General features: G+C 40.6%; 3 protein-coding genes and 1 long non-coding RNA gene across 13 annotated transcripts; 2 read left to right on the top strand and 2 right to left on the bottom strand.

Moving 5' to 3' along the window:
- Positions 1-5,247: 5,247 nt before the first annotated feature.
- LOC147356895 (uncharacterized) lies at positions 5,248-5,848 on the bottom strand. Its single transcript, XR_015142818.1, has 2 exons — positions 5,723-5,848; positions 5,248-5,367 (listed from the first exon to the last, which is right to left on the bottom strand). It is a non-coding gene; the product is annotated as an uncharacterized LOC147356895 (long non-coding RNA).
- A 77-nt stretch (positions 5,849-5,925) lies between these two features.
- LOC147356896 (uncharacterized) lies at positions 5,926-7,188 on the bottom strand. The gene is made up of 3 exons (XM_086342751.1): positions 6,665-7,188; positions 6,441-6,535; positions 5,926-6,156 (listed from the first exon to the last, which is right to left on the bottom strand). Exon 1 carries the CDS (start codon positions 7,060-7,062, stop codon positions 6,673-6,675), a length of 390 nt encoding a protein of 129 aa, XP_086198877.1. The 5' UTR covers positions 7,063-7,188; the 3' UTR covers positions 5,926-6,156; positions 6,441-6,535; positions 6,665-6,672.
- EPRS1 (glutamyl-prolyl-tRNA synthetase 1) lies at positions 6,859-71,538 on the top strand. 7 transcript variants are annotated; one of them, XM_086342747.1, is made up of 33 exons: positions 6,859-7,025; positions 10,958-11,065; positions 14,541-14,640; positions 15,477-15,633; positions 16,947-17,086; positions 18,347-18,441; positions 22,105-22,231; positions 22,945-23,137; positions 24,584-24,755; positions 26,172-26,405; positions 27,293-27,377; positions 27,787-27,846; positions 28,149-28,169; positions 32,528-32,638; positions 35,928-36,064; positions 37,060-37,267; positions 37,727-37,839; positions 39,173-39,290; positions 40,581-40,937; positions 49,020-49,253; positions 53,530-53,792; positions 55,743-55,794; positions 56,265-56,474; positions 56,915-56,987; positions 58,236-58,315; positions 58,546-58,647; positions 59,686-59,841; positions 60,330-60,527; positions 60,990-61,163; positions 64,576-64,736; positions 67,648-67,726; positions 71,006-71,070; positions 71,176-71,538. In XM_086342747.1, exons 6-33 carry the CDS (start codon positions 18,401-18,403, stop codon positions 71,324-71,326), a joined length of 3,975 nt encoding a protein of 1,324 aa, XP_086198873.1. In that variant the 5' UTR covers positions 6,859-7,025; positions 10,958-11,065; positions 14,541-14,640; positions 15,477-15,633; positions 16,947-17,086; positions 18,347-18,400; the 3' UTR covers positions 71,327-71,538. The 7 variants fall into 7 exon arrangements, with proteins under 7 accessions (XP_086198873.1, XP_086198869.1, XP_086198874.1 ...); XM_086342743.1 differs by having other exon boundaries at positions 10,981-11,065; XM_086342748.1 differs by lacking the exon at positions 28,149-28,169.
- Positions 71,539-82,764: 11,226 nt separating this feature from the next.
- SLC30A10 (solute carrier family 30 member 10) lies at positions 82,765-122,753 on the top strand. Of its 4 annotated transcripts, none has more exons than XM_086342753.1 (4): positions 82,765-83,215; positions 106,041-106,118; positions 114,328-114,567; positions 116,931-122,753. In XM_086342753.1, the coding sequence occupies exons 1-4, from the start codon at positions 82,765-82,767 to the stop codon at positions 117,428-117,430; spliced, it is 1,269 nt and encodes a 422-aa protein (XP_086198879.1). In that variant the 3' UTR covers positions 117,431-122,753. The 4 variants fall into 4 exon arrangements, 3 of the variants coding, with proteins under 3 accessions (XP_086198879.1, XP_086198878.1, XP_086198880.1); XR_015142819.1 differs by lacking the exons at positions 82,765-83,215; positions 116,931-122,753 and adding exons at positions 104,666-105,462; positions 108,062-108,171 and having other exon boundaries at positions 114,328-114,455; XM_086342752.1 differs by lacking the exon at positions 82,765-83,215 and adding an exon at positions 104,667-105,462.
- Positions 122,754-144,179: the final 21,426 nt, after the last annotated feature.

Here is a 144,179-nt window from a genome sequence, read left to right on the forward strand (position 1 = left end):
AAGAAGCAGAAAGGCACAGTGTGCTGTGCATATAATCACCTGGAGAACTTGATAAAATGAGATTAGGGATCTCATCCTCACAGAGTCTAATAGGAAGGTAGGGTGAGGGAAATGGTCCTGTTCTGATGCTGGTGTCTTAGGTTCCGGAGGCTGGCCACAAGTAAGATGTAGCCATCTGGTGATGGGTTGGGACAGGTACAGATAACGCCTCTACAGCTGCACTGTGCACTCAAGGCTCATATTTAATTTAAGCAGTACTCCTTAGTGAAAACAGAGACGTCTTTAGGAGGCTGAGATGTATTTTTGTAATCAGTTCTTGGCCCCTTGAGCTATAATACCAGCCCCTGGAGTATGCTTGCAGGGCACTTGCCAGCACACACGTCACGAGGTTTAAGAGGACAGATGACCTCTGAAAGGCATGCTTGCACAGGCAAATAGAGCCAAGACAAACTGGGGCAATGCCTTTAAGAAATGTCTTTTTATAAATAAATCCTTCATTTTTCAAGTTCGAAAGTAATTCTTGAAAATACATTCTTCTTTTGAAAACATTGAGGAAACATCATAAAAACCCTCCCCCATCTCCAGTGTAACCATGGCTGTTGGTGTACATACTTCCAGGACTTTTTTGGTGTTTATATTCAGTGCCCCGGACAGTATGATCTCAGGTGGCCTTGGCTGCAGTGGCCTGAAGCAGAGTTTCTGGTTCCCAGCTATAGAGACTGAGGTTGGGTCGTGCAGTGAAAGCCGCCAAATCCTAGCCACTGGACCAGTGGTCAGGCCCTGGCCCTTCAGCTCTGCAGAAATGAATTCTCCCAAAGACAGAAAGTAGGGAAATAAAGTGTTTATTAGGAGGAAAAGAGAACAGTACATATGGATAGACACACAGGTGGACTCAGAAAGTTGCACCTTTGTGGCAGTTTAAATCACTTATATGGGGCATTTCTTCCAGGTTTCCTTTGGCCAATTATCTTGCTTTACCTGGTTCTGAGTCCTCAGGATCCTCCCATCTGTGCATGTGTATCTCTCAGCCAAAATCGATCTCTCAGTCTCTTCCAGCAAAGAGGCCCATGTGTAGCTTGACATCACTCCCATTTTGACCTCCAAGCTCTCCAGTCAGGCGTCTCCTTGACTTCAAGAATAAGAAATGTATAGTCTCTTATCTTTTATCTGAGCAGGGCCCAGCCTCCTCTCTTGATTGAACTGCTATTGATATTTTGGAGTTTCTGTCCATAGGGAACGAACTCCAACTGTTCACTCTGGTGGGGAGCCCATCTATCTCCTGCCTCAAATCTTCCCTGAGAGACGTACACCCCAAGAAAACTTTATTGGGAAGATGAAGGGTGAAGGTCTGTCTTCTGTAGCTTCTTCAGGCTGGCAAGGGGATTGTAGACCCTACCTAGCTGAGGTCACGGAGCTCTCACCCTATCTCATTAAAGAGGCCCCAGGATCTGCCTTGGGAAGTGGCTGGAGTCCCTGCATAACCATTGTCCTGTGATGCCCTAGAGAAAACAAACTAAATAATTAGAGAAGCAGGGCCTAACGATCAGTAAAAGACTGTTAAAATCGGAGGCTAAAGCACGCTTAGGAATAAGGTCAGCACATTGGCCATACTGATTTATATTTTTCCTAGCACCCTGCTGTCTTCTTTACTGTTGCAAATCTGCAACTAAGACGTTTCAGTCCAAGAAGCAGGCCTGGGGACCAACAGGTTGAGGCCTTCCTTCTTAAGAATAGAGAAATACTAAACGTTTAACATAAATCAGTATGGCTGAAACCATGAAGAAGGTTATAAGAAAATGGAAACATCCAATCAGAAAGTTTTTAATACCTTGCGGGATCCAGGAGGACAAGTTAGAGAACCAGTTTTCAATTTCCCCACCCATACTGAATAGTGAGGATTGGTGGTTAACTGTCTGTTGAAGCCAGGTGGCCTGCTGTTGTGTTTTCTCAATGTCGGTCTATACCTGGGAAGAGGTGTTAATGTATGTGCAACAAGAAAGGTTGGCAACTCCTTGTTTTGCCAACAGATAAACCAGGGCCAGACAGTTGTCAAATACCACCTTGGCCAGTTAATCTAGAGACTTCTGTAAATTAGTAAGAGAGTTAGTGGTATTGTTAGCTATGGTGGTAAGAGTAACAGATAAGTTTTGAAGGACATGTTGATGGGCGGCAACCCCCCACCATGGTAACAAGGTGTACCCAAAGAAATAGACGTCTCCATCTAGGATGCCACCAGGTAAATCTAGAGTTAATCGAGTAAATGGGTTTAATAAACTTAAATTCATTTAAGGAGTGGCTTGAGAAAGGAGTAACCAAAGTTGCCAGCATATACTATGTGGACATGGAGTTACTGTGCAGGCAATTAGTGGCCCATGGTTTCTTATCTACCTGGCATACCAAAACGTATCCTGGTGGGTACAATAGACTAACAAATTTAAGGTTTTAAGAGCTAGCCATCCAAATCTATTGTTACAGAAATGTTCTCTAACCATATACCCAATGCCTTCCTTCCATGTTTGTCCTGGTATCTGTTCCTTTAATGTGGATCCTTTCTCCTTCCACCTTTTCTCTTGTTAGGATAAGCAGCTTCAGGCCTAAGGTGAATTCTTACAGGCTGGGCATGTATGGCCATTCTAGGGATTTCTTTGTCCCACACTGCAGGACCCACTTTTTGTACAATATGGCTGGGAATAGGACCTTGCTCCTCTGGCTGGTCTGTCTTAGTCAGAGTCAAGGCAAAGTGTTGCAGCCTCCTAACTGGAGTATGGCCCTGATAGAGCTCAGATGATCTCTTTCCAGTAGTCGGGTGGGACACTCAGGCACAACTAAAAAGGCACATGAAATCAGCTGCTGCTCACATTGACAAGTGAGAGGCCCAGTAAAATAATGGCTGCAAGGCTTTCCATTGACACCAGTTACAGCACAGCTTTTGGAAGAGGGAGGTCCAGTGTGAGAAATTAAGACAGAGTAAGTGGTTCTCATGTCAACTAAGAAATTGATTTTCTTACCTGCCATGACAAGGACTATCCTGGGCTCCTCGATGGAGATAGACCTCTTGTTAGGGGGAACCATCAGAAGCTAGAATCCCTGGGCCACCTCAGTCGTCCAGCCATTGGACGACGTCCTGAATTGGCCATTTCAGGAGTGGGAGCCCCTCGCCCACTTTGGGACTAAGGGCAGTCCCTCTTCCAATGACCTGCTTGTTTGCAGGCTAGGCATGGCCTGGGGGAGGGAAGCGGGGTTCCTTCTGGCAATCTCGGCCCCAGTGGCCAGTTGGCTTGCATTTGTAGCATTCCTCCTTGTTGGTCTTACTTCCAGATGGACGGTTGGACTTTTTTGGCCCCCTTGGGTTGTCCTGAGGTCACAAGACATGGCCAACAGCAATGGCTATCAATTGTGCATGAGCCCTAGACTGTCTTTTCTCCAGCTTTCCCTCTGGAGCTTGGTCTTGATTATTAAATACTCCAAGGGCCACATCCAGGAGTTGAGGTATGGAAGTCTGTGGCCCAAATTCTAACTTTTGAAGTTTCCACATATTAATAGTATCAGGGGAGGGCTGGCTGATAAAAAAATGTTGTCCCAGCAGGGACTGACCTTTGGAAGTGGAGGGATCTATGTTGGTATACTTCCTAAAAGCTTCCACAGCTGCCTATGAAAGAGGGAGATGGATTTTCTTTCTTTTCCTGGGTCACTCCTTTAACCTCACAGTTAAATGACATTTTGATACACTTTCTCATCCCTTCTAATACACATTAGATCATGAGCTTCCTGGCTTCTGTTCCTGTCCAAGAAGTATAATTCCGAGGAATTATATTTGGGACTGCATCTCCACCCAGAGTGTATTCAGGCTGGTCTCCCGCAAGTTAGTCAGCAAGCCTCTGGGCTGCCGTCCAGATTCTGTTTTTCCTCAAGAAGTACAATAAGTATTAGGTTGGCCAAAATGTTCACTCAGGTTTTTCCATAATATCTTATGGAAAAACCCCAATGGTCATTTTGGCTAACCCGACAGGACTCCTTGGACATCCTACCAAGTTAAGTCATAACCAAAATTAGAGCATGAAACTCTTCATGAAACCCTACTTGGGTCTTCAGAAAATCGTTTGTTTGCTTTGGGCTAAGTTGGTTATAAAAGGGGACTCTGACTGTCCCTTCCCCATTTGCCACTTCCCTAAGAGGGCGTAACTTCCCTGATCCTGGGTGATCGGAAGCTCCAACGGTGACAGGACAGAGGGACTAGTCTCTTTCCTGGGGTAACTGCGGGGATGGAGGGACATGGGGAGGTGGAGTTTGGGTTCAGTCAGATGGATCTGGAAAAGTAGGGATACTGTCAGGAGCAGGGGGAGCTAGGTATCCCCCTGAGACATGGGAGAGCTTTGAAGGGGATCATCTAAAATGACGTTTTTTCTTTTTTTTCTCTGGTTCCCCAGGTTTTGAATTACAAGAGCCATGTAGGGTGGAATTTTGGTAATGGACCATGAAAGCCTGACTAGAGGGATCCTCAGTCCACTTTCCTATCCAGTGGCAATAAATATGCAATTGTAGAATGGCATTATAGAGACCTGTCTTCAGGTAGTTTTTCTCCATTCCCCAACTTATATGAAGGCCAGGCACTGTTACAGTAGAACTTAAGTTTTCCCTTTCCTAGCCTTTCTGTTAACCTGCAACCGAGAAAGCTCCAGGAAATGGAATCTGTTGTTCCAGGAACATTTGCTAGGAGACTTTGACCTGAAGGGGTTCAGGGTGCAACCCCAAATTCCTTCCAAACCTGATGGAGTTTCCAGACCTCTACCATCCCATAGATTTCTGACACCTCTGGTCTCTCTTAGTACCTTTAGAAGCTGTCTTCCCCAGGTGGCCAGGGGAGGACATTTGAACCACTGCCGACTGGCTGCTAGGACTTTCCTTAGGAGGGAACCCTCGTCTATACAGCTTATGTCCTATGATAAGTCTTCCTACGCTGGGGTGTATTCCTCGTGACTGAGCATCTACAAAGTTTATAATTCGGGCTTCTGGGTAGCGGCCAGCCTGATAAGCTGTCTGTAGCAGTGTGTATGCTGCCAAGGCCTGGAGTGAAGGGGGTCCATCAGTTGCAAAATAGAACCCTTGAAGAAACTGGAGTTGGGCACTGTGGAAGATAGCACGGGGTTGAAGGCTCAAGGGCCGGGAGGCAGAGAAATTCACGGTAAATTTCTGGGCATTGAGTGAGGTGAGACACCAGACAGCAGAAAAACCCAAAATCCTTTGCCGTTTCGTCCTGGCAGATGTAAAAGAACTGGGCTTCGGCTGACGACTTGGTCTCACACAGGCAGCATTGGGTTTGGCAGTGGCGGGGACACAGTTTAGGAATAATATCCAGGAAATCCTTCCCTAAAAGGTTGTGGAGACACGAAGTGAGAAAGAGACCCTGTTGCGCAAGTAAGGTGGGAAGGAAAAGCGTAGTGGAAGGTTCCACACTGGAGAACAACAGAGGGAGAGTGGGTGAGAAAGACCCCTTGAGCTCCTGCAGGTTTGGCAATCACGTTTCCACCATGTCCCAGAGTCAACTGTCACCCAAGTGTTATTTGAATCTGCACGGCCTGGGGGACCCCTCTGCCATCCTCAATGTTGAGCAGACAGAAATTATGCCCTGTAGGTCTTGAAAGTGAAATGGAGAGTGAGAAAAAGAAAGCAGAAGCGAAAGTCAGTGGCCTCAAGCTGCAGCTGGGTGAAGCCCAAGGTTTACCTTGAATTCCTGGGTTTCAGCACCAAATATGATCTTGGGTGGCTTTGACCTGCAGCGGCTTGAAGTGGGCTTCGTTTCCCCACCAGAGATTGAGGTCGGGTCTCCGCGGTGGGAGTACTGAATCCTAGCCCCTAGACTAATGGTCAGTGAGAAGGTCCTGGCCCTTCAGCTCTGCAGAAATAAATTCCCATGAAGACAGAAAGTAATGAAACAAAGAACACGTTTATTAGCAGGAAAAGCATACAGTACGAGTGGATACTCAGAGAGTTGCACCCGCTTGGTAGTTTGAACCATTCACGTGGGGCATTTCTTCCGGGTTTCCTTTGGCTAATCATTTCCATTTGTCTGGTCCTGAGCCTGTGTTCGGTTTAACTCAGGATCTTCCGACGTGTCCAAGTGCATCTCTCAGCCAAGATGGATTCCAGTGAAGAGGCCTATGGGTAGCTTGACATCACTCCCCTTCTAACCTCCAAGGGGCTATAGGGGAAGGTCTCCCCGATTTTGAACATGATAAATACGTGGTCTCTGGGCTTTTATCTGATCAGGGCCCAACCTCCTCTTTCAATCATCCTGCTATTGATATCTTGGAGTGTCTGTGGAGGAGGGGGTGGGGCGGGGGGGCGCAGCTACCTCCTGCCTCAACTATACGAGCCCGTTTGTTTCAATTCTGGCTTCTGGTGACCACCCATCACACTGCAGAAACCATCTCACCACTTACTTTTTTCACTTTGGGATTCCCTGGTGACTCAGACGGTGGAGAGTCTGCCCGCAATGCAGGAGATCTGAGTTCGATCCCTAGGTCAGGAAGATCCCCTGGAGAAGAAAATGACAATCCGCTCCAGTATTCTTGCCTGGAAAATCCATGGACGGGGGTAGTCTGGCGGGCTACAGTCCACAGAGTAGCAACGAGTCAGACACTACGGAGCGACTTCACTTTCTCACTTCTCACTTTACGAAGTGTCGTAAAACGTCGTCCGCTTCAGTGTCTCTCCTCGGTCACCGGCTTGGAGCACGTTGGCCACGTTGACACTCCTGACCCTAGAAGGCCCCCAGCGCCCACTGCTGGAGGGAGGGGCGCGCGGTGATGACGCATTGCGCTGTGCGGCAAGACGCCGGCCGCGGCGCGGGGGAGGGGCGAGGGTTGCGGCAGCGTCAAGCCGGCGCACACCACGTTGCAGCTTCTCGCTTTGGGCCAGTCGGTTGTGTTTCAGGCGGCCGGGCAGGCGCGCTGATAGGTAGACCGGCGGACCGGTGCAGATGGCGACGCTCTGTCTGACTGTGAATTCGGGAGACCCTCCGCTAGGTAAGGGGCCGCGGCCACAGACCTGTGTGGGTTGCATCAGCCGGGGGAGGGAGCGGGGCGGGGAAGGTCGCCGCGCCCCGGCTTGGCGCAGTGGCAGTCCTGGTCTGGGAGGTTAGGCCTGCCTCTCTCTCCGGAAATGTACACGCGGTGGGCTCCGCGCCCCTCTTCCTCGGTCCCTTGCAGGTGGATTTGCTCCTGAAGACCTTTCTGGGCGTGGAGGTGGGCGCGGTGTGAGCCCGGGCAAGGCGACATGGGGCTCAGCTTCGGACCTTCTCCCCCAGAAAGATGACTTCTAGCTTACTCTTCTCTCCCTTTTAACAATTATGTCCCCTGGAGACCAAGAGCAGGACCTAGAAATAACATTTTTAAAACTTAAAATCCCAGTACTTCGTTCCCTCTGTTTTAGCGCTTTCCTCCAACTCCACTTATCTTTATTTACCTCCCTTCCTTCGTCCTCAGAAAAGCCTGTCAATTCCCTTGACTCAAGTTTTCTTCACGTTTCATTGGGTTCAAAGGAAACGAGGAAGATGATCATAGAAGCATTTAAAATTTTAACCGTGGTTACGCTTATATTAATTAAACGTGGCAAGGTAATTGCTGGAACACTCAAGTACACTGCGGAGTGATGGGGTTGCTTTACTACACATCCGATGGATGTAGTAAATGTCAGAGCAAAGGTGGGACTTGCCATCTTCCTGATACACCTTAAATTCGATTTGGAATTGCTTATTTAACATGGCCAAGGTTACTGTGGATAGATAGCTTAGACTTTCAGCTATTTCTTTTTTTTAATTGCATTGAGAAATTACACAGAATAATTTGATCCGTTTATTGAGGTCTTATTCTTAATATAGACACGCAAGTACTTTTCTAATATTTGAAAGGCCCAGATATAGTTGGCCACATCGGGCTGATGAAATTACTCAGTACATTCTCGTTACAGGGTGTTTTGAGCCTTTTGGAACAAAAGGCACAATTGAATGCTGTTTAAAATATTTTTAAAATGGTGTTTTAGCATATTGGTTCCAGTAATTATGGGCTAGCCTTACACAAAAATCAATAAACTCTAATAAAAGAAATGGGTTTGATTCTGCAGTTGAAAAGCACTAGACAATGTGACCTCATGGTTAAGAGCAAAGACACTTGGTTCCTGGAGATCTGGGCCCATCCTGCCTGCCATTTACTAGCTGTGGAACCTTGGCAAGTTCCTTGTTTGGCATCTTCACAGCTTCCTTGTTTAAGAAACAAGGAATAATAACTTCTACATACGGTTGATGGCCAGAATCAATGAAAACTGTAGGTTAAGTTCCTGACACACTGTAGATTTTTAATAAATAGCTAGTTTTAACTCATGTCACTTAGAAAAGCACCATGAAGATGATAGACCTGTTTCCTTAGTAAATTATGAATTTGAGAACCATATCTTCAGTATTCTGGAAGGAGAGTCTTACAGATTTTTGTTGTCCTTATGAATTATAGACCAATTATAGTTCTATTTGCTTCTCTTCCTCTTTTTTTTTGTTTTTATTGTTCCCGGTTGTTTAATTCGAGTACATTTTGTCTTTAATCAGTAGCATTAGATGAAACATTTAGAAAAACATTGCTTTGTGAGAATTTCTCTATTTTATATGCATGTACCATTTTTTTTTAATGTTAATATAATTTTAGACTTAAAAAAGTACAAGACTAGAACAAGGAACCTTTTTTTCGTCCAATGCCTTTGGAGAACATACTGCAGATAATAATGCTTCGACACCCCAGAATACACCAAAGTACATCTCTCTCAAGTAAGAAAACTCTATAGGACCTCACAAGACCATAAAAATCAGGAAATACTCATCGATACAATTCTCTCATCTAATGCGCAGATCCCATTCAGATTCCTACACTGATTGTTCCTGTGTTGCCTCTGTAGCTCAAGGATCAGAATCTAGGGTCATCCTGTGTGCCTGCTTGTCACGTCTGCCCAGTTTCTTTCAATCTGGAATGGTTTTCTAGTCTTGCTTTCATAGATTTGACCTCTGTGGAGATTACACTTATTTGAAGAGTGTCAAGGTTGTTTCTCGTGGCTTCTCATGACTAGATTGAGGCTCCACGTCTTTGGCAGAAGTAGCACAGAAATGATTCGTTGTTCTTCACTGCAGCCCACTGATTAGTGCCTGAGTTTTTTCCCATTACTGATGATCTAATCTTGAGTACTTAAGGTGGTTTCTGACAGCTTTCCTCACTGTAGAGTTTTCCCTTGTGCCGTTAACAAGCTTTTTGTAGGGAGATGCTCTGGGGCCGTGTAAACATTCCACTCCGCATCAGGCCTTCACACACTGGTTCAGCGTCCACTAGTGCTTCCTGCCCAACTTGATTATTAATGAGATGATGCCGGATGGTGACCTTCCATTCTGCCACTCCTTCACGTATTACTTGGAATTTTGTGTGTGCATGTCAGGTATCTTTTTATCATTTAAAAAAAATTATAGGAAAATATACTCAATAGGTTATACTCTGTGTTATTTTTCATTTTCAGTTTTTTTTTCACATTAGCAATTTTTTAAAAAATAATTTCTTTTTATTATGTAACATTCAGTTCTTTTTCAGTTTCCCCTGGCTGTCTCAAATTATCTTTGTACATTTGGCTAGCTTTGCATCATTTTCCGTTCTTAAAATTAGGCAGTTTTACTTTCAAAATTAGTTTTATTGAGTTCTTTTTTTTTTTTTTTGGTGAACATGCCTAAAGTTCACCAGTTTTAGGTTATAAATTGATTGACAGATATGTATAATGTGTAACCACCACAGTTATGAAGTAAAATATTTCCCTCACTTCAGAAAATTTCCTCATAGAACTTCATATACATTGTGTGTGTGCTAGTCGCTCAGTTGTCTCCGACTCTGCGACCCCATGGACTATAGCCTGCCAGGCTCCTCTGTCCATGGGATTCTCCAGGCAAGAATACTGGAATCGGGTGTCATTCCCTTCTCCAGAGTTCATATACGTTGGGTCATGTTAAATTATTTTGTGCATAGGATAGTTTTTTGAGATTCATCTATCTTGTTGCTTGTAATGGTTCATATTAAAAATCTGCTGTGTAGGATTCTTTGCTGTGGATACTCTAAAACTTATATTATTTACTTTAGTGGTTAAATTGGCCCTCTTTGCCAGTGGGGGCCCCTGCGAGCCGGCCAGTGGGTCCTTTTGGCATATCTCTTAGCATCCTTTGAGTACTTCTTGGTTTCCAGCACACTGAAATTTTCCAGGTTTGTTTTATACCTTCTCTAGCACAGCCCTGTCCCTAGTGGACCATGGTATTTAGAATCCAGTATCTGGGTGCTAGTTGTCTGTCTTCAATAAATTAAGGACAAAGGATTAATGAATATTTAGTAAACTTTATGATATGCTGAGAGACAGATGACACTGTTCTTAAATTTGAGTTCTGGCCTGTGTTAGACCTGCATTCAAAGCCTGACAGCTACGTATTTACTCAAGGGCTTTGAGCTAGTTATTTAACCCCTCCACACCTCAGTTTCCTTGTCTATAAAACAGAGATAAAGGTGCCTACCACTTAAGGTTACTCCAAAGATTAAAAATGTTAATGAAGGTAAGGCATGTAGCACAGTCCCTGCCACATAGTAACCTCTAATGCTTTCAACCATAGCTTTTATACAAGGTACTATTCTAATTAATTCTTTTCTCCTGAGGGAGGGAAAGGTTCATTTCTGTGTCCCCAGCTGGACACTGAGCATTTTCAAAAGCAGTTGGATTATGCCAGGGAATGATTGCTGGTTTGTTACTTCTCTAAGACCAGAAGGCCATACTTTGCATCTGCAGACTACTGGGAAAAAAATTTTACTCCTCACAGTACTTAACATTGTTTTGTTGACTCATCCTTATTGCTTTATGATTCAGGTTTTAAATACTGCATTGTTTATAAAGAGAGAAGTCTTTTCATCTCATTATTTTTAGGAGCTTTGTTGGCAGTGGAACATGTGAAAGACAACGTCAGCATTTCTGTTGAAGAAGGGAAAGAGAATATTCTGCATGTATCTGAGTAAGTGTATCTTTGCTTTCGGTACTCAGCAGCTTCTTTTAAATATTTAGAGTTAAATGTTGTATGCTTGTTTTACTTGCTGACTGGTAGAATATCCCTAAAAAGAAATATACTTTTCTTTCTTATTCGAAAAGAATTATATCCAACCAGCACAGCATTGTAAAAACAATTATTCTCCAATTAAATAAATGTTAAAAAAAATTAATATCCAGAGACTTATATTTGTCAGCAAAGTATCTGATCACATGTATAATCTGTCTAAAAGAAACTGGAAATGTACAGAAAGGTATATGTACATGTGTTTTAATTCTTTTGTGATTCTGGTGGAAAATTGGAAGTTTAATAAAATTAATAATAAGGGGAAATAAATATGGTCATTCCACAGCATAGAGTATTAGACACCTGTGAAAAAAGACTTATGAAGAATTTCTAATGTGGATATGTTCAAATCTAATGTTAATAAAAAAGCAAGAAATAAATGTGAAAGTACATATCTCCAAAGAAAAAAACTGAAAAGTATACAACACCTTTAATAGTATTTCTGAGTTTTTGAGTTGTGGGGTGTTTTTTCCTTTTTACTTCTCTGTGTTTTCAATTTTTTCTATAATGAAGGTATACTGTATATTCTTTTTTTTTTTTAATATTGTATATTCTTCATTAAGATGGATTATTTGCATCTCAGGTATATGGAAGATGGCATGCCTTTGGATTTATCTCTTTCTTTTGGAACTCACTGAAAAAAATTGAAAAGAAAAGGAAGGGAAATAATTCTCTTGTTTAGCAAAACTGAGGCATAGACACAACCAAGTTTCCGATTCTTTTAAGGAATCTTTGCCAGATCATGGAACTTGAACCAGGTTGAAAGCAGGCTTCAAGGGTATTCTCAAGCAGGGTGCAGATATGGAAATGGTTTAAATGGTCTGTAATAAACTGACAGAAAGACTTGTATCGGAGAAGGGGCGGCATACAGAAAACATTCACTCAAACACACCCTCCTCCTCCTCCCCGACCTCCTTCCTCCCATTGTAGTTGCATCAGAACTTTGATTGGATCACTTCATAGTGTTTATACTATGAGGTTCCTGTAAGTTGGAGCCACTGCTGAGCCACATATCATGATTGCTTTTTGTGTACAATTTTTACTTTTCCGTGGAGTGGTTGGTTGCTTTGTTCTCATCTGAAACCTTTCTGATCCCTGTGTTTTCTGTGGGACTTCAGGAAGATTGTGGGCATCTTCTCTTAGGATCCAATATTCAGAAATTTCATGATAATACGCTTTGGTGTGAGTCCATTTTTCATCTGTTCCACTGGGTGCTTGGCTGCTCTCTCTTCTAATATGGAAACTTAGAAATCCTCTTTTGGGGATTAGAAAATTTTTTCTTTGATAACTTTCTATTTTCTGTTCTTTATGTGTATGTTGGGTTAGTCCTTATTTTCTTCAAGGATCACCTTCATTTTCCATTTTTTTCCCCTCATTTTTTTTCACTTTCTGGAGAGGTCTTCAACTTTATTATCCCATTTTTCTATTGTGTTTTCCTTTTTGCGGTTGTATTTTTCGTATATGAGAGTTCTGTTACTTACTATCTAGGTAAAGTATCCTTTTCTTGTTTTATGATTACAAACATAATCATGTTTTTTCATTGCTCAGAGGAGATTTATGTATTCACTTTTAAACTTTTCTTTTCCTTGATTTGTTGGCTTTACATCTATGTGTTTATTTGATCGCTATCTTTTGAGTTACAGGCTTTCTTTAAATATTTGGTAACTCTTGATGGTTTTCTAAGATTCTGACTGGGAGTTTCAGACTCCCAGGTTCTGAACTCCAGGGTGGGCTTGTCATTTGTGAGCTTCACTCTGGGTAATTTGACCAAACAACTGTTCATTTGACGGAACTTCTGGTGTTAGTATCCTTGGTTCTTTTCCTCCTGGTTAGGTTAGATTGTCCAGAGAAGACTTCCAGTGTCTGTTTGGAAGGTGAGGACGGGCTGGGGCCAGCATATTTTGGAAGCTGAGGGTGGGAAGAAGGCTGAGAATCTCAGCATCCAGTGTATGTTTATTCGTGTATTCTCTTGTTATCTCTGTCACCCAGCTTGCCACCAATTTGAGAGACCCTCTGTTTTCGTCTTTAGAGAATAAAGCACAAGTTTTTGCCAGGAGTGGGTAAGAGGAGTAGCCCAGCCGTAGAGAATAGGGATTGGAGGTATCTGTATTTCTGGCTAAGTTTTAAGTAGACTTTTAACTAAGCCTCCTCATTTTAGTCCATGGTTTTATTGATTTCGAAGTCTTTTGAGGATCCTGAAGTTTAGATTGGATTGGTTTTCAGCTTTGTCCATTGTCCAGTTAAGATTCAGTGTTTTCAGGCCTGTTAACTCCATCTGCTTTCTAGCTTCTGAAATTTTATTGCTGTTGTCTCTTCTCCCTCGTCTCTTTTTCCTTATGGGTTTGTTTCTGTGTCTTTTTAAAACATTTTATGCAACAGTTTTGGTGAGGTTTGATCTGCCATGTTTACCTGGAAGAAGGCAATGGCACCCCACTCCAGTACTCTTGCCTGGAAAATCCCATGGATGGAGGAGCCTGGTGGGCTGCAGTCCATGGGGTCGCGAAGAGTCCGACACGACTGAGCGACTTCACTTTCACTTTTCACCTTCATGCATTGGAGAAGGAAATGGCAACCCACTCCAGTGTTCTTGCCTGGAGAATCCCAGGGACGGGGGAGCCTGGTGGGCTGCCGTCTCTGGGGTCGCACAGAGTCGGACACGACTGAAGCGACTTAGCAGCAGCAGCTTCTTTATGACAGCATATCCTTGGCTTCATTGCCTTTATTTATTTTAAATCACTTTATTCCTGATATCCCAATTATATTTTTATATTTTCACCACTGAATAGACATGTAGAAACTAATAGTGAGAAGGATCAAACATCATATAGAGGACTTCCCTGGTGGTACAATGGACAAGAATCTGCCTGCAAATGCAGGAGACTCGGCTCAGTCTCTGGTCTGGGAAGATCCACATGCTGAGGAGCAACTAAGCCCGTGCGCCACAGCTGCTGAGCCTGAATGTGACAGCTGCTGAAGCCTGCATGCCTGGAACCTGCGCTCTACAACAAGAGAAGCCGCCACATTGAGAAGACTACCCCACAACCAAGAGTAGTCCCCGCTCACCGCAGCTAGAGAAAGTCCACTCACAGCAGCAAAGACCCAGTGTAACCAAAAACAGAATAAATGATTAATGGAAAAAAACCAACCAAACACCATATAGATAGTGAGGTCACTGAAGTGAATTATAGGATTTAGCTGAACATCTCAAAACAAATTAGTGTTTGATAGAATTTAGAACCAACTGAATCTATTTTTTTCATTATAGTAGAAAATACTTGCTATATATAAGATTTCTGTTTTTACATTTTCCACATGTCTCATGACTTACTGATTTACTAGAGCCACAGTGATATTTTATCTCATGTTTATATTCCAGAAATGTGGTGTTCACGGACATAAACTCCATACTTCGCTACTTGGCTAGAATTGCCACTGCAGCAGGGCTCTATGGCTCTAACTTGTTGGAACATACTGAGGTAAGGAAGGAACGTTTTCTTGGGTGTGTTTTTGTTTGGTTTGGTTTAGGCTTTCACTTTTTTGGACTATTACTGTATTTAAGGGTATAGGATAGTAACAGAATATTAATCATAGACCAAGTTAGGAATTCTCATTTGACTTTATTTTCAGAAAGAAAGTCTTTGCTCCTAAGTTTCTACTTTCACACCCATACCAGCTGTCCTTTTGGGTCATTTAGTTCTGTCTTCCTCTTCCTAGAGTCCTAGAATTTCATAGCTGGATGTGACTGCATAGGTTATCTTATGCAGCTTTCTTACTTTACAAATGGGGCAGCAGGCCTTGAAAAGTTACATGGGCCCAGGGTCATACACATTTTCCTTTTTAAGTATATGCCTTATTAACTATAGCAATAGTAGATTATCTTTCAATATGGCACTTGAGATGCCTTTTTTTTCCTGTTTGCTTTCAGCTCTAACTCTCCTGAAGCTTATAAAATTCAAAATACAAAGAATAATTTCCAAGTATTTGCTTTTAAATTCTGCAAGTGGATAAATATGTTTGGCTGGGTACCATTTGTTGGGCTCGGTCAGGCTTGTTATTCCTTCCTGCTTCCAGTTTTCATATTTTCCTTTTTCTTCCCTGAAGTGCCTCTTCACACTCCTGGGGGAAAAAGAGAAAACATAGGAAGATAGCACAGTATGTGTTTGAGTGCCAGTGTAGATGCCTCCAGACAGTCACAGTCAATCCCATGTAATGGTGACTTCTTTGATTGAGATGAGATAGGCACGGCCCTCACTGAAGTTGTTTGTTTGCTTGTTTGTTTAAGTCTAACCCTGGGATGCATTTCTTTCCACAGATTGATCACTGGTTGGAGTTCAGTGCCACAAAACTGTCTTCTTGTGATTTGTTTACTTCTGCAGTCAACGAGCTCAATCACTGTCTGTCTCTGAGAACATACTTAGTTGGAAACTCCTTGAGCTTAGCAGATTTATGTGTTTGGGCCACCCTAAAAGGTATCAGTAATTCTTGAAGAATTTCTGTTTAAATTATTTAGTGTTTTGCTGGGTCAGGAGTACACATATTTCTGTGTATGTGAACATCTGTCTACCTGGTGGCAGTCACTGTGGATTTTCTGATGAAAGAGTGACCTCCCTGGCCACTTTCTTCCTAGCTAGTTGCAAGAATTCCTCATCCTCTGCTGTCCGTGGAGGCTGGTCCTGTCTTGCTGCCCGCAGCTCCTCTCTTGCCTTTGGAACTGTCCTTGTTCCTCATCGTCTATGTTGGCATCTCTCCTGCCTCAGCCATGGCTTGACTCCAGTTGCTTTGTCTCTGGTTGCTCAGTATGTGGGTGAGGGGGGTCAGCTGGAATTGTCTCTCTGAGAGATCACCTTTTCCATCCTCTGTGAGTAGTTTGCAACAGATCAGACTATGGGATTGATTGAGAGAAAGAGGGCTTGAATTTTGTTAGTTTATTTAAAAGGAAAAAAAAAAACCTGCAGATGCAGCAAATATGCTAGAATGTTTTACCGTTCTTTAAAGAGTCAGAAACAACTGAGCGACTTCACTTTCACTTATACTTTGCAAATTTGGGTTATATGAGGATTTTTTTTTTCAATATTCTCTTAAGTTTTTTTTTGACTGGGCCATGTGACTTGTGGGATCTCAGTTCCCGAACCAGGGATATTGAACCTGTGCCCTTGGCAGTGAATATGCAGACTGCTGGGTAACTCCCTCTCTGTACTTTTTGGTGGCTTAAACTTTTCTTTAAATTAAACTGTTGTAATAACAACCAACATAAAATGAGGGACTATTCTAGTTACAACTTTTCATCTATAGGCTTATGACATTTTTATCTACTTTGATTTTTGAATTAATATTCATAAATGGAAGGTAGTATCTTATGGAGGTAGCTTTGTGATGCTAAAGAGTTGCATAAACTCCTTCAGTACCATTTTTGATATTACATCTGAAGAAAAGAGCTACTTCTTGATCTTGATTTTTATTTTTTTTCTGTAGTTGATACACTTCAAGCTTTTCTGAATTATGGAATGTAACATTGCCCTAGTATGTGTGTGGCGGTGGTGAAGGCAGGATTTAGGATTCAACCTTAGTGGATTAAAATGAAAAAATATTTAAAATTAATTTTTGTGAATTCTTAAAATATGCCAAGTATTAGAAATCATTGCCATGTATACTCAGATTTTTAAAATTTCATTATAGAAGCATAGCTTTAAGCCATCTCATTTACTTAAATTAACCATGACTGGAGCTTTGCTTTTGATTTTTCTGATATATTGAGTGCTTTTAAAATTATGTTTACTAATAGGAAATGCTGCGTGGCAGGAACAGTTGGGACAGAACAAAGCTCCAGTTCATGTAAAACGCTGGTTTGGCTTTCTTGAAGCCCAGCAGGCCTTCCAGTCAGTAGGTACCAAGTGGAATGTTTCAGCAACCAAAGCAAAAGTGGTAAGCCTTTAAAACTTTTTTTTTTATGCTGACATCTTGTCTGACTGAGATCCTAAATCTGAGAAGAAAATTATGTTCATAATTTTTCCCCCCCATCAATTAAAAAGGATCTTCTTGGAAGAATCTGCTGTTGTTGAATCTTGCCTTGTCTTCACCTGCTTGACTATATTAAGCCTTAATCTTCATAATTATATTTCTAGAAGATTGTGATCATCCAGTGTGTGTCCCTTAAGAAATCCAAAGTCCATGTTACTAAAATCTCAATATTTTATAGCTCTACCATCTTTTCTTCCTCCCAGATCTTCTGTTCTCTGGTGTTTGAACCATCGTGACCATTGAGTCCTGGGCTTCTGTAGAGCCTTTTTGTTTATTTTGTAGGAAGATGTAACATAGAGAACAGTAGAAAAAAGTCCTCTTATCCAGCTAGAGTTGCTCTGGTTTGATCTATTTTACACACTACGCATGTGTAGTCCAGTTAATTTTTCAAGGTTTTCTGATGCTATAAAATTTGAAAACTACTACTTGCTTGTATAAAGACACTAGAGTCATCTCAGTTCTGCTAAAAATCCTCACTCTGCTTTCACCACTGTCCACCTCTAATTAGTCAACAAGTTCTGTTATTACTTCTCGTATCTAGAGATTGATTTTCTGTCTCCACTGCTGTCGATTTTTGTTGACACCTCATTACCCCCTGTGTGTTTTAAGACCACAGGCTCATCACTGAACTTCTTTCTTTGGTCTCTTTTTTCTAGTTGAGCCTTTGCACTGTCTCAGGTATCATTTTAGAAAATACAGATAAGTAGTTCAATACCTCTGAGGATTCCCCATTGCCTAAAACATAAAAGTCAGCATTATAAGGACCTTCATGTTTGGACTTGGTCGACTCTCTAGTGTCTTGCCTACCCACCCAACATGCGTTCCTAACATTGCACAGCTCTCCCCGCCTTTGAGTCTTACCTGTGCTATTTGTTACTCCTTCCCTTAGAATGACTTCCCCTGTACACTGTCCGTCTGATACACTTCCACTTATTTTTTTTAGGTCCAGTTTGGTTCATGCCTCCTTTTAGCATTTTCCTGATGACTTTAAAGGCTGTTGGTTGACTTCAGCTGATTTTGAGTCTTCAAGTGCAGGGACAATAATCTAGTCAATTTTTCCTCATAAGCATACTTGGTGCATAGTGGGTACTGAGTATTTATTTGGTGAATTTATTCTTAAACATTTAACCATGTAACTATTTTTGTTGTTGTTTTGCTTTTCAGGTTCCTGAGAAAAAGCAAGATGTTGGGAAATTTGTTGAGCTTCCAGGTGCTGAGATGGGGAAGGTTACAGTCAGATTTCCTCCAGAGGCTAGTGGGTAAGCAAATATAACTTACAATTGGATTCATTTAGTAGAAAAACTTTAAGACAATTACCAAATATTTTATAAATCAGTAGGTTAATATATAGAAGAAAATTAGTAAGATTTTAATTTTGGAAGTTAAAATTCTAAATATCTTAATGGTTGTTAAATTATTGATACTTAATTTCTAAAAATTTGTAGTTTTAGCTTATTAAATCAGTAGGAGAGATAGCATTTTAATTTCATTCCAGGCAGAATTTTAATTGTAAGTAGAAAAATATCCATTAATAGAGAAGTTTTATTTACATTTTGAGATTTTGGGGGGGTGTCCTTTAATAAGGGTTTGTATTTGTACTCTCAGCATTCCTTTCAGTTATCAGAAATTATGGTAGATTTAAGTTATTTTTTTCCCAAATAAAGCAGGTGGAATCCTGAAAAGCCCAGTCTTACTCGTTTCTTTCTACTGTTAGTAGGCAAAACCCTTTTCACTCTTGGCAGTCATAGAAAATAATAATATATGACTAGCTGATTAGAGCAAAGGGCTGTTCTGGCTGGAGCCACTGGTGTGGGTCTGCCTGAGTCCTTGCCCAGCACCCCCTAAGGCTGAAGGATGTCTGCCTTGGCACGTGTGTGCTTCTGTGAATCGTGCTGGACAAGCTTTGTGAAAGAACATTGCCAGTGGTGCTAATATAATAAAATGCCTTTTATTAAAGCAGTTGGGAATCTCCAGTGGCTCAGCTGGTGAAGAATCTGCCTGCAGTGCAGGAGACACAGGAAACTTGGGTTTGGTCCCTGGGTCAGAAAGATCCCCTGGAGAAGGAAATGACAACCCACTCCAGTATTCTTGCCTGGAAAGCCCTGTGGACAGAGGAGCCTGGTGGACTACAGTCCAAAGGGTTGCAAAGAGTTGGACACCACTGAGTGACTGAGCGCACACAGCAGCACACGCTCAAAGCAGTCAGCCTCAGAAACTTAGCCACTGAGAAAGCATTGTGCCGTATTTTGTAAATCAGATGGGGTTTTTTCCCCCACATTTTGTTTAATTTGAGATTTTGCATTCTATAACCTAATTCTTACCCATCTGTGCTAAATGCAGTATGCAGACAAAAGGAAGTGGCACATAAGGAAACAGTTCTATTTTAGCTGTTCTTACTATAGTTCTTCCCAAACTATTTCATACATGTCATTAATAGCAAAACCAGTTTTACAATTCCACAGTTTCTCTTTGCTGATTTAGGAGGTGAATAAAGGATAAGTCAGAAGGAGATGAAAGGCAAATAATGGTTCTGGAAAATACACAGACTGGATCATTAAATGACTGACCAGTGGAGTCAGTCATAAATAGTCCTTATTTTCCATTGTTTAATTCCCTCAGACGTCCTGGGTCCCTACCATCCAGTATCCTGCCCTTGTGTTCTTGGTGTGAGGGGTCATGGTTGTCCCATTGGGTGGTGACTTGAGTGGTTTGATAAAAGTTAGTTTTTTAGCCATAGTTACGCTATTTGAACATTTGTACCTTTTGAATTTTTTAATATTTTCTGTCACTGTCACTTCTTGGAATTGTGAGCTCTGCATTTTATTATTTACTGTATAAAATACGTTTATTCTGAATTACATCAGCTTTAGAGTCCATGTTCTTGGCTGAATACAGTTTGGGGGTTTGGAATATAAGTCAGTATTCAGGTTTAGAAACATTCAGTATCTTGATTATATCCCCTTATACTGCAAAACAGATTGTCTTTAATTAGTTTTTTAATCTTTTTTTTTTCCTATGTCATTCATGAAAGGCCAGAAGGCTTGAATTTTGCCTTTTATTTGTATTCCTAACTAACACACATAACACACCTGTTATGTGCAGATACTTAGCAAACACTTTACACGTAGTAACTTATTTAATCGTATCAGCCCTGTGAGGAAGGCACTGTTGTTATATCCAGTTTTACAAATGGTTTAAGAAACTGGTTCATACAACATTTTAGCAGCTTGCTAAATCCAAACCTACGCTGTCTGACTCCAGCGTCCATATGACTAAAATTATATGCCTGTGTCTGTTATGTGTGGGAAAAGCCCAATATAGCATCAGTACTCACTAAATGCAGCGTGGAACTTATTTTCTTTAGCTCTCAGGTTGTCTTTTGAGCCAGTTAGTTGTCTTATGAATACTTCATAGTCCTATTTGCTTTTTTGCAGGTTAGAATTGCACACATTTCAGATTCAGAAATAATATCTTTAAGAAAATAGTTTGATTTCATTACTTCTCTTAAGATTGAATGTAAAGCACATTAACTGTCAGTTAGTAGTTACTGATTATTAGTCTTTTTTTTTCTCTTCATAACATGTTATGGGGTGTAACACTTTCAGTGAAAACTGCACAAAGTATTTCTGTTTCATTTTCAGAACTCACGTTCCTTTGTTTTGCTTTTAATAAACTTTAAATTTGGGAATAGTTTTAGATTTATAGAAATATTACAGAAATAGTTAAAAAAAGTTCCCTTGTACCTGTACTCAGTTTTCTCTAATGTTAACATCTTTCATTACCTTTGTCAAAATTAATGAACCAGTTTTGATATATTGTTAACCTAGACTCCATACTTTGTTGTATTTCATTAGTTTTTCCCTAATGTCCTTTTTCTCTTCTAGGGTCTTATCTGGGCTGCCACTTTGGGTGCTTTGTTTTATGCAGAAAGTTTTGAATAATCCTAAATGCACTGCCTTGTCCTTGTCTGCATTAACCTGTGCATATACACCCTTCAACATTGAATCATTGATCTAGAATGCTGCATGAGTATCTTTAAAAATGATTGATTTTAGAAATGCTATAAAGACATACAAGGGGTTGTACTTTTCCCTCCTTTCTTGAGATCAGAGGTGTGCGTGAGATCAGGTGACTTGGAATGGTGCAGTTGTGGCTGCTGTTACTGATGAAAAGTCCATTTCCAACAGTAGTGGTATAGAATGTTGCTATTGCCCACTTCACTGATAGAGGAGGAGGTTGATATGTGATATTATTAACCATGCCTCTAATTCGTTTTATTCTGTGTAATGGTCAACTGCCCATAGAATAGAATAGTGTCTTCATAGATTGCGACCTGTGGAATTTTGATACTGGATGAAACCTTCAAGATCATTTAGTTAAAATCTTTTTGTTTTGGGTTCTGAGAAAACAGAAGCCTAGAAAAGTAAAGTGGCTTTCCTGAGGCTTCCTAATTCTCATATGCTCTTTTATTTAATTATCACAGCAGCAGTGGCATCTCAGAGGAGCCTCTGTCTTCTGTGTGGAGAGCGGGTGTCCAGTTTTCAATCGCATTGGGTCTTATTAAAGAGACATACTGCCGGGTAGCATAAGGAGTTTTCCCGTAACTAAATTACCTTTCATTCCTCAGTAAAAAAGGAAAATGGAGATTAGCTTTAAGGTTTAATGTTTGTAAATAACTTGCTCCTTTGTGATTTTTTTACATATGAAGTTGTTTCTTACAGTAATTTACTAAATGTTGTAGTTTTTTTTTTTGTTCCTCAGGGTCAGATTTTCTGTTACAGTATTTCTTGTTAGCAACTAACGTAAGACTGGAGTACCAAGTAGAAGGGTTTTTGTTTAGTTCTCCTCTCCTGGAGAAGGTGAAGTTTACGAATGTTGTTGAAGCCTGTTACCGAGTCTCCTTGTGACTGTTTCTGCTGCAGTTACTTGCACATTGGGCATGCGAAAGCCGCTCTCCTGAACCAGCACTACCAGGTCAACTTTAAAGGGAAACTGATCATGAGATTCGATGACACAAATCCTGAAAAAGAAAAGGAGGATTTTGAGAAGGTAATTAAAGGTGTAGCGATGACCCTTTGTTGGTAAAGTTAATTAAAATTAGAGGGTGACCTGATACCTTCATGGGTGAAAATAAATATTGTTCTCATAACTTTTTCTTTTGTTCTTCTATTAAAATATATATTTGTCTGAGACTTAAACCAAGAATTACTCAGTTCCCGTATGAAAAAACTTCAATTTATCTTTTTTTCTCTTCAACTATTATAAAGTTTATTTAAGTGCTACATTTTCTTATAAGTATCAGTTTCTTAAATGAATTGGTTCCTAGAGTCAGATTTCCTTTTTGTTATATAATTTTATAAATGAAGCGAACACTAAGTAGGTATTGGAAAATGTGATGGTTTCCTAGCCTCTTATATCATCTATTTAGAAGCACTAAATTTATTTATATTCAAAGAGAGGACGAATAATTGTCAGCATTGCCAATAATAATCAGCTTTTCCAGAATAAATGGAAAGCACCATGCGATCAGCTTTCTCAGCTGAAAACTTGGAGGCTAGTATAAAATTTCTCTCTCCCTCTCTCTCTTTTTTTTTTTCCTTTTTCTTTTCTGGTCTAATATCATACAACTTCCACAACCATTTTAAGGCACTGTAAGACTAATGGTGTATTATTACGTTTGTCCAAATGCAGTATCAAGGATTGAAAATACACAAGAAAATAACAAAAGATAAACTGATGATTATTTTGAATTCTTACTGCAGGTTATATTGGAGGATGTTGCAATGTTGCATATCAAACCAGATCAATTTACTTACACCTCGGATCATTTTGAAACTATAATGAAATATGCAGAGAAGCTAATTCAGGAAGGGAAGGCTTATGTCGATGATACTCCTGCTGAGCAGATGAAAGTGGAGCGTGAGCAGAGGATAGAATCCAAACATAGAGAAAACTGTAAGGCACATTTAGTGTTCTGTATTTTAATTGATATTCTTCTTGTATTCTGCTTCAGTAGAAAATTTCTTTTTCTATTGAAAGATGTTGGTTTGAAACACATTTGGGAATGTGTTTCATACATTAATTCATCTCTTAGAAATCTTTTCCCTTTCTCTGCCATCTTTACATTATTACTTATCAGCATCACAAGTGCATGTGAAGTGTGTGTGGTCTCAGCATCTCACTTGTTAGCTGTAGTCTTTTTTTTTTTTGTAGTCTTTTGCATTGCTGTTCAGCTCATGTGAATGATTTCTTCTGCAACTTTTTGTGATTCTCTCAATTTAAATATTTAGCCTTTCTAGTTAGAATGTTTGATAGTAATGTTAGCCATACCCAAATCTTCCTGGCAGCCTGTAAGTATGAAGATTCTATGTAAGACTCATGCTACCCTGTGCCTGAAATACCACTTGACAAAAAAAGTATGTCTTTGATATTACTTATCCCTGAGCTTCTGAGTCTGGTTATTTTTATTCTGTAATTATGTTGCAGAACATCTTGAGTGTCACATTTAGGAAGAATAGTAGTAAATTCAAATTGTTACGGCAGTCTGTCTTTCTCTCTCACCTCCCCATTTTACAGTTTCTTTACCTTTTCAAAAATAATTAGCAACTGGACTTTAGACCTAACTTGATTCTTTGAGAGTTGATAGTGTGTCCCTTGTATCTTCAGTAGTTTCTGCAGAAGAATCACTGTTTAACAGTTCTTTCTTACTCATACGAGGCATATGAGTCCTAATATAGATAAGACTTATATAGTCAGTGGGGATATATAGAGATTTTTTTTCCACCCCTGGGATAAACTTCTGTCACTCTCTGTTTTCTGTCATCTCTCATTTTTTTTTTCCAAATCTAAGAGCAGCCTGTTTTCCAGTGGAATGGCCAAAGGTGCTTTTGGGGAGCCCACTAGCTCAGGCTCTCGGCCCAAATTGTTTTCTTTGGATGGACATGGGCTGCAGCACCAACACCTGGGCTGGGTCAGACCAGCGTGTCCTCTGGGCATGAGGTGGCAAAGGAACAGAATGCTTCTGCTTCAGACACCCAGTGTTCAATTTGAGGAGGCCTGGCCAGTTGTGCCATGATGGGAACGTGGGAAAACTGGATAAGAGAAACCTTCAGGCCTCAGACATCCACTCTTAGCCTTCACTAGTACTATATTAGTGGAATATATTGACTTCTAAAATAGAGCATATTCAAATGTTTTGTGGGACTTCTTTATTAAAAACAAACATTTTCACTTGGTATCAGATACTGGAACCATTAAGTACTTTTCAACTAGTGGAGTGTGCTTATAATATAAAATCAGAATGGAAAATTTTGTATCAAATTAGAAGACTGTTAAAATAATTTGTTTTCAACCAGATTAGCAATGCTGATTAGGTAAACTGTAGTATAATTCATTTTATAGCTGTGGAGAAGAATCTGCAAATGTGGGAAGAAATGAAAAAAGGAAGCCAGTTTGGTCAGTCCTGTTGTTTACGAGCAAAAATTGACATGAGTAGTAACAATGGGTGCATGAGGGACCCGACACTTTATCGCTGCAAGATTCAGCCCCACCCGAGAACTGGAAATAAATACAAGTAGGTGTATTGCTTTCATTACGCTCAGTAGCTTCCTGTGCTTTTGCTTTGAGGCTCTCTGTAAACACGGGGTGGGAATTACTGCAGAGTAGTCAAGAGATCTGGATCTTTGTTCTTCATGGATTAAATGACCAGTAAAGCAGGTAGCCCAGCCTCTTGGGATGTTACTCACCTGTCAATTAAGGTTATACTAGGTTATTTTTAGGATGGTTTCCATCTATAAAGTTTCTTGAATCTGCCAAAAGTTGCTTTTTATGTATTGATTAGGTATACCATGGTGTGTATTTTTAGATGAAGACACTTCTTTTCCTGTTATAAACTTTGATTCTGCTAGGAGTAAGTTGATTCTTAAATGTGATAGAATTGAAAATTTAAAGAAATATGAACATTATAAAAAATATCATGTGTTTTTTCTACTTTCGGTTGATTTTCTGTGTGGGTTTTCAGGTTAACAGATTTTTTTTTTCCTTTAAATGCCCCTCACTCTGCTATTAATTTATATAATAACCATAGAATATATTTTCTTATGCTTTGAAGAAGCCTACTGCTTACAAATAGTGAATTGTAACTCTTGAAGAGATTGGTGACTATAAATGATTACCTGGTTTGCTAATGTGACTTTCTTTAAACTTGGGGGTGCAAATGTGTATGTAGATAAACGCTTCATGTTTATATGGGTGTGTGTGTGTGTTTATATGTCCTTCATTTTTAACAGGGTATTTACTCCTTGTTTTACTAAACAAATGCTCTGACTACATTTGGAAAAGTGTATTTGGATGTTCATTTTTAGTATCAAATAATCTCAAGCCATAGTGTAGTAGCATCTTAATAAAATTGTATCTTAAAAATTAGAAGGTATAATGCAGTGAGATACACCTTAAAAAATTCAAATGAAAATGGATGTTTTGTGTACATTTTTTAAGACAGAAATTGTTTTTACAACTGTTCCATCTTAAGGGGAATTATCTACTAATTTTCTTCTCTTTTACTTTGTCAGAGAAGGAAAAACACTGTTCTTGAATGCATTTAATTGTGAAGGTATTAAACCTAGAGATTTACTTGTGTGGAATTTAAGATACTGAAAAACTCAATTTCCTCAAAATTATTATTACTTTCCTTCCATGGTATACATTGGCTATTACAGAAATATGATTATAGAATTCACTACACCAATATCCAGTTGTTTTATAAATTGCAAATTAGTCTTATTGTTTGTTTGTTTGTTTGAATGTTGAGTAACTGATTCATTGTCCTCAAAGTCTGTTTTGATGTACTTTGAGTATTATGACTCATAACACCTGTTGTTTTAAGAAACTCTGATTTTGTAAAGGATTATGTTTTAGTATTGGTGCTTATAATGTCTAAGATGAAAAGGGTAAAATTCTTTACTGATTTTCAGAAATACTCTTTTTCTAGTGTTTATCCGACGTATGATTTTGCCTGCCCCATAGTTGACAGCATTGAAGGTGTTACACACGCCCTGAGAACAACAGAATACCATGACAGAGATGAGCAGTTTTACTGGATTATTGAAGCTTTAGGCATAAGAAAACCATTTATTTGGGAATACAGTCGGCTGAATCTCAACAACACAGTGCTGTCCAAAAGAAAACTCACGTGGTTTGTCAATGAAGGACTAGTAGATGGATGGTATGTTTGCTGTTATCTAGAATTGGGAGGCAGTAAGGACATGGTGTGTCACTAATTTTAAACTGCTTGGAGGTTTGGGGAGGATGAATAGGAGGGGTTGAAAGGGTATGCCTATTGGGTTTCTGGTCCTTGTCTTTCTTTTATCCAGTTTCTCAGGTATTCCCTTTTGTTTTAATGCTGCAAACATGGAGTGCCCATGTTTGGGACTAGACAAAGTTTGAAAAATCTCTGAATGAAATCTGTTCAGTTGAGTCACCATACTTACAAGCCTAAGAATATTTTTTTAACCTGAATTAACTAGAATGTGTGTATTTTTATTAGCATCATGTAATAGTGACACATATTAAGTATATATTGAATAATGTGTAATTTTAGATAATTACTCTGGAGCAGAATTTGATAAAGGGCAAGTTTACCTTGGGCCCCATTCAAAGGGTGTTATTGCAAACCTACTGAAAATTGCACATCTCTACAGAATATTAATTAACCAACATATATGTTTTTTACAACCCAGAAGACTTTATAAAGTGCATTTGGACATGAATGCCAGAATAACCATCTCTTATCTGTGTCTCACAGTCATATGTAGAATAGAGACTTGAATGTTAAATGAAAAGCAAATGAGAATGTTGTAATGCTTGGGTTTTCTGTATTTGAAGATGTCACCTATGTGTCCTTTTTCAAATGTGCTTTTACTGTTTGCAGTAGTACATTTATTTTACTTAGTAATAATTGACTAGTAATTAGTGTTCTGCCTAATTATTGTAACCAGCTCTTAGTTCAGATATTTAACAAACTGAATATAATATTCAGAAAGGTATTTTATACTCTCTGCACCTACATGTTAAAAACATCTCCTAGGCTCTTAAAACTTCCCTATTTCCCAGGGATGACCCACGGTTTCCTACAGTTCGTGGTGTGCTGAGAAGAGGGATGACAGTCGAAGGACTAAAACAGTTTATTGCTGCTCAGGTGAGTTATGGTTTCTTTTCCAGCTTCTCTGTTTGGATTTTTAAAAGGATTTAATATCCTTTTGGTCTTTATTCCTGTTCTTTCTGTTCCTTGCTTGTTCCTTAGAATGCAAAAGCAGAGTGTTTTTGAAAAAAATAAACACCAATAATAGTGGAAAGTTGAGGACGTCCTAAACTCCTCTGCTAGGGTTGGACAGGGGCAGCTGTGGTGTTTCTACCCAGTGAAGTGTATGACTGTTGACGCTTAACTGTTCAGGGTAACCAGATTGGCTTGTACACACTTAAGTTTTATATTCCAGTGGAAGTAAACTTGTAATTATTGATTGGGTTTATTTTCTAGCTTGCTTAACGTAAAATATTCTAGTTAATACTTCTTGCCCTTCAAGCCATTTTTTAAATTGTTTTTCTAGGGTTCTTCACGTTCAGTTGTGAACATGGAATGGGACAAAATTTGGGCATTTAACAAAAAGGTACATGTTTTGACTTTTGGTCCTCTTTTCTCTTGTCTAACTGCTAAATAATAGAATACGTGTAGAATTCATTAGTGTGCTCATAGTAGTGAAAACTTTGTATAGAATATTGTAATTTTGCAGATTTTCAGGAAAATGGAATGTTTTACTTTTTTAAACATGTAACGTGCATTAAGCTTATAAACTATACCAAACAAGTAACAATGATCAAAACAAACAAACTTGGGAGTATTAGGGAATGGTAATAGCTTTTTCCTTGAATCTTTTTTGAACACTTTGCATTTCATTTTTCTGCTTTCAAGCTGCGAGCTCTCTGTAAGAAGGTATTACTTAATGCTTTTATTTGCCTTACTTATTTAGCACATAGCTTTTAGCATATTACATGTTATAACTTGAGATGTTATATAGCTTTGAAGCACAATCACATTTATATAAGGGACTTGCTTATACAAACCCACTGAAAATGCATTATTCCTAGTTTAAAAAAACGTGTCCTCTAGTTTTCTTAGTGGCAAAGGGAAGACTTGGCTAACTCCATTCACCTGTTCCCTTGTGTACTTAGAGGACATAGTCTTAAAGATACATGTTTCGTTGAATAATATCAAAGGTTTGTTAATTATAATTCCTGTGTATTATTGAATCTAGCTTTAAGAAAAAAACTGTCTTGAATAAAAGTCAAATGAGGAATACTGCATATTGACCTTGTTAATTGGAAGCAGATGCTTAGACACTATAATAAGGCAAATCATTAAAGTGCCATGTTTTAAACTATGGTTTCTGTGATTGTGTTCTGTAAATTCTTTTTTTTTTTTAATTTGTATTGCTGCTTGATTGTGCTGATGCCTTGCTTCAAAAAATAGATGCTTGTCTCGCATGTGTCTTGAATTTATTTTCTTTAGTCTTTTGTGTTTAGTCAGTTTTTGGATACATAAGGGAATTATTAATTGGTTCTCTTTGTTGCTGCAGTTACTAATAAATACACTCGAAATTAACAGGCAAAGTTAACATTGGTATTTGTTACATTAATAACCCATGTACACTTGGGTTCAAATATGAGAAATACATTTCACTACAGGCCAATAATTCTGTAGGGTCTGTTAAGTGAACACCATATTCCCCTATCTTTCCTTCCATTTTCTTTCCTTAGATAAATCACATTCAGCTCTTTCAGACAATTTTTTTGGTATTAGTTGCCTGTATCTCTAAATGATGTGTGTGTTGCTACTTCTTGATTTTTGTTTGTTTGTTTGTTTTAGGCATCATCACAATGGAAGATGAAAATTTAGGTGGTCTGCTTTTTCTCATAACTTGTGGGCTTTCTTGTGGCTAATTGTTTCATTTTGTTTCCCTCATTTATTTCATTTTCTCATTCTGTCTTGGACTCTCCACAAGCTGTCTAAATTTTCTACCAGAATGTTCACACGCCTCAGGTATTTTTTCACCCTGGAGACTTCTCTGCCAGGGCCTTTGGGGCTGCGCACATCTGATCCAGATGAGAGAATTGCTAACTTCTGAAGCCCTGCCGTCTTCACAGGTCATTCTTCCTCCTCCTCCTGGAAATTCCCTGTGCTTTTGTTCTGAGCTGGGTCATCTGGTTCATGGGTCTTCCTTTTCTTTTTCTTGCCTTTTTGCTTTGCTGTACTGTATCCTCTGTAGCTCCCTGGGAAGGGGAGCATGGGATGAAGATTGTTGAGACGGTGTACAGGAACAGCTTCTTCACTTTGAAATTTCACAGTGATGTGCCTTGGGCTGGGTCTGTTTTCATTCCTATGCATTGGAAGAACATGTGGCTTCCAGACTGAAAACTCATTGCTTCAGTTCTGGGAAATTTTCTTGAAGTCTGTTTTTTTTTTTTTCTCTACTGTTTTGTCTGTCTTCTTTCTGAAATGTTTCTTGAGCACATGTTGGGCCTCTTGGACTATTTCTCTAGTTTCTTTTCTCTCTTATTTTCCATCTCATCTTTTGGCTCTCCTTTCTGGTAGATGTACTCAGCCCTGTCTTATCAGCTTCTGTTGAGCTTTTCATTCATGCTCTCTTATTTCCAAGATTTCTCTTTTGTGCTCTGAATTTTCAGAATAACTTCCTGTTCTATTTCATGGTTGTAATATTATCAAATGGCATTTTTTCCCCCATGTAACATCTCTTTCCTCCAGGTTGTTTATTTTGGTTTTTCTTTGATAATAAAGGCATTTCTCAGATACCTGGCTGGTGAGCCTTGGTTATCTGCTCATCTTTAACACATTGACTGAGAGAGGGTTAAAGAAGACTAGGCTTGTCAGCTGTACCCCTCTGTAAGGTAGTCTGGTGGGGCCAATTAGTTGAAAAGCCTCCATTCAGTAACTTTCTATCTTATCTCTTAGACTAGGCAGTTTTTCCAGAAGAATTTCTTTAAGCTGCCAGAAGTGTGAAGGCCTGACTGCCAGGGTTTTGGAGCTGACCAGGGGAAGACTCGAGCCTTGATACCTAATATTACACCTTTTCTTAATACCCTGGTCTTAGTGCAGAACCCTCACCTTCAGAGGAAGAGACTCTGGACTCTTTGGAGTAATTTGAAACCACTGATCCAAAGATTTTGAGAATTGTGTACAATTTTAGACTGAAAAAAACTTAAATTTTTTTTATTTTTGGCCATGCTATGTGACATACAGGATCTTAGTCTCCCACCCAGGGATGGAACCTGTATGCCCTGCATTGGGAGCATAGACTCCAGACTCCACTGGACTGCCAGGGAACTCCCAAGACTTTAAAATCTTCTAGTCAAGAATTCTCAAACTTGTCTGATCCTAATCATCCTGTGGAATGCTTGTTTAAAAACAAATTTCTAGACTTTACTTCAGATCATTAGAATCATAGTCCTTCAGGGTTAAGTGGCCTAAAAATCTGTGCCAACAGGCTTCCTTGATTGCTCAGTGGTAAAGAATCTGCCTGCTGACGCAGGAAACACGGGTTTGATCCCTGGTCTGGGAAGATCCCACACGTGTGGAGCAGCCAAGCTCCTGCGCCACAACTATTGAGGCCTTGCTCTAGAGGCTGAGATCCGCAACCACTGAAGCCTGCACGCCCCGGAGCCTGTGCCAGCAAGAAGAGAAGCCACTACAGTGAGAAGCCCATGCCCACAGCTAGAGAGCAGCCCCCGCTTGCTGCAAGCAGAGAGAAAGCCCGTGTGGCAACGAAGACCTGGCACAGCCAGTAAATAAATAAATAAAATTTAAAAAATTCTGTGCCAGCCGGTGCCCTAAGTGATCATTGTTATTCAAGTGTGAGAAACTGTCTTCTGCTCTCTTTGTCAGTTTGAGGGAACTGAACTGCACTGAACTGAAGTAAGTTTCTCAGGTTGGGTCAGCTAGATTTAACATCTTTAAAAGGAGAAATTGTATCTTACTGGCGTAAGTAACTGAACTGAGTAGTCACAAATTAAATCTGTGATCATTCTAACTCAGTAGACGCTGCAGGAAGGAACCCCTTAACCAACAAGGATGACTTTAAAACCTCAGGGAAGGACACAATGAAACAGTTTAGGAGGAGGCTGATGCTGATTTAGTACTGGCATGAAATGTTAATATAAGCAGGTAAGGAGTAGCAATCAAGGTGAAGTTAGATGGCTTTTCAGACTTTTCTTTCTGACCCTCTGCACATGGTTTCTTCTCTAAGTATATCAGAGTTTTACAGAGAAGCAGAAAAATGCTCTCAAAGCAATCAACAATAGCACAATACCAGCCAAACAATAGCAACAACAAAAAACCCAATATAAACCCAAACAAACAGAACCAGGTTTAATTAGCCATACCACTATTTCCTGCATCCTTCTAATGGGAAAAAAGTGACTGTTACTACTTTAGTTATCTATTTGACTTGTCATGTGCTTCTGTCTACATTTTTCCTGCAAATGCTTTCTCTAAATACTGCTGTTGTGATTGGTCATCATGGATAGTTTTAAATTGAATAGAGAAGTGAGAAAAATACACCAGATCCAGAAGGGGATGCTGCTCCTGTTTTGGTGGTAGAGGAAGTTAGAATGTAATGGTTACCACCATTCATTCATTTCACCTGGGAATACGTATCCATTTCGTGTAAGTTCCAGGCCCTTGCTAGGTACTGGAAACACAGTGGTCCCTATATATATGTGTGTGTGTGTGTATATATATATAGCATGCAGACCAGGAGAAATACCGCGTTTACTTTTAATCTATAAAATTGCCTTATTATAGTGACCTAATGCTATTTGCTTTTGATGGTGGTGTGTTGCCTAACACTGCTTATAGAAAATATCTCTATTCCTTCACAACAGTCTTCTCTAACAATACAAAATGGAGTATCACATTTACCTGTAGGATTGCTATATCACCCCACAAGATAATTTTGCTTTCAAATACCAGAGTTAAAAAATTATTTTCAAAATATTTCTTCTCATATTATGCTTTAACTATTGGTTTCTTTTCACTTGTCGGTAGTTTTTCTTGGAGAGGAACTCTAAATTCTTCAGGTAGTCTTTGCTTATGATTATTGTTTTTTTCCCTACTTGACTGCTTAAACATTAGATAACAGTTAGCAGGTAAACCAAAAATTAGTAAATGCAGTAACAAAGAATACCAGTTAGTAGTCCTGTGCTATTACTTATTTTATTGATGAAGTTTTTAAAAAATTTGTGACTTGTTTTAACACAAGGATGCCTTTGTTGCAGGTTATTGACCCAGTGGCTCCACGATACGTTGCATTACTGAAGAAAGAGGTGGTCCCAGTGAACATCCCCGAGGCCCAGGAGGAGATGAAGGAAGTTGCCAAACACCCGAAGGTCTCTGTCCAGTTTCACCAGTGATGTCCTATCTGTTAAAAAGGGCGCAGGATAATCATGGGGAAAGTGTGCTGAGGTGGCAGTAGCGTGACTTGGGGATAATTTCTATCCAGCATCATTTGTCAGGATTTCACACTAATTTTTAAGTTTTCTTCAAATTTTTTATACAATTTTTAAAGGTTGCTTTCTGTTTATGGGCTTCCTTGGTGTCTCAGATGGTAAAAAAAATCTGCCTGCAAGGCAGGAGACCTGAGTTCGATCTTTGGGTTGGGATGATCCCCTGGAGGAGGGAATGGCTACCCACTCCAGCATTCTTGCCTGGAGAATCCCCATGGACAGAGGAGCCTGGTGGGCTACAGTCCATAGGGTCGCAAAGAGTCGGACACGACTGAGTGACTAACACTTTTTGTTTACAGTTACTGCAGGATGGCTGTATTCCCCTGTTGTGCATCCTTGAGCCTCTCCTACGCCTGTTAGTTTGTATCTCTCACTCCCTCACCCCTGTATCATCCTGCCCCTGCCTATTCTCCACTGGTAACCACTAGTTTGCTGTCTGTGTCTGTGAGTCTGCTTTGTTGTTGTTGTTGTTGTTGTTGTTATATTCACTAGTTTGTTCTGTTTTTTAGATTCCCCATAGAAGTAATATCACACAGTGTATCACTTTACTTTACTTTGTTTTTATCTGACTGACTTTGCTGAGCGTGATGCCCCTCATGTCCATCCATGTTGCTGCAGATGACAAAATCTTCTCTTTTTTATGACTGAATAGTATTCCTCTGTGTGTGTGTGTGTGTGTGTGTGTGTGTGTGTGTGTATACACACCACATTTTCTTAACCATGTATCTGTTGATGGGCATTTAGGTTGCTTCCATTTCTCTGCAATTGTAAGTGATGCTGCTGTGCACATTGGGGTTCATGTATCTTTTTGAGTTAGTGTTTTGGGTTTTTTGGGATATACCCAGGAGTGGAATTGCTGAGTCATATGGTAGTTCTATGTTTAGTTTTTGAGAACCCTCCATACTGTTTTCCACAGTGGCCGTACCAATTTACATTCCCATCAGCAGTGTGCAAAGGTTCTCTTTTTTCCACATACTCACCAACATTTGCTGTTTGTGTTCTTTTTTTGATGATCGCCATTCTCAAAGGTGTGAGGTGATGTCTCATTGTGGTTTTAATTTGTATTTCCCTGATGATTAGTGATATTGAGCATCTTTTCATATACCTGTTGGCCGTTTGCATTTTCTCTTTGGCACAACATCTGTTTGCTTCTTCTGTCCATTTTTAAATTGGCATTTTTGTTTTCTTGATGTTGGACTGTATGGGCTATTTGAGAATTTGACGCTAAGTGAAAAGTAAATGATTTTGTGGATTTCTTACTGAGGAAGTTTATTCTAGTAGTAGTATTAATACTGTCCATAGCACATCATGCAGAACTGTTACACTCAGTTGGTGCCTATTTTTTATTTTGTAGAAATAGCACATTAGTGTATAATAAGAATTTATTTCTTCCTGGAGATTTTACATAATCCCTGCTCTTATCTCTGTGTGAAAGCTGAAGATACATTTTTTATTAACTGGGTTGCTCACTGTTGCCTTTGCCTTTAAGCCAAAACATTTGACCTAGTAGTATTGAATCAGAGCTGTGTGCAGAGTCTGTCACACAGCCATTGGCTTTGATTTTGAAAACATCAGTGAAGTGAAAATGATACCTATTTGTCTAAATTGTGACTATAAATCTTAAATACAAGTAGCAGACAGTTTGTCTTAGATAAGCCATGGTTGTTGTCTCACATGGTCATGACTGCTAGGTTGATAATCTTGAAGCAAAAATAGATACTTTTTTTCCAGTTTTGTGAGTTGTCTATAAATATCCTTGTTATATAATGAAGCTTATATCCGTGGACTAACTCAGTCGTGTACTAATCTACCTATAACTATGCTATGCTCAGAGACTAACTCACATACAAGAGAATGTACTTCATTGTTGCTGTTTAGTCGCTCAGTTGTGTCCAGCTCTTTGGGATCTCGTGGACTGTGGCCCCCAGGCTCCTCTGTCCATGGGATTTCCCAGGCGAGCATACTGGAGTGGGTTGCCATTTCCTTCTCCAGGGGATATGCTTCATGAAGAGCTATAAATGTTCTGAGTTGTGGCTTTGTGATTGCCTTTCTCTGTATGACATTAGCTTCTTTTAATTTTGAAGACTTTGTTTAGTGATACGCCTAATAAGATTTGGGGAATGTGTGTCTCTCTGTGTGATTGATTTGGCTTTACCTTTGCCTTTTTTTTTATCTGATTGGTTCAACCAGGTGAATGGTGGTTCCTGATATGTCATATCGCCCACTACAGTTAGCTTAAATGTGAAGCCAACTTAATGTTTTAAAATCGAAACAGTGATAATAAAGCTTTTAAGGGTGCTTATTTGTTAAAATGGTAGTTATAGTCAGATAGCTTAGTTAATAGTTAAAGAATACGTAATAATAAAGAATAGGTAATAGTTAAGTAATTGATTAGGAAGCACTGATGACTGTACCACCCAGTTTGACCTGTGGAATTTTCATTATCATTTTCCTCACAAAATGTTCTATATTTAGCCTGTCTGTATTCTGTTCTGAGCCCAGCATAGCATAAGTTGTTGCAGCATACTGATTTTCCTCAAGGACATTGGTTCATTCAATGAACAGTTATTAAATACTGGTTATTTAAGATTTATTCGAAGGATTTTGTTATACTTCTTGATTTTGCTCAAACAAGAATCTGAAATTTAACCAATGTAGCATTCTTTTTATTCTGCATGTCTCTTTTCTTCATATAATACATACTGAAATGGCAGAAAGTGTATTTTTCTTACATGTATACTGCTGTCCTTAAAATTTGTCTCTAAAACGTGAAACGTCTATTGTTTCCTGCTAGGATGACATCTGTTCCTATAGTGTTGTACAGCCACTGATGAGAAATGACTTTTATTTTCCCCTTTGCTGCAAAAGCAGTGAGATTTTGAGTCTAGCTGAGCAGATTCTGGTTGGAGGGACACAGAAAAGTACTGCTTCAGCCCTAAAAACAAAGAATGAGTGTTTTAGGCTGGAAGTAATCTTGGGGCAGACCACCTCATCTGACTCGATTACATTATTGTGCAGGCATCTGCCCCAGGGTCATTTAACTGGGAATCAGATTGATACAGAGGACTTCTGTTTGTGTGAAGAAATAAAATGAATGAATATAAATTTGCATATTGAGTTCAGTAGTTGAATGTTTCAACCAACACACTGTCTCTTTTTTTTTATCAATCAGAATCCTGATGTTGGCTTGAAGCCTGTGTGGTATAGTTCTAAGGTTTTCATCGAAGGGGCTGATGCAGAGACATTGTCAGAGGGTGAGATGGTTACATTTATAAACTGGGGCAACATCAACATTACTAAAATACACAAGTAAGAACTTTTTGTTTGTTTTCAGATAAATATGGGAGAGAAGTCTGTGATGTTTATTGATTTATTGAAAATTACCTAATTCAGACCCATTCATGATGCTGGCTGTTAAATCTCCCCATGCATAGATGCTGCAAATTTTGGACACATTAAATTTTTTTCCCCATATATGTTTCAGTATATTTATAGAGTATCAGGGTATCTTTTGCTTGTGATGTTGGAAATGACTTCCGTGCTTAGTCACTCAGTCGTGTCCAGTTCTTTGCAACTCTGTAGACTATAGCCCTCCAGGCTTCTCTGTCCATGGGGATTCCCCAGGCAAGAATACTGGAGTGGGTTATTATGCCCTCCTCCAGGGAGTCTTACCAACCCAGGGATCAAACCCAGGTCTCCTGAATTGCAGGCAGATTCTTTACCATCTGAGCCGCCAGGGAAGCCTGAAAATGACTACATGTAGATATAAAAAATAGTTCTACTATTTTGGGCCCCCCTTTTATTATTTAATTCTCAGTATACAATTGCATGATGGGAGAGATCCTTGGGACAGAATTTGTATTATAGCATTCTTTATCCTAAAATCTACTTTAAATTTATTTAGCTTGCCAGTTATTATAGTGGGACATAGTATGTTAAGATTAATTTAGTAGACTGAAACCTCAGTTGTCCCGTCATTACATATATTTCAAGTCATTGCTAAATGTTTTGAAAACAGTATTTTGGCTTTTTTAATGCTTACTTCAGGTGACTTTAAGATTCCTAAACATGTTCATGTTCTTTATTAGATGTATGTGGGTTTGGCACATACTACTATCTTGATAGCAGGGGTTATATTTTATTCATCTCTTAACTAGTTTGTGTCTGGTACCTACCAGAAACTCAGAAAGTGATTGAAATTTTTCCAAAGAAAATTCCGTATTTACTATAGGCAGAGAACAAAATAATGCACTTTTGACAGTGAAGGTTTATTTTCTTAAACTACTTTTCAATCTTATTTTTAGAAGTGCAGAAGGCAAAATTGTCTCTCTCGATGCAAAATTGAATTTAGAGAACAAAGACTACAAGAAAACCACTAAGATCACTTGGCTTGCAGAGACCGAACATGCTCTTCCTGTCCCAGCAATCTGTGTCACTTACGAGCACTTGATCACGAAGCCCGTGCTGGGAAAAGATGAGGACTTTAAGCAGTATGTCAACAAAAACAGTAAGGTAGCCTCCTAAAAGAAACCCTATTTCATCTCCCTCTGTGTTATATTTTCTTTAGAATTAAAAACAAAAAATATTATTTATTTACTCTTGGCTGTCCTTGGTCTTCATTGCTCTGAGGGCTTTTCTCTAGTTGCAGTGCGTGTGAGTGGGGCTGCTCTGTAGTCGCGGTACGTGGGCTTCTCGTTGCGGTGGCTTCTCTTGTGGAGCATGGCCCTGGGGCACGCAGGCTTCAGTAGTTGTGGGACGTGGCCTAAGTAGTTGCGGCTCCCAGGCGCTAGACTCAGTAGCTGTGGTACATGGGCTTAGTTGCTCCAGGGCATGTGTAATCTTCTGGACCAAGAATTGCTCTTGTGTCTGCTGCATTGGCAGGCAGGTTCTTATCCACTGTACCACCAGGAAAAAGCCCAGTGCTCTGATAATTTTAAGACAGTGTATTTTGGCCTAATATCATCTTTACAGCATGAAGAACTAATGCTGGGGGATCCCTGCCTTAAGGATTTGAAAAAAGGAGACATTATACAACTCCAGAGAAGAGGCTTCTTCATATGTGATCAACCTTATGAACCCGTTAGGTAAATAATGTAACCAGACATTTAAATGAAAATGCTTTAAGTTCTTAGAGTAAATAATATTTCAGAAGATGAAGTGCCACTAAAATAATGTACCTGACATTATTCCCTGTTCCTGTTTCGTTACTCTGTATTTTTTTAGACTTTATTATAACAAGTGTTAACATTGAAATAGCATAATATTAACAACTTTTACTTCTAAAACTAAACCATCTTATAATACATCTTCATGTGGTCCAAGTAACAAGAAAAAATTTCAGTGTTATCTTTGGATTAAATTATAACTTAACTACCTTTTCTTTATTGTGTATTTTGATTAGGTATATTGTAAAATATAAATAGTGCAACAGGGCCCAGAGGAATGGGAGACTGGAAAGTGATAAAGAGTACAAAGTTTCTTTTTAGGGTGATGTAAATGTTTTAAAATTAGATAGTAGTGATGGTTGCACATATGTAGCCATTGAATTGTATATTTTCAAACAGTGGATTTTTTTGGTATGTGAATTATATCTTGGTAAGGCCATATTAATGGCAGCCCACTCCAGTATTCTTGCCTGGAGAATCCCATGGACAGAGGAGCCTAGTAGGCTACAGTCCATGGCGTCACTAAGAGTCAGACACAACTGAGCGACTTCACATTCACTTTTCACTTTCATGCATTGGAGAAGGAAATGGCAACCCACTCCAGTGTTCTTGCCTGGAGAATCCCAGGGACAGAGGAGCCTGGCGGGCTGCTGTCTATGGGGTCACACAGAGTCGGACATGACTGAAGCGACTTAGCAGCAGCAGCAAGGCCAATTAAAATATACTGAAGAGATATATAGGATTCTATTGTTACCAAATTCTCTTATTTTTACTCTGTGGCCTTTACTATAAAATTTGAAATTTTTTTTTTTTTGCATGTGGATAGTCTTAGGGGTGGTGGATTCTGCTAACTACTGTACCCTTTAGAATTGAGAAATTCTAATAAAATAAATGTTTTATAGAAATTCTTCTGCTTACAAGCAGATTAGTTGTGGTATGTGTATGCATTTCCTTTAAATCAAGAGTGAGACATGAATATCCACTAATGCCATTTCTGGTGGCCAGAGTAGATATACCTATGTCCTGGACTTATTTAGCAGGTTTATATCCATGAAAGTTCATAAATTGAAAGTTTATGATTAGCACTGTCAATTTTTATTTATATGTTTGTTTTTAAACTACTCTGAAGAAACTCGGATGTGAATAAGAGAAGGGACTTATACTTTGAAAAGCATTAACAGTGCCATTGAATTAATCCAGGAATTCACTTGCTGTTCAGATAAACTTTTTTGTTCCTTCATTTTCTTTTTAGTCCATATAGCTGCATAGAGGCCCCATGCATTCTGATATACATTCCTGATGGACATACGAAGGAAATGCCAACATCTGGGTCAAAGGAAAAGACCAAAGTGGAAACAACAAAGAATGAGGCAAGTAATTGACTTCTATGGATATGTGTCTAATCAGTGATCCTAGGATTTAGACTTTATTTCTTTTTCTTTGCTTTTAAATAAAGTCGTTAATATATATATAATATAAATATAGAAAATATGCAAATTATAAATGTTAACCTTTTAAAAAAGTAAAAGCCTTAAGTGTTAATAACTAATTCAGGGTTGCACTGCTAGTATGTTGGTACTGCTGCTGCTACTGCTAAGTCGCTTCAGTCGTGTCCGACTCTGTGTGACCCCATAGATGGCAGCCCACCAGGCTCCCCCATCCCTGGGATTCTCCAGGCAAGAACACTGGAGTGGGTTGCCATTTCCTTCTCCAATGCATGAAAGTGAAAAGTGAAAGTGACGTCGCTCAGTTGTGTCTGACTCTTAGTGACCCCATGGACTGCAGCCCACCAGGCCTTTCCGTCCATGGGATTTTCCAGGCAAGAGTACTGGAGTGGGGTGCCATTGCCTTCTCCAATGTTGGTACTAGCAGTGGTTTATTCTCAGATTTGGTAGGTGAGTTATAATTTCTTGGGCTTCCCTGATACTTCAGTTGGTAAAGAATCCGCCTGCAATGCAGGAGACCCTGGTTTGATTCCTGGGTTGGGAAGATCTGCTGGAGAAGGGATGGGCTACCCACTCCAGTATTCTCAGGCTTCCCTTGTGGCTCAGCTGGTAAAGAATCCGCCTACAATGCGAGAGACTTGGGTTTGATCCCTGGGTTGGGAAGATCCCCTGGAGAAGGGAGTGGCTACCCACTCCAGTATTCTGGCCTGGAGAATTCATGGACTGTGTAGTCCACGGGGTCGAAAAGAGTCAGACGTGACTGAGTGACTTTCACTTTCACTTTCTCATTTCTTTAGTCTCCTAATGGTAAAGATTTAGGTTCAGGTTTTTACTATGATAAAAAACACTTCGTGAATATCTGTGTACCTCTACCTTTGTTTATTCCTGTTATTTTTTATTAGGATAATTTTTTTTGTTTGTTTTTTTAAGGAATGAGATTGTTCATTTGAACTTTAAGAAAAAAAGTTTTTTGACCGCATCATGTTGCTTGCAGGATCTAAGTACTGTGATCAGAGATTGAATTCAGGTCCCCTGTAGTGGAAGCACAGAGTCCTAACCATTAGACCACCAGGGAATTCCCTAAACAGTTTAAAGAGATTAGCATTTTAAAATTTTGTGTTTAGCTTAAAATATTATAAAATAGTTTGATAAAATTTTGTGTAAAGATATTTAATACAAATTAATAATTTTATTTTTGGTTTTCTGCATCTGTAGGCATCTACACCTCTCAAGACAAGATCGGCTCCTTCTTTGAGTACTTGTGCCACGTCTGAGGATTCCTTGGTCCTTTACAACAGAGTCGCTGCCCAAGGGGACGTGGTTCGTGAATTAAAAGCCAAGAAAGCCACAAAGGAAGATATAGATGCAGCTGTAAAACAGCTTTTGGCTTTGAAGGCTGAATATAAGGAGAAAACTGGCCAGGAATATAAGCCTGGAAATCCTCCCGCTGCAGTAGGACAGAATATTTCTTCTAAATCATCATCAAATATTGTGGAAAGTAAATCTCTGTATGATGAAGTTGCTGCACAAGGAGAAGTGGTTCGTAAACTGAAAGCCGAGAAAGCCCCTAAGGTCAGTATCCTGGAAGGAGTTTAGACACATTGTCGGTAACCTTATGAGGTCCAGCAATCTGGCCAGTCCCATTTTCTCATAAGATGTATTGTCTATAGACTGTCTGATTCAGTACTTTGATGTAACAGTCAACGTTGACTGATGCATGCTTGTGCCAGGCTCTGGAAATATTGATGAGACACAGCTGACCGTCTAGAGGGGGAGCGGGGCTGAAGAAGAATCTTACACAGACTGTAATCCTGGGTGGTATATGTAAATTGCTCTCAGAAGTGTCTGTGGCTGTAAGTGGCAGGGAAGGAAGAAACAGAATATTGAAACCAGTCCTGAAGTAGAAGAAGCCCTTTAAGATGAATGACTTTCAGAGGAGGTACTCTTAAATCTAGGTCTGTGGTTCTCAAGCTTTATTGTGCATCAGAATTATTGGAGAGCTTGCTCAAACACAGGTTGCTGGGCTCCACCTCTTGAGTGTCAGCTCCAGTAAGTCCAGAGTGTGCAGAGGTTATGCATTTGTAAAAAGTTGTCCAGGTGATATTGATGCTGCTGTCCTGGGACTGGATATAGAAGATAGCACAAGCAAAAGTTCAGGGTGCATGCAGGGAATAAAGAATTGTCTGTTGGTGACTATTTCAGATTTTTTTTAGGGGAGTCCTCAAGTGATACCACATTTTGACTGAAGTATGCATTTCACTGGGCTTCCCTGGTGGCTTAGTAGTCAAGAATCCACCTGCTGATGCAGGAGACATGAATTCGATCCCTGGGTCAGGAAGATCCCCTGGAGAAGAAAATTGCAACCCATTCCAGTATTCTTGCCTGGGAAACCCCATGGACAAAGGAGCCTGGCAGGCTACAGTCAGGACTTGGAAAAGAATTGGACACCACTGAGTGACTAAACAACAGCAATACATTTCATTTCATTTCAATAATATCTTTAGGCAAAACATTTAGCCAAGTGGGTGGTAGCACTGATTTTGGAACAGGATTGCTTGCTCAAAATAAGAGACAAAAGGAATGGCATCTGTGATAGAAAAATCATGTTTAATAATCAGCATATGTAGTTTCTATACTCAGAAAGTAACGAGATATAAAATATCAAGTTAATAGTACTGTAACTGGATAAGCTACCAAAAATTGTAGAATCTGGGTTGTGGCATGAACATGGAGAGATGTGATGAACCACTGGGCCTGACTTACGTAACTGGAGATTTGTTCTAAAATGCTCCTGGGGATCTGTTGTCTCATCAGCGTCCTGGGCTTGGGTTGGAGAATGAGTGATTTGCGGTTGTAAATTCCTCACCTCATTAACGAGTTTTTCTGCCTCTGACTGGAGACCTTGTACCCTAAGAGTCTTGTCTGTGGACCTTTGCCTTCTGGTGAGGAGAGAAAATGCTTTGGGGAGATCTTGGGGCTTTGCTCCAAGTTATTGTTGATATTTTCCTGTCTCTCTCACTGTGAAGTATGAGAAAGTTTTTAATTAGCCTGTTGAAGCTCTGCAGAGCTGTGATGCTCTAAAACAGCTTTGCTTCAAGGAGTGAAGGCTGATAGATGTATTGTTGGGGATATAAATCCTTTCTATTTCCTGTCTTGTGGTGAGGTTAGGAGCATTTTGTACTGTTTGTATATCTCATTTACTAAGCATGGTCCCCTTTCTAGATGTAATTTGAGGGGAAGGACTTTGATCTTTAAACTCCTTCATTCTTAGTAGAATACATTGATATCCTGGGCTGATTTTTAGTTAGTTGCTTGTATGTGGGGTAGTAACAACAGCAGCAAGTATATTGGGTTGGCCAAAAAGTTCATTCGAGGTGGTCCGTACCATCCGAATGAACTTTTTGGCCAACTGAGTACTTAGAGTAGAACCAACTATGTCTCCCATCTTGTTGGGTTAATGGACTATATCCATTGAACAGCACTGTTATGAAAAGCCAACCTGTGGGTCAAAAAAGCACCTAATTTCTTTGGAAATTGGGGAGGTACTTTGACTACATATATTTTGATAATGGTAAGTGTGGTACTGCATCTTACTTCACTGTAGTTTGCATATTGAATGCCTACAGTGTACCCTGTTTCAAAATGTTACTTGTATATATTTTTTTCTCTAAATGCTGAAGGTAGTAAATTGCTCTTTTTCCTAGAGAACCAATTCAATTACTAGGAATGGAAATATTGTAGAGACTCCATCTGGCAAGGCGCACTCTGCACTGATGCTATTTTTGCATTTAATCCTCACAACAACCTTGTCCAATAATATTCAAATAATACTCCTTTTTTTTATTTGTTGGTTTTAGTAGCCAATGAGAAACTGCTTCCTGCAGTGAACATAAAAGTAACTTTGTGAAGTTTGCGAAGCCTAGATTCCAAGTTACTTCCAGTTCAGTTCAGTCTCTCAGTCGTGTCCGACTCTTTGCGACCCCATGAATCACAGCACGCCAGGCCTCCCTGTCCATTACCAACTCCCAGAGTTCACCCAAACTCATGTCCATCGAGGTTGGTGATGCCATCCAGCCATCTCATCCTCTGTCGTCCCCTTCTCCTCCTGTCCCCAATCCCTCTCAGCATCAGGGTCTTTTCCAGTGAGTCAACTCTTCACATGAGGTGGCCAAAGTATTGGAGTTTCAGCAGTTAGAGGCATTCTAAGCACCAGTGGAGGGTGGGGGTCATGGTTTCACTAGTTTGTTACTATTCATTAAGCAAGCCTATGCTGGTTTTACATTCGTGATTTGTCTAAGCCTCTTAAGCATCCATTTCCCACAGAAGTAGTTTTTTAACCATGTCATGTTACCACTCAAGTAAGGAAAGTGGTCGGCTGCAGCTGAGGTTTTATAGTTACAGGTTTCCACGAGAGTTTCTTTCTCTGTTTCTCCCACCCCCTTTTCTGCTTCACGATCAGATTGGTGATTCTGTGTAAGAACCTTTAGGCATGAAGGCAGAATATTAGCATAATGCGGGCAAAGGATAAAAACCTTCACGTTCACCCTCAGCTCCCCTTCCAGTCCACCTTCTGCTCCTCTTTGCTCTTCCTCCTGCCCAGTAGGCTTCTGTGTTAAAGTGGTGGATCGGGCAGATAGCGTGTGAGGTGAAATTCAGAATACACCCAAGATTTCATAGCTCTGACTGCTGAGTTACTTTCATAGTGACCTTAACTTTTCAGATTTTACGTATTAACTTTTAAAAGTTTTAAAGCCGCAGGTCCAAAAAATAAAGTTTTGATTTTGAACAGATTTCTCTGGTCTGAAATCTGAGTGAAACGTTTTGAACATGAAATAATACCTCATGGAACAATTTGAACAAATCTTCTGGCCAACCCAATAGTTTTTGAAATGGGAGTCAGGAACTGGTAAATCAAAGTTTTTATGGAATACTTGTGACACTGGAGGACAGGGCTTGCCAAGCTGACCTACACCTGTGTTTTGTGAGCGAAATGTCATTGGAACACAACCACACTTAACTAGTTTACATATTTTGTCTATGGCTGTTTTTGTGCTGTAATTCCAGAGTTGAATAGTTGCAGCAGACTTGCAAAGCCTAAAATATTTATTGTCTGGCCCATGCCCTTTATTGCAAAAGTTCTCTGACCTATCCCTTAGAAGAGTTTTCAGAACATTTATAGTTGAGGATTTGTAAAATTGGAGTAATAAATGGCAGCAAAATCAGATGACTACTGCATTAAATATAAATAATAATTCACAGGACTTCTGTGGCAGTCCCGTGGTTAGAAGGCTTCACCTGCTAGTGCAGGCTGTGTGGGTTTGATCCCTGGTCAGAAAGCTAAGATTTCACATGCTCAGGGTCAAAAAACAGAGCATAAAGAACAAGCAAATTGTAACAGATTCAGTAAAGACCTAAAAAATGGTCCACATAAAAAAATTCTTAAAAATAATTCATAATTGTCTGGTCTTGTTAAACCTCGCCTATGTGATGCGGGTGATCGGAGAAGGCAGTGGCACCCCACTCCAGTACTCTGGCCTGGAAAATCCCATGGACGGAGGAACCTGGTAGGCTGCAGTCCATGGGGTCGCTAAGAGTCGGACACGACTGAGCGACGTCACTTTCACTTTTCACTTTCATGCATTGGAAAAGTAAATGGCAACCCACTCCAGTGTTCTTGCCTGGAGAATCCCAGGGACGGTGGAGCCTTGGTGGGCTGCCGTCTCTGGGGTCGCAGAGAGTCGGACATGACTGAAGCGACTTAGCAGCAGCAGCAGCATGTGGTGTGGGTGATGGTCACTTTTTACTTCTGGAGTTGTAGCATTTTGATTCACAGTACCTTGTATTTAAAAAGTATTTTTAAAACCTTTTTTCCCACTGATCATTGAGGTGCTAAGGCCATTTTGAAAGGTTCTATTCTTGCTAATTTTTGTTGTTGCTGTTCTTACTGTTTTAAAATTGGTTAACTTTTTATTAAAGTTCCCCACTTTTCCCATGGGGAAATGTTTCCATCAAGTGGTTGCTGCAAAAATAGTTTGTGTACTTCTCATGTGTTCCAACCAGCTGTGTTCTCATCCACTTTGTCCATTTTCAGTTATATTTTAATACCCTACTCTCAGGGTTGTTTTTACTTCCTCAAATTCCCATCTTAAACCTTTACTGAAGGTTTTTCGGTAGGCTGTTTTCTTTCTTATTTATTTGCCTCAGCAACTATTTATTGTAAACTTTTTTTGTCTGTTGGCACATTAAGTAAGTTTAGAACAGTCTTTGTCCATTAAAGACTTAAGATCTGTTAACAAGTGCTTATTACATTATGCTGTTGTATAGTCATGTACTGAGTAGTATCATCCAATTCTGCTTTGTAAATGTCTTTTAATGCAGAAAATTAAAATATTAAAAGAAATTATTTTTTTCTCATTCTGTGAGACATCTTCAAGTAACAATCACAGATCTCTTTTAAAAAAGCGGTTTTTGTGATGCATTAGCAGGATTCAGTTCAGTTCAATTCATTTGCTCAGTCGTGTCCGACTCTTTGTGACCCTATGAACTGCAGCACACGCCAGGCCTCTCTGTCCATCACCAACTCCTGGAGTCCACCCAAACTCATGTCCATTGAGTCGATGATGCCATCCAACCATCTCATCCTCTGTCGTCCCCTTCTCCTCCTGCTCTCAATCTTTCCCAGCATCAGGGTCTTTTCATGAGTCAACTCTTGGCATCAGGTGGCCAAAGTACTAGAGTTTCAGCTTCAGCATCAGTCCTTCCAATGAATACCCAGGGCTGATCTCCTTTAGGATGGACTGGTTGGATCTCCTTGCAGTCCAAGGGACTCTCAAGAGTCTTCTCCAACACCACAGTTCAAAAGCATCAATTCTTCGGTGCCCAGCTTTCTTTATAGTCCAACTCTCACATCCATACATGACCACTGGAAAAACAAAGCCTTGATTAGATGGACCTTTGTTGGCAAAGTAATGTCTCTGCTTTTTAATATGCTGTCTAGGTTGGTCATAACTTTCCTTCCAAGGAGTAAGTGTCTTTTAATTTCATGGCTGCAGTCACCATCTGCAGTGATTTTGCAGCCCCCCAAAATATAGTCTCTCACTGTTTCCACTGTTTCCCCATCTATTTACCATGAAGTGATGGGACCAGATGCCATGATCTTAGTTTTCTGAATGTTGAGCTTTAAGCCAACTTTTCCACTCTCCTCTTTCACTTTCATCAAGATGCTCTTTAGTTCCTCTTCACTTTTCTGCGATAAGGGTGGTGTCATCTGCATATCTGAGGTTATTGATATTTCTCCCGGCAATCTTGATTCCAGCTTGTGTTTTTTCCAGCCCAGTGTTTCTCATGATGTACTCTGCATATAAGTTAAATAAGTAGGGTGACAGTATACAGCTTTGATGTACTCCTTTTCCTATTTGGAACCAGTCTGTTGTTCCATGTCCAGTTCTAACTGTTGCTTCCTGACCTGCATATAGGTTTCTCAAGAGGCAGGTCAGGTGGTTTGGTATTCCCATCTCTTGAAGAATTTTCCACAGTTTATTGTGATCCACACAGTCAAAGGCTTTGGCCTAGTCAATAAAGCAGAAATAGATGTTTTTCAGGAACTCTCTTGCTTTTTAGCAGGATTAAAATTACCTTTTAAATTTAGATCACTGTCTCATATTTTCTGTAATGTGATGGCATACTATAGTGCTTAAGATCAAGACTCTAGAACAGCAGTCCCCAACCTTTTTAGCACCAGGAACTGTTCATGGAAGACAGTTTTTCCATGGACTGGGGGGTGGGGGAATGGTTTCAAGATGATTCCAGCACATTACGTTTATTGTGCACTTTATTATTATTACATCAGTTCCACCTCAAATTATCAGGCGTTAGATTCTGGAGTTTGGGGATCCCTGTGTCTAGAGTAAACCCTAGATTAAAATTCTCACTCTACCACTTACTGTGTAACTTTGGGTATGGTCCCTAATCTTTCCAAACTTTTACTTTTTTTTTAAATGGATGAGGATTGTTTAGAAAATTAACTAAGATGGTCCATTAAAAGCGCTTAGCATCGTTATCTGGTACAGAGTAAATAGGCCATAAAATGATGGTGACTTGTTTTATGCTTCTAACTCTCTTTCTGTCAAGAATCTTCGGTTACCTTCTAAATCATCAGAAAAGACTGCATAGCAAGTAGTATGATTTCTCCCAGTTTTGAAAAATAATCTGAGTAGATTATTTAGATATCTAGAATATTCCATTTCCTAATTGGAGAGGTATATATAATTTGGTCTTTTAGAATATTTCATTCAGTAATGAAGTGGTTTGCCCATACTAATTTTCTCCTTTGCCACACAAGGGTTTTTTCCTTTGTGAAATGTGTGCCATCTGACTTCAAACTGTCATCAACACCTGCTTATAGTGTAAAATGGAACTTCTTTCAGATAGGCGTCTTTTTGTAGAAATAGTTGCAGGGAAGTCCCTTAACTTTTTCTCTATGTTCTTTCATTTAGTTGATGAAAGATTCTTTTTTTCTCAATTCTGATATGTCTGATTAACTCTCTGTCTTTTTTCTTAGACAGATAGATTTTGCTTTGAAAACACTTTCAGTTCTAAAGACGGTATAAACAAGAGACAGGTCAGAAATACAAATCAGACAACCAGCTCTTTGCAGTTTCTCCTTTTACCCTCTTCTGTGATACCTGCTGCGGCACTCTAACAGGCAGGAAAATTGTATCATAAATAGCTGGACAAGGAAATGTCATTTGATATTTTGCTGATGCAAATTCTTTGAAGATATATGGGTTCTTCCTGTGTCTCTTTGACCCCATCTTAGCATTCTTTCTGTTTCTCTTGGGTTCTTCTTAGCTATTTGGAGCATTGTTAGAATTTAGCAGTAAAACTTGCATAAGCTAATTGGGAGGCACTTTTTCTGTTTTGATTCTTCGGCTTTCCAGTGGTAGAGTATACAGTATAAGTATGTAGTATAGTCTGTGGTTAGATGGTGTCTCTATTCAGGTGCAGTGTCCAGCTTGGCTTGCATTGATGTCCTCTGCTGAAGTCACAAGAATCTTCATTTTGGTTGAGTGTTTCATTCTTCATCATCATAATTAAGTTGAAGTATCAGAGGTTGATATGTATATGAAGTGAATATCTAAAACCAACATACACTCTCATTTCATTGTAAATTTTTAAGAGTGATGTAGTTATTCTTTAGGTGAGCTCATAGTGTGGGTTTTTTCTAGTGGTATATTTTGTGTCTGTTTAATGGGCTGAAGAAAATAAGAATTTGTACAGGCAAATTCTGATTTTGTAAATTCTGACTCCACTATTTACAGTCCCAGGACTTGGAAGCTGACAGTTTGCTTGGATGTTCTCTACTTTGTTTGTTTACATATATGAAGTTAAACGTTACAGTAGGATATGTGTATGTACATTTATGCTTATTTTTATGATTTGTATATAGGTTTATGATACTTATATTTTTAACTTTTCTTTAGCTTTGATGTGTTACTTTAGGCTGATTATTTGACTCCTTTGTGCTTGCATTTCTTCATGATGATTATTTACAGGGATATTTTGGCAGTAATTAATGATTTTTAACATTAATTGAAATTTTCAGAAATTTCAGAAAGCATTAAATATTTGTCTTTTTTGCCCGTTTTCTCATAGGCTAAAGTAAATGAAGCTGTAGAATGCTTACTGTCCCTAAAAGCTCAGTATAAAGAAAAAACTGGGAAGGAGTATGTTCCTGGTCAGCCCCCATCATCTCAAAGTTCAGATTCAAGCCCACCCAGAAGCTCTGAGCCTAGTGGTCCAGAAACACCAGAAGCCAAACTACTTTTTGACAAAGTAGCTTCTCAAGGAGAAGTAGTTCGAAAACTTAAAGCTGAAAAAGCTTCTAAGGTTGGTGTGGTATTATTACGTTTGTGTGTTTTTGTTTTGTACACTACAGGCTACTTTCTTTGGAACGCTTTCTGCCCAAAAAACCTGGTTAACCTCTACTCTTAATGTCAGTTCTCAACTCTTTTATCTTGCCTTTTAGGGAATCGTTTGTTGATCCTTTTCCCACCAACTAGGGTTGACTGGACATGCTCATGGAACTCTGCTGTTCTCTGACAAAACACTTCAGTTTGGTTCAGTCACTCAGTTGTGTCCGACTCTTTGCGACCCCACTGACTGCAGCATGGCAGGCGTCCCTGTCCATCACTAACTCTCAGAGCCTACTCAAACTCTGTCCATTGCATCGGTGAAGCCATCCAACCATCTCATCCTCTGTTGTCCCCTTCTTTTCCCACCTTCAATCTTTGCCAGCATCAGGGTCTTTTCCAGTGAGTTGGTTCTTTGCATCAGGTGGCCAAAGGAATGGAATTTTAGTCCAAGGGACTAGCAAGAGTCTTCTCCAACACCATAGTTCAAAAGCATTCTTTGGCACTCAGCTTGCTTTATAATCCAACTCTCACATCCATACATACTACTGGAAAAACCGTAGCTTTGACTAGATGGACCTTTGTTGGTAAAGTACTGTCTCTGCTTTTTAATATGCTGTCTAGGTTCAGTTCAGTCGCTCAGTTGTGTCTGACTCTTTAAGACCCCATGGACTGCAGCACGCCAGGCCTCCCTGTCCATCACCAACTCCTGGAGTTTACCCAAATTCATGTCCATTGAGTCGGTGGTGCCATCCAACCATCTCATCCTCTGTTGTCCCCTTCTCCTCTTTGCCTTCAATCTTTCCCAGCATCAGGGTCTTTTCAAATGAGTCAGCTCTTCGCATCAGGTTGCCAAAGTATTGGAGTTTCAGCTTCAACATCAGTCCTTCCAATGAATACCCAGGACTGATCTCCTTTAGGATGGACTGGTTGGATCTCCTTGCAGTCCAAGGGACTCTCAAGAGTCTTCTCCAACACCACAGTTCAAAAGGATCAATTCTTCAGTGCTCAGTTTTCTTTATAGTCCAACTCTCACATCCATACGTGACCACAGGAAAAACCATAGCCTTGACTAAACGGACCTTTGTTGACAAAGTAATGTCTCTTCTTTTTAAAATGCCGTCTAGGTTGGTCATAGCTTTTCTTCCAAGGAGCAAGCGTCTTTTAATTTCACGGCTACAGTCACCATTTGCAATGATTTTAGAGCCCGAAAAGATAAAGTCTCTCACTGTTTCCACTGTTTCCCCATCTGTTTCCTACGAAGTGATGGGACCGGATGCCATGATCTTAGTTTTCTGAATGTTGAGCTTTAAGCCCACTTTCCCACTCTCCTCTTTCACTTTCATCAAGAGGCTCTTTAGTTCTTCACTTTCTGCGATAAGGGTGGTGTCATCTGCATATCTGAGGTTATTGATATTTCTCCCGGCAGTCTTGATTGCAGCTTATGCTTCTTCCACTCCAGCGTTTCTCATGATGTACTGTGCATATAAGTTCAAAAAACAGGGTGACAATATCCAGCCTTGATGTACTCCTTTCCCAATTTGGTACCAATCTGTTGTTCCATGTCCAGTTCTAACTGTTGCTTCCTGACCTGTATACAGATTTCTCAGGAGGCAGGTGAGGTGGTTTGGTATTCCCATCTCTTGAAGAATTTTCCATAGTTTGTTTTGATCCACACAGTCAAAGGCTTTGTCATAGTCAATAAAGTAAAAGTAGATGTTTTTCTGGAACTCTCTTGCTTTCTTGATGATCCAACGGATGTTGGCAATTTGATCTCTGATTCCTCTGCCTTTTCGAAATCCATCTTGAACATCTGGAAGTTCATGGTTCACATACTGTTGAAGCCTGGCTTGGAGAATTTTGAGCATTACTTTGCTAGCGTGTGAGATGAGTGCAGTTGTGCAGTAGTTTGAGCATTCTTTGGCATTATTTTTCTTTGGGATTGGAATGAAAACTGACCTCTTCCAGTCCCGTGGCCACTGCTGAGTTTTCCAAATTTGCTGGCATATTGAATGCAGCACTTCCACAGCATCATCTTTCAGGATTTGAAATAGCTCAACTGGAATTCCATCACCTCCACTAGCTTTGTTCAAAATGATGCTTCCTAAGGTCCACTTGACTTTGCATTCCAGGATGTCTGGCTCTAGGTAAGTGATCACAGCATCGTAGTTATCTGGGTTATGAAGATCTTTTTTGTATAGTTCTTCTGTGTATTCTTGCCACCTCTACTTAATATCTTCTGCTTCTGTTAGGTCCATACCAGTTTTGTCCTTTATTGTGCTCATCTTTGGATGAAATGTCCCCTTGGTATCTCTGATTTTCTTGGAGAGATCTCTAGTCATTCCCATTCTGTTGTTTTCCTCTTTTTCTTTGCATTGATCGCTGAGGAAGCATTTCTTATCTCTCCTTGCTTTTCTTTGGAACTCTGCATTCAGATGCTTATGTCTTTCCTTTTCTCCTTTGTCTTTAGCTTCTCTTCTTTTCTCAGCTATTTGTAAGGCCTCCTCAGACAACCATTTTGCCTTTTGGCATTTCTTTTTCTTGGGGATGGTCTTGATCACTGCCTCCTGTACAGTGTTGTGAAACTCCGTCCATAGTCTTCAGGCACTCTCTCAGATCTAATCCCTTGAATCTATTTGTCACTTCCACTGTATAATCATAAGGGATTTGATTTAGGTCATACCTGAATGATGTAGTGGTTTTCCCTACTTTCTTCAGTTTAAGTCTGAATTTGGCTATAAGGAGTTCATGATCTGAGCCACAGTCAGTTCCTGGTCTTCCTTTTGCTGACTGTATAGAGTCTCTTCATCTTTGGCTGCAAAGAATATAATCAGTCTGATTTCGGTATTAACCATCTGGTGATGTCCATGTATAGAGTCTTCTCTTGTGTTGTTGGAAGAGGGTGTTTGCTATGACCAGCGCATTCTCTTGGCAAAAGTCTGTTAGCCCTTGACCTGCTTCATTTTGTTCCAAGGACAAATTTGCCTGTTATTCCGGGTAGCTCTTGACTTCCTACTTCTGCATTCCAGTCCCCTATAATGAAGAGGACATCTTTTTGGGGTGTTAGTTTTAGAAGGTCTTGTAGGTCTTTGTAGAACTGTTCAACCTCAGCTTCTTTACTAGTCGTCTCATAGACTTGGATTTCTTTGATATTGATTGATTTGCCTTGGAAATGAACAGAGATCCTTCTGTCGTTTTTGAGATTGCATCCAAGTACTGCATTTTGGACTCTTTTGTTGATCATGATGGCTACTCCATTTCTTCTAAAGGATTCTTGCCCACAGTAGTAGATATAATTGTCATCTGAGTTAAATTCACCCATTCCAGTCCATTTTAGTTCACTGATTCCTAAAATGTCAGTGTTCACTCTTCCCATCTCCTGTTTGACCACTTCCGATTTGCCTTGATTTATGGACCTAATATTCCAGGTTCCAATGGAGTATTGGACTTTACTTTCATCACCCGTCACATCCACAACTTAAACACACTATATTTTAATTATTGTCTCTCTTGGCTGTAAGAATAGAGGCCTGTGTCTATCAGTGCCTGGCATAGTGGAGACCCTTGATGCGTACTCTTTGTGTGACTCATGCCCCTAAAGCTCTGTCAGTCTCAAATGGCAGCTTTTACTTTGAACTTTTGGGGTAGTTTGCGCTTGTCGTATTATACCATAGGAGGAGGGTTTTTTGGTACAAATTCACATGAGTGGAAAACAATCATTACAGGTTTTGAAGTTTAACCAGTAATATAGAAGCTTGATTACTGTCATTTTTATAATTGTGAAATGTTCAACTTCTGTCCTGTAAAGACTCATATTAAATTGCAGAATACATGTTATATCTAGTGCTTTCCAGTAGAACTTTCTGAAATGATAGAAATGTCTTCTAACTGTTCTGTCCAGTACCGTAGTCACTAGCCTCTGGAACCGTTGAGCAGTTGAAATGGGGCTGTTGTGACTGAGGAATTGAATTTTAAGTTTTATTTAATTTAAATTTAAGTAGCTGCATGTGGTTAGTGACTGTTCTTTAAACAGAGCAATTATAGTACAATTTTTTAGTAACTTTTCCAGTTCTGTCTCTACTTACCATGTTCTCTTATTCATTTCAATAGTTAGTATATTTAACATATACTGACCGCTAGCCCGTACCCCTCTGCCTTTGTGTTTTCAGATCTGCTTGTAAAACACTGGACATCGGTGCTTAGGTAGTGATTGGAATTAAATGCTGTCTTCTCTTTTTCCTCTTCTGTTAAAGGATCAAGTAGATACAGCCGTACAAGAACTCCTTCAGCTGAAAGCACAGTACAAGTCTCTGACGGGAGTAGAGTATAAGCCTGTCTCTGCCACTGGGGCTGAGGAGAAAGATAAGAAAAAGAAAGAAAAAGAAAATAAATCTGAAAAGCAGAATAAGCCTCAGAAGCAAAATGACAGCCAAAAGAAAGATTCCTTTAAAACCCAAGGAAGTGGGCTGTCACCAAATGGAGCAGGGGAAGGACAAGGGCCTAAGAAGCAGACCAGGTAATAAAACGGAAACTTCAGTTGAAGTGAAACAAAGTTTTAGATGAATTCAACTTTTAATTATTGAAAAAAAACTTCTTTTTGGTTAGTTTGACTATCACATTAAATTGGAGAATGCTAAATGTATAATGTCAGCAGATAGCTTCTGTTCATTTTCTGTCCTCCACTGTCTCAAGGGCCTAAGAATATGTTACCTAAATGGTAACACATTCATTTGCTTGGTTCAAGAATCTTAGAATATAAAAAGTTCAGCGAAGTCTCACTCCTATGCTTGTTTCCCATTTTCCCAGTTCCTCCTACCACCGTAATGAACTGGTCACCACTGTTACTGTTCTTCTCTATCCATCAAGAGATTTTCATTTGCTTACACAAGTAAAAACAAATACATATATATGTATGTATTTTGGGAAAAGACCCTGATGCTGGGAAAGATTGAAGGCAAAAGGAGAAGGGCGACAGATGAGATGGTTGGGTAATGTCACTGACTCAATGAATATGAGTTTGAGCAAGCTCCGGGAGACAGTGGAGGACAGGGAAGCCCAGTCGGTATACTGTGATCTACGGAATTGCAGAGTTGGCTATCCGCAACTTAGTGACTGAACAGCAAAAATGTTATTTTTTTCTCTTTTTCCTCCCTTTAACACAATTGGTAACCTAACTATACATATTGTTTTGTACTTTAGCAGATTTTTCAAATGAAAATCTTTTGTGAGGACTAAATGAGAACTTCATTTGAAATAGGTTTTTAAAATGGTTGGTTAAATATGAAACAAACGTGGTTTAAAGATGACACCCGCTGTGGAATAGACAGTGTTACGATATTTCCAATCCATGTGAACAATAAGATTTCTCCATTATCCCCATCCCAAAATTAGTGTGAACTCTATGTGAGGTTTTCTCGAAGCTAAACTTAAGCTAAGCTGATGTTAGCAGCTACTACTTAGAGATACTTTGGTGTTAAGATTTTTTTAGCTGAATTTCAAATCTTGCCTCTCATCTCTCATGGCATACACAGAAGGTCTCCTTAAACCAGAGAATACAACTGTGACTTTTCTTGCGCATCGACTGGGTGATTAGAATTATAGAATAGTAGAGGTGAGAACAGAACATTTTACCTTTTACCTTCTGACTGCTTGTGAAAGGGCCAGACTTCACGTAGACATTTTGCTGAGATGTGTCAAAGTGAGAAATGGACAATTCAAATGTAAATACATTCAGCTTTTAAGCCAGTAAGCCAATAAACTAAAAAGATGGACCTTTTATAAGACGTAACTATTGGGTAGACTTTCTGTGTGAATTTTTAAGACTGCAGTTTGCTGAATAATTGTCAGTGTTTCAATAAAAAGATTATTGCCTAGAATAGTTTTTTATTGTAGACCTAATTTATTTTGGAAGCATCTATTTCTGTGACTTTTATTGACTGAAGTTAAAAACTTTAGAACATGTAAGGATATATATGCACACACACATATACACATTTATGTATTGACATATGTATATACATATACCCATTGTTTTTTACTATTTACAGGTGCTTACAGTGAGACACTGATGTTACTCTAATTTATCTGGATTGAGATTGGCAGAAACTTCTTTTTATTTTTTAGTGAGAATAAATTCTGTCTTTACTACAAATTAGTAGTAATTTATAAAGAACTTACAAGGTAACTTATAAAGAACTTTGTAAAAGGAACGTCTGCATTAAAATCATAGCTTTTGGTTAGGCTTAGCTTTCCTAATTTTTGTGGACAGTATCACACTACCCTTTAAGAAATGACTTAACTACTTTCTAGGATAAAAATATAGGGATGAATACAGAAGAGATACAAACAGAGAAATAACTCATACTGAAGAAAAACAAGCCATTTTGAAGTTTCGGGGTTTATTTCTATTGAGCCTCAAAGCAGTTGCTGGATGAAGAGATTTATATTTTATTTTTTATATCTACAGGTTGGGTCTTGAGGCCAGAAAAGAAGACAGTCTTGCAGATTGGTATTCTCAAGTGAGTATGGGCTCAGTTGATTTCTTCTTTTAAATTTCTCAAAGGCTACTTACAATTAGATTCTAAAATCCAGATACAGAGTAATAACATATAATGCCTTTAGTAATCCATAGTATAGTCATGTAGCGTGTCAGTTTTCAAAGCGTGCCCACAGAAAGTATTGAACCGAGAAGTAGATCTATGAGATAGTCATTATTTTATTTTTGTTTTGTTTTTTGGTGAGGTGAAAGTCTTAGTCCAAAGTAACAAAACAGTAAAACAGCGGAAGCAAGTTAGAATGCAAGTCTTATGACCTTAGAGCACTCTTGTTTCTTAGAAGGATCTAGAAAGATCCATCTTACATGCACATTAAGAGGATTTACCAGCAAGGAAAGCCTCCAGACTTAAAGCTTGACTGTCATACTCTCGGCACTTACATTGTAATTTTGGTTCAATTTAGGCTTCATAGAATGTATTTTTCTTTTAAAAAGGTCATCACAAAGTCAGAAATGATTGAATACTATGATGTAAGTGGCTGCTATATCCTTCGTCCCTGGGCATATTCCATTTGGGAATCCATCAAGGACTTTTTTGATGCTGAGATCAAGAAACTCGGTGTTGAAAACTGCTATTTCCCCATGTTTGTGTCTCAAGGTGCATTAGAGAAAGAGAAGACTCATATTGCTGACTTTGCTCCTGAGGTAAATTAGCCTGCTTTATCTATTTTTGCAGTTTTCTCTTATAAAGTCAGAAGTATATTTTCAATTCACACTTGAATAGTAATTTAAAAGACAGGTTACAGCAGTCAACTTAGAGAAATGTAAAGCCATTTAAAAAAATTATATTTCTTTCATCAGTGTAAATCATGATTCTTTTTACATTAATTAACTGGCTTTTACCTTTTAGTAAAAATTATAAATACAGTATAAATTATAATTTATAAATTATAACATTATGATTTTATATTATAAAATATAAAAATTATAAAGACAGTAAATACTTTTTCTCATGGTGAACAGTAGTGGTTATTTTAACTTGCTTAATTGATATAGCAAAACTTGAAATAAAATTTGCCTACATCTGTGTTCTTTCTCTAAAGTGCTGTTTTAAAAATGTATGAAAAATGATTTTATGTTGCTAGGTTGCTTGGGTGACAAGATCTGGCAAAACAGAGTTGGCAGAACCAATTGCCATTCGTCCTACCAGTGAAACAGGTGAGGGTGGGCGTTGGAACGCAGGAGAAAAGCTCATTGAACATTAGAGACAGCTTCCAGAGTTGAGTTTCACCTTTTATTTTGTGGTATTTGTAATTCCTGTTGATGATACAAAGTTTAATGAATGTTGATAAAGATGAGTGCAGATCTGAGTGGCATAGAATTTTGTTCTCTGACAGTATGCTTTGTGGAGCTCTTTGTCATCCAGATAAAATTTTTTTTTTTTTTAAAAAACACTTGTATCATTTTTCATTTCATGCTATAATTTTTCAGAACTTCCCATGGAGTTTTATTCTTGGAATTGATTATAAAATTGCAAACACTAGTGTTTTATGCCCTATTGACTTGAAATTAGTCATTTTCAGGTTACATTTATATAGAGTTTTTATAGGGTAATAAGTGATTTCATTTACACCTTGTATTATTCTCACAATGGTGTAGTTAGGAAAGTAGAGACAGCTACTGTTCTCTCCACTTTGCAGGTTAAAGAAAAACAAGTTCTCTGATGGGATAAATGATTTTCCTAAAACTACACATAATAAATGGGAATACCGCTTGGAAAGTTCGAGCCTTTGGGCTTGTTAGTGTCTTCCAAAGTGGTTATCTATCTTTAGAGGTAGAGATTGTTTGCTCTTTATTTGATACTTTCAGTGATACTCTTAATAATGATGCATTATTAAAATTATGACACCAGCTTTTTTTTTTCACAAGGCAGATTGGCAAAGTTTTCTTTTTGTTTTATTAATTGTAGATAATCCTGAATAGGCTATGATAAGACAAGTGTCTTCACTTAAATTAGCAGTTCATGGCAAGAGCTTTCAGACTCTGGGTAGACACAGCAGATAGATTTAATGTAAAGTTTGGTAGCTGCTGCATTTAGCAGGTTATTTAACTTCTCTAAGCTCAACTTCCACATTTTCAGTATTGAGATGATATTTATTTCATGGGTTGAATGTGAGGATTGAACAGTGTAATGAATGCAAACAACTTAATATAGAACATAGTATATACTGTAAGATGTTCACTTAATGTCTAGAAACAAAACACTGAGAAGTTGTCAAATGTAAATCTCATTGTGAAGAACATAAAATACGGTCAAGTTTTTCCTTGACTAATCCATTTTCTGAACTACAGTACCGCTCACTCACCTGCACAGACACAGCTCTTTAGTTCCTATTATGTTGCTGGTTTATGGTACAGCCTGCAAGGGGAACGACTGACTGCCCATGCTTCCCTGTGTCTTTTCAGTAATGTATCCTGCATATGCGAAGTGGGTGCAGTCCCACAGGGACCTGCCCGTGAAGCTCAACCAGTGGTGCAACGTGGTGGTAGGTCACTCCCATCTTACAGTTCTTCATTCTTCTTCTTAGCCATTAAAAAAAACACACACAACACATGTTTTTTCTTACTTTTAGATTCAAAGGATTGGGAATATGAAAGCATTTTTGAAATATTGATATTTTGGATCACAGTTAGGATTTCTGATTGCTTACCACATAAAGTTGTCACTAAAAATTGAAAAGCTCTAACGAGCAGACCGTGTTCTTGTCTCTTCCAGCGCTGGGAGTTCAAGCACCCTCAGCCTTTCTTACGTACCCGTGAATTCCTCTGGCAGGAAGGGCACAGTGCCTTTGCTACGTTTGAAGAGGCAGCAGAAGAGGTATAAAAGTTGTGTTCCATGTTAATTCTGTTCTGATTCTTTGTCCAGACTATGCATTCCACCCCCTCCCCAAGCTGTGAGTAATGCAGTGCTATCTACATCGTAGTAATCATTCAGTAAATAAGTTGAAATTTGGTCTGACTCGAAATGACATTATAAGACAGCTTTCTGGTATAAATTGTTTGTTCCTTAAAATTTACATATCACCTCTTAACGTTAAAAGCAGGTTAATTCAAATATGTTAATGTTAGTTGCTCAGTCATGTCTGACTCTATGCAACCCCATGGACTGTGGCTCACCAGGCTCCTCTGTCCATGTTTTTCTCGTGGCAAGAATATGGGAGTGGGTTGCCTGCCATTCCCTTCTCCAGAGGAATCTTCCTGATCCAGGGACTGAACCTGGATCTTCTGCATTGCACGCAGGTTCTTTACTGTCTGAGCATGAACTTAAGGAACTGCATATTGAAATTTTATTAATAAACATACTGCTTTAAATTTTCAGATGAAAATAGTTTTGGACTTCAGTGTATAGAAGAAATTATTATAATATCATGGGTGAAATTAATTATTCTTCAGGATGTCTTCACCCAGGTTACTGTGTATCTTTTATAAGCATTCATTTTTCTCTTATATTCTAAATTTATGTATATTAAAAATTATTCTAAAACAGATAACTAATGAGAACCTACTGTATACCTCAGGGGACCTTATTCAGTGCTCTGTGGTGATCTAAATGGGAAGGAAAAAGAGGAAATAGTACAGCTGATTCTCTTTGCTGTACAATAGAAGCTAATGCAACATTGTAAAGCAATTATACTCCAATAAAAATTAATTTAGAAAAATGTTCCATTTCTTTGAGTTCTGCTTTGTCTCTCTTAATGAATTTACACTGGCTGCTTTAACCTTTCCAAGAAAAAAGATTTTTGTTGTTTGAAGTGCTTTCCCCACCACAGTTAGTTTTAAATAGTACAGTTTTTATAGATCTATAACCAATAAATATAGCATAAATTTGAACACTTTTACATTTAACATGTTACAGGTTTTGCAGATACTTGACTTATATGCTCGGGTATATGAAGAACTCCTGGCAATTCCTGTTGTAAAGGGCAGAAAGACTGAAAAGGAGAAATTTGCAGGAGGAGATTACACCACTACAGTGGAAGCCTTTATATCTGCCAGTGGAAGAGCTATCCAGGTACCAGTCTGCCCAGGGGACTCCTAGGGGACTGAAAGCACGGCCATGGCCCATCTGAGAAGCTTCTTCTGCCATCAGAGAAGTAGACTCTTAAAAAAATATAAATATCACATGCTTCTAGGTCGTGTTATAATTTCAGGCCAATCTGTCCCATTCCCCCCGAATCTCCGATGTCAGTTAAGTCAAGCTTGTATCCTGAATTACCAGAGCATGGATATATTTTTTTAAACCTTTGTAATTAAAGTTACGCCTATGAAAGGGTCTGCCTTACAGCAGAAGAGGTATAATAGTTGTCTTCTGTATTAATTCTGATAGAATTTTTTTTTTAACTAGTCTTAGTCTTTTTTGTATCAGTTATGCTTTAAAAACTCATTTAACATAAAAAGGGAAGATAAAGCAGATCTAGTGCCATGCTAAGGTGTGTGGTCTTAACAGTAGTTATTTCAAAGGCAAAATGGGTTGTTAAAAGATATGTTTCTCTATTTTAGGGAGCAACATCACATCATTTAGGACAGAATTTCTCTAAAATGTTTGAAATCGTTTTTGAAGATCCAAAGACAGCAGGAGAGAAGCAGTTTGCCTATCAGAACTCGTGGGGCCTGACAACTCGAACTATTGGTGTGATGACCATGGTTCATGGGGACAACGTGGGCTTAGTGTTACCGCCCCGTGTCGCCTGTGTTCAGGTAAGCAAAGTATTCCTGGTCACCATTTTTTTTATAAAATTCAAGCCATATTTAGTGAAGAAAATTGAAAACTGTGCTTTTCTGGATGTCATTCAGGTAGGTTTTGCTGATATGGAAACAACACAGAATACAGTCTAGATTTCAGTGTTGTGTAACTATGTGTATTATTCATGTTACTGTTTTCTACCCTTTAAAATTTTCTACCTACTTTATAAAACTTCTAGAAATTATTTTTTGAAATGATTTATAATAGGTTAAATGAGAAACAAAAATGCATTCATCATGGACAGACAATATGCAGCTCATTGCTAGATATTCTGTGTAGACCACAGAAGTTGACTGCTGTGAAGATTTATGGCCACTAGGAGGTTTTGATTTGTGAGTGCTAGGTGGTGATTGTGAATTCATTACTTTTGTATGATGCTGCTTTGTACAAATTTGTAATATCATGCTGGATTCTAGGTGGTGGTTATTCCCTGTGGCATCACAAATGCACTTTCTGAAGAAGACAGAGATGCTCTACTTGCAAAATGCAGTGATTATCAAAGGCGGTTACTCAGTGTCAATATTCGAGTTCGAGTTGATTTGCGAGATAATTACTCACCAGGTTGGAAATTCAATCACTGGGAACTCAAGGTAAAGTCTTCCGTTGCATATTTTACTCCCACTCTCCCAATTGGAATTTTGTTGTTTGAATAAAAATGATCTTGAAGACCTTGTTTATGGTTAACAAACCCCCTATGGTTGTTACTAAAACGTTTATATCAAGGATTCATAAAATAAGTTATTTCAATAGTAAGACTATCAGAATCATGGTGCATGGACATCAACTGTTAATAGCTGTCATTGGTGCAGCTAATCAGAGAGTAATTTCACACCACAGTTTAACAGTGGTGTGTTCATTCTTACTTTGTATATTCAAGTCTAGTCTAAATTCTGGTTTAATGTTTTTGATTTAACTTTTATTGCACAGTCATTAATAGGTGATCTGTGTTCTTTATTCTATTTTTCAGACTTCTGAGATTTAAGTTTTTCTTAATGATGAAACAGGAAATCTTCTTAGAACTAGCAGTTAGGAGTCAAGAATTTATAAACTCATATTACAGGCAGTGGATGGGAAGAGGTAGTGAAGTTGCAGGTTCAAGCTTTCAAATATGCAGTCTTAGCCATACTGGGATTATTCAGTATTAATGCATGTTGGGTTCCCAAAGTTGCTCATCTTTATCTCTTTATTTGTCTTAAATGGCCCCTCAGATAAATCTCTGCTGAAGGATAGTAGTTACATTGATGCTGCTTTCCTTTTGTGATATACTTTTTCCTTTACATACTCTCCTACCTTTAATAAAGACTTTAAAGTTGTGTAAATTTCCCTTTAATTGCAGTCTTTTTTACTTACTTGGAAATAGCAAGTGTGTGATTTCAGTAATACCTTCTCTAAACCCATTTGTACTTGCCCAAGGTACCAAAAAGAAACTTATCCCTTGCTACTAACTGGACTGAAAGGTAAAAAATAGTCCTCCACGCCTGTGGGCCTCTCCTTTGCCTTCCTCTGGTCTGTCCCAGCCCTCCCTTGCCCAGGATAGGATGGAGTCCTAGTGCGTTTTTATTGTCATGTCTTTTTAGTTTCTTTTAATCAGGAGTAGTTCCTCAGCCTTTCATTGTCATCCATGGTATTTACATTTTTGTAATTATAGGTCAGTTATTTTATAGAACGTTCTTCTGTTTTGATGATTACTCATTAATTTTTGCCTTCTCCAGTAGCTTTTCTTCTCTCTTCCTGCTGAGGGTAGTCTCCCACTTTTGATTTTCTGATTTTCTGCACTGATTTTTATTATTTGTATGCATGCCTTAATTACTCTGCAAAACATGAAGCTTCTTCAGGACAGGATCTCTTTCTTATTCATCTTTTAAAATATCATTGCACTTAACACTGTTTCTTAACGCATGTATCAGTTCAGTTCATTTCAGTCTCTCAATCATGTCTGACTCTTTGCAACCCCATGAGCTGCAGCATGCCAGGCCTCCCTGTCCAACACCAACTCCCAGAGTCCACCCAAACTCATATCCATTGAGTCGGTGATGCCATCCAACCATCTCATCCTCTGTCGTCCCCTTCTCCTCCTGCCCTCAATGTTTCCCAGCATCAGGGTCTTTTCAAATGAGTTAGCTCTTCACATCAGGTGGCCAAAGTATTGGAGTTTCAGCTTCAACATCAGACCCTCCAATGAACACCCAGGACTGATCTCCTTTAGAATGGACTGGTTGGATCTTCTTGCAGTCCAAGGGACTCCCAAGAGTCTTCTCCAACACCACACTTCAAAAGCATTAATTCTTCGGTGCTGGACTTTCTTTATAGTCCAACTCTCACATCCATACATGACCACTGGAAAAACCATAGCCTTGACTAGACAGACCTTTGTCGGCAAAGTAATGTCTCTGCTTTTTAATATGCTGTCTAGGTTGGTCATAACTTGCCTTCCAAGGAGTAAGCGTCTTTTAATTTCATGGCTGCAGTCACCATCTGCAGTGATTTTGGAGCCCCCAAAAATAAAGTCTCTCACTGTTTCCATTGTTTCCCCATCTATTTGCCATGAGGTGATGGAATCAGATGCCATAATCTTATTTTTCTGAATGTTGAGCTTTAAGCCAGCTGTTCATGGGGTTCTCAAGTCAAGAATACTGAAGTGGTTTGCCATTCCCTTCTCCAGTGGACCGCATTCTGTGAGACTTCTCCCCTATGACCCGTCCGTCTTGGGTGGCCCCACACGGCATAGCCTAGTTTCACTGAGTTAGACAAGGCTGCGGTCCATGCATGTATACATTCATCCAATGTATACATTGGATGAATAAAGGGAAACCATAAAATAATGTGAAAGTATATAGTATTTTGTTCCAGAGAATTGTTATTTTATAAAGTAAGTCTTCTCTAGGGGGTAAATCTTTTTTTTCTAGAGTAAAATTTACATTTTTTCGTTTGGCTTTGGTTTGGGGGACGACTGATCAGCTGAACTGTGTAGACAGGCTCCTAATTTAAATTCAAAATGATTATAGAGGATCATTCACTCAAAAAAGGAAAATGTGTTAAAGTTTTATTTGTCAGGAAGTTTCTAGCCCCTAAAAGTGGGCTCTCTCTTAAGCCTTAATCCACTCAGAGCAAAGTCATTATGTGGATTCACAAGGATTGAACATCCACAAGGCTTAAACTTGCATATGCTCCTTAAGCTCCTTTGTAAAAACCCTGGGCTCCTGGGGAGTGGTTCTTTAGTCCCAGGACCAGCAGCTCAGCATCACGGGAGAACTTGGTGAAAGTGAAGGGAGAAGTCACTCAGGCATGTCCGACTCTTTGTGCTCCCATGGATTGTAGCCCGCCAGGTTCCTCTGTCCATGGAATTCTCCAGGCAAGAATACTGGAGTGGGTAGCCAGTTCCCTTCTCCAGGGGATCTTCCCAACCCAGGGATAGAACCCACGTCTCCCGCATTGCAGGTGGATTCTTTATCATCTTAGAACTTGATAGGATTACAAATTCTCGGGCCACATCCCTGGACCTACTGAGATCAGAAACTCAGGTGGCGGAGCCCAGCAGTATGTGCTTTGACAAATCCTTCAGTAATTCTGATGCTCAAGGTAGAGCAGCCAGAGCCAGGGCCTTCCCACCAAAGCACACCATGTGCCATGAATGAGTCCAGGATGTGCCAAGGAGCCCACTGTGTTTACCCCCGTGTGCCATGCAAGTGTGATTTTCCATGTGTGCTGTTATGTGAGAGAAGTTAGGAGCACCGAGCTGGACAGCTGCCCTCCTGTTTCCCCATTAAACTCTTTCCCAGCTCAGAGCCACTTGGGCAATAGCTTCATCCTTAGGTTTATGCCTTCTCATTGGAATAGGTTTTTGAAGTATATCAGGAATATTACCTTCTCTTTAAAGTGGTTTGCATCTGTTTTTTGTGTTTCGGATATTTATGATTTATAGTAGGTAAAGCCATGACATCAGTCTGTTTATTCAATTGGAGATGTGCATGTGTCATTTTTCACTGCTTTTTTGTTTTCTAGGGAGTCCCGATTAGACTTGAAGTTGGGCCACGTGATATGAAGAACTGTCAGTTTGTAGCTGTCAGACGAGACACTGGAGAAAAGCTGACAATTGCTGAAAATGAGGCTGAGACGAAGCTTCATGCTATTTTGGAAGACATTCACATTAACCTCTTCACCCGGTCAGTCCCTTAGAGTTGCTTGTGCCTCCCGTCTTCTCATTGTGCTCAGCCTTTGAGATCTCTACCAAGGAATCCGTGATTGCCCCCATGGGAAGTCATCTTTCCCTCCGAACTCCCATGGTTCTTAATTGGCCTTTCTCTTTGGTTTTTTGACTCATATTGTGGTTATCTTCTATATGCTTTCTGCTCCCTGTTGGGTTTGGAGTGATGGACTATCTGTCCCTTTGACTGATTTGGGTTCATTTTAGATCCAAGCTTTTATGATACATCAGATTTGAGGTGCAGAAGCACTGATTCTCAGTTGTTGGGTACACATTAGCAGCACCTGGGGAGCTTTTCAAACTACCTGTGCCTGGGACCCTCCCCGAGAGGTGTTAATTTAATTGGCCTAGGGGGCCTGGCGGAGAAGGCAATGGCACCCCACTCCAGTACTCTCCCTAGAAAACAAAAAAGCAGTGAAAAACTGGAGCCTGGTAGGCTGTAATTCATGGGGTCGCTAAGAGTCGGACACGACTGAGCAACTTCACTTTCACGTTTCACTTTCCTCCATTGGAGAAGGAAATGGCAACCCACTCCAGTATTCTTGCCTGGAGAATCCCAGGGATGAGGGAGCCTGGTGGGTTGCTGTCTGTGGGGTTGCACAGAGTTGGACACAACTGAAGTGACTTAGGAGCAGCAGCAGAGAGCCTGGCACCTTGAGTAGTAATCGCCCTCTGGTGGTGATAATATGTCACCAAGGCTAAGAACCTCCTGAAGGGGGTTGGGTGATGGGAAGGCTTGAGGCTGCCCTGACCTCTGGAGAGGAGACTTTTAGAATCACAGATCTCAAGGCACAGGCACCAGAAGATGGGGGGCCTATGTGTGGCACCTTATTTTCTTTCCTGTCCACCTGAAGCAGAGAGGAAGACCTGTGGCCACTGGGGATAGAGGCTCAGTTTGGGGTGGGGGGCCTTGCCTGCACCTTCCTCGTTTACCCTCTAATACCTGTGTCCGATTCATGTTCATCTTCAGTAAATCTTGCACATAAGGAGTGAATCAGTTTTGTCCTTGGCTTTGGTGCTTTTATGTGATGGTAGGCAAGTGAACTTGCTTTTGTTGGCTGGCTTGCCTTAAAATGCGAATGATAATAACGTCTCTTGAGGTTGACTTTCATGGATTTATTTGGCCAACAAATGCATAATTCATGTGAAGTTCGTCTGAACTCAGAACAGGAGATACTGTCAGAGACACAAGATTAGAAAGCTGCCTGTCCTCGTTGCTGTCACCTGAATAGTGCTCTCAGCGCAATGATTCTTATCCAGAGATTCTCTTCAGAGTCACCTGGGAGCTTTGGGAACAGAAAAATACCTGGACCTTATACCTGGAGACTCTTATTCATAGTTTATTAAGATAGATTCTGCTCATCTGTATTGTTAACATGCTCTGTGTGATCCAGATGTACATCCCTGGTTGGAAAAGACACTGTTTTAATGGCTAAAAAAACAGGACCTTTTTATTGACATTTTTAAAAATTTTAATTAGAGGCTAATTACTTTATAATATTGTGGTGGGTTTTACCATACATTCACATGAATCTGCCACGGGTGTACATGTGTCCCCCATCCTGAACCCCCTCCACCTCCCTCCTCATCCCATCCCTCAGAGTCATCCCAGTGCACCACCCCTGAGCACCCTGTCTCATGCATCAAACCTGGACTGGTGATCTGTTTCACATATGATAATATACATGTTTCAGTGCTATTCTCTCAAATCATCGCACCCTCACCTTCTCCCACAGAGTCCAAAAGTCTGTTCTTTACATCTGTGTATTGACATTTTAATTCAGTAAATTTATTAGTGTAAGTTGCTTACATTAATAGTGTATTTTTTTTCCTTCCTTAAGGCTTCAGCCTTGGAAGTGGCATATTCCTTTCTGTATCTCATTGGCTGTAACTTAGTCACTTGGGCCCACCCACCTCACTGCAAAAAAGTCAGAAGAAAGGGAAACAGATTTGGTGGACAGCGAATAGTCATGGTCAGGGTTCCCACAGTCTAGCCCTGAGGTTCAGAAAAGAAACATATGCCTTCTCTTCATTGGTCCCCACCCGTGAGTGCTCCTCGTGTGATGTGTGACTGTGAGTGTGGAAGAGAATAATATTTATTTCATTTCTGGAAGGTGAGGTTCTTACAGAAGACTTACAGAGTATGTGAAAATAGCTTGAATAATATATATTTATGTGTTTTTCCTTTTTTAAACATTTTCATGCCTTTGTGTTTGATTCTCACAACAATTTGATATGGTGGTTAGAAGAGTATTTTTCCAATTTTGTATAAGGGAAAACTAAGACCAGAGAAGTTTAAATAATAACCTAGACTCTGGTAGGTAATAAGTGGTAAAGCCAGGAGTTAGAATATTGATCAGTAGATATTTAATGACTATGACAAAAGTAATTGTTATCTGCATGTGCTTGGCAAATTTTTTAATGTTTCCAGTAATGCAGTGATGAGCTAACTAATAGCTAGTGATGAAGTTCACTGACTGTCACTGCTGGAGACAAAGTTGAGGTTCATGTTGAATTCGTCTCAATTCTAAGTTGTTATTCTTTCATTAAATTATGCCATTAAAAAAACTGTCATATTAGTAAGAAAAAATATGTATTCACTTCTAATTCTGGGTAGCCTGTGGCTCAGTGGTAAAGAATCTGCCTGACAGTGCAGGAAACGCAGGAGATGCGGGTTTGATCCCTGGGTCGGGAAGATCCCCTGGAGGAGGAAATGGCAACCCACTCCAGTATTCTTGCCTGGAAAATCCCATGGTCAGAGGAGCCTGGCAGGCTACCATCCATGGGGTTGCAGAGAGTGGGACACAACTGAACTAACATGTGCTTTAGTTTATTAGTAAGAAAAAATATGTATTCTAATTACTTGATAGGGCTTCTGAAGACCTTAAGACTCATATGGTTGTGGCTAATACAATGGAGGACTTCCAGAAGGAGCTTGATTCTGGGAAGGTAAGAGAATTCTGAAAATCTTTTAATATAAACGTATTTCAGTGAGTGGTATTTTAAGACCATTAAATTTATGTATCATGTTAATCCCTTTTCCAAAGCCTGTCACATAAAAGGTTTATATATTATTCAGCCTCTGGTTTCCATTGATTTTGCTATAGCAGTAAAATATTCTGTTATTTTTGGATAACACTGTGAACTGATTTTATAACAGCTTTCTCTCATGTTCATTAGGCTCACTGAATGAGTTTCATTCTGTATGATCCCTAATATTTTCATTATTGAAAATTTTCATTTTGTTTTCTCAGCTTAAGTTCCTAAAGTAAACATTGTTTTAGTTTTAGAAATCTAATGGGCAGATTCCTAAAATAAGGAATGCCTGTTTCTGATCTCTCACTGTTTGTACTTACCCAGATCTTAATTGATTGATCTTTCTGAATAATGAGTGAAAAATATCACTCATTTCTAAGCCTGTTTTTGAGAATGAGTGGGTACTACTGGATTCCATAAAACTGCACGGGTTTTCCTAATGGCTCTTTAAGGTTTTATCAGTTTTGTGTGCTCTGTATATGCACATGTTCCCAGCCAAAACTTAATTTTCATAAAGAAGAGGTTTCAGTTTGTAAAATTATTAATTACTGGAATGAATCACTTATGAACTTTAGTATTCTGGTATACATGTTTACTTATACAGCCTGTTCTGTGTCCCCAGATTATAAATGAGAAAGCCACAGGCCAGAGTCTAAATGAATTACCCCAAGCCATACAACAGCAGGCCTAGTATTAGAATTAATACTAATTAGGGTCTCTCTTCTGATTCAGCTTAATGTACTTTTTCTCTGTATCTTTTTTAAAAATTCATCCTGAGTGTATAAGACAAGATTTTAGTTGGTTGTGATCATTGACCTCTTAATATGTCTGTCAGTTTACTAATCTGAAAAATAAGTACAAAATAGTATCAAAATCCCCTTCTGATCTATAATTCTATAGTATTTAGCCTTCTGTTATTCTTGGTTTTTTGCCTTAGTAATCTTCCACCTTTCTGATTTCCATCGTTTGTCACTTGACTTCAAACATATTTCAGATTTCTATTTCTTCTAGCCTTTTTGCCTGAGAATGGACACTGTGTATATTTTTTCTTCCACTGTGATTTATTTACATTTTCATAATTTTTTTGTTCCATAAAGTATTGAATTTTATGATTTCCTTTATTATAGAAATATGGTAGTCATTCTTACAGTAAAGTCTATTAAAGACATTGCATAAGAGTTAATAAATCAATAGAGTAACTTATCAGTTAATCCATTGCTTTCAAAGAAATGAATCTCAGCAGATATTAGTGGAATCATATTCTAATATTAGATAAGCTGTTGGAGACATTTCAACATCTGTCCTGAACCAGAATACAGTATTTTGGTTGTATGTCCAAAGATCACAGAGAGACCAAAACAACTGTTGTTTCTTGTATTCAGTAGTCAGTTTCATCTCCCATCTCACCTTTTGTTGGTCAGCTTAGCTATGTTGACTGACTGTCAAGCAAGCTTTGAAGCTATGGTAAATAAAATTGGATTTACTGGGAGGGAAGAAGGAGGAAGGGATCTTTGGAACTTGAATGTAAGTGAGAGTTTGATTTTCTACCCTTCCTTGTTGGTATAAATGAAAAAAAATTTTTTTATATATCTGATTTGTAGGACTTGATTTTAGTAAATTTTTCCAAGGAGGTGGTCTTCATTGAATGAAAAATAGATGTCATTTATATGTAACATATACTTGTTACTGTTGACATAAATATATCTTTAATTTGTTGATCATTATTTCTATTATTACATTACTATTTCTCATCAGTAACATTTCTGCTGAAGAGTTCAAGAAACTATATATTGCAAAAGATTTTGTCTTTTTAAAATATAGATGTAGAAAAAATGAAAGATAAAAAGGTAAAAACCTTTCTATGGCTGAATAAATCACCTAAAAATGTGTATTCTCCTTTCACATTAATAAATTATGTGCATAAATAATAAGAAATTTCAGATCTTATCAAAAGCTTTGAGGCTAAAAAGAATTGAATCTTTTGGTTTTTGTTTTTCACAAAAGTATCATTTATGAGTCCAAATACATCTAATAACAACTTTGGTTGAATTTGTTTACATGCTTTACCATTTTAAATTAAAAAAATTTTTTTAGAAATACCTTTCCAAGTCTTAGTGATTTTTTTTCTTAGTGCAAAGACATAAGACTATTGTAAAATTTGTTAATATTATAAAAAAATATAGCTTTGTGTTGTACATTAACAAAAATAAAATTTCTAAGAAACTAAATTTAAATTTATTGCAGTTTTTGTAATTGGGTTAGTATTTATATCATAGCATAATTAGAGACTGATTAAGGTTTTCCCCCTACTCTGTCTTCTAGAATAAATTTTAAAAAATACTTTTAAGAATGTTCCATTTTTTCATGCTTTTTGTTTGTATAAATGCTAATGATTTAGTAAGTTTCAATACAGGGAATTAACTTTGTTAGTTCAGCTCTTATGTCTGTAGGTTTGTTTTTTCTTCTGTTTTCATTGCAGAGTTTCTACATTTAGATTTTACATTAATTATTTATATATCCAATAATTAATTTTATATTGTTTGTATATAAAATTAAAATTATATACTTAATTATATGAACTTCCTTGGTGGCTCAGGCAGTAAAGAATCTGCCTGCAATGCAGAAGACCTGGTTTCCATCCCTGGGTCAGGAAGATCCCCTGGAGAAAATGGCTACCCACTCCAGTATTCTTGCCTGGAGAATCCCATAGACAGAGGAGCCTGGTGGGCTGCAATCCATGGGGTCACAAAGAGTTGCACAGGACTGAGCAACTCACACTTTGTTTCACTGAAAATCAGTTTACTATTTGTCTTCTCCATCCTCCTGATAACCTTGGAGCCAGGTAGAGCAGGCGGCAGTGCAGATTTGAAATGAGGATGCTTTGAAATTCACTTTTTGTTCCTTCTCTTCAGCACTATGTTGCAGCCAGTTTATTTGGTCATTTAAGTGTATTACAAAGATGTCTTTGTTATGGGCCGATGTTACATAAAGTGTGGGTTTGGGATAGTGGAAAATATTGCTTTCCTATCTCGGGCATCTCTGAGCAAAGTTCTTAGCAGGTTTGCAAGGTGTCATGGCCTGAAAAGGGCTGGGAGGCCTGTCCTTTTTGCTTGCAGGTTTAATGCAAAACTCAAATGTTCCTTTTATAGAATGGAAGGAGTTGTAAATACTGAACATTTTTTTTCTTGTTAGATTGCTCAGATTCCATTCTGTGGGGAAATTGACTGTGAAGATTGGATCAAAAAGACCACTGCCAGGTAAGATAATTATGTTTAACAGATAAAACCTATGAGGTATTGCAATGAAAAAGAATAGAAATGCATGGTATAAACGAATGGATTTTTTATTTGTTTTTGATTCAGGGATCAAGATCTTGAGCCCGGTGCTCCTTCAATGGGAGCTAAAAGCCTGTGCATCCCCTTCAAACCACTCTGCGAGCTGCCGCCGGGAGCCAAGTGCGTGTGTGGAAAGAACCCTGCCAAGTACTACACCTTGTTCGGTCGTAGTTACTGAGGCATACAACAAAACCCCAGCTTCGACCCTCCTCACTTTTTAAAAAAAGAACTGATACTAATCTTCCCAGATAGAGACAGTTTTATGATTTTTTTAAAAATAGAAGTTCTAAAAGGAAGTCACATGAGACAAATACCTATTCTTATGCCTAAATCAACAGTGGAAAAAAAACTTTTCTGTAACCAGCCCCAGTAATAAATATCATGAACTAATACTGTTTCATGTATTCATTTGTTTCTGAAATACCTTAATTCTATGCCACAGTTATTCTAACCGTTCTGCTCCATGTAGCCCTCTTGTTTCAGACCTTGCACCACCAATTTCCCATTTCTTCCGTGTTGGAGTGCTTCCTTTTTGTAACTCCTTGGAATATTAAAATTGCCCTTAAGCTTTCTGTTTAAAAAGTAAAATACAACCACAGATGTCCCAAAAGAGATTTCTCTTGAAATCTGTTGAAATTTCTTCCTGATTACTGTGGGGTCTTTAAAACACCACTCATGATTTACTAGAGTGGTAAGCCCTCCTCACCTCTACTTCCAACTTTGTGCTTTTACTCACTCACCCTGCTTCTGCGCCTGCCCACCCCCTTCCCCACCCCGCACACTTCTGTTCTCACAGAGGTCACACTGCCACTTCTGCCCAAGCTGACTTCTTAGTTCCTTGTCTTACCACATCTCACTGCTTTAGCTCTGCTGCTAGAAAACGTTGCTCTTTTTTTCCCCCCCACTAAAATCACTCTCTCAATTTGCCTTTTTGCTTTTGGCTCTTCTTTCTTTTCTTTTAAAAATATATTTTATTATTCTTTGGTTGTGCTGGGTCTTCGTTGCTGCGCTCAGGCTTTCGTTGCAGTGAGCGGAGGCTGTTCTTTGTTGCATTGCTCAGGCTGCTTGTTGCGGGGGCTATTCTTGTTGTGCAGCCTGGGCTTTAGTAGTTGTGCATGGCTCTACGGTGTGCAGGTTTCAGTAGTTGCATCACACAGGCTCAGTAGTAGTGTCTCATGGGCTGTAGAGCAACTGGCTCAGAAGTTGTGGTGCCCTGACTTAGTTGCCCTGCAGCATATGGGACATTCCCAAACCAGGGATAGAACCCATCCGTGTCCCCTGCATTGGCAGGCAGATTCCTATCCACTGTGCCACCAGGAAAGTCCGTGTTTTTCTTAGTCATGTGTCTTCCACTGGCTTTCTTTCCTTGGCCTGCTTGGTAAGACATTGGTGTGCTGTGTCCATACTTGGCCCTCTTATTCTTTTAAGAATTATTTTTTTTTAATTTAACATTTTTAGTCTTTACTGAACTTGTGGACCATTTTTAGTCTCTACTGAACTTGTTAAAATATTGTTTCTGTTTTGTGTTTTGGTTTTTTGGCTGAGAGGCATGTGGGATCTTCACTCCCCTACCAGGGATCTGTCCTGTATCCCCTGCTTTGGAAGGCGGAGTCTTAACCACTGGATTGCCAGGGAAGTCCCTGGTTACTCTCCTGTTCTTTAATCAGCCTCATCTCATCCTGTGGTTTCAAGTAGCATTAATAGGATGATGACTCCCAACGGTTTTCTCTCCCAGACTGAGCTTTAGCCCTCCATCCCAACTGCATGTTGGGTTTTCTTGAGTGTTGGATCAACATTTCAGGTCAACCTGTCTCAAAAACCTCATTTCACTCTACTCCCAGACCTGTTCCTCCTACATACAGTATTTCCTGCCTGAAAGATTAGCATTACGAAAATGGACTTAGTCACTTAAACTAGAACCCTGAGAGTCCTCCTGGTTGGCTTCTCCAGCACCTCATCAGCCACACTTAGTTGGCTGTGAAACCTATTCCTGTTACCTCTGATGTCTCTTGGGTCCCTCCTTTCAGCATCAAGGTCACCTTTTCACCTGTTCCCTCTTACACTGATCACTCTGCTGCCTCCAGTTTTGTCTCCAGGCCAGACTATTGCACATTCCCACAGGTGTTTTTTTCCTTTTTCCTAAAGTACAGTATGTTGAGACTTTTTTTTCCCCCTTAAAATCCTCTCGTAGCTCACCATTGCTAACAGGTTAATAAAATGTAGTCTCTTTCCGTTCAGCCTACCTGTCTAGTCTCCTTTTTAATCAGTCTAGTAGAGTCCTTTGCAACCTAACCATTTGGGATTCCCTATAAACCACACGCTATTTCTCACTTCTGGCCCTTTGCCTGCAATGCCTTTCATTCCCCATTTCTTGTTTACTTGGTTTATCTCATTTCAGAGCCCTGCTACATCTAATATGTTATCCCACTTGGTGGTGATAAATATAAAGGGAAAAGTTTCCAAAAAAGGACTTGAAATTTGAGCTGTGCTTTGAAGGGTGAGTAGAATTTTAATAAGCAGAAGAGGAAGGACAATCTAGGCAGAAAGAAAAACATATGCAAAGCCTTTCAAAGTATCTGCTGTGCATGAGAACACAGCAAAACTCTCCTGAAGTGGTAAGAAATTATCATAGGAAAGCAGATTGCATAGAACATGCTTTCAGATGCCTAGATAATGAGATAGGTGTCTGAGCCATACTTGTGTACTCAGAATTATTATTGATATATGGCAGTTCAGGATGTTTTATCTTGCTTTTCTACTCTTAGTAGCTGTGTAAACTTTCTATTCCTTCAGCTGAAGGAGAGAAGTCTAATATCTGTATCATAGTTACTCTACCTCATAAAGTACTCAGAACAACACTGAGCGCATAATAATAGCTAGTGTTAGTTACGACACTGATGCAAGGTCACTTGGAAGTTGCTCCTGGGATATATAGCTCTAGTTGACAGTAATTACCTTGGTGCCTAGGAGTTTGTTTTTTTGTCTGCAAATTAATAAATGCTTTAAAGCAGCAGTCCTTGACCTTTTTGGCACCAGGGACCTGGTGGAAGACAATTCTTCCATGGATTGGGGAATGGGGGGTGGTTTCAGGATGATTCAAGAGCATTCTATTTATTGTGCACTTTTTGTTACTACATCAGCTCCACCTCAGTCATCAAGCATTAGATCTGGGAGGTTGGAGACCCTTGCTTTGAAGGACAAGGTGTTTTTTATGTTTTTGCCAGTCCCTGACAAAAGCCTGAAAAGTAGTTGAAAGACTAACCACATTTTGTTCTGTGGCCCCTGGCTGTTTTGGAGGCAGTGGCCATCTCTGACACACAGACAGATAGATCCCATGCTATTGTCTGAGGCTTCAGATCCGCAAAACCAATCACAGAAGAGCTTGACCTTTGCTGTTTTAAAGAAATGCTCACTACTTAAAGGAACTCTCCAGAAAGCAGTTATGTTAGGAAAGGAATCCTTAACCCCAAATCTATGTGTGATAAACTGGCTGTTTTCTTAAATTGAGGTTCAGCTAAAATATCAAAACTTCCAAATATCTTAAGCACAGTGGTGCTTTTCAAGAAGGCATCAACCTGACTACAAACTTTTAGAAACTATCACTATTTTCTACTTGCAGGCTGCAGTCACTAGCCGGATACATGACTGACAGGAAAGTGATTGTGTGCCTGATATTCATGGTTTTCAAAAAGAAAATAAAGAGGTCAAGGTATATTTACTGCAGGCACCGCTCGCTGTGATTTCTGGTGTAGATCCCGTATTAGTAAACTCTAGTTCATCCATGATGGTGTGTTTAGAATAGTTCCTAATTATGTCAGTAAATCACATGAAGCCTTCATGAAAATTGGACAATAACGGCAACTCATTTGGCTGCTAGTGGCGAGGTCAGCAGCAGTGGAACATTCCATAAGGCAAGCAAAGAGGCATTATGATTTGAGAGTCTGGATATACCACCCTAATTATAGCTGGTTTTCGTTATAAATATTAGTCATCTGTTATATAACTATATAACTTTTCCTATTTTTTTGATAGTTGGTGATTTTTCACTGATACGTGAGTGAGATAAATGTATAAAGCTGTGGATTTAACTGTAGAGTTCTTTTGTATTTAAGTTGCAGTCATTGTCTTTTAGTGTGCGGAAAGCAAAAACATTTATTTATTTTTTATTGAAGGATAATTGCTTTACAGAATTTTGCTGTTTTCTGTCAAACCTCAACATGAGTCAGCCATAGCTATACATATATCCCCTCCCTTTTGAACCTCCCTCCCATCTCCCTCCCCATCCCACCCCTCTAGTTTGATAACAGAGCCCCTATTTGAGTTTCCTGAGCCATACAGCAAATTCCCGTTGGCTATCTATTTTACATATGGTAATGTAAGTTTCCATGTTACTCTTTCCGTACATCTCACCCTTCTCCCCTCTCCCCATGTCCATAAGTCTATTCTCTATGTCTGTTTCTCCATTGTTGCCCTGTAAATAAAAGAAAAAATCTCTGTCTCCCTGCACTGAAGGGTCTGGTGGCTCAGTGGTAAAGAATCTGGTTGTCAGTGCAGGAGATGTAGGTTTGATCTCTGTGTTGGGAAGATCCCCTGAAGAAGGAAATGGCAACTCACTCCAGTATTCTTGCCTGGGAAATTCTGTGGACAGAGGAGTCTGGAGGTCTGCAGTCCATGGAGTTGCCAAAGAGTCAGACTCGACTCAGCCGCTAAACAACCGAAACACATAACTGTGGTGCTCAGCGGCTCTGGGAGCATCAGGGATCTGCGGAGGCAGCTGCCCCAGCCCTGTTATTTTCAAACGTATCTTTGGCCCTTTGTCACTTTCACTGCGTCTGCAAAGTGCTAGCCATTTATTTCTTTAATGAATTGAGTGCCTGCAATGTACAAAGTGTTAGAGCAGACAGTAGAGAGTTAAACGTTTTTTCCTCTTCTTGGCTTCCTCTTCTCAAAACTATTCTATTTTAGATGGAAAATCAGGCTATCAAGTGGACAAGGAGATGGACTGAGTGTGGGCGGCCACTGCCTAGTGACGGTGACACTGACACGTCGTGAGGTGACCCCTGCCAAAGTAACCCTGTAACAACCCTGCCATTGAGATGACAGCAGCTGGAGAGTGCGATCCATCCCGTTCTGCCAAACCATCAGGGTTAGAATAACAGGCACAAACACATGTCTGGGGCTCAGGGGGTGATGTTAAACTGGTGGCTTCATTCAACCTGACTGAAAAATTGAAGAGCTTGGAACATCAGTCGTACTGAAATGATATGAAAAGATTCTATTAAATAAGTCTCAGATGATACAGCTCTATTGGCAGAAAGTAAAGAGGAACTGAACAGCCTCTTAATGAGGGTGAAAAAAGAGAGTGAGAAAACCAACCTAAAATTCAACATTCAAAAAACTGAGATCATGGCATCTGGTCCCATCACTTCATGGGAAATAGATGGGGAACAAGTGGAAACAGTGACAGATTTTATTTTATTCTTGGGTTCCAAAATCGCTGCAGATAGAAAGATGCTCCTTGAAAGAAAAGCCACGACAAACCTAGACAGTGTATTAAAATGCAGAGACATCACTTTGCTGACAAAGGTCTGTATAGTTAAAGCTATGATTTTTCCAGTAGTCATGTACAGATATGAGAGTTGGGCCATAAAGAAGGCTGAGCACCAAAGAATGGATGCTTTCAAGTTGCAGTGCTGAAGAAGACTCTTTGAGATCCTTTGGTCAGCAAGGAGATCAAACCAGTCAATCGTAAAGGAAATCAACCCTGAATATTCATTGGAAAGACTGATGCTGAAGCTGAAGCTCTAATACTTTGGCCACCTGAAGCGAAGAGCCAACTCTTTGGAAAAGACCCTGATGCTGGGAGAGATGGAGGGCAGGAGGAGAGGATGACAGAGAATGAGATGCATAGATGGCATCACCGACTCAATGGACATGGGTTTGAGCAAACTCCAGGATATAACGAAGGACCAGGAAATCTGGCGTGCTGCAGCCCATGGGGTTGCAAAGAGTTGGACATGACTTAGCAACTGAGCAACAACAACAAAGTCTCACGTAATACGGTCACCAAAACCAAATTTTGTGATTAAGAAACACCTGTTGAATGAGTGAGGCACTTGGGGTTGCACAGACTGGTGACAATGTTAACACTGACATTACTTTACGTGTACTAAATATGTAATTGGCTTCTCAGGTGGCACAGTGGTAAAGAATCTGCCTGCCAATTCAGGAGACAGGGGAGATGCAGTTTCGAGCCCTGGGTCAGGAAGATCCCCTGGAGTAGGAAATGGCAATGCACTCCAGTATTCTTGCCTGGAAATTTTCATGGACAGAGGAGCCTGGCGAGCTATAGTCCCTGGGGTCGCAAAGAGCTGGATGCGCCTGAGCATGCACTTGCAGGCACACAAATACGTAACTGTACTATATTTCCTTCCAGCATTCATTTTCTCACTCTTCTGAACAATTATTCCAGAGCTTTTCTCCCCTCGGATTCTCAGTACTTCCCCTTTCTGACTTTTGGTTGATCAGGTTGATGTCTATTTCACTAAGAAGATAGAGACAATATGAAGAGACTCACAAGAACCCCCACCGTATCTTTCCCACTCAAGTGTCCACATTTCCACCTTCTCTGCTATTTCAGATGAACTATCGTCTTTTTTAAAAATTTATCATTTGTTTTATTAAAATATAGTTGATTTATAATATTATGTTGGAGAATGAAATGGCAACCCACTTCAGTATTCTTCCTGGAGAATTCTATGGACAGAGGAGCCTAGTGGGCTACAGTCCATGGGATCACAAAGAGTTGGATACTACTGAGTAACTAACACACATTGCATTAATTTCTGCTATATGTCAATAGCAAAGTGACACTTATATATATTTCTTCATATTCTTTTCCATTATGTTATCACAGGATATGGAATATAGTTCCCTGTGCTATATGGTGCTGTGCTTAGTCACTCAGTCATGTCTGACTCTTGGTGACCCCATGGACTGTAGCCTGCCAGGCCCCTCAGTCAATGGGGATTCTCCATGGCGGGGATACTGGAGTGGGTTGTCATGCCGTCCTCCAGGGGATCTTCCCAACCCAGGGATCAAGCCTAGGTCTCCCACATTGCAGGCAGATTCTTTACTGTGAGCCACCAGGGAAGCCCAAGAATATTGGAGTGGGTAGCCTATCCCTTCTCCAGGGGATCTTCCCAACCCAGGAATCGAGCCGGGGTCTCCTGCATTGCAGGCAGATTCTTTACCAACTGAGCTACCAGGGTAGCCCATACAGTGCTATCCTGTAGGACTTTGTTTTTATGCATCCTATATGTGTTTACATCTGCTAATCCCAAACTCCCAATCCTTCCTTCCCCTACTCTCTCTGCCCCTTGGCAACCACAAGTCTGTTCTCTGTGTGAGTCTGTTTCTGTTTTGTAAATAAGTTCATTTGTATCATTTTCTTATATTCTACATATAAGTGATACATGGTATCTGTTTTTCTCTTTCTGACTTAATATGATAATCTCTACATCCATCTATGTTGGTGCAAATGGCATTTCATCCTTTTTATGGCTAATATTCAATGGTATATATAATATGTACCACATCTTCCATATCCATTCATCTGTCAGTGGTCATTTAGGATGTTCTGTGTCTTTGCTATAGTAAATAATGCTGCCGTGAACATGGGGGTGTATGTATCTTTTTGAATTAACAGTTTTGTCCAGATAGATGCCCAGGAATGGGATTGCTAGATCATATGGCAATTCTATTTTTAGCTTTTTGAGGAACCTCCACTCTGTTCCATAGTGGTTGTACCAGTTTATATTCCCACCAATAGTCACACCCCCTTCAGCATTTATTATTTGTAGATCTTAAAATGATGGCCATACCATAAGCTAGTATGAGGTGGTATCTCATTGTAGTTTTGATTTGCATTTATGTAATAATTGGCAATATTGAGCATCTTTTCATGTGCCTGTTGGCCATCTGTATGTCTTTAGAGAAATGTCTGTTTAGGTGGATGAACATTCTTCTCATAGCAGAGGGCACCCCCTCCACGTGTGCACTAAAACTCCTCAACTCTGGCCGCCTTGATGGTGACACTTCAGCAGCTCTCTCCATGTATCATCACATCTTCTTTCTCTACAGGATCTTTCCATCAGCTTGAAAATGTGCTGTTACCTTCCCCAGCCTAAAAATACCCTTTCCTGTCTCCATATTCCTTTTGCTTTGCAATAAAACTCCTTGAAAGGATTATCTGTACTTGCCATCTCCAATTTCTTCTCTCTGTTCTCTTGAACCCAATTCATGTTGTTCAGTCAGCAAGTCGTGTCTACCTCTTTGCGACCCCATGGACTGCAGCGTGCCAGGTTCCCCTATCCTTCTCCATCGCTCAGAGAGTTGGCTCAAATTCATGTCCGTTGAGTTCAGTGATGCTGTCTAACCATCTCAGCCTGTGCTGCCCCTCTCCTTTTAATCTTTCCCAGCATCAGCGTCTTTTCCAATGAGTCTGCTTTTTGCATCAGGTGGCCAAAGTATTGGAGCTTGAGCTTCAGCATCAGTCCTTCTAATTCTGGGTTGATTTCCTTTAGGATTGACTGGTTTGATCTTGTAGTCCAAGGGGCTCTCAAGAGTCTTCTCCAGCACCACAGTTCAAAAGCATCAATTCTTTGGTGCTCAGCCTTCTTTATGGTCCAACTCTCATATCTGTACATGACTACTGGAAAAACCATGGCTTTGACTAGACAGAGCTTTGTTGGCAAAGTGATGTCTCTGCATTTTAATGCACTGTCCAGGTTTGTCATAGCTTTTCTTTCAAGGAGCATCTTTTAATTCCATGGCTGCAGTCACCATCTGCAGTGATTTTGGAGCCCAAGAAAGTAAAATCTGTCACTGTTTCACTTCAGTTTGCCCTCTCGCTAAGGTCACCAGGGCCTCCATAAGGTTAAATCCAGTCATCATTTCCAGTCCTCAGTGCTTCTTGTCCTCTCAATATTTGACCCAGCTAGTTCTCTCCTCTTTGAAACACATTCTTTCTTGAATACTACTGTACTCTCCTGGCTTCCCTTTCATCTTTCTGGTCCTTCTCTCTTATCTACTTGTATCTTCATTTTGTATTTTCTCTCACATCCTTGGTTATCTCTGGGCATCTTTTGACTTCTAAATCCATGGATTGTCAACTCTCAAGTTCACGTATTCCCAGCCTATCCCCTTCTCCTCTGAACTCCAGGCTCCCTTATCCAATTCTCGACTTAGCGTTTCACCTTGGATGTCTAATAGATACACCAGGTGACAACACTTCCACCTCTTGCTCCCACACTGTTCCTAGAGCTGTCACCTTTGTTTTACGTTCATCTCACTTTGCAGCGTCATTGTTTTGGGCCAAAAACCTTCATGTCACCTTGACTGCGGTAATTATCACAGTCTGGTTGTCTAGAAGTCTCACTGTTAGAATAGCAACTGAATTGGCAACGATTTATGCAAAATCACTGCAGATGGTGATTGCAGCCATGAAATTAAAAGACGCTTACTTTTAATTAGGAAGGAAAATTATGACCAACCTAGATAGCATATTCAAAAGCAGAGGCATTACTTTGCCAACAAAGATCCGTCTAGTCAAGGCTATGGTTTTTCCAGTGGTCATGTATGGATGTGAGAGTTGGACTGTGAAGAAAGCTGAGTGCCGAAGAATTGATGCTTTTGAGCTGTGGTGTTAGAGAAGACTCTTGAGAGTCCCTTGGACTGCAAGGAGATCCAACCAGTCCATTCTAAAGGAGATCAGTCCTGGGTGTTCATTAGAAGGACTGATGCTAAAGCTGAAAGTCCAGTACTTTGGCCACCTCATGCGAAGAGTTGACTCATTGGAAAAGACTCTGATGCTGGAGGGATTGGGGGCAGGAGGAGAAGGGGACGACAGAGGATGAGATGGCTGGATGGAGTCACCGACTTGATGGACATGAGTTTGTGTGAACTCCGGGAGTTGGTGATGGACAGGGAGGCCTGGCGTGCTGCAATTCATGGGGTCGCAAAGAGTCGGACACGACTGAGCGACTGAACTGAACTGAACTGTGAGATGCCAAGGAAATTATTAGGGCTACATCTAAGTAGTCATGTTTTAGTCAAAATCAGTGTATTAGTCTTAAGTTCTTCAGATAAGTAGAACCAGTAGGATATGTATATAAATAGAGACTTATTAAAAGGAATTGGTTCCTGCCATTATGAAGGCTGAGAAAGTCCCAATGTCAAAATGGCAAGCAGAGACCTATGGTGTAGTTTTAGTCTAAAGGCCCACAGGCTCTAGACCCAGGAAGAGCCAAGCTTTCAGTCTGACCCTGAAAGCTGGAAAAAAGCCAGTGTCCCAGTTTGAAGGCAGGCAGTCAGAGGAATCTTCCCTTACTTGCAGGAGAGTCAGCCAGTTTGTTCTGTTCAGGCCTTCAACTGATTGGATGAGGCCCCCACTAAGGATGTATGTGTGTTATGTGTTAGTCGCTCAGTTGTGCTCGACTCTTTGCGACCCCATGGACTGCACTCCACCAGGCTCCTCTGTCCATGAGATTTTCCAGGCAAGGATACTGGAGTGGGTTGCCTGTTTTACTTAGTCTACTGATTCAACTGTTAGTCCCACCCAAAAACACCTTCATGGAAACACTCACAGTAATGTCTGACCAAATGTCTGGGCACCTGCAAACCCAGTCAAATTGATGCATAAAACTAGCCATCACAGTCAGACTTCAAATGCAGTTAGGATTGGGTATAGTCATTTCAATCTGTATTTCTTTAAAGGATTGACTGTAGGCAGTCTACTCAAAGCAATAGCAGCTACTGTTGTTTTAGATATTTGGGAACTGGTAAACCTTTAAGGCTTATACATGACAGAAGATAATATTAAAAGCAAAAATATCTTCTTACATCAGTTAAATCAAGACACTGTAATTTGACTTTCTTCCTAAAACTAACTGGGATTATGTCTTTAGCTCCTTTAAAGGTATTATATCTTTCCTAAACATGAAGAATGTTTTTTTTTTTTTTTGTCTTATTTATGGAAAGGGTTTGGAAGTGGGGTGCTTGTTTATTCCAGATCAGTGCGCAAGGCAGAAGAAAAAAATCACCCTAGCTGTTTTTTGGCTTTCACTTACTGTAGCTCTAATCTCTGGATTACTGACCCCTAGAATATTCCCTGTTCCATGTAGTATACAGAATTAAAAGCCACTCACACACCAGGTTGACAAGATATGATTGTTTATGTAAAATGTCACAACGATTATTGCAAACACAGAGTGTGGAATCTAGAAAGGCCATAGCCATACATGAGTTTGTGCATAATTCAGACACAGAGGCTCTTGACTTTTGTAATGATACACACAAATGAGCAAAAGAAGCCCCTCCAGTTCCTATCTGGAAGTTGGTGTCTTCTATTTCCATAAGTCCCTGCTCACGTGACATCTCTTGCTTAATTGCCCTTTAAACTGTTTTATGGCTTTATAGCAGCCTGTAAAAAGTGATTTTCAAATATGACAGGCGCTGAAAGGCTGTAGGGGAGAGCTATCCAAGAGCTGTGATCTCTACATCTGCTCCCCTAAGAGCTCAGCCTTCCCAGGAAAAGGAGAGGGACAGCAGAGCGCCATGGGGCGATACTCAGGGAGAAGTTTCCGTTTAATCCTCATGTGCATTGTGAGCATGCTCCTTTTCGTGATGGAGCTAGTGATCTCCCACATAGGCAACTCCCTCTCGCTGACCTCCGATGCTTTTGCGGTCCTCTCCCACTTAGTCTCCATGATCATCGGTCTTTTTGGCATCAGGGCCAGCAGCATACAGCAGCACCGGAAAAGCACATTTGGCTTTCTCCGGGCAGATGTCGTGGGCGCATTTGGCAACTCCGTTTTCGCTGTGGCCCTGATGTTCAGCATCCTGGTGGAAGCTGTCAAAAGGTATATTGATCCACAGAAGACAGAGAGGCCGCTGCTGGTTCTCAGTGCTGGAGTCATCGGGCTATTCTTCAATATTCTCAACTATGCCATCTTCTTGGACTGCTGTTACTGCGCGGCGCGGGGGCCCCAGGGAGACGCTGAAGCAGGTAAACGCCTCCTCAGATGTTATAGTTTGGTCAGAGTCCTGCCAGGTGCTATCTTGGGGGCCTCTGGGGGTGTTGTGGAGTGAGACTCCATTCCATCAGTCTTTCGTTCCCCAAACTTTACTAAAGGTCTTTCTCCAAAGCGTCACTTCCAGTCCAAAGTTCCTTATGAGCTGGGTGGCAGCTGACCACGTAGGGGTCTTTTTTAGTAACTGGGGATGAAAAATGTGCAGACAGGTAGAGTGATAAACCGTGGCCATAGAGAGAGTCCTTTGCCAGAAAGTGGATGTGCCATGCAAAGCTGTCTCCTTTATTTAGTGACTCCCTTTTGTCTATCCAGATGTGACATGACTGTGTTTGAGTTTTAAAATAATATTTTAATTTTCTTTCCCCCGAATTGTTCGAAACTACTAGGCTCCATTACCAGCTCACTTGGAGCAAAGGCTCAAAAACCATCGGTTAGGTGGATAGCCTCTTAAGAATATATTCAAGGAATGTGATGTAAAATGCAGAAAGAAAAAATAAAGATGATCTAGTAAACTTAGCTCTATTTCTGAATCGGAATATTTGTATCTATTTATTGTAGACATCTGTCTTGTTTGAGAAAAAGGAAAGCTATTTATATGTAAATCTTTAGGAGGAATTTAGGAGTGGGTACCAAACTCATTGGATTATCTGTCAAAGGATCAAATTAAATCTCAGAAGAGAACAATACATTGAAAAACGTGGATTCCAAAAGATTAGTTGTTAGATAGAACCATGTTTCTTTAGTGCCGCAAAAGGAATTTTAAAAATATATGTTAAAAGCTTTTTGCAGAAGAGCAATTTTCAGTGCTTTTTAAGAAGTCCTATAGAGTGAACAGACCAGGTCCAAATCATGGTTCTCCTACAGGGCAGCTGTCAAATTACTTCCCCTGGCTGTGGGCCCACCTGTAATCTAGAGTCAATAAGGACTCAATGGGCTTCTAAGTGCTTAGCATTTAATAGGCTCTTGGTATAGACTAGTTATTGTTCTTTTACAGAAATCACAATGCAAATCTGAATTATGTGATCATCCAGTATCATTGAATTCTGATTGCTTATCTGGATTTTAAGAAATTTCAAGATTTTTCTTATTTGATGCTGAAAAGTTTTCTCTCATTAGTCAGAGGGTCATGTAACTCAATAGGGGACCTCAGAGTAAGACTTTGCATTCTTATTGTATTCCTCCTGTCTCTCCTGCCATTGTAAATTTTCCCAGCTGGGAGCAGTCCTATATTCTATCTCTGCCTAGATTTTCCTATTAGTAGAAGATACATCTTGAAAACACCTATAGTATGTGTTAGGTATAAAAGGGAACAGACAAGAAACTAGAGTCTGTATCTTTATTTTATTTAATGAATCAGTTAGGGCCTCATCTTTTGTAAAACATAATAGTTAACTTGAGATCATATACCTTGTTTACATCAGTCATCATATACTGGAGGTTCAATATCATAAAATTCACATATTTGATAGAAGAAAACAATATTTATTGCTAAGTATAAGGCAAGGAAGCTGATCAAATCAATGGTTAGTATTGGCATTGCTAAACTTACCTTGTGTTTTTAATTCTAATTTTTTCTTTACCTTTGACATATGATATTTACCTGCATATAGTAAAAGCAATGTAGGCAAAGAGTTTGACTTCTTGACCAACATGAAAACTGGTAGATAACTGTTGTTCTATTTTTATAAACTGAATTATTATCAAGTAGATCTTAGTTCAGCTCTTGTTTGGGAAGCAGTGATTTCTAATGTTTATGTTCATATTCAGATAAGAAGAGGCTTAAAGACAAATATTTTACCCTGACCATATGGATTTCTACTGTCTTAGTTCTAGAGTATCTATCTCCTTTTGAAATGTTTCATGCTGTATAGTAGTCTTCTTTAAATAATTATAATGATAGGTACTATACATACATATAAATGATGCTTTAAGATTCGTATTCTATATTTATTATTTTAGGTACTATGCACACATGTAGCTAATGCTTTAAGGTCCATGTTCTATGTTGGAATTATTACTTTGGTAGCTTTTGGTATTGCTGAATTCTTCTTAGAAATTTTAGAGTGTTTAAATCCTCCTAGTGATTTTAGGATAGCTACTTAGTGTCTTAGCATTTATGTTTTGAGTTACATATTTATCACTTTCCCTAAAACATATATTTTAATATCCTTCAAATTAGTTAAATAAACTTAGAGTCAATATTTGGCTTAAATAAATCTCATAAACTGACATTAACCCAATTGTCTCTTAGTCTAAGAAAAAATGTGATTAATCCATACATATTGATTTATACCAGGACCTCCTGGTATAAAATATGAAGAAAAAATGATTCTTGATTTCAAAAGATTCAACTCAAATTTAGGAATAAGATTTTCTATATACTAAATTCTAACTTGAAGGGTTTTAAAGTCCTATAAACTAAAGAACTATTGTATCTACTGGTTGAGTGATCAGAATCAAATAATCCATCACTTTTTTTTGGTGCAATGTGTGACCAAAGAGAATTTTTTACTTAGCAAGCCTTTAGTCTCTTCCAGTTCTGTGGATCTTTTACTTGTTTTATCTGTTTGATACCAGTTATATTTTATGTCTGAGATTATAGGTAAAAAGAAGACCACTAATTTATTCTAAATGTGAACAAAACAGAATGTATATACTGTTAAGACTTGAAAACCTCTCTGGGATTCATGGAGTAAGATACATTGAAGAATTGGACAGAAGGAGTTAGAAATTTTAAAAATCACCTGGGAGTAAAGAATGTCTGGAACACTAAGCTGAGACTGGGATTGTGGAAGCCTTATACCAGTATCTAGTCAGTGGGAGTCCATCCCCAACAGGAAAAAATGATGGTGGAACAGATATTTGTAGCTAAAGAAAAAGGAAAAGGAAAAAGGAAAAATTGCAAGCACAAAAGAAAAAAAACAAACAGGTTTAAGGTTCAAATTTGGATGGCTATATTTGTGAGATTATTAGGAGGAAGAGAGTTATAAATGTGTTTGAAGAAAGGGAAGAGGAGTGAAAACAAGTCAGTTCAGATCCTAGGAAATACAGGGCACCCCTACCTTCTTTCTCTAGACTTACGAATGAAATTTGCTTTGCTTGCAGTTTTTCCTACAGCTTGTTTGCTTTATTAGATTTTCCTTGACTTTCACCTTATCTTTTATGTGTGCACTTTTTTTTTTCAATTATTTTTAATGTTTGAGTTTTCTTTAAAATTTAACAGACAGAACTCTCTTTTCCTTGACTTGTGTTTGAACAATACTTTGCCTTACATTGGTGCCTCAGAGGGTAAAGAATCTGCCTACAGTGCAGGAGACGAGGGTTAGATCCCTGGGTTGGGACGATCCCCTGGAGAAGGGAATGTCTACCCAGTCTAGTATTCTTGCCTGGAGAATTCCATGGACAGAAGAGCTGGGCGGGCTACAGTCCATGGGGTTGCAAAGAGCTGTGCATGACTGAATGACTAACACTCGCTTCTCACTGGCTTTTATTTTAAACCAAAAGTAATTTTGTGCAGCTCTGTCTAGGATAGGCTTGCCATTTACACAATTTATGAATGGCACATTTAGGTCTGAAATATGTATTTATTATTAAACATTTTTTAACCAAATGCCTTCCCTGTGAATTTACTTAAATTTTGTTTTGATTTCCAAACTGTGTTCTTTCCCTCTCTCTTCCTCTCTTTGCCACTCTCTCTCATCACCTTTCTGGCATATTTCCTCAACCAACCTGCTAGGGGCAGTGACAGCCTAGAACAGGCTGCTGACTGGGGGCTTTCCCAAGCTTCTCATTAAGTCTGAATGCTACAGCCTAATGGGAACATTTCACACAGACAGTCCTGTAGATACTGAAAGCAAATAGGGTTTGTTTTCCTTTAAGAGCTTGTGTAGGCAGGGCTCTGAGGGTTTAGGAGGGGCCGGGAGGAATTGGCTACCTCCCTCCCAGCAGCAAGTACCACAGAATAAGTCAGGGATCAGAAACTGCACAAGGGAAGGTGGCTTTTCAGGCTGGAACGAGAAAGAAGATTTTCCAGGTATCGGTTCCCTGGGTTCTCTTTGTACTTTGGAGGCAGGATTGGAATGAACAATAATTATTAAATGATTTTACGAACCGTGATGCTTAATTCCCAGAAGCTGTTACTTTGCTGTTTGTATATATCGGACATAATTGTTTTCCAAGCGTTTTGAACAATTCACTTCTGCAGGAGCACTCAGTGTACACACACCTGTCACAGATCACAGCATCTCCACTAGTGCTTCACAGATTACCTTAGGTCTCTCTCTGTACACTCAGGTCAGCTTGCTTAGCCTCTCACCTCTCTTGCTGCCCAGGGATGGGGTTCTGGGTCAGTTACAGGGAATGAGTAAGAAAAATCAAAGGAAGACTGAAAACTTCGTGCTGTTTCACGTTCACAAAATCAAATTCAACTGAAGAAAAAAAAACCAGAAGATAAAGAGACCCGTTCCTTATTCTCAGCCATGTTCTTTCAATATGCAGAGGCCACTCTGACTGACTCCTCAGGTAAATCTTAATGAAAACCAAGGTCTTTCTTGACATCTGTGAGTCGTCAGGCGCTGTCAAAGTGTGGGAGGATAACCCCAGCAGTGTATCACATACATTTGGAGAATTATATGTTTTGTGAAATAATTAGCAAGAAGGAATACTTGGTATTTGTTTTTTTTCAGATAAGGAAACAAAAACTGAGAGTCAGGACCACAACCATGCAGCGAGTGAATGGTTGTGGACAGAGAATTACAAGGCTAAATCTAGGGCTTTAGTTATAAACCTACTCTTCTTGACCAAAGAAAGAAAAAGAAATAACGAACAGTGAAAAGTTATTTGGAAATAATCACAAAATGGCATGTCAAAAAGTATGAATCAGGGAATGCCCTAGTGGTCCAGTGGTTAGGACTTGGTGCCAAAACAAAAGTATAAATCAATACTCCATAGGTAGAATCCTAATTCCAGTAGCTGAATGACCTCCAGAAAGTTACTTCAACTTACTAAACCTCAGTTTCTTCTTCTGTAAAGTGGGTAATTATTTATCTCGTCAGGACATCGTGAAGAAAGTATATTCTGTGTAAATTCCTCAACATGGCACTTGGTGGCGGTGGTTGATAGTGAGTGTCCAAGGGCTAAAGAGACAAGAATAAAGGTCATATTAGGCAATGGCACCCGACTCCAGTACTCTTGCCTGGAAAATCCCACGGATGGAGGAGCCTGGTAGGCTGCAGTCCATGGGGTCGCTGAGGGTTGGACACGACTGAGTGACTTCACTTTCACTTTTCACTTTCATGCATTGGAGAAGGAAATGGCAACCCACTCCAGTGTTCTTGCCTTGAGAATCCCAGTAATGGGAGCCTGGTAGGCTGCCGTCTATGGGGTCACACAGAGTTGGACACGACTGAAGTGACTTAGCAGCAGTTAGTTCCTCGGTGGACAAGTCCTTGCCTGCTCCACATCCATAAACTGGCAGCCAAACACATCCTGGGCCAACACCCACAATGGATTGCTGTTATCCATACTTATGATCCATATAGATCCATCACCATTTCTGGCCATGCCATGTGCTACGTGCTCAGCTGTGTCTGACTCTTTGATACCCCATGGACTGTAGCTCACTAGGCTCCTTTGTCCGTGGGATTCTCCAGGCAGGAATACTGGAGTGTGTTGCCATGCCTTTCTCCAGGGAATATTCCCAACGCAGGGATCCAACCAGCATCTCTTACATCTCCTGCATCGGCAGGCAGGTTCTTTATCACTAGCGCCACCTGGGAAACCCATCTACATGTGTGTGTGTGTGTGTGTGTGTGTATAAAACTCAGGATGATTTGCCTTTTAAACATTTTCCTGCAGTTCTGTCTATATAGTCCCATTTTCCTTACTGAGAGGTTTACTTTCCCAACAAAGTGGAGTAAAAGTAAGCTTATTATTTTTTTTTCTTTTGGTCGGATGCTTACAGAATATAAAGAATATATTTATTACCTTTTGCCTTCTTCTTGCTCTTTCGTGGAGACAATAGTCACTGTGATTTATATAAATCACATTGTGTATAGCTGCCTCTGATGATTATGACAAATTCTAGTCTTGTCATCATTTTTTTATAAGAGGCAATGATATCTAGAGACTCCTTTGTCTTAGAAGAATGTCTTCCACAGTCTGTGTCCTGATATTTATTGTCTACATCTGAGAAGTTGTCTCCAGAGAATTTTGAATGAAGTAATTTTTGATGAAGTATATCTGGGCTCTTGTTCTTTGTCTGCTGTGACAACTCAAGAAATGTATCAGCCCAATAGACAATAGAAAAAAAATGATAGTCCTGACTCAGGCCAATGAGAACTAGTGGTTGACTGCTTAGATAGAAGAGCAGCCAAGAAATCAGGTTGAAGACGGAACTATCTGGACAGACCACCTGTTTTCTGTCTAATTCTTAACTTGAAGAAACCACCTTGAGATTTTACAGGAGAGAAAAGAGAGGAGCTGGCAACCAGCTCTACAGCTCCTGACCAGTTGATTGATGACATTGTTGGGACTTTATGGGACCAATAAATAATGTCCACTCATGAGCCTAGAACTAACTGAGAGCTAAGGGAGCAAAGATAGTCAGATGGCAATAAAAATTGTTTTTGATAAAGGCTGAATTGGAAGGTGGACCTTTGATGTCCCAATAGCTTCCTAATACTTATCTCAGCGGTAAATATACCCATCATCTTCTTCAGGGCCCAGCTCAACAATGGGAGGCATAGAGGTGGGCCCAGGAGCAGAGAGGATGGACACTCCGAGGGGCATATTGTTCAAAGGATAAACCCTGGGAGGAGCTGAGCCAGGCTTCTGTTCCTTCTGCTAAACCCACCAATGCTTCCCTGGTGGCTCAGCTGGTAAAGAATCTGCCTGCGATGTGGGAGACCTGGGTTTGATCCCTGGGTTGGGAAGATCCCCTGGATAAGGGAAAGGCTACCCTCTCCAGTATTCTGACCTGGAGTATTCCATGGACTGTATAGTTCATGGGGTCACAAAGAGTTGGACATGACTGAGTGACTTTCACTAAACCCACCAATAAAAGGAGACCTTCTTACCCTAGGAGTGGCTTCTCCCATGGAGAGGGAATGAAGGGGTCAGTCAGAGCCAATATGGCAGTCTCCTCAAGGAAACGTAAGACCAGAGGAATCATCTCCCCCCAGTACTCTCCAATTTTATGTGCCCTTCACTGGGGGCTTCCCTTGATGGGCTAGATATAGAGTTATCAGGAGAGTATTGATGCTGGTATTCTCAAGGCCTGCACCTCCTACAATAACCACTTTTTCCTTTGGGTATAATCCTTGGGTCCAGTGTTTGGTAATTTCGAAACCCATCTCCTCAATGACTAAAATGGATTAGAACAGTAAGTATATTAGTTCAGTAAGTGTATTAGTTAAATGAACACTGAGGCCCCACAAATGTTAAGAATTGCTCATTAGAGACTGCAGAGTGACGTGAAACGATAGCATCAAGATAACTCTCTGGCTGGGAGGAATAGGGCTGCCTTCTATTGAGTTTTTAATCTCAAGTAATGTATTCTTCATTTACAGTGCCTTGATCTTTATTTTTACTTTTCGTACCTTCCCTTATTCCCATATATTAAATATGCTCACTTTATTTTCTGCATCTTATATTCTTAAAATCAGCAATTTTTGAATGCTCGATTCTGCTGTTTATTAGTTTTGCTGCCTCTCTCAAGATGGTTTGCTTCTTCATGTTTTGTGAGTTTCATGATGTTTTATTGTGAACTCATGATCAGTGGAATTTTCTTTGAGGGAATTTTTTGAGGAAGATTGTAAATACATTTTCCCGCAGAAGATTTACTTTTCTTTTCACTGGGTCCCTGAAGCCATTAGAAACTGGTGAGCAGTTAAAAAATTCTTTGCTTAAGGATGATAATTATAGTGAGAATTTAGACTACATTCCCACATGAAGGCCAGAGTATAGTTCCAACTTTCCACAGGGGATATTTTTCTCTCTACCTAAAACCAAGAGTGAAACATGCAAGTTTTCATGCTGTCTCCTTCGAGGCAGTGAGTTTTTGTGTGTTTATTTTATTGTTTGTTTTGATTCAACCTTTTACCAAAGGATTGAGCTTTATGAGGGGATCTCTGATCTCACCATGCCTGCATCTCAGTTTTATCTCTTGCATCATACCCTGTCACACGGCTGTTAAAATCCAAGGCGAGATCCTTTGTCTTTGGTGGGCAGACATCCTTAAGTCAGGTTCTGGCTTCAACTCTCCTTTCTGGATTTTGGCTTTCACTTCATTGTTTGACCTCAAAGTCAATAATGTCCTGCCACACTTTTTATATACACAATGGAGTATTACTCGGCCATTAAAAAGAATACATTTGAATCAGTTCTAATAAGATGGATGAAACTGGGGCCTATTATACAGAGTGAAGTAAGCCAGAAAGAAAAACACCAATACAGTATACTAACGCATATATATGGAATTTAGAAAGATGGTAACACAACCCTGTATGCGAGACAGCAAAAGAGACACAGATATATAGAACAGTCTTTTGGACTCTGTGGGAGAAGGAGGGGGAGGATGATTTGGGAGAATGGCATTAAAACATGTACAATATCATATAAGAAATGAATAGCCAGTCCAGGTTTGATGCAGGATACAGGAAGCTTGGGGCTGGTGCACTGGGATGACCCAGAGAGAGAGTATGGGGAGGGAGGTGGGAGGGGGGTTCAGGATGGGGAATATGTGTACACCCGTAGCGGATGCATGTTGATGTATGGCAAAATCAATACAATATTGTAAAGTAAAAAAAAAATAATAATAAAAAATTAAAAAAATAATAAAAAATAAAGAGTTCAAAAAGCTTGACAGAAGCACATAGTATTAACCCAGAGCTAGAGCACTTAATATAGGTAAATTTCAGTTCCCAGAACTCAGCACTTAATATAAGGCAGGCCCTCATTACCACTTACAAGGATCAGAGCAGAGACTCAACAGTGTCAGGAGAGGGGCGACTGACAGATGGAGTCCTCTCCGTTTCTGCTTCTCTCAGAGGTGGGTCAGCATGTGCCAGCAGACCTGGCTCTGCCAGCAGACCTCACAACAAGAGGTTAATTATGCTACCAAGATTTTTGTATCTGTAAAACACATTGCATCCTTTTCCAGGAAGCAATGTTTAAAATATTCCTGCCTACTTGTAGAGTAGGCTTTAAAGACTTCTGAGGCTCCAGGTTGTGTGAGAGAGAGAGAGAAAGAGAGAGGGAGGGAGAAAGAGGGGGAAGGAAGGAATGGAGAATGCAAGCAAGCAACCCCCAGGATTCCGTTTCCGTCTCGAGCTCCTATTCCTGCTCTGTCTGCGCTCTCAGTCCTATGTCTCAGGGGTTGCTGCCACCACCTCCGTCTCCAGAGCTGCTGAGGCCCGTGACTCTTGCTTCCTAAGGAAGCTTCTCCCTCGAGCCCATGTGGGCTTCTGCCTGAGGGCCGTAGATTTCTTAGCTGAAGCTGTCTGGATGTTGCAAGCTCACCCTGTTGCCCCCGCTCCTGCTTTCTGACCCTCCAGTGACTGTCTGCCTTCCCACAGCCCTTGACTGATCTTCTGTCTTCTGTTCTGAAGTGTTGAAGGGGCCTCCAGCGTTTTCCCGTCTCTCTTCCTGCTCTTCTCTCAGAAGGCTCAGTTGAACTGTTCATGGTTTCATGGTTTAATCAAGTTCTTAAAGTTGCTCCTTTTCTTTCTCTACTCCACATAAGGCTGGTGTTTTTGTTGGACTTTTCCCCCTTTTATTTGGTCCTTGTTTTCTGGGTCAGGCATTTATTTTTCCAATGTAGTTTTTTTCCCCCTTATCACAGTGAGAGAAATGAAGTCAGTGTTCAGGAGCCTGCCAAAAGCAGCTGTTTTCCAAACAAATCTCTTCAACTCTCACCTCTCTGAGTTGGGTCATCTCACTTGAAAAGCATTTTCCAAGTGAGCCCAAAGTCTAAGTTGGGTGTGGCCTTGCACTATTGTGTTCTTGCCTTGATCCCCTTCACTGTGCCTCATCCTCCTTTTTCCTGTCATAGGTGTCCTAATTCTGTCTGTTCCCCATGGGTCCCGCAGGAGCAGACAAACCCCCACATCCATGATAACCGTTTTGCTTTGAATCACTTCTAATAATAGACCCCATGGACTGTAGCCCGCCAGGCTCCTCTGGCCATGGGGTTCTCTAGGCAGGAATACTGGAGTCGGTAGCCATTCCCTTCTCTCAGGGATCTTCCCAACCCAGGGATTGAACCTGGGTCTCCTGTAGGCAGATTCTTGACCATCTGAGCCACCAGGGAAGCCCAATAATACCTTAAATATTTTATGCTAATCTTCCTACTTTCTCCTCTCAAATAGCTCCAAATTGTATAGGAATTTTGTATAGCTCTGCCAATCTTTACATGGTGGTTCCTCATTCTACTTAACTATGTAACAAACCATTACAAACAGTGGCGTAAAACAGCAACCATCTGATGATACTATACTCAGGATTCTCTGGGCAGGAACTGGGAAAGGACACAGTGGGAACAGCTTGTCTGGGGCCTCAGCTGGGATGATTCTAAGGCTGAGGGTGGCAAGGTGATGACCGGAGACTGCATCACCGTATGTCTGGCTCTTGGGCTGAAAGGACTGCTTACTGGACCACCGACACAGGCTCTCGCTGTGTGGCTTGGATTCCTCACAGAGCATCGCCCCAAGACATCGTCTGTGGTGGCTCAGGTTTCAAACATGAGTGTCCCATCAAACAAGGTAGATGCCTCCCTGCCTTTTCTGGCCCAAACTCAGATTGTATGGGATACAAGCAAGTGAGAAGATGGAAGGAGTGTCAAGCCCTCAGACCTGTTTCTGAATGGAAGGAGCGTCAAGGTCTGCCTATGAGAAAACATGTTGAATGGGAGATAATGTTGTGGCCATCTTTGGAAAAAAATGCTCTGCATAGTCTGCCCTCCACCTACAGCTCATCTCAGTTCTATACGCAAAATTACTCACTGCTCCCCAGAGCCTTACCGTCTCATCCCATGGGGCATCCACTTCACGTTTAGGCTCTTACTCAAGGCGAGGGCAAGTGAGGCTCCTCAGGGGCTTTTTAGGTATCCTCTCCTCCATCTGAAGATCTGCGAACTAAAGAAACAAAGAAAGGGCTTGCTCTTCACATCCCCAGCACATGACAATGGGACAGATATAGGATAATTGCTGGATTCCCCAGTTGCTTTTATTTCAGATGGTACAGCAGCTTTAAGAGGATGACTTTTTAAAAAAAAAAAAAACTAGACTTCTATTTTTTAATTTTTTAAAAATTTATTTTATTGAAGTACAGTTAATTTACAATATTGTGTTAATTTCTACTGTACAGCAAAGTGATTAGTTATACATATACATACATTCTTTTTCATATTCTTTTCCAAGATGGCTTGTCACAGGATATCGGATATAGTTCCCTTTGCTACCCAGTAGGACCTTGTCGTTTATCCTTCTCATATGTAATAGTTTGCATCTGCTAACCCAAACTTCCAATCTATCCCCCTCCTCAGCCTTGGCAACCATAAGTCCGTTCTAAGGATGACTTTGAATAGCTCCCTGCCTCTGGTTCCCTCTGGGGCTGGTGAGGTGCATTCCTCGATGCCAATCAGCCATCCGGTGTCTTGCCTTCCTGTCTCTGAAAGATATCTTTGGTTCCCAGTTCCCAGTCTGATCTAATCTAATCCCCTCTAAGTATATTTAGATAGATGTGCATCTCCTTTTCTTTTTTGCATCTTTCTCTCTTCCTCTGGTGCAATTTCCCTGCAGTTTCTGAGAGCAAACTACTCTCTCTCTCCCACTTTCTTTGCACAATAAGACTGAAGCATAAGTAAAAACAGTCTTAAAAACTCATGCTCGCAAAGGCCCATTAGAATATCCCTGCATTTATAATAACAGTCATAGCTGATAAGCAGCTTTGATTTGCCAAGGTCAAAATCCTTGCCTGGCTCACTCTTGAGCCAGTGTGTGTTTGTGTGTGTTAAGTCACTGAGTCATGTCCAACTTTTTGTGTGTCCAATTGTGTAGTCGTTTCCAACTACAACCCATGGACTGTAGCCCACCAGACACCTCTGTCCATTCTCCAGGCAAGAATACTGGAGTGGGTTGCCATTTCCTTCTCCAGGACAGGCTAATAGCACAGCTCTAAATTCATATCAGAGCTGCCTCCTTCTCATGGGCTATAATGCAAATGTTGACAGTTTCTCCCTATCAACAGCCCAAAGTGGTGTGGACCACTACCTAATTTTTATCTTTTTTTGTCTCATGCCTTTATTATTTAAAAAAAGTCACCTCAGTTAAAGTGTCTTTTAAGTTTTAATATATTCTAAAAATCTTCATGGAAGAGAAATACATACTTTTGCGTACAAAAATACCTTTGAGTTATGAACTGTTACAAATATACATATTATATGAATTTATCAATGAAGAACTGATTTGTACATAAGATTCCTCAGCTACCTAGAGAAGCAATTTCCTTTTGAAAAGTCATGTTTGTAATATGCTCAGCATGTTTGGAGCTGGGCTGATGATGAGAAAGGGCCATCCTTTGATTATGTATTTGCAGTCTGAAGACAGTGCTGTGCAGAAAAAGAGCCACCTCTTCTTTTGAGTAAGAATTTGCTGCCTTGGACAACATGTCTGCTCTTTTCTCCGAAGGAAGCATCTTCTCTTGTCAAGGAGAACTGAAAAATGAAAACAATAACAGCTGCTTTTAAAATTTCTAAAAAAAAAATAGTCTTTTTAGTTTCTGAGCTAAACACCAAGGTACTGAGGTCCAGCCCCAGTGGATCCAGGGAATTCGAAGGGGAGACGGCGTTGGCGATCAGGATATGATAGAATTAAAGATATAAAGAGTGGTTAAATAGGGATAGCTCAGCTAAGAAATTCAGTGAAGAAAAGAGACTGAATAACTTGGTTTATGTGGAAAACCAATAAAATTCCAAGACAAGGAATTTACGCCACCTATGTAGGCCTCAGGGGTCCTCCCGTTCTCCCGAAGGAGAGGAGACACTAAAGCCTCCCCGGTCAGATCTTAGAAGCCCAGGCAAAATTAGTAGGCTTGGCGAGCCTCCACACTCCAGATGGGAGTTCAGCCAGAGGGTGAGAGAAAGAATGACATGGGGAGACCAAGCTTCAGTGAGCAAAGCCCGCACTTTATTTTCCAAAGTAGTTTTTATACCTTAAGTTGTGCATAGAGGATAATGGGGGAAGGGGTAGAGTCATGCAAGGTCAGCAGTCCTTGATCCTTATCAAAGCCAGGCTTTCTTCCTGCAAACTTATCATATGCAAAAGTTTAGGTGATTTACATCATCTTCTGGCCAGGAGGCCTATTAACATTTTATGATCCTTTCTTCAGAAAACTTATTTTTCTCTAAAGGTGATTATTCTAGAGTCAGGCGCCACCCTCCGAAAGCATTAGATAAAGTTGCATTCCTATAGGGCAAAGGTGTGGTGGGCTATAACAAGAAAAGAATTAACTCAAGGGTCCAAGGTTACAAACATTAAAGCTACTACTTACATTCACCAACATATATTAATATGTTATATATACACCAACTATATTAATCAATACACTCCCAGGAACACAGTAGGTAAGGGATATGGAAACTTAGCGGCAAACATTGGCCCAATAAATGAAAACCCTTCATCAATATAATTTCTAATCAACCCACTATACTATACTAATAATCTTCTAACTGCTCAAAGGAATCTGTATTTAGAAAGTTTAGAACATCTCATGCCTCTCATGGTTGGGAGGCTGTGAACAATCACATGTGGCCGGAAGAACCTGTTCAGGCAGGCTAGAGAACTTCCAAAGGAGTTTGTGAACTAAAACACTCTTGTCACGCCCAGGAACTTTATTAACTGGAGCTCTAAGTTAACTCCTTCTCTGAGAGAGGTGGTAGGGGACAGCCCCCCATAAAGTCAGAGGTGTAGGTGAGAGCACAAAGCAGTAAAGTAGGCAGACTCTGGTTTTGGGGGTAGATGCTCGAGAATTTCCAGGGGGGACTCCTGAGGCTCGATCCCAGTTTTGCGTATGCCAAGCCTCCTTCCTCATGACCTTTGCCATGGGCGGAGTTCTTCACGCTGGCTCCCGGCACCAATGTAAAAGAATTTCGGGTGTCATAATCAGACTTTATGAATTGTAGCACATCAAGTGAAAAAGTTGGCTTAAAGCTCAACATTCAGAAAACGAAGATCATGGCATCCGGTCCCATCACTTCATGGGAAATAGATGGGGAAACAGTGGAAACAGTGTCAGACTTTATTTTTCTGGGCTCCAAAATCACTGCAGATGGTGACTGCAGCCATGAAATTAAAAGACGCTTACTCCTTGGAAGGAAAGTTATGACCAACCTAGATAGCATATTCAAAAGCAGAGACATTACTTTGCCAACAAAGGTTCGTCTAGTCAAGGCTATGGTTTTTCCTGTGGTAATGTATGGATGTGAGAGGTGGACTGTGAAGAAGGCTGAGCGCTGAAGAATTGATGCTTTTGAACTGTGGTGTTGGAGAAGACTCTTGAGAGTCCCTTGGACTGCAAGGAGATCCAACCAGTCCATTCTGAAGGATATCAGCCATGGGATTTCTTTGGAAGGAATGATGCTAAAGCTGAAACTCCAGTACTTTGGCCACCTCATGTGAAGAGTTGACTCATTGGAAAAGACTCTGATGCTGGGAGGGATTGGGGGCAAGAGGAGAAGGGGACGACAGAGGATGAGATGGCTGGATGGTATCACTGACTCGATGGACATGAGTCTGAGTGAACTCCGGGAGTTGGTGATGGACAGGGAGGCCTGGGGTGCTGGGGTTCATGGGGTCGCAAAGAGTCGGACACAACTGAGTGACTGATCTGATCTGAGCACATCAAGTCCTGTACCAGTAGATGATGAACTTTAAAAAAAGTTCTTTCATTTTTTTAGAACAAAAGAAGTGTTAAGAATGATCAAATTAGTATAATGTGGGGGCAAAGTGTAAAAGTACACTGAAGAGTTTGATGCCTAGATAGTATTTCTGTTTTATCATTTACAGATTGTGTGATTTTAGGCGATTTATTGGGTTGGCTAATAAATTATTGTGTTTTACCATAAGATGTTACAAAAATCTTAAAATCTTTAGGGCTTTATGTTCCTGACTTACAAAGTAAATGCAGACATGTATTTGCATAAAATATTCCTTATTTTATTGTGCTTCGATTAATTGTGCTTGGAAGACAGATACTGTGTATTTTACAAATCAAAGGTTTGTGGCGACCCTGCATTAAAGGAAGTCTATTGGTGCCATTTTTCCAAGGGCATTTGCTCACTTTTTGTCTTTGTGTCACATTATGGAAAGTCTCAAGGTGTTTCAAATTTTTTCATAACTATTGTATTTGTTTTGGTGATCTGTGATCAATGATCTTTACGTTACGACCATGACTCAGTAAAGGCTCAGGTGATGATTATACTTTTTTAAGCAATAAAGTATTTTTAATCAAAGTATGTACATTTTTTTTAGACATAATGCTATTGCAAACTTTACAGACCACAGTACAGTTTAAACATAACTTTTAAATGCACTGGGAAACCCAAAGCTCCTGTGATTCACTTTATGTGATACTCACTTCATTGAGGTGGTCTGGAACCAAATCTGCAGTATCTCTGAAGTCTGCCTGTACTTATTTTATGGGGCTCTTATGAAAATGAAGTGAAGAAGTGAAAGTGAAGTCATTCAGTTGTGTCCGACTCTTTGCGACTCCATAGACTGTAGCCTACCATAGACTGTAGCCTACAGGCTTCTCCATCCATGGGATTTTCCAGGCAAGAGTACCGGAGTGGGTTGTCATTTCCTTCTCCAAAGATGAAGTGAGATAATGACTATAAAGTGCTCAGCACAGGGTTGGGCAGAGAATCAGAACTCAATGAACAAAACTACTGAAACCTCATAATTTATAATAACTGTAAGATACAGTCTAAATTTTTGGCAATTAACTTAGATTATATATAACCTATATACATATAGATGTTTTTGTATATATACACAGACACCAACTAGTATATGTATGCGTGAGTGCATGCATGCTAAGTCACTTCAGTCATGTCTGACTCTTTGTGACCCATGGACTGTAGCCCGCCAAGCTCCTCTGTCCATGGAATTCTCCAGGCAAGAATACTGGAGTGAATTGGTGCCTTCTTCCAGGCGACCTTCCTGACCCACGGATTGAACCTACATCTCTGGCATCTCCTGCATTGGCAGGCAGGTTCTTTACCACTAGCTTCACCTGGGAAGCCTCTTATATATGTATACATGCAGACAACTATGAAATGGTTGAATAGCATCACTGACTCAATGGAAGTGAGTTTGAGCAAACTCCAGGAGCTAGTGAACAGGGAATCCTGGAGTGCTGCAGTCCATGGGGTTGCAAGGAGTTGTACATGACTTAGTGACTAAACAACAACACAACTATATACATGTACACACAACTATATGTGTATATATACAAATACATATGTGTATATATATGTAGTTATGGTTATTCAGTCAAAACATTTTCCTAAATGCTTTTGGTTGATACCCTTAGCCTTTAGCCTTTCTTCAAGTCAGGAACTAGGCCCTGGGCAGGGCACTACAGCTCCAACCTATGCTTACTTGGTCGCTGGCTTTCAGGTTCCATCGATTGCCCTCTGGGGCAATGACATAATTCTTCTTATCTGCCTTCGGTTAGGGGAATGACTGGGCAACAGGCACAAGTGAGATAGTCCTGCCGCTCTAAGGTTTTTCTTGTAGTTGTGAATGGCAGAGAAGCGCAGTCAGCGAGGTCTGTGTTAGCAATGTTAAGTTATCTCCAAAAGGCCTCTTTCTTTTGTGGTGACTGCTTGGCTTGCTCTCATAGATTACACGTCTCAGGGGACTCATAGTCTGCACTACTTGGGCATCACTCTTCTCAAATTAGAGTCTGCCTCAGTTAGTAATTCTGTTACATGTGCTGTATTACCAATACCTATGCAAATATACTCTCAATTCTCATATGCTCATATTCTCATGTGAGAATATGCTCAAAATTCTCCAAGCCAGGCTTCAATAGTATGTGAACTATGAACTTCCAGATGTTCAAGCTAGATTTAGGAAAGGCAGAGGAATAAGAGATCAAATTGCCAACATCCACTGGATCATTTAAAAGGCAAGAGAGTTCCAGAGAAACATCTATTTCTGCTTTATTGACTATGCCAAAGCCTTTGACTATGTGGATCACAACAAACTGTGGAAAGTTCTTAAAGAGATGAGAATACCAGACCACCTGACCTGCCTCCTGAGAAATCTGTACGCAGGTCAAGAAGCAGCAGTTAGAACTGGACATGGAACAACAGACTGGTTCCAAATCGGGAAAGGAGTACATCAAGGCTGTATATTGTCACCCTGCTTATTTAACTTATATGCAGAGTTCAGTTCAGTTCAGTCACTCAGTCATGTCTGACTCTTTGCAACCCCATGAACTGCAGCACACCAGGCCTCCCTGTCCATCACCAACTCCCGGAGTTCACACAAACTCATGTCCATCGAGTCAGTGATGCCATCCAGCCATCTCATCCTCTGTCGTCCCCTTTTCCTCCTGACCCCATTCGCTCCCAGCATCAGAGTCTTTTCCAATGGGTCAACTCTTCGTATGAGGAGAGTTGACCCATTGGAGTCCAAAGTATTGGAATTTCAGCTTTAGCATCATTACTTCCAAAGAACACCCAGGACTGATCTCCTTTAGAATGGACTGGTTGGATCTCCTTGCAGTCCAAAGGACTCTCAAGAGTCTTCTCCAACACCACAGTTCAAAAGCATCAATTCTTCGGCGCTCAGCTTTCTTCACAGTCCACCTCTCACATCTATACATTACCACAGGAAAAACCATAGCCTTGACTAGACGAACCTTTGTTGGCAAAGTAATGTCTCTGCTTTTGAATATGCTATCTAGGTTGGTCATAACTTTCCTTCCAAGGAGTAAGCGTCTTTTAATTTCATGGCTGCAGTCACCATCTGCAGTGATTTTGGAGCCCTGAAAAATAAAGTCTGACACTGTTTCCACTGTTTCCCCATCTATTTGCCATGAAATGATGGGACCAGATGCTATGATCTTAGTTTTCTGAATGCTGAACTTTAAGCCAACTTTTTCACTCTCCTCTTTCACTTTCATCAAGAGGCTTTTGAGTTCCTCTTCACTTTCTGCCATAAGGGTGGTGTCATCTGCATATCTGAGGTTATTGATATTTCTCCCAGCAATCTTGATTCCAGATTGTGCTTCTTCCAGCCCAGAATTTCTTATGATGTATTCTGCATATAAATTAAATAAGCAGGGTGACAATATACAGCCTTGACATACTCCTTTTCCTATTTGGAATCAGTCTGTTCTTCCATGTCCAGTTCTAACTGTTGCTTCCTGACCTGCATATAGGTTTCTCAAGAGGCAGGTCAGGTGGTCTGGTATTCCCATCTCTTGAAGAATTTTCCACAGTTTATTGTGATCCACACAGTCAAAGACTTTGGCATAGTCAATAAAGCAGAAATAGATATTTTTCTGGAACTCTCTTGCTTTTTCCATGATCCAGCAGATGTTGGCAATTTGATCTCTGATTCCTCTGCCTTTTCTAAAACCAGCTTGAACATCTGGAAGTTCATGGTTCATGTATTGCTGAAGCTTGGCTTGGAGAATACATCATGGGAAATGCGGGCTGGATGAAACACAAGCTGGAATCAAGATTGTTGGGAAAAATATCAATAACCTCAGATGTGCAAATGACATGACCCTTATGGCAGAAAGCAAAGAAGACCTTAAAAGCCTCTTGATGAAAGTGAAAGAAGAGAGTGAAAAAGTTGGCTTAAAACTCAACATTCAAAAAACTAAGATCATGGTATCAGGTTCCATCACTTCACGGGGAATATGTGGAAATATGGTGAAATAATGGAAACAGTGACAAGCTTTATTTTGGGGGGCTCCAAGATCACTGCAAATGGTGACTGCAGCCATGAAATTAAAAGATAGAAGAAAAACTTGCTTGCTTGGAAGGAAAGCTATGATACACCTAGATTAAAAAGCATATTAAAAAGCAGAGACATTACTTTGCTGACAAAGGTCCGTCTAGTCAAAGCTATGATTTTTCCAGTAGTCATGTATGGATGTGACAGTTGGACTATAAAGAAAGCTGAGCACCGAAGAATTAATGCTTTTGAATTGTGGTGTTGGACAAGACTTTTGAGAGTCCATTGGACAGCAAGGAGATCAAACCAGTCAATCTTAAGAGAAATCAGTCCTGAGCATTCATTGGAAGGATTGATGGTGAAGCTGAAATGCCAATACTTTGGCCACCTGATGCGAAGAACTGACTCATTGGAAATGACCCTGATGCTGGGCAAGATTGAAGGCAGGAGGAGAAGGGGACAACATAGGATAAGATGGTTGGATGGCATCACTGACTTGATGGACAGGCGTTTGAGCAAGCTCTGGGAGTTGGTGATGGACAGGGAAGCCTGGTGTACTGCAGTCCATGGGGTCGCAAAGAGTCAGAGAGGACTGAGCAACCAAACGAAACTGAACTGAGTGTGGCCCTCTGGATTACTTCACTCTTCCCTACTCTTGCCCAGTTTCTTTTTCCTCACTCCATACCTTCTATTTCTTCCTGTCTGCTTTTTTAAATTTTTTTAATCAGCAGCTAACATTTATTGACTGCTTGCTATTATAATCTGTTACAATATCACTGTTATAGTCACTTTATGTCTACTAACCCATTCAATCCTCATAACCCTGTGAGAATACACTGTTATTATTCCCTCTTTACAGTAGTTAAAACTGGCCTGGACAATTAAAGAACTTGTGTGAGGCCACTCAGCTTCAAAACTTTCATTGGCCTGTATCTCCTTACTGCTTTTACGTTCTTGATCATTTTAATATTAATTTTTAGAGAAGACTTTGAAAGATCAATTTCCTCAGTTCTCAGTGTACTGATATTTTCCTGGAAGTGGGAAAGGAATGCATAATAGTCTCCCCGAATTTAGAATTTCAAGGCTCACCTGATATTAGGTGGAATGCTCAGATTCAGGAGGTTTTTGCATGCATTTTAAGGCCCCTCAGGGACCATTAAAAGACAAGATCATGATTTACAAGGCTAAGACAATGGGAATTAGGATTAGAATGTTCTGTGAATGGATTCTGTGGCTTTTTTGGAGTGAGACATTTTTATTCATTTCCAAGCCCAAACCAGATGTGTGTGTGCGCATGTGTGTGTGTGTGTGTTTGTGTGTGTGTTTATCAATGGTTAAAGTTCAGGAGTTGGGTAATGGGGGAGGGAGAAGAGCGATCATCTGACTTCACCCTCAGATCTTTTTCAGAATGAGACAAAAGTATAACACTGAAACAAACCAATAAAGGAAACCTGCAAGGGTTCCCCTCACCCCACTCCCTGAACTGACTAGGAGCAAACACCCTTTTTCCAGGACGCCTATCCTTGGTTTCTCCCTGAGAAACCCTCTTCTGGGCTTCTTCACTTGGACTACAGCCTGTTCTCAACAGAAGATCTCTATTTGGGATAAGTCTTCATGTAGGTCAGTCACTGAACTCTTGAGTATCAGGTCATGTTGGGAGGGACCCACCGGGGTGAAGAGATACTCTCTTCAACTGAGAACGAGACAAGTACACAGAGGCGGCCGACCCTGGCTTCTTTGGTGGCCCAGGGACCTGCACCTACTGCAAAGAAACTGCCTTTCTGAGCGCTGGGTGGGAGGCGGGACGCACAGTCCAATCTGCCCTCTCCCCCAGGGCTGCCTGCGGCTTATCTCCGGAAGGCCGCCTTGTGAGCCAAGATCCTCAAAGGAAGATGCTGGGCCATGAAGGGGTGACAGAAGCGACAACGTGCCCTTTAAGAAGGCTGTGAACAAGAAGACTGGAATAAAATAGCTCTACTACCGTGGTAGTGGAGTGGGAGCCCCGAGTCAGCTCAGACTTCAGAAATGCAAGGCAGGAAGCACGGGAAGGGCAGTGGGGGACAGGTCAGTGCTCCCGGGTTAGTGGGGAATGAATTGGTGTCTGGGCACGTACGCGAAGGTGCTCACGTCCACCACTGCGAACACACCCCACAGCAGTCAAGGTCCTTATCCCTGAGTCAACAGTCACGGCCCGGGTGACCCGAGGGACTTCAGAAGCGGGTCGTCGGGTGGACCCCACCGCTGCTTAGGGGGTGTCTGTGACGAGTGCCGTGCAGGCACGCCCCCTCTTTTGGGCAGCCCCCCTCTCTGCCCACTTCCGTTCTTAGGAGCACAGACACTGGCCGGTGGCCACGTGCCAAGTGAGGCCGAGCAGCGAGGGAGGGGCAGCGGCCGGGGAGGCGGCGGAAGGTCCCGCCCGGCCCCTCCTTTAGACTCTGGACGTGCGAGGACTGGGACCGCCGGCCTCCGCCTCCGCCTTATAAGAAGCCCCGGGCGCCGGCCGGCAGGGCGGCCCGGGAGGCGGGGACCGGGGCACCGCGGAGTGCAGGACGTCGCGCCCCACCTGTGGCGGCGGAGGCGGCGCGGGGCGTCCGGCCGGGCCGGGATGGGCCGCTACTCCGGCAAGACGTGCCGCCTGCTCTTCATGCTCGTGCTCACCGTCGCCTTCTTCGTGGCGGAGCTGGTGTCGGGCTACCTGGGCAACTCCATCGCGCTTCTGTCCGACTCCTTCAACATGCTCTCGGACCTGATCTCGCTGTGCGTGGGGCTGAGCGCCGGCTACATCGCCCGGCGCCCCCGCGGGGGGCTGGGCGCCACCTACGGCTACGCCCGCGCCGAGGTGGTGGGCGCGCTCAGCAACGCAGTCTTCCTCACCGCGCTTTGCTTCACCATCTTCGTGGAGGCCGTGCTGCGCTTGGCCCGGCCGGAGCGCATTGATGACCCCGAACTGGTGCTCATCGTGGGCGCCCTGGGGCTGGCGGTCAACGTGGTGGGGCTGCTCATCTTCCAGGACTGCGCCGCCTGGTTCGCCTGCTGTGGCCGCCGCCGCCGACTGCAGCAGCAGCAGCATCCGCAGCCCGCGGCCGGGGTCGGCAGCCGCGGCGCTTTCGGGGATCCCCAAGGCGCCGAATGTGGCTGGCACGCCGGCGCCCTGCCCGCCCCCGGCCGCGACTCGGCCGTGACCCTCCGCGTGTCCTCGGTGGACAGGAAGGATGAGAAGGGGGCCACCGTGTTCTCAAACGTAGCAGGTGCCTTTCGGTTGCATCCTCTGGCCCGCGTTGCCCTTCCCTCCTCCCGCGCGGTCCCTTCCTCCTCGCCCTCTTTTATACCTGCCTGCTTAAAAGTAATCGATTTCCACTGCAGGCCGGCTTTAGGTCTCTGCCGCTAACTGAACATATTCCTACAATTTCTCTTTTTCCTCCTGGATCCTTGGGCCCCTCTTTCCCCCTCCCTCTTGTATAGGAGTCTCCTTGTATAAGAGTATTGATTTCCTTGGAGATCAGTTATTATTATTGGGCAACAGATAGCACCCCTCCCCCTCCATTGTAGCTATCTGCACCTTGTTTGCCCTCTCCCCCTTTGCGCATCCTTCAGTCTTCTTGCGAGTTAAAGGTTTGGGGGGGATGAGGGTGGGTTCCCATGTCCGCCCCCCCTTTTTTTTAAATCACAAGGCTCATTTCAAGGCCAAAATTGGACTGCGTGTTTGGAGAGGCGGGAATCTGGGAAGGTAGTAGGATTTGAAAATAACAAAACTGTGTTTTGAGTCCATTGGTTCTTTTTGCTTGTAGAACTTATACACAACACGAGGTTTCTTCTTTGAATGCAGGTGATTCCCTGAACACCCAGAATGAGCCAGAAGAGACGATGAAAAAGGAGAAAAAGTCCGAAGCCCTGAATATCAGAGGTAGGATTGACTTGGGGTTAAGTTGAAATCCTTTTAAGTGTTACATATGGACTGCGCTGAACTCTTCATTTGTTTGCCTTTTCATAGGTGTGTTAGAAAGTTGGCCGGTTACATGTAGAGACTATGACCTTAGTCTCTTGCCTAATGGTGGCATCGATTCTCGATTCTCGGGAGACAGAGTTGCTAATGATTTATCCTTGTTCTACTTAGGCTCATGCTCATGCTGCCTGCTCCAGGGCCCCCCAGATCTCTGGCTTGCTACTGCTCCATTTTGCCCACCCATGGATATTGTGAACATAAAGCGCAGCCTGTTTGAATTGAGTATCATTTTGATAAAGCTTGGAAGAGAGTAGGTGGGATCTATCCAAGGTCATGCCCCAAGTGAACTTGCTCAGTGACCCTCATTGCTTCACTTATTTTGGCCAGAAATATGCTCCTGTGATGGGTCTGTCTGTTGGTTCACTTGAATCTCCACCTCCATGTCCAAAGTGGGGGTTCAGGGAGACAGAAGGAAGGCACATCACTAGCATCTCTCCTACTATGAGCTCAAGGTCAGACTCAGGGTGAAGGTCAGCACTGAGATTTCAAAAGTTTTCTCACTGGACACTAACATGGTATACTATATCTCCCCTCTCCAACTTCTTGAGTACAGGTTTTTTTTCAGAGAGATTCAGGAAGGGTCAATCCCCAAACTGATGGAGAATTTCAGCAAAGAGTGAAAGAGAAAGTGTTAGTCAATCAATTGTGTTCGACTCTTGGCAACTCATGGATTATAGCCCACCGGGCTCCTCTGTCCATGGGATTCTCCAGGCAAGAACACTGGAGTGGGTTGCCATCCCCTTCTCCAGGAGATCTTCCCAACCCAGGGATCAAACCCGAGTCTCCTGCATTACAGGCAGTTTCTTTATAGTGAGTTACCAGGAAAGCCAGAACAAAGATTATGCAGCCCTTTATTTTTAATTGATTTGAGGAAGGTGGAAGTGGGGCTTAGAGGTAAATATTACAAAGAAAAACAAGTAATACAGAAGATATCTTCAGTTCTGAGAATCTCACATCTGTTTTATAAAGTGATATCCAGAATGAATCCAGAGAGAAAAGCAAAAAAGAACAACAGCAACACATGAGCTCCTAAACATTTCTAAATGAATTTGTTTAAAAAAAGTTAACTGCAATAGGGGAATTTCTAAAAAGTGTGGTGGTGACACTTTTTGAAAAGAGAATCTATGATGAAAACTCATAATCCTTTAATTTATCCTTTTTTTTAAGGTTCAGTTTATATATATATATATATATATAATTTAATGAATTTTAAAAATGGAGTTCACCATCATAGCATTTTACCATTTCAAAGCACATTCTGTTTTTATTCTTTTTTAATTGAGATATAGTTGGCATATAACATTAGTTTCAGGTATATAATATAATGATTTGATCTTTGTATAATATTGTGAAGTGATCACCACTGTATAAATATTAACAGATTAATAGTGCATGCTTAATGTCCATTGTCATACATAGTAAGTTTTTATTTTCTCTTGATGAGAAATTTTAAGATATACTCTCTTAGCAACTGTCAAATATGGGTTACAGTATTATGAATTATAATCACCGTGATGTACATTGCATCTCTAGGGCTTATTTATCTTATAATAAGCTTGTACCTTTTGACTCCATCTACCCATTTTGCACCCACCGCTCCCTGCCACCACCTCTGTCAACCACCAATCTGTTCTCTGTATCTGTGAGCTTGTTTTTTAACTTTTTTAAGATGCCACATATGTGAGCTTGTTGGTTATTCATCCTCATCTTATGTTACTGAGAAAGAGAACAGGTAGGTGGAAAGTAGCAAAGAATGAAGAGTAGGTCCCAGTAGATATTGTGACCTCGTTTGGGAAACATATGTAAGGGAAAACTGGATGATCCTGCTCATTTTCGCTCCACAGCTATTGGAACTCCTGGATAGAAAAACATCAGTGGTGAAGTGCCTTGCCGTACCTAGCTGAGCCCTGCGGTCCACAGGGGCTGACAAAATGCACTGGTAGCTCCCATAGAGGTAAAGAATTCAGAGGCAAAAAGATTGGGGTTGGGCTCAAGCTGCCTGGGTTTGGGTCTGGGCTCTGCCACTTAAGAACCAGATGACTTCAGGCAACTTTTGAACCTGTCTCAGCCTCCCAACCCCTCATCTTTAAAATGAGGATAGCAGTAGTACCCATTTCATGGGGTTGTTGTTTAAGGAGGTCTGGGAGGTCTGAGACATCTGGGAGCTAACATTTTTATGGAGGGCACACTTGCTCTTAGGCACCATTCATGAATAGGTCACTTAGCATTCAGAACAACCTGAAGAGCGGGATTCTATTGTGCTTCAGGTGGTGAGTGGAATTGCTGGGTTCCAACCTAAGCTGCTTCAGGGACAGGTGAGCTCAGTGCCTGGCTGTGTTAACAGGAGCCTGTCTGTATTTCAGGCCAAGGGGCAAGCTGGCCTTACCTTGAATCCTGTGTCCTCATTCAGGGAAGGACCACAGCATGTTACAGCTGGAAAGGCCTTGGGGAAATTAGACTCCAAGGCCTTCACTTTACAGATGAGCAAAAGGGACCAGAGATTCTGGTGACTTCTTAAGTCACCCCAGCTAACAGTGGAGGCAGGGCTGGGATCTTGGGCTTCCGTTTCTGGCTCTTTCTGTCATCTTGCACTGCCTCTGGACTCCATCAGGATGGCTGGCTTCTCCAGTGTCCACAGTCCACTGAATGGTTGCATTTCTGACATTTTAGTCACTGCTTTAGAAAGCAAGACTGTCCTTCCCAGACACTCAGGGGAACAAACAGCTGATGTGAAGTCTTGTGAACAAAAACCATTTCTCTTTTTTTAACTTAAAAATTTTACTCAAGTATAATATACATACTCAGAAGTACATATATCATAAATATGCAATCAGTGGATTTTAGTGAACTGAACACTTCCATGTTCAACACCCAGATCAAGAAATAGAAGATACCATCACCCCAGGGCTTCCCGCCTCCACTCGCCCCGCATGCTCCTGTCTAGTCACTAGCCACCCTCCCAGGTCACTACTATTCTGACTTGTAACAGCATGGATTCATTGTACTTGCGTTTGTACTTTATATGAATGGAATCTTATAGTTGGTACAATTTTTGCCCAGCTTCTTCTACTCAACATTACATTGAGGAGATTCATCCATATTGTTGAAGGTTGTCCTAGATCATTCATTTTCATTATAATGTTCCACTGTGTGAATATTCCACCTTGTAGTTATCCATTCTTGGTTAATGGACATTTAGGTAACTTTCTGGTTTTGATTTCTGAGAATAGCATGGCAAAAGCCATTTCTTGATTTTCTTATTTCCATGGAATAAAAAATGCCTTCTAAAAAACACACCCCATCTTCTGCTGCAAAGCACAGCAGAAGCACATTTCTTTAAAATTCTCATCAGAGAAACAAGTGCCCTTTGTTGTGGTTGATTTTATTTATTAGGCTCAAACATGATCCATTAAGAAAAACTGCAACAGGGTATCAGAAAGACAATTAACCCTTTTTATTTCAGTATAAATATAAATGGGTAAATAACAATCTTGACATCTTTTGAAAAGAAATCTCCTGGGATGAAGTATTTCTTTTATTTTCTTTTTAATTGGAGTATAATTGCTTTACAATGTTGTGTTGACTTCTGCTGTACAACGTGAAACAGCTGTTATGTATACATATATCCCCTCTCTCTTGAGGAGGTGTTTCTTTTTAATTCTTGTGGGTTTTTTTTTTTAACCCATTAAGAAAGATCTCCCATCCTTCCTCAGCACTTGATAATGCCCAGTGCTAAGGTACTATGTTTCCAGTTATTCAATAAATTCAGTACCACTGATACATGCTGGGACACACATTAACTTATATCAAGTTTCCAGGCTATATGCCAGTGTTTTGGTTTTGTTTTTATCTTAAGACAGCAAGCCAGGGCTAAGGGTCCTCGCTTTTGCAGAGCTACCTGTGAGCACCGTGACTAATCAGGTGACTGGGTGTCTCCTGGTGGCAATCTTTGCCTCTCAGACAGTACTTACTGCCTGATCTATCTTTCTGAATCACAGATGAGGTCTCAGCAGAATCTGCTCTGAAACCTTCATTGCATCCAGAATGAGGCCCTGACACTGCAGACATTCAAGGACTTGCTGTTCTAGTGCCAATGCTCCTTTCTAGACATTTCTGTCCTTCTGTTCACTCATTTACTGCCTCACCCTTACCCTTTAACAGTCTCCCTGACTTCCCCACTGTTACCGACTGGGGTTCTTGGCCTCCTTAATCAATAAAAATTGACTAGAGGGCAGACAAGAAAGTCAAGGTTGCTCAGCAACTGCAGGCGCTCCGATAATCTACTGTTGTTTAGTTGCTCAGTCATGTCTGACTCTTGCGGCCCCACAGCTATAGTCTGCCAGGCCCCTCTGTCCATGGAATTTTCCAGGCAACAATACTGGAGTGGGTTGCCATTTCCTCCTCCAGGGGATCTTCTGGACCCAGGAATCGAACCCACCCCTCCTGCATTTTTGGGGTTGCGGGTGAGTGAGAACAAGTAACAGTTTAGCTGTTTCCCTATATGGGGTGAAGGTGGGGGTCAGCCGGGATTGGGTTGGAGAATTGGCTTACTTAGGTGGTTTGCCCACCCCTTTGGTAGTGACGTGTGCGTGGAGGGCATTCTCAGTCCCCTGCTTTTGCTCCAGGCTCTTCAAAAGTGGAAGTTGGGCTTTTTGGTCTTTTTGTATCTTGAGTGAGTGAAGTCGCTCAGTCGTGTCTGACTCTTTGAGACCCCATGGAGTGTAGCCCACCAGGCTCCTCCATCCATGGAATTTTCTAGGCAAGAGTACTGGAGTAGGTTGCCATTTCCTTCTCCAGGGGATCTTCCGGACCCAGGGATCGGACCCGGGTCTCCCACATTGCAGGCAGACGCTTTACCGTCTGAGCCACCAGGGAATCCTTACTGTTCATAATATGCCCCAACTGCCCATACACCCAGCTATTTTTAGTCCCTTATAGTTTCTTTGTATTTTGTTGCTGGAGGAGGCCTTTGTCCAGTTGCAAGCACTGCAACAAAGGGTCCCAGGTTTCAGGGCCCAGGTCACTCGTAGAGCGGGTGAGGAATGTGCTTAGCAGGGAGGTCTGGTTTGAGTTCTGTCTCTGCCTTTAACTAGCTGGGTGACCTTGGGCAAGCAAAGTATCCTCTTTGAGTTTCAGTTTCCTTATCTATGTAAGGGAGATAATAGCAGTGTGAACATCGCTGTGTTATTGCGAGAGATACATGCTGGTCGGAACAGCACGGAGGATTCCCTTAACCAGTTGCCTCCCCATCAGTTCAGTGCGCTTACTTCTCAGTGGGTTTCCGGATGTTGTTTCACGGCCTCTTCAGAGCTAGCCTCTTTGGGAAGTGAGGCTGACGTTATTACCATCCCCAGTTCACCAGTGAGAATCTTGCTGCTGTAAGAGGTTGATGTTCACAAGGTCCGTGAGTCATAGAGAGAGAGACCGTCAGGTCTGTCTCTCACGTTGCCTCACAAGTCTTCATCTGCAGCCTCGTTCCAGTTCTGAGCTTGGAACACATTCCGGCTGTTTCCCTGCCTGGGACATCATTGCCTTTTGAAGTCTGCCTCCTCTTTGGAGGCTTGAGAACCCTTTCCTGAAGCTTGAGAACCGTCTCTTGAGACCCCTTTCCTGAGATTTCCCATCACAGGGAATAGTCTTCCCTCTAGAAGTTACTGACCTACTTTATCTCAGAATCCTGCCAGTGGACTGTGGTCCCCAGAAGATAAAGACCATTTCTGCGTGGGAGGCCAGAAAACACACCGCAGTGACCAGTCTCAGGAATTTAGTGACATGATGCTGTAAGCAGTTTTTCAAACAGGTCATGATAGTTTGGGTCATAAAATCAATTTAGTAGAGTATGATCATCATTTAGAAAATAAACTAGAATTGAATGAAATAGAAAAATAGTAATGAATCCTGTATAAGGACAGGTTTTTGGTTTTTCCAGAAATATTTCTTTCACCGTACGTTTATGCCTGGGCTAGGATGCAAAATAGGGTCCTTACTGTGGATTATGTGAAAAATAAGTTTGAACATTTTTTTCTTAGGAGCTAGTAGTGGGACTTCTCAGAAGGAGAACCTGAAACTGGAATTTGGGACTTAGATAGGGCAGGATATGTAATGGTTCTCTAGTCAGACTATGCAGACTTATTTCCCCACTCAAACATGTTTTAGCTGTGTGATCTTGGATAAGTCACTTAGCTACTCTGTGCTTCAGTTTCCTCATTTGTAAAACGGAGAGACTAACCACTTCAGAGAGTCCTCAAAAGCACTCAATGTATAAATATCAATACATGTAACATACAACAATGTCTGGTGCATATATCTTGGCTGTCATTACAGTTATTCTTACTAAGAGGCAGAAGTTACTTTGTATTGTGGGAGTTCTGACTAATCAACCAGAAAATACTTTTTAAGTGTCTAGATGGTATACCTCCAGTGCTAAATAAACAAAGGAAATTTAGGGTACAACCCTCACCCTTATGTTACTTATAGTCTAAATGAAGAGTGAAAAAGAGAAGGACAGTCTCAGGCAGTGAAAATGATGTTGAGTGCATAAAGGCAATAATTGGTCTTCATATTTTTATGGTAGTGTTTGGTACTGCCCTGGGGAAGGTTAAAGCTTTGATCTTCAGTTTCTTCTCGAGACCAACTCTTGGGAACATTTTGAGATTGTCTTGGTGGCTGAGGACAAGGACTGGGAAGTAAGACACTCCTGTGGGGGTGGGGTGGACAGAGTGGGCACAGAATTTAAAAACCGGACTGTTTAATGTATTTATTGAATCAGGATCCTATTGCCACTAGTAGATACTCAGCCTGGAGGAGATGTGGAGATTCCTTTTATTCTTGTGCTTCTTTGGTTGGGGGAAGTTGCCACAATTTACATTTGGTATGTTTTCAAAATGCCATTTGACACCATGATGCTACTCAGAAGTTGCCAAGAGGAAGAGTTAGCCTCTTCTAAGTGGAACGATTCAGTCGCAGCCATGAGTGAGTTTGTTAGTATTTTAGATCATTATTAATTCTATTGAGTGAATCTGGGATACCTGGAGAGACAGAGCAGATCTTTCTTAGTTCATATGCTTTCTTCTAGAGAAGCGCTTTGAAATTTTTATCTGCATTTGAATCACCTGGGGAATCTTATTAAAATGCAGAATTGGACTCAAAAGATTGGAAGTGGGGCCTGAGATTCTGTATGTCTCACGAGCTTCTAGGTGATACTGAAGCTGCGAACCATACTTTGAAGAGAGAGATTCTGATGTACAGAAAGTTAAAAAAAAGACACAAAAACAAAAAATGTTATGTTTATACTGTATAATCCTTCTGACAAATCTTCACCTAATTCACTAAATCCCAGTTTAGTCTGGGCTTCCTCGATGGCTCAGACAGTAAAGAATCCACCTGCAATGTGGGAGACCTGGGCTCAATCCCTGGGTTGGGAAGATCCTCTGGAGGAGAGTATGGCAACCTACTCTGGTATTCTTGTCTGGAGAATTCCCATGGACAGAGGTGCCTGGCAGGCTATAGTTCATGGGATCGCAAAGAGTCAGATAGGACTGAATGACTAAGCACAGTTTATTTAGTCTATGTCCAACAAATGACTGGACATTTAGATCTTCTTTGCTGGGATGACATGTTTTCTATATCATAATTAAAGCTTTTCAAAGTGGTTCCCTTAAGTAAAGGCAACCCCAATTTTTGCTATTATCTGTAGAATTTAAATGTTATTTTATTGAGACAAAGAGTTCTTTAGTGGGAACATTCCGGAGGATCTCTTACACCAAATGCAGTTTAAGTAACCACAGGCTAAGTGAAAAGTAGGCAGATATATTTCAGGAAGGGAATGTGGCAGTTTGAACTAGCCCAGTCCATCTTCCTGCAGGCGTTTGCAGCTCAGAATCTTCTTAGGCTATTCCGGGTTCTCTGGGTCATGGGATGGTGGTCTGGGGTTTTGTTTTTCTGTGATGCAATGGTCATTGTTTTTGCTTTCTAATCCAGCCTGCTGTTCTAACAGAACAGAAAAAAAGTAGCAACAGGTATTCGTAGAGCTGGGAAGCCAAGTCACTGAGTGTCATGCGGCTCCCAGACCTGGATCTGGGCTTGATTGGTCTTTCTTTCTTCCCCACAGGGGTACTTTTGCATGTGATGGGGGATGCCCTGGGGTCAGTGGTGGTGGTGATCACGGCCATCATATTCTATGTGCTTCCCCTGAAACGCGAGGACCCGTGTAACTGGCAGTGCTACATTGACCCCAGCCTGACTGTCGTCATGGTCATCATCATTTTATCATCTGCCTTCCCACTCATCAAGGAGACTGCTGCCATTCTGCTGCAGATGGTCCCCAAAGGTGTCAACATGGAAGAGCTGAGTAAGTCATGCCATTCAGATCTCAAACCGCTGCCCACTGAATGTTCTTCAGGCCAAAGCGCCAGCATTATTTCAGAGCAGTGTTTGATTTATGTATCTTGAAATACTTTAAATCACCAAGCAATTGAGACATCCTTCTATGTTTCGTAGACGACTACAGCTACTAAGATGACTCGCAGCTCCGAGAACCAGAGGTCCTTTTTAGCCCGTCATTCTCTGACTTTACCGCGAGTTTTTGAGAATGTGTTCCTTGGGCAGTCCCTATTAATATTCCTGGGATATTTATTGACTTCATGTCAAGGATTTATTCTAACTCAGATAAGGCCACTCTACCCAGGACTTGATTTGTATTCCCCCTATTCTGAAAATATGAGTCATTCCTTCATATTCTAGATCCTGCTTTCTAGTTAATTGATTTTGTGGGCATGCAAGTCACCGTGTGTCTTAAAACACAGGCAAATGGACCATGTTTCAATCCACTCATTCAGTAGTGAAATCTGTTTCTTTGCTGTGCTCAAACAGAAGGGCAAGCTCTCACTGCAGTTTACGTGCATCTGAGAATAACATTTTTAGAGACCTTCTAGAATGTCTAAATGGGAGCTGTCCAGATATTGGTGAGAAACTGAATTTACAGCTTTAGTTCTAGTGTTTTTAAATGGAAAGAATGTTTTTTATAGGAAAACACTTTTTTTTTTAATGAATCTTTGCTATTTTTCTATCATTACTTCATCGGTGAGACCATGAACATGAACTAAAGCCCAGGCCCACTATGTGGCTGAAAATTGGAAGACCTTATTTCATGACAGCTAGCTGAAATTAGATTTGATGGGTCTTAATACACTGTATTGCCGTGGCTAGGCTTTCCCTCCAGAGGCGTGATTTACAGTGTGACTGTTCTGCATACCTAATCTTTGTGCAGTGCTGCAGGCTGGGGAGGACAGAGGTGAAGGAGGCTCTCTCCAGGGGCTTGTTTCCTCATGGAGAGAGCAAAATAAACACATACTGGGTTGACCAAAAAGTTCTTTGGGGTTCTTCCATAACATCTTGGAAAAGAATGAACTTTTGGCCAACCCAATGGCAATTTGTGATATATATCCTTTTATTGCCTTTTAACAAAGTTATATATATATGTATATATCCCTGGAGAAGGGAAAGGCTACCCACTCCAGTATTCTGGCCTGCAGAGTTCCATGGACCACATAGTCTATGGGGTTGCAAAGAGTTGGACATGACTGAGTGACTTTCACACACATACACATACATATGTATATATATAAAGCAGATATTAATATTAAAATTAGATTGTAATAACAATAGCAACACTTTAATGGCACTGATTACATGCTAGGTAATATTGTCCAGATGCTTTGCTTGTATTAACTCATATTAATCTTAAAATAATCCTATGAGGTACTGTGATTATCTTAATTTCCAGGTAGGGAAACTGAGGCACAGAGGGACTGGGTAAGGTCATGCAGGTCCTGCAGGTAGTAAATGACTAAACTGGAATTCAGATTATCTGGCTATAGGTTGCTTGGATTCACTGTTCAATACCATGTTTATAAATGCTAGAAAGTATGAAAAATATAGAAGAGCCTAAATAAGGAAATAGAAATCTCTCATAATCCTACCACCCAGAAATTAACACTCAGTATTTTTGTGTCAGTCATTCACTGAAACAAGACTTTATCTGCCTAAGAATTTTTGTATGTGTATATACACCATTTAATTAAAAAAAGGGGAAAAGATCATGCCACATATACAGTCCAGCTACTGGCTTTTTCATTTAAAAATACCTTATATACCTTTCCTCATAGCCTTAAATATGCAGTTTGCTTTTTCACAGCTATGTCATCACCTGTCACATAATTGACTGTTTCCTTGTTGTTTCCATTTTTTTTCATTAACACAAAAAGTATTGCCCAAAGCATTCTCATATGTAAATATTTGGTTGTTTCCTTTTGGTTAATTTCCTAGTATTAGAATTGCTGCTAAAAGTTTTTGTTCTATATTGCCAAATCCCCTTTAAAAAAAGGCATCCTATTTTATATTCCTATGCCAATCCATCAGAGCACTTAATGCCTTGTACACTCAACAACCTGGGCATTTTGGGAGGGCTGTTGTGAATCTTATTTTCTTCATTTGCCTTTTATGGGCTAACCCTGTATGTTAGAGGAACTCAGAGAGGAAGAAGAAGATTATGGGAAAATGTGCTCGTATAGGTACAGCTGTTTTCCTTTCTTTATTCTTAATAATGACATCATTCTGGTGAGAAGGCATACAGGGACCCTACCTGTCCCACGGTGGTTCCATGTTCCAATTACAGCCCTCACCTTGACTATTGTTTTCTCTTCCTTATTCTAGTGAGTAAGCTCTCTGCTGTGCCTGGAATTAGCAGTCTCCATGAAGTCCACATCTGGGAGCTTATAAGTGGGAAGATCATTGCCACTCTGCACATCAAGTGTCAGCAGGATGGGGGAGATCAGGATGCCAACAGAAAAATTCGAGAAATCTTCCACAACGCCGGAATTCACAGTGTGACCATCCAGTTTGAGAAGGCAGACCTGAAGGAGCCCCTGGAGCAGAAGGACTTGCAGCTGCTCTGCAGCTCCCCTTGCATCGCCAAGAGCTGTGCCAAGCAGCTGTGCTGTCCCCCTGGGGCCCTGCCACTGGCCCATGTCAATGGCTGTGCGGAGCACAATGGCTGTCCCCCTCTAGACATGTCCCAGAGTGATGTCCTCCGTAGACGACAGACCACCGAAGTGGCTATTGAAGTATCTTTGGAAGGTTGTCTGACTGACCACGGACAAGCTCTTGGCAAACCTCAGGAGGACTCACGTTATGTCAACAGCACACATTTTTAATCTGGTGCCCACATCAGTAAGACTATATAGACGAGGCACTTTGGAACCACTCGCTTGGCTTGTGGGAAGAACTTTGTGGGCTATAGGCACTGACCAGTGAGCACGCTCTGTGTTCCGTAAGTAGCTGGTGGTTTGAGATGCTAGTTGAACTGGTCTAATTATTAATTATTATTAATTGTTATGTGACTGAGAACTCCTTTACATTATCCTGGGTGTTTCATGCTGCTCTTCAACAGTTTTGTTTGAACATTTATTTTCCGAAGCAAATGCGCTAGTGTACACATCAGGGACATTGAAAGCTGGGACTCTGATCGTGGACGCAGGATTCAAAGTAGCTTTTTGTTTTAAATTGACTAGAACTTCTAGCTGACTCTCAGGTGAGCTCATAGCCAAGTACGTCAAAAAAACTCAAGAACCATAACAGCTATATTCTTTTCCATTCCACTGGGTGACCATAAAAGAGAAAAGTTAGGTAATCCTATCATGGCAGAAGTTTTTTTTTCTTTGACTCATTTTTTAATGAATGTAAAATGAATACCTGGTAAGATAGAAAATATTCTCAGAACATTAGAGGATGTTGAGTTTACTGAGGATGTGGAAAGGCAGGAAGAAAATGCATTTTGATGATTTCTTCATTTCAGGAAGTGGTGAGAAAAAGACTTTCTGCTGTGAACTACAACTATTCAGTTCAGTTGAGTTAAGTCTCTCAGTTGTGTCCGACTCTTTGTGACCCCATGGACTGCAGCACGCCAGGCCTCCCTGTCCATCACCAACTCCTGGAGCCTGCTCAAACTTACGTCCATCGAGTCAGCGATGCCATCCAACCGTCTCATCCTCTGTCATCCCCTAATCTTCCTGCCTTCAATCTTTCCTAACATCAAGGTCTTTTCCAATGAGTCAGTTCTTTGCATCAGGTGGCCAAAGTATTGGAGCTTCAGCTTCACATCAGTCCTTCCAATGAATATTCGGGACTGATTTCTTTTAGGATTGACTGGTTTGATCTCCTTGCAGTCCAAAGGACTCTCAAGAGTCTTCTCCAACACCACAGTTCAAAAGCATCAGTTATTTGGCACTCAGCTTTCTTCATGGTCCAACTCTCACATCCATACATGACTACTGGAAAAACCATAGCTTTGACTAGATGGACCTTTGTCGGCACAGTAATATCTCTGCCTTTTAATATGCTGTCCAGGTGTGTCATAGCTTTTCTTCCAAGGATCAAGTATCTTTTAATTTTATCCACCACCTGCAGTGATTTTGGAGCCCAAGAAAATAAACTACAACTATAGGTTGCTTCAAATGTTTAAGAATACAAGATGCTTGTGTTTTTCACTTGGAAGTATGGGAATATCTCTACTTCTTTAAGTATGACACAGTACTTAAATACTGTCTTTTAGAGTCAGTCCAGTTGGGACTGATATCATTTATTGCTTGTTAATGATTTGCTTATTTACCCAAATTTCCCTTGTGTTTTCTTTTATATGATCACATTGATCTATGTAGCATTTACCAGGAGAAAATGAGCTTTCTCAGGATAGAAGAATATATGACATTGAGTATGCATTCTCGCTCCCCCAAATAAGCTAGATTGACTTTCCTTTACTTAGATATATTTAAAGATATTTATTATAGTTTTCAACTAATAATTTTATTAAGAAGTATATGTCCAAGGGAGAAACAAGCATTTCTTAAATTACTGCCTTTAATGTGTTTCAAGGAGGTTACATCTTACTTTCTCTGACCCATATTACCAAGCTTCAGATACATTTATTACAATCTGATTTGCTTGCAAAATGAACCTATATTAGTATTGGAGAAACATCTGTCACGTGTTTAACAAATTGTTTAGGCAGCAATGTTTTAATCAGAACAGTCTCAAAATAGGTATAAGCAAATGGGAGGTGCCTTACTAGACAACTAGAATCTTTGATTCTAGGGTTGCAAAATTGACTGAGAAAGATCATCCCTTAGACTGTAAGCATTGAGTCTGCATGGTCTGGAATCTGCACAGTTCTCGTAAGAAGTTATGGGTTGGGACCAGAAAAGGCCCCCACATTTTTCAGCACAAACACCATTAAAAAGCTGTGTCTTAGTTTTAAATTCTAAAGCTGAAGTAAAGAAGCAACTGTGGTCAGTAGCACAGGAAATTTTTTATTCCTGTTAAATTCATTATCTGAGTTTAAATTGGTCATGAATTACATAAATATAAAAATGCATATAAAAATGCCTAAATATGTTTTTATCCCAGAAGTTTATTAAGCATATATACTTAATGGTATTATATGGAGCAGCCTGGCAGGCTGCAGTTGATAGGGTTGCAATGAGTTGGACACAATTGAAGTGACACAGCATGTACACATGCACGTAGTGTATATAGACTTAAAGCTAAAACGAGAGAAATATAAGACATTTTTATTTTTAATGTTGAAAGTATGGCATGTCCTCACACAAAACGAGGATTCTCTGTCTGTGAAACTCACCACAGTAATATGCGGATCAAATTCTCTTGTGTAAATGTTGGTTGAAATATATTGATTGGAGTCAAAGAAGAAATCTGTCTTTCACTTCCAGATTTGAAGGTCTAATTTGATTTTGTATCCTTCTGCCTTCATGAAAAAGAGGAAAATATCATTTTATCGTTTTTGTGCAGCTGGATAAAGGAATGCATATTCATTTACATCCAAATAATATTCTTTAATTAATCTCTAAAGTATTTGTCTGCAAAGGAAAAGGCTCTTAATTCCAACATAATTAAATCTAACCTCAGGAAATTATCTTGATGGACACTTATGAACATACCAAATTAGGGAATATAGTTTGGCTTGGTGTGTTTAATAATGTCCAAACAAGCTAATTAAGTGCAATATTTTTGTATTGGGTTAAGTGTTAGCATTTGCCGCCTCAGGCATCTGATGCTTGCTCTATGGTATTTTCACTTTGGGTTTTACTCTCCCTTTTAATTTAAATTCTCCCAATGCAATGCAAGAGTTTTCTTTTTCCCTTTGCATATTGGCCATGGTGCCTGATGAACAGTGGATTTAAACAACACTGTTTTTTTCTGAGATTAGAAAAGTCCTGCTACCCAGTTTAGCATTGCTGTTTGTTTAGGTTAGTTCCAGAAAAATTCCCTCTTTGTCCCTAGGAACTGAAAATAACTTTTTAAGCGTCTAAGGAATTCTTTGGGTGTCAGATCAGAACCAGCCATCAGGCCCACTAACCTGGGGACACGAGGCAACACTTAACCATTTCCTCCTATTTCTATGGAAAGAGTCCTTTCCACATTATTTCAGCACCAGTTATAGGAAATACCATGTCTGCTTTTATTTCCCAAATTTCAACTCTGTTTTTGAAAATAGAGGTTGATTTTTTTCTCGTATTTGGCCACTATGAATGTTCATTGGGCTATCAGGCTCCATTGTTGACAGAAAAAGAAATTATCCCTTTAATTTTTTGTTCACTAAAATAAGGAGACATTGAGGAAGAATTTAGAATGTTCTCCATACTTAGCTACTTTTTGTTTGTTTTCTTTCTTCTCTTTTTGGCCACCGAGTGGCCAGTCTCTAGTGGAGGTACATCAGGAACTGAAAAGCTCAGTTGGAAGGGGTACTTTGAATGTCAAAGAGATCACTGAGGTAGATTTGGATTATAATAAGGCAGCTGCCTTTTGAGGTAGTAAGAGGTTTTTTTTTGTTTTTTTTTTAATGCTGGATCTTAGTTTTCGGACCAGGGATCCAACCGTGCTCCCTGCATTGGGAATGCAGTCTTAACCACTGGACCTCCCAGGGAAGTCCCTCTTAAGCTGTGCCAGTCTTGACCTTCTGAACTGGATAACTCTGTGTTGCGTGGGGCTGTCTGGTGCCTTGTAGGACTTATTGCAGCATCCCTTGACCTCTACCCACTAGATATCAGTAACTTCCCCCGCACCCCACCCTACCGAGTTGTGACAACCAACAATGTTCCCAGACACTGTCACAGGTCCCCCAGGAAGCAGAACAGCCCCTAGTTCTGAGTCTTTGACTTAACCTAAGGGTTCTTGAGGGATATTGTGGGTGAAAGACCTTCCAGGGTCCAACAGTCCTTTTAATATAATCACTCTGCAGAATTTACTCTTTAAAAAAATAATTTTTAAAGATGAGACCAAACTGTAAAAATACAGTTATCTTTATATAGGAATTTGGATAGTTAAAGAAAAATACAAGTTGGCAAAAATAAAGCCTTTACCAACCTGATTGTACAGTTCAGACCATGTAACAGTGAATGAAATGCTCTCACTATTCTGTGATGATCTCTTCAACTTTTGACTATCCTCAATTTGATGGACTCACTGCTAAATGAGAAGAGCACATCAGCATGATTGATTCTTGGAGTTAATGTGCTTAATTTTCCACTGATTTTAAACCTGATATTTTTTATTATTGGTCCCTGACAAACAGCTCATCTTAGGGCTAATGACAAATTCAGGCGTTAAAAAAATTTGTTTTGTTGTTCATGACTCATTTACTCCTTTGCCAAATTATATCCATTTTTCCCCCAAGAGGACAAAATACATTTCCTGACTTAAATTATCCCAGATTTAATGTATCTTCACACTCTTGCAATTAAAGATTGTGAAAAAAGACTGGTTTAAAAGCAATGATGAAACATGACCTAGTTTGGGTTTTTATTTAAGACTGAGCAAGCATGCCTATTGTATAGCCCTGTCGCTGATAAATTGTCACCTATTTGTGCTTCTGAGTGTATTTGCATGTGATTAGCCACAGGAATAAAATAGAAATGAAGTTGTTGAATCTGGAAACTGGCTGCTCAAATGAAACTCGCATCAGCCTCTAGTCTTCACTGTCATCTGAATGTTCTTAGGAATCTGGAATTTAGCTAATGAAGATGTGTCATTTTTTAATGGAATTTTTCAGGTATTTCTTTCTGGACTTTTTTTGTTTACATGGAACTTTCTTGCATATTGCTAGGTGGATCAGTGGTCTCCTTTTGGTACGAAGCCAAGACACTGAACCTGCTCTGAATTCTGATGGGAATAATCCGGAAAGAATGTTGATTTTCAAGGGAGAATGACTCCTTCCTAGAGATCTGAAATTATGTTACAGTATTGTGGAGTTTTGTTGCTTGAAGTCTTCCTTCTGTCCTCACAGGCGATTTTGCTGAAGTATAATTGTCACATTTGGGGGAATTATTAAAACTCTAAGATATAAAGTTTCAATAACTCATTGCTAATTGCATGTGAAGTCCCCCAGGGATATATGCACAGGTGCATACCTTTAAAAGCAAAAGATGTTCGATGGTGCTGTAAATAAAAAGGTTTTAAAATAAACACAGGACTGAGCTATGTTTGTGAAAATTAGGCAGCTCAAAGTACCTGAATCATTTTGTCTTTGTCACTTACCTAAGTCCATTTCCCGCACAGTAGCTTGTTGGATTGATTTCAATAATTTGGGACTAATTCTCTGTCTCCATTTCTCTGTTCTCTTCTTCACACCCCTCTGCTACCCTCCACTCTTGGCAGAAATGTCACCAATTGACCCCACTACCTTAGTTTGGTAACCTGGACTGATCTGGTTTTTTAGTGTTTGACCCTGGCCACCTGATGGGTTTGTGTAGGAGGGGAGCTCCTGTGATTTAGGGAATGGTGAGAGGCTGGGCTTTCTCGGAGAGACCTTATCGATTTGAAAATCTCTCCAGTGAATTGACTGGCAACTATATGACTGTTGAATAAGGGGAGCAGTCTCCCACTTCTTTCAGTTGCTTTTATGTTATCAATCAATCAACTGATTAATCAGCATATACTTATTATAAACCATGTGCAAGTTCTTCTTGCTTCTAAGGAGGTTATAGTCTATATGTGAAGCCAAAAAAGGCAGTCCAACTTTGCGGGCTTTTAAAGAGAACTGCATTATAGCCTGGATGTCTGGGGGGTGGGGGGATCTTGGGCTGGAGGGGTTCTGGCACTCAAATGTGCACATGCTAAGCCCTGGGCAACATTTGCAAAAGGAGAGGCTTATAGAGCATTACATGACCATCGACTTGCTTCAGCTACAAGAGTCTGCAGTATGGAGCAGAGGTGAGAGTACTCAGTACTCCAGGGCTCAGGCTATAGAATCTCTGACTACTTCATTAAAGATATTTTTAAAAATTAATGTTTTGGCAGCATAGCATGTGGGATCTTAGTTCCCCAGCCAGGGATCCAACCTGTGCTCCCTTGCACTGGAATGTGGATTCTTAACCACTGGACCCTGACCCTGGGAATCCCTCTGACCACTCCATTTAAAAGAGGACCCCACCTCTCCCTGTGTCTCTTACCCTCCTTAATGCTTTTTCATAGTACTGTCACTTAGTAACATCATATTACTTATTTATTTTCTGTCTCTCCAACTAGAATAAGGCTTTGTATAATCAACCACTGTGTTTTCCACCCTCTTTGCCAGTGCTTAGAACAGTGCCTCAGTACCTGGCACATGAATGAGTAAAGAAGTAAATACATAAATATGCGAATAAGCATCTGAATGAATAGGTTCAACACTTGGTGTTCCCAGTGGCAGGCTTTGGACAAATCATTTAGCTTCACTTCCCTTCAGTTTTCTTATCTATATGTGAGGTTAATGAGGAAGGCCTGTGTCACCTTCCTGCTGCTGCTGCTGCTGCTGCTAAGTTGCTTCAGTCGTGTCCGACTCTGTGCGACCCCAGATACGGCAGCCCACCAGGCTCCCCCATCCCTGGGATTCTCCAGGCAAGAACACTGGAGTGGGTTGCCATTTCCTTCTCCAATGCATGAAAGTAAAAAGTGAAAGTGAAGTCGCTCAGTCGTGTCTGACTCTTCGAGACCCCACGGACTGCAGTGTACTAGGCTCCTCCGTCCATGGGATTTTCCAGGCAAGAGTACTGGAGTGGGGTCCCATTGCCTTCTCCAGTTACATTCCTTACAGGGTTGTTATAGGAATCCTAGGAGATCAAGTGGGTAAGATCAGAGTTAAAAGTCAGTGGATTTTATTTTGTTACGCTTTCAACTCGGAGTTCATACCCTTCCTTCTCTTGTCCCGCCTCCTCTCATCTCTGTTATCCCATTTTGTCAGTTAAACACCATTTAAAGCTAAATGGCACTAAACAGTGGTGCAATCAACATGGATAAAAGTGAAGAAGAGAGAATGAAGAGTGAAGGGCAACTGCTCAGAACATGTCTACCTGAAATTGGCCTTGGAGTAGTTCAGTGGGTAGAGAAAGAGGGAGAGAACCATACATCTGGAGAACTGAGACTTTATTCTCTAGGCAACTGGCACTGAGCTTTCACAGCAGGGAGGCTGAGGGGGGCAGATTGGGGAAACGGCAGGAACAGGATTTGGAGAAGGGATTTTATGCAGACATCTTTCCCACCATGCTCTATACTCCTCTGTGTTCAGGGTTCAAAAGGCCTGCGACCTTATCTCCTGCCCCGCCCAGGATCTTAGGCCCTGGGAGTGGTTGCTAAGGACTCCCTGGGCACGTTCTCCAGGAATCTGCAGACACTCCACATTTGCTGGGAGTTTGTCTCGGTTCTGTTTTCTTTAATGAAGTATAGTTGATTTACAATGTTGTGTTAATTTCTGTGGAGAAGGCAGTGGCACCCCACTCCAGTACTCTTGCCTGGAAAATCTCATGGACAGAGGAGCCTGGTAGGCTGCAGTCCATGGGGTCGCTGAGGGTTGGACACGACTGAGCGACTTCACTTTCACTTTTCACTTTCATGCATTGGAGAAGGAAATGGCAACCCACTCCAGTGTTCTTGCCTGGAGAATCCCAGGGACGGGCGAGCCTGGTGGGCTTCCGTCTTTGGGGTTACACAGTCAGACACGACTGAAGCGACTTAGCAGCAGCAGCAGTTAATTTCTGCAGTACAGCAAAGCGATTCAGTTATACATCCATATACACTCTTTTTTAAAATATTCTTTTCCATTATGGTTTATCATGGAATACTAAATATAGTTCCCTGTGCTATACAGTAAGGCCTTGTTGTTTATCCATTCTATATATGATAGTTAGCATCTGCTGACCCCAACCTCCCACTACATCAGTCCCCAAACCCCTCCCCCTGGCAACCTCTATGTTTGTGAAACTGCTTCTGTTTCATAGATAGGTTCGATTGTGTCATATCTGAGATTCCACATATAAGTGATATCATATGATATTTGTCTCTCTCTGACTTCACTTAGTATAATAATCTCTAGCTGCCTCCATGTTGCTGCAGATGGCATTATCTCATTCTTTTTCATGACCGAGTAGTAGTCCACCACATCTTCTTTATCCATGAGTTTATCCCAGTTCTACAGTTAGCCCTTCTGTTGGTTTTAGTGGGAGCATTCTGCCCACAATCCCCACCTCCCATGCTCCTTCCCCTGAACCAACTGGAACCTTGCTGCCGCATTTGACGCTACCTTCCCCTTCATCCTGTGTCTAACCAGTCTTCAGTTTCTGCTTCCTTCAAAGGACTCGCCAGAGCCCCCCCCTTTTGTATTCCTGTCCTGTTTCTTGGGTGTGACTTTATCCCTTCACACCTGAGCTGTTGGCAAAGGCGCTTGACCAGCCTCCTGGCACCTTGAACCTCTCGTGACCCTCTCGCCTTCTCTCTGCTCCAGGAGGAGGACCAGCTCCTCAGCATGTCACTGAAGCCCCTCTATCCCCTGGGCCCCTGGCAAGCTTTATCTTCGTCAGCAGACCAGAAGAGCACCAAGATAAACGAAGGAAGTTAGAGCATGAGAGGGGTGAGGGTGGTTCCTTGTGGACTAGTAAATGGAGGTCGGTATGAGTTGAGGAGTGAATATCACACAATAGCCTGCTCTGTTTAACCTAAAAAGACATTTTCACTCTTTTTGAATTTTGAATTAGGCTTGCCAAGCTATCTCCTTGCTTGCTCTCTCTTTTCTCCAATTTCTCCCTTTGCTATGTTAGTGTGTCACTTTACCCCACAGGGTGACTCCCTGTGGATGACAGACGGCCACCTTTCCATTCCTCGTGTCCTGATTCAGCAGCACACTCTGGGATGAATATATCCTGTGTAGAGGAAGTACAGCCGTAATCTCACCTATTATTATTTTTTTTTTTGGTGACAAAAAGGTGATGGACCTTCCTTTGTCTCATACTTGAGCCACGTGGTCACAGAGGCCATAAAAATAAGCTCCAATTTAGAGCCAAAATATTTGGCACATTATACCCATTCTCTTAGGCTTAGGGGTGCAAGTGTCACTTTTCATGGGATTTATAACCACAGGGCTGGGTGTTTTTTGCCTGTGTTTTCTCAAGGGAGGGAGGAGTAAATTCTCAGAGTGGCCAGTGGTGATAGGGGCTTGCAGCCATGATGATAATAACCAGGTCTCCTATCTGCCGCAGAAAACTGGGACCCATGCTGGGCTATGAGTGCATGACTGCAATCTGGTGGTCAAAGGTATTCAGAAAAAACAAATGTGATGCTTTTAGAGGGAGTGATGCATGAAGCTTTGCTTTATAGGTTTTGCTTTCTATCTTCGAAACTTGCACTGCTGCGGCTGCTGCTGCTGCTAAGTTGCTTCAGTCGTGTCCGACTCTGTGCGACTACAGAGCCCTAACTGTGGAAACATGATCTGGCCCATGGCCTGACCCAATCTAGGTTATAGAAAAGGGCTTTACAGAGAGATTTTATTATAGAAATTAATGTATACTATGAAGTATAGCTTGGAGTTTGAGCATTCTGGCTCTGAAGTCTGCCTGCTATCAAAACCCTGTTCCACCAGCTGCTTAACCTCAGAAAGCACATTGTCTGTGAATTTAAAAAGTGCCCTGAGCCTCATTTTTACCATCTGTAAAAGCAGTTGTTGTTCAGTTGCTAAGTCATATCCAACTCTTTGTGACCCGAGGGACTGCAGCAAGACAGGCTCCTCTGTCCTCCACTATCTTCCAAAGTTTGCTCAAATTCACGTCCACTGAGTCAGTGATGCAATCTCACCATCTCATCCTCAGTCACCCCCTTCTCTATGGGGCTTCCTGGGTGGTGCATTGGTAAAGAGTCTGACTGCCAAAGCAGGAGACGCAGGAGACTCAGGTGTGATTCCTGGCTCAGGAAGATCCCCTGGAGGAGGGCATGGCAACCCACTCCAGTATTCTTGCCTGGGAAATCCCATGGAAAGAGAAGCCTGGAGGTCTACAGTCCATGCGGTTGCAAAGAGTCGGACATGACTGAACATGCACACTCATGCACTGTAGAAGTGGAGAAAGTCATAATTCCTGCCTCATGAGATTGTTGGGAGGATTAAAGGAGATGGTGGTCCCTGTGGAGTGCCTGGCACAGGGCCTGGATCTGTAAATGCTCTTAGGAATGCTAGGCCTCCTTTAAACTACCAACTTTAATAAGTAAGGTTTCAAGATTTAGTTCTATTTTAACTCACTGTTCATAGTGGAAATGTCAAAATGTATAGTGTAGACTGACCTTGGGTGTCTGCACCCAGTTAGATCTTAAATGTCTCGAGGGCAGAGGCCAGATTCCACTATTTCACCAGAGAACCATATAGACTTGATTATATGACTGAAAAATCCCAAGGCACATTATTCCTAAGAAAGCGAAACTGACCCAATGCTGAAGGGCTTCAGTGGAATACCAGGGCCCGATTCCACAGGACCTCACCTCCCAAACAAGGCGGCATCTTCAGCAGGAACACTAGGGAGGGTCCTGGGTCCAGGTTCCATTCAAAGGCAGTGAGGACTCCCACTCCAGGTCTGTCACTGCCTTTCAGCCATAGACACACCTCGGGATAAATCGTAAGACAAATGGGTTTTAATGCTCAGTGCAAGGGGGAGAACTTTCACCACGGGGAAACAGTGAGGTGTCTTAGCAAGAGCGTGTTCACAAGGATTTGTTCCAGCACCTGGGTTGTTAGGTGCTCTGGGGAAGGATTCAAGGAATTGGGGCTTTGCTGCCAGCAAAGGGGATCATTCTATCACTGGGTGTCAATATATTCTGTCTGTAAGATGGGAGGAATGAAGTCAGGCTTCAGGTTTCATTGGTAAAGAACAGCAGCCACTCATAATCCTGGGCAGGGGGAAGAATGGTATTTCTATGGCTAGCAGAGCGTTCTTGTTTTTATCTGAGCTTCAACAAGAATGCAAGGAATTTGCCTGCCAATGCAGGAGACCAGGGTTTGATCCTGGATCTTTCAGATCCAGGAGAAGGCAATGGCAATCCACTCCAGTATTCTTGCCTGGAGAATCCCATGGACAGAGGAGCCTGGTGGGCTACAGTCCATGGGGTTGCAAAGAGTCAGACAGGATGGCATCTGAGCACGCACCCAGACAGGAGTGCGGAGTGGCCTCTTGTCTGGTGCTGCTATCCTGAGAAATGATGTTCAGCAGGACACTCCTGCTTAGCTGTGAGGGCCCGGCCAGGCCTAGCAACACCAGGGCCGAGCTGTGTCAGTTCCAGAGGTTAGGGGACCTGCTTGTCTCTTTTTTGTGTTTTCAGTACTTGGTATATTTGTTGGTGCATTTTAATGAAGCAGGTGTGAGCCTTTAAATCCTGGTTAACAGGTCCCTGAGACGCTGTATGACCCTGGGCAAGTTACTTCACCTCTTGGAGCGTCAGTATCCTCCATACTTTTTGGTGAGGTGTGATACCTACTCCTATGGGAGTTGTGAAACTTAAATGAGATCCTGCGTGATCCTGGCAAAAAGTGATCCCTTTGTGATCCCATGGACTGTAGCCCGCCAGGCTCCTCTGTCTGTGGGATTCTCCAGGCAAGAATACTCGAGTGGGTTGCCACTTCCTTCCCAACCCAGGGATCGAACCCTGATGTCTTGTGTTGTGGGGTGGATACTTTACCACCTGCACCCAGCAAAGAACTGGGCTAACAATTTAAAATGTTAGTTGTTTTTATTGAGCCCCTCTATGCATATGTCTGCTTCCATGACCGCCTCATTTTAGAATGTGAATCAAATGCACTTTCTCCTTTTGTATCATTTTATTTCCTTGCATCACGGGACTATTAAAAAATCCTCCTACCCTGTTGGTGGGAATGTAAACTGGTACAGCCACTAAGGAGAATAGTACAGAGGTTTCTCAGAAAACTAAAAATAGAGCTACCATATGATCCAGCAATCCCACTCTTGGGCATACATCCAGAGAAAACATGGTTCAAAAGGATACATGCATCCCAGTGCTCATTACAGCACTATTTACAATAGCCAGGACATGGAAGCAACCTAAATGTCCATCAACAGAAAAATGGATAAAGAAGATGTTGTATATGTATATATATATATATGTACACACACACAATGGAATATTACACAATCATTGAAAAGAATGAAATAATGCCATTTGCGGCAATGTGAATGCACCTAGAGATTATCATAGTAAGTGAAGTAAACCAAAGACAAATATCATATGATATTGCTTATATGCAGAGTTTAAAAAAATGATACAAATGAACTTATTTGCAAAACAAACAGACTCACAGACTTAGAAATGAACGTCTGATTACTACTGGCAAATGGTGAGGGGAAGGGATAAATTGGAAGGTTGGGATTGACATGTACACATTGTTATATTTAAAATAGTTAATCAACAGGGACCTACTATAAAAAAGATTCTTTCTTTAAAAATCATGATCAGAAGACTTGCCAGATGCTTAAGGGTATTTCTTCCTTTGTGTTTACTGCTAGGAAATACTCTCATGTCACTGCCACCACCACTTCCACTGTTAACAAGCCCATGGTATCAAATAATCGGGCCTAGAGAGAGTCTGGCTCATGTGTGTGTCCTAACATGGGAGGTCCCATGGCTTGTGAGTGGCCAGACTATTATCAAAATGCCCAGATATCTATCTGTCAATCCTCAATACGTGAATGAATGAAAGGATGTAAATGATGAAGTGTGGTTCACCTTTCACCCCATCAAGCAGATATTTTCTTTATCCTTTGACACCAACATTCAAATGAGGTTCTGATATACAGTTTACAAGTTACTTCAGTGCTCAGTGCTTCAAGGCAAAGAATGAGCTGGGTGAGATATCTGTGGTTTCCAAGAGTCAATGGTGTCAGCCTCCTATCTCCTCCTTACAGTGTCCTGAACTTGCACTTTCTCACCCACGTGTTTCAGGCCATCAAGTTTGAAACAGATATTTTGAGCCTCAATGCTCACATCCTAAGATAGTGTCCTTTGTTATCTGGGGGTTCTTTTTTTAATTTAATTTGTTGTCCAATAGTTGATTTACAGTGTTGTATTAGTTTCTGCTGTATGCAAAGTGAATTAGTTATACATAGACATATATGCACTCTCTTTTAGATTCTTTTCCCATATAGGTTATTACAGAGTATTGAGTAGAGTTCCTTGTGCAATACAGCAGGTCCTTATTAGTTATCTATTTTGTGTGTATGTGTATGTGTGTGTGCTCATTTGTGTCCGACTCTTTGCATCCCCATGGACTGTAGCTCGCCTGGCTCCTCTGTCCATGAAGTTTTTCAGGCAAGAATACTGGAGCAGGTTGCTGTTTTTTTCTCCAAGGAATCTCCCTGACCCAAGGATTGAGTCTATGTCTCTTGCGTCTCCTGCATTGGCAGGCAGGCTCTTTACCAGCTGAGTCACACATTGACAGTGTATGTGTCAATCCCAGTCTCCCAATTTACTCCTCCCCTCCTATCCCCTGGTAACTGTACATTGTTTTCTACATCTATGACTCTGTTTCTGTTTCGTAAGTTCATTTGTATTATTTTTTTAGATTCCACATGTGAGTGATATTACACGATACTGGTCTTTTTCTAACCACTTCACTCAGTAGGACAATCTCTAGGTCTGTCAATGTTGCTGCAAATGGCCTTGTTTCATTGTTTCTCATGGCTGAGTAATACTCCATTGTGCTTAGGAACCACACCTCCTTTATCCATTCCTCTGTTGATAGACATTTAGGTTGTTTCCATGTTATTTGGGGGTTTTTGATATCTGTGTTTCTTCTTCTTCCTCAGCTCCCTTTATATGGTCTTTTTGCCTTTCTCAGAGCTGTTGTTTAAATTACTAAATTGCCACAAAACAAAATAGTGAAAATATGTATAAAGTGTTTGAAATAATCCCAAACTTCAGAGGAAAGCATGCCTAATAAAATAACTATTTCAAACTATTTTTTTTCTTTAACCTGCTTGTTATTCATTTAAAAAGTTGAAGTATAATGATTTACAATAGTGTGTTAGTTTTAGGTGTACCACAAAGTGACTTGGTTATACACACACATGCATATATAGGTATATATCTATATTCTTTTGTTATTCTTTTACATTATCATTTATTACAAGATATTGAATATAGTTTCCTGTGCTCCACAGTTAATTATTATTGTTTATTTTACATATGGTAGTGTGCATTTGTTAATTCCATGCTCTTTATCCCATTTATCATCAATTCGCTTTTTAAAACTAACAATATATTCTGCTATTTTCCCATTTAAGACATAAAGTTCCAGTCTATTTTTATTAATTAGGTATATAGTTTTCCACTGTATGACTACATCAACTTAAATATACACTCTCCCTAATGATGAATTTTACTTCCTTTAGAAAATCATCTAAATCTTTATAGATTTAAAATTTATAAATTTTATATAAATATATTAATTTTCTATAAATATATACATGTATAGATTTAAAACATTAATTCTAAATACTGTTTTATCAGTATTATGTGTTTGGACTTTATGCCATTAAAAGTGTTTCTTCTTTTTGCCTCCTCTTATTTTTTTCTAATGAACATATGATACTTATATAATGTCAGAAAAAATTATTAAAAAATAGTATTTATTTTATAGGTGTTTGATTCATTTGACTGATATTTGATTATATGTCTTATATCTTCGAATAAACAGTTGTTCCTTGACAACATAGAATGCATCTTCAAATTAATGATAAGATTGACTCAGCCCCTCCATGTGCCAGGCACTTGACTTGTATCTGTGCTAAGTTGCTTCAGTTGTGTCTGACTCTTTGTGACCCCATGAACTCTAGCCCGGCAGGCTCCTCTGTCCATAGGATTTCTCAGGCACGAATACTGGAGTGGGCTGCCATTTCCTTCTCCAGGGACTCTTCCGGACCCAGTGATCAAACCCACGTCTTCACGTCTTCTGCACCGGCATTGGCAGGCAGGCTCTTGACCACTAGCGCCACCTGGGAATCCCTGACGTGTGTATATGATCTCGTCTAATGGTGGCGCAAGGGTAAAGAATCACCTGCCAGTGCAGGAAATGCAAGAGATGTGGATTTGATTCCTGGGTCGGGAAAATTCCCTGGAATAAGAAAATAGCATCCCACTCCAGTATTCTTGCCTGGGAAATCCCTTGGACAGAGGAGCCTGGTGGGGCTACAGTCCATGGGGTCACAAAGAGTCAGAAATGACTGAGCATGCCTGCAATCTCCACAAATGCCTGCGAAGTCAGTTCTCTCTTTTGCAGTGAGGAAAATAAAGCTCAGAGAGTTTAAATGATTTGCTCAGTTCAGTTTTATGGAGCTGGGATTAGAACCAAGTTCTCCTTGGCCCTTCTCACTGCCCTGTCCCGTCTCCTATTTTGTAATCCACTGCAGCATTTAGCTCAGGGATGGATTGTCCAACTTGGGTGTAATTGCAGCTTCTTGGCTTAAATATGATGGAGGGCAGTTCTTCCTCTAAAGACATCTCCCAGCCAGTATACCCAAACCTGTCTCCTCAAAGATCAAGTCTGCATGATATGGCCTCATATCATATGTATCCACTAATAATTCCTTTGTAGTATCCGTTACTGAATTCTCTTCAGCATATTGGACTTGAGACATCACAGCATAGAGGGAGAAAAGGCAACTGGGGAAATTCTGGAGACAAACATTTGCTGGAAAACAGAGTGAAATGCAGTAGATCAGAGTGAATGACTACTGTAGAGCCCTGATTATTGACATTGAATGTGGGGGTGTCTTTTAGTTAGCTGTCTTATCTAACAGTTGTTCATTAGAATTCATAATTGCCTTGTCATAAAAGAGGGCTTGCATTGGGAACTGCTGGGAAAGCAAAAACTCTGGACTTTTAAATGTTTTTAAATGCACTAATTATTCCTTCCTGGAGTAGGAAATGGCAACCCACTCCAGTGTTGTTGCCTGGAAAATCCATGGACAGAGGAACCCGGTGGGCTATACTCCATAGGATTGCAAAGAGTTGGACACGACTGACTGACTGAGCATTTATTCCTTAGGACGTTAACCAACATCTCATGGTGATCTTATCCAGGCTTCTGGAAAGCAAGTCATGCCTTGCAGTTTAGTTGTGGTTTTGCTTCTTTGTCTGTGGTGTTTTTCATTATAAACACCTCTAGGTATGTTAGATTAATCTGTCCTTAACTACAAATTCTTATTTCATTAAATTCTAACATAATGTATTCCTTTTCAACATCTGCAACAATTTGGATTTTAGGGCAAGCTAATTGCACGCCAACTTCTGTGGGGGTAATTTGGAAAAAGAGGGAGCTGGGTCTTAGAAGGAGAGAAAAGAAAAAGTTGACACAGCAAGAATTGGAGCTCTTTGCAAGGACGTTTTTAGATAAAAGCAAATGAAGGAAATTAACCTTGGCCTTGAGATTGTGTGCGCACTTGTGTATCTGAGAACAGCCAGGACCAAGTGAGGGCAGGGGTTGTGGAACATTCCAGGGGTCCTGGAACGACCAGAATTGCTGAGGTCATAGAAGGCTGGATGTTGGGAGAGGGGTTTGCGAAATATTTACTCAAAAAAACCCAGGCCCCACAGGTGAACCAAAGCTTCCTATGTTTGCACTGAAATGTTGCTTTGAAGTCTTGCACTTTCCGAAAGCCTGGGGAAAATGGATGGGCCCTGAAAGCCAAGAGTTAACAATTACAGAACTTAACATTGGAAAGGCATTGAATATTTGGCTCAGGAAAAATTGTCTAGCAGTATGAGGTTTATCTGTTTAAGAAACATGAAAAACAAAACCTCAAAATGAATCTAAAAGATTGTTTCCAAAATGGAGCTCATGAATATTTTCTAGCAAGCAAATGATATCATGAAATAATACATCTTTATTACTTATTTACAACTATAATAGGATGACTACTGTCTATGTTTGATATTTTCTTCATAGGTTTATTTTTATGGATATAAAATTATTGGGCTTCCTTGGTGGCTCAGACAGTAAAGAATCTGCTTGCAATGAAGGAAACCTGTATTCAATCTCTGGATCAGGAAGATCCCCTGGAGAAGGGAAAAGCTACCCACTCCAGTATTCTTGCCTGGAGATTTCCAGGCAGAGGGGCCTAGTGGGCTGCAGTCCATGTGGTTGCAAAGAGTCGGACACAACTGAGCAACTAACACACAAAATATTTATTAGGGCATTCCTTCTTAATTTTTTTAAATTTCAACTTCTATAAAAAATATTTTAAAAAATTTCAATAAAAAACCAATTCTTGGTGCCAAAAATGTTGGGGACTGCTGCTATAGGTTGCTCTTTCTGCCCAAAATTATTTCTCGAGGATTCATATCAAAAGGGAGCAAAAATATTTTGTAAAAGTCAGGGAAAAGGCTGTCTATGTCAAGGGTTTTCAGAGTCTCATTAATACTTGAGGCTGAATACTCTATATAAATCCTCATCCCATCCTAAGATTCTGATCTAAGATGGTATGCTGGAATTCTATCCTTTTTATAGGTGGGAAAATGGACTTAAATAGTAAAGTTCTTATATAAAATTTCACAGCAAACCAGATTTTGGGGAATAGTAGAACTTTTGCATCATAAGGAGATCCAACCAGTCCATTCTAAAGGAGATAAGTCCTGGGTGTTCTTTGGAAGGACTGATGCTAAAGCTGAAACTCCAATACTTTGGCCACCTCGTGCAAAGAGTTGACTCATTGGAAAAGACTCTGATGCTGGGAGGGATTGGGGGCAGGAGGAGAAGGGGATGACAGAGGATGAGATGGCTGGATGGCATCACTGACTCAATGGATATGAGGTTGAGTGAACTCCGGGAGTTGGTGATGGACAGGGAGGCCTGGCGTGCTGCGATTCATGGGGTCTCAAAGAGTTGGACATGACTGAGCGACTGAACTGAACTGAACTGAAGGAACCCTAAGCACTTTCTTCACTTTTTATGTTTTTAACTGATTTTTAACAGGTACCAGAGGCTCTGGATTTATTCTGTCTGGATGTTTAAAGTATTTTGGGATGTGGATTGTTAGGTTTCTACAGAAATACACTTTAAAATTCATCTCTCACCATGTAGTTCTATGCCCTTCCTCCCTCCTTCCTTTCCCTGCCTCCCTTTCTTCCTTCTTGCCATATTTATGTTTTTATTTTTGAATTTGTATTTATTTTCTTTTAATTCTATCCTTTCAACCTTTGCGTAGCCTGTTCTCAAGGGAGTTTATTGTAAATTCCATTTGGAGATACAGAAAGTTGAAAAGAAGAATAGCAAATGTCTCTTTAAGAGTCATGCCTTAGGGTTTGTTGGTTTTTTTTTTTTTTTTTTTCATTTAAGTGAATTCTCTTTTACCCTTTAATTAAAGAATGGGTTCTATTTCGGTGTCACATTTTGGATGTTGGATATGAACTTGGAGACAGGACCCTGGGCTGGGCTTCAGAGTTTGGTTAAGTCTTTCCCCTGGACCTTCTTTCCTCTCTCTGTGAAATGAGGTTGGGTGAATGATCTCCAGGGTCCCTCCAGTGTGTCTATCTTGGGGTCTCATGGTTCATGTTTGAATTTTTCGTCTTATTCTTGAGCATCTTGAATATGTCTTGCTCCTTTGCTTTGGTGTCCTCTGCTTGTACATCTGTGGCACACGACGAGTTATTGCAAGTCTATTCTTGGCTAACTCTATTTCCCTTCAGCTCCCTCTTGTTTTCTTTGTCCAAAGGCTTTTTATCTTACATCCTTTCCCTTATGTTCTTGCACTGAATTCTTTCTGGGCTCCTGTCCCCCCACAGTTCCCTCACACAGGACTTCTTTGTAACTTGAGTATCAGAAGATTGGCCTAAGGTCTGTTCTGAAGGCCACCTGTGTTCTTTCAGGATATCTTCCCCACGGGAGATAGCTGATCCATGGAAATAGAAGTCATGCAAAAACTGTTTTTTCTTTCTTTTGCTAGATGGTTTTGGCATCTGCTCTATTACATTCCACTTCTATCTTTTGGTTTTATTTTTTAATCTTATTTCCCCTACATCTAGGAAGCTTAAACCTTTCTCTGCAATTGACTTCAAGCTTTAAAAACTCAACTTCTTGTGTTGTCTTCATGGTTAGCAAACAACCTGGTGTGGAACCGTATTCCCAAAACAGGATCTAGGAAATTATTTTAGGCGATCCATGAACAAACACCTTTTATTTTAATATTGTGTATTGGTTGGAGTGTTTCTTGAATTATAACTATCACATAAAACTTGTAGGTTCACAGTCATGTTATAAAAACTCTCCTTTTAAATACATTTTGTTAAGTAGCAAATGCGTAATTTAAAGACAATTCTGAAGTAATATGAGTTGACTTTGACCACGTAGTATAGTGCTTTAACATATATTAAGTCATTTAATCTTCAAAACAGTCTTTTGAAGTAGGTGCTATTATAACCATGAGGAAAGAGGCAGGGGTCAAGTCAATTGTCCAAAGTTGTAAAACAAGTAAGAGGCAGCACCAGGATCAGAACTTAGGAAGGCTGACTTCAAGACTGTGTTCTAATCATGAAACCAGGCTGCCTCTAAGAAAGTAAAAGAGTACACGGCACACGATTTTAGCAGAAGTCATGAGTGTGGTTTTGAACGACTGAAACTCAAAAGCTTCCATGTAATGAAAAGCACGTGGGCTTTGGCCTCAGAGAACCCACAGGTGCTGGATTATTATTGATCAATTGTGTGTTTTTCTAGACACATCACTTAACCTCCATTAAAGCATTGGAAAAAATATAAAATAATCTCTGTATCATAATTTTTTTAAGAAAAAACTTTGTTTTGTATTGGGGTATAGCTGATTAACAATACTTTGATACTTTCAGGTGAACAGTGAAGGGGCTCAGCCGTACATACACATGTATCCATTCTCCCCCAAACTCCCCTCCCATCCAGGCTGCCACATAACATTGAGCAGAACTCCATGTGCTTACTATATGCTAGGTCCCCATAGGTTTTAACACATATTAATTCCCTTCCCTCTTCATAAATCTCAGTTTTTTTAATCCATAAAACATCAAGATCAGTGAACATGAGAAATTCAATAAAGTAATAGCTATTAATGCATGGTAAGTGTTTGAAAAGATACATTGATATCTTCCATGTCTTCCACTTTGCTTATCGTTCATAATTGGCAACTTGACATTTATGATCCCCAAGTGGTTTAAGAAAAGGGCCCTTTTGTCTGTTCCCCACCAGTGGCCAACACAGGGTCAGTCTGGTGAATTTCACTGATGCCAGGTTCCCCAGTGGAAAAGGCAGAGAGTGCAGGGTAACTATGGCCAGGAAGAGAATATGTTCTTGATTGGAGCTGGGCTGATGCATGAAGGGTTGTATCTCCATCAGAAGAGAAAAGAGTGGGAGATGAAGGTGACCTCTCTAGGTCCATTCCAGGTCTGAGTCTACATGTGGGTAGCCTCAGAATCGATTTGTTCACTACACGTATCATCATAAAACGAAGATCTTGACCTGCAAGATATAACTGAGGTTCAGAATGGGAAATGCCTACAGCAGCATTCTTGTGGTGAAATATTTCCAGATTTTACAACTTTGAACCCAGTATCCTGTAAAGAATAATACAAATGGCTCCAGACTATTTACCCAAGTGATTACAACGGCATTTGGTAAAGATAGGGCCATTATATTCTTCACAAATGATTAAACCTCTGTGACTAATACAAGGATAGTTGCATTTTAAGGAAAAAGATTGATTTGCTAAGCATTTTGAAAATAGCCATAATAATTTCAGTTATTATAATAACTGAAAATGAAATTTCATGAATTTTGGTGCACGGGCTTCTTAAGAGGTCCACAGGCGAGCTTTCTTGGGGTCCTTGCCAAGTTTTGTACATATGTTCATGTATAAACTTTCTGCAGAGAGAATCTGTAGCTTTTATCAGTCAGGTCCTCAAAGGATCTGTGATTTTTAAAAAGCCAAACAAAACTTAGGACCTTATGAACTGAGTCAGAGAACATGGCTGAGTTATAGACAGTCAGTAGTAAACTTAGAAAACACTTTTAAAAAGAAATTATTTCCTTGCATATGAACTGCTGAGAGAAACATTTGGTGCATTGTTAAAAAAAAGAAGAAATTATTGAACTAGGTCTTAAGCTAAGACCGATTTCTGCTGGGTCTGCTTATATGGATATGTTAAATTAATTTGTAGCAAATTATGATAGTAAGAAGTTCTATTACCCAGGACTCCACTAGTTGTGAAATCTTCAGAGAATTGCATTAGTCATAACTCTCAATTTAACTGTATAATCTAGTAATCGGGCTTCAGCTTCAATATATTTTGAAACTTCTTTGAATAAGATACAAAGTTCAAACTAATATAATTTTGAGGAAGCCAAAGAAAGAGTAAAGGTGAAAGTAACTTTGGTGGAATCTTTGACCAGACAATCTTCTTTCTTCCATTTGGTCAGTTTACAGTATAACTAATTTTTTTTCCCCTAGTGATTCAGTATTTGTAATTGTTTTCTCAGTAAACATATACTTAATGAATCCCAGACTCATAGACTTAGAGAAAGAACTTAGGGTTGCAAGGGGGAAAAGATGGGGAGAAAGTTAGGGAGAGAAGTTAGGGAAAAGTTAGGGAGTTTGAGATGGACATGTACACACTTCTGAATTTAAAATGGATAACCAACAAGGGCCTACTGTACAGCATAAGGAACTCTGCTGAATGTTACATGGTAGGTTGGATAGGAGTGGGGTTTAGGGGAGAATGGGTACATGTATATGTATGATTGAGTCGCTCGGCTGTGCACCCGAAACTATTACAACATTGTTAGTCAGTTATACCCCAATGCAAAATAAAAGGTTTTTTAAAAGAAGGAGGCACAGGCAGAGAGATATTTTACATGTAGAAGAGGAGGAGGTACTGTGACTACAGAGGCACAGACTGGAGGGAGGCACCTGCAGCCAAGGGATGCTGGCCAGCTCCAGAAGCTAGAAAGAGGCAAAGCGCAGATTCTCCCCTGGAGCCTCCAGCAGAGGCTGGTTCTTCTGACACCTCACTTCTGGCCCAGTGATACTGATTTTAGACTTCTGGACTCCAGAACTATTAAAGAATAAATGTCTATTGTTTTAAGAAAAAAAATATGTTTAATGAATCCCCGATGGCTCAGTGGTAAAGAGTCTACCTGCCATGAGGAGACTTGCAGGGGACATGGGTTTGATCCCTGGGTTGGGAAGATTCCCTGGAGAAGGAAATGGCAATCCACTCCAGTATTCTTGCCTGGAAAATCCCATGGACAGAGGAGACTGGAGGGCTACAGTCTATGGGGTCACAAAGAGTTGGACATGACTTAGCAACTCAACAACAACACAACAACATTCTGCCGATGGCACCATGTATAGAATTTAAAAGTTGTCTGATCAGGTATCTGACTGCAGAATCAGGAGGCAAAGAGGGTAGTGGAAAGAGCTCAGGGGATCCTCTATGGAGGTCTTGAATTCCACCTCTGAGACCTTGTCCTTGGAAGACACTGGGGAAATCCCTTCAATTTAGCCTTATATCTCCCATGAACAAATGGTGATTTGGTTTCTTACTGCCTTCACTTGCTGAAAATATTTTATCTCGTCTTTGACTTACCATTTGGCAAATGATCTGAGTCTACTGCATCTGCATGTTCTAGCGTGGGGATGTCTTGTCAAATGAGTGGTACAGATGTTATTTTCTAGAGGCAGAGGGGACAGCCTGGGCAATATTAATGGATGAAAACTTCATAGAGGGGTGACTTCAGCCAGTTGATGAACACAGGGCAACTGGGACACAAAACTACGATAAGATGGGTAATTTCATTTTCTAAGGTTGTTTATTATTATTATTATTTTTTAAACTATATGTCAAGTGAACCCTCCAATGCTAATGCAAAGGTGGCCATTACCACAGCTCAAGTTAAATGATTATGTATTCTAAATTGATTTTAATAGATCAGCAAGGGCTTTTTCTTTCTTCTTAAGATATTAGTATAATGAAATTAGTTCTATTTAGAGAATTATACAGGCAAGAAACCAAGCTGAACTGAATTATACATGCAAGAGACTGAATAATTATAGGATTATAATTATTATTGGTAGTACCAATAATAATTATACTATTATCATCAATGGTAGTCCCACAAAATCGTCTTTGTGGGACTACCATTGATGATAATAGTAAATCTGAACAGAACCTTATAGTTTGCAATGTACGCTTGGATGAAGTATAAAATATTGACATATGGCATCATGCATGCAACAAGGCAAAGCACGACCAACACTACAGTGTCAGGAGTCATTATTCACCTTTTGTATATGAGGGGAAAGTTACAGAGAAATTCAATGACATGCCTTCAGGTCATTGATGAGGTAGACTCTTTCCTCAGCTTCCACGATGCTGCCCTAATCTTTCTCATTACCTGTCCTCCATCTCTTTTCCTGGCATCTCTTTTTCTAGGGCTTCTCCATCCTCTACCTTCTTTCCATCCTTGTTTTCACTTGATTATGTCATGGTTTCCACCCCAGGAATGGCTCCAAATCTTATCTCCACACTTCATTATTTTCCTAAGCACTGGAGCTCTATTGAACATTCCCAGATAGAGGTCTTATCAGCTTCTTAAACTCAACATGTTAAAAACAAACCTCATTGTCCATTCATGCCAAATCATCTCTTCGTCTTGACCTCCTTAACTTTGTCAGTAACATCACCAACCTCCAGCCCACCAAGGCACTCTAATAATAAAAGCTCTCATGTAATGGGGACTTGGGTACTATATTTATGTTGTTTCCAGAAACTTAGCACAATCTGCAGAGCAGGGCTCTTTAGTTAATTTCCCTTGTTTTCCATATCCCTGGCTGATGATTAATACCAGAGAGACCTGGCTCCCTATGACAGCTTCTCAACAAATTAGTTGTGGTCACCTTGGGCATGGTTTCCTAGAGTGTAAAATGTGAATGTGAAGTGAAGTGAAGTGAAAGTTGCTCAGTCGTGTCTGACTCTTTGCCATCCCTTGGAATTCTCCAGGCCAGAATACTGGAGTGAGTAGCCTTTCCTTTCTCCAGGGGATCTTCCCAACCCATGGATCAAACCAGGGTCTCCTGCATTGCAGGTAGATTCTTTATGAGCTGAGCCATGAGGGAAGCCCAAGAATACTGGAGTGGGTAGCCTTTCCCTTCTCCAGCGGATCTTCCCAGCACAGGAATCAAACCAGGGTCTCCTGTGTTGCAGGCGGATTCTTTAACAACTGAGCTATCGGGGAGGCCAAAATGGGAATAAGAGTATCCATTTTTTCAGGAGGAAAAATATCTTGAAGTAGGAAAGAGAAGAAGATGAAAGATAGGTGAATTAGTAGCTGGGGAAAAATAAGTTGAGAGATACCCTCTGTAGTGGTCTCTGTTTCATTCAGAAGTTGGGGGACTTCCATGCAGAAGGTGTAGCCATGGGGTGAGGCTGAAGGAGTGCTAGAAATTTGCACAGCTGCTCTGAAGTAGAGAAGAATTAGGGAGGACCAGAGGGGAAGGCTTAATTTATCTGAAAGAGCAAGATTGGTGTAGATAGGGAATAAAAGATAAATATCTAAGAGTGGGCAATTGAAGTTTCAGATTTCAGAGATGGAATGGATCCCGGTGAACAGGGTGGATTATAAGAGTGAGTGGCTGCTATCCAATGCAGCTGAAGGTTATTGGAATCAATCATGAATTGAAACATGGGCATCTGGCTGGGTAATCCACTGCACAGTAGAATTTGCTAGGATGATGGCAAGATTAGAAGGTGGTGAACAGGTGTCAACTTTTTTCCCCCCATGTCTATTCTCTATGTCTGTTTCTCCATTAAGTGAGTGAAGTTGCTCAGTCATGTCCCACTCTTTAGGACCCCATGGACTATAGCCTACCAGGCTCCTCCATCCATGGGATTTTACAGACAAGGGTACTGGAGTGGGTTGCCATTTCCTACTCCAGGGTACCTTCCTGACCCAGGGATGGAACCCAGGTCTCCCGTGTTGCAAGGCAGACGCTTTACTGTCTGAGCCACTAGGGAAGGCCCATTATTGTCCTGTAAATAAATTCTTCAGTACCCTTTTTCTAGATTCTATATATATGCATTAGCATACAATATATATCTTTCTATTTTTTACTTACTTCACTCTGTATAATAGGGTCTAGGTTCATCCACCTCGCTAGAACTGACTCAAGAAAGCATTCCTTTCTATGACTGAGTAATATTCCATTGTGTATATGTACCACAACTTCTTTATCCACTCATCTGTCGATGGACATCTAGGTTGCTTCCATGTTCTAGCTATTCTGAATAGTGCTGCAATTAACAATGGGATACATGTGTCTCTTTCAATTTTGGTTTCCACAGGGTATATGCCTAGGAGTGGGATTTCTGGGTCATATGGTGGTTTTATTCCTAGTTTTTTAAGGAGTCTCTGTACCATATTCCATAGTAGCTGTATCCATTTACATTCCCACCAACAGTGCAAGAGTGTTTCCTTTTCTCCACACGCCCTCTCCAGCATTTATTGTTTGTAGACTTTTTGATGACGGCCATTCTGACCAGTGTGAGGTGATATCTCATTGTAGTTTTGATTTGCATTTCTCTAATAATGAGCGATGTTGAGCATCTTTTCATGTGTTTGTTAGCCATCTGTATGTCTTCTTTGGAGAAGTGTCTGTTTAGGTCTTTTCCCCACTTTTTGATTAGGTTGTTTGTTTTTCTAGTATTGAGTTGTATGAGCTGCTTGTATATTTTGGAAATTAATCCTTTGTCAGTTGCTTCTTCTGCTATTATTTTCTCCAATTCTGGGGGTTGTATTTTCACCTTGCTTATAGTTTCCTTTGCTGTGCAAAAGCTTTTAAGTTTAATCAGGTTCCACTTGCTTACTTTTGTTTTTATTTCCATTATTCTAGGAGGTGGGTCGTAGAGGATCTTGCTTTGATTTATGTCATTGAGTGTTCTGCCTATGTTTCCCTCTAAGAATTTTATAGTTTCTGGTCTTACATTTAGGTCTTTAATCCATTTTGATTTTATCTTTGTGTATGGTGTTAGGAAGTCTTCTGATTTCATTCTTTTGCATGTAGTTGTCCAGTTTCCCCAGCACCATTTATTGAAGAGGCTGTCTTTGCCCCATTATATAGTCTTGCCTCCTTTGTCAAAAATAAGATACCCATAGGTGCATGGGTTTATTTCTGGCTTTCTATCTTGTTCCATTGGTCTATATTTCTGTTTTTTGCCAGTACCATACTGTCTTGATGACTGTAGCTTTGTAGTAGAATCTAAAGGCAGGTAGGTTGATTCCTCCAGCTCCATTCTTCTTTCTCAAGACTTCTTTGGCTATTTGGGGTCTTTTGTGTTTCCATATGAATTGTGAAATTTTTTGTTCTAGTTCTGTGAAAAATGCCATTGGTAATTTGATAGGGATTGTATTGAATCTGTAGATTGCATTTGGTAGTATAATCATTTTCACAATATTGATTCTTCCTACCCAGGAACATGGAATATCTCTCCATCTGTTTATGTCATCTTTGATTTCTTTCATTAGTGTCTTATAATTTTCAGTGTACTGTTCTTCTGTCTCCTTCAGTTCAGTTC

Source organism: Bos grunniens, chromosome 16 (assembly GCF_055505025.1).
Source record: "Bos grunniens cultivar Pamir isolate PY7600 chromosome 16, Bosgru_T2T1.0, whole genome shotgun sequence".
In the NCBI taxonomy this organism is placed as follows: domain Eukaryota; kingdom Metazoa; phylum Chordata; class Mammalia; order Artiodactyla; family Bovidae; genus Bos; species Bos grunniens.

Bases quoted from the DNA above. Each gene is read 5' to 3' on its own strand.
- EPRS1 (XM_086342743.1), top strand. From the start codon at position 6,980: ATGGCGACGCTCTGTCTGACTGTGAATTCGGGAGACCCTCCGCTAG. The intron at 28,170-32,527 runs GTATTACTTAAT...CCTTTGTTGCAG, and splicing joins TGCGAGCTCTCTGTAAGAAG to GTTATTGACCCAGTGGCTCC. The intron at 55,795-56,264 runs GTGAGTATGGGC...TCTTTTAAAAAG, and splicing joins TTGCAGATTGGTATTCTCAA to GTCATCACAAAGTCAGAAAT.
- LOC147356896 (XM_086342751.1), bottom strand. From the start codon at position 7,062: ATGCAACCCACACAGGTCTGTGGCCGCGGCCCCTTACCTAGCGGAGGG.
- SLC30A10 (XM_086342752.1), top strand. From the start codon at position 104,820: ATGGGCCGCTACTCCGGCAAGACGTGCCGCCTGCTCTTCATGCTCGTG. The intron at 106,119-114,327 runs GTAGGATTGACT...TCTTCCCCACAG, and splicing joins CGAAGCCCTGAATATCAGAG to GGGTACTTTTGCATGTGATG. The intron at 114,568-116,930 runs GTAAGTCATGCC...TCCTTATTCTAG, and splicing joins TGTCAACATGGAAGAGCTGA to TGAGTAAGCTCTCTGCTGTG.